At 38.7% G+C, this 102,522-nt stretch overlaps 2 protein-coding genes and 2 long non-coding RNA genes across 5 annotated transcripts; all 4 read left to right on the top strand.

Annotated features, from left to right (window-relative positions):
- Positions 1 to 3,889: 3,889 nt before the first annotated feature.
- On the top strand, positions 3,890 to 4,913 carry LOC124626003 (uncharacterized). The gene is made up of 3 exons (XR_001810219.3): positions 3,890 to 4,050; positions 4,214 to 4,331; positions 4,551 to 4,913. It is a non-coding gene; the product is annotated as an uncharacterized LOC124626003 (long non-coding RNA).
- Positions 4,914 to 11,160: 6,247 nt separating this feature from the next.
- Positions 11,161 to 12,676, top strand: LOC128628629 (uncharacterized). The gene is made up of 3 exons (XR_008393299.1): positions 11,161 to 11,329; positions 11,496 to 11,613; positions 11,849 to 12,676. It is a non-coding gene; the product is annotated as an uncharacterized LOC128628629 (long non-coding RNA).
- A 1,866-nt stretch (positions 12,677 to 14,542) lies between these two features.
- Positions 14,543 to 16,035, top strand: ccl32b.3 (chemokine (C-C motif) ligand 32b, duplicate 3). The gene is made up of 3 exons (XM_017452650.3): positions 14,543 to 14,676; positions 14,843 to 14,960; positions 15,202 to 16,035. The coding sequence occupies exons 1-3, from the start codon at positions 14,619 to 14,621 to the stop codon at positions 15,392 to 15,394; spliced, it is 369 nt and encodes a 122-aa protein (XP_017308139.1). The 5' UTR covers positions 14,543 to 14,618; the 3' UTR covers positions 15,395 to 16,035.
- Positions 16,036 to 43,961: 27,926 nt separating this feature from the next.
- ek1 (eph-like kinase 1) lies at positions 43,962 to 98,775 on the top strand. 2 transcript variants are annotated; one of them, XM_017452696.3, is made up of 15 exons: positions 43,962 to 44,046; positions 45,623 to 46,295; positions 65,570 to 65,725; positions 66,491 to 66,832; positions 69,875 to 69,987; positions 72,494 to 72,656; positions 74,693 to 74,801; positions 83,933 to 84,000; positions 84,485 to 84,610; positions 84,700 to 84,885; positions 88,926 to 88,987; positions 90,096 to 90,305; positions 91,660 to 91,809; positions 92,785 to 92,978; positions 95,917 to 98,775. In XM_017452696.3, exons 1-15 carry the CDS (start codon positions 43,999 to 44,001, stop codon positions 96,035 to 96,037), a joined length of 2,721 nt encoding a protein of 906 aa, XP_017308185.2. In that variant the 5' UTR covers positions 43,962 to 43,998; the 3' UTR covers positions 96,038 to 98,775. The 2 variants fall into 2 exon arrangements, with proteins under 2 accessions (XP_017308185.2, XP_053530941.1); XM_053674966.1 differs by having other exon boundaries at positions 43,986 to 44,046; positions 92,785 to 92,973; positions 95,917 to 95,926.
- The last annotated feature ends 3,747 nt before the right edge of the window (positions 98,776 to 102,522 follow it).

The following is a 102,522-nucleotide window of genomic DNA, read 5'->3' as shown; positions in this document are numbered from 1 at the left end:
ATCAGCCCTCCGGCTTGAGATAGTAGATCCCTGCGGATGGGAATCTCTGAAGGAGTGTCATCTAGCAGGGATATTATCTCTGAGAACCATATTCGAGCTGGCCAATAAGGTGCTACTAGCAGCAGACTTAGACTGTCTTGGCGAACTCTCGCTAGAACTTGTGGGAGCAGAGCGATCAGGGGAAAAGTGTACAGATGTAACCTTGGCCACATGTGCACCATGGCGTCCAGCCCTAATCGTGTGGGAGGAGTGAGGGTGAACCACAGCGGGCAGTTTGTTGTCTCCTTGGAGGCGAACACATCCACTCCTACAAACCGGGGATACTTCAAATTCTCAGAGCACTTAGGCATCGCCGCGTGACACTGATTACTCTCAGAGGTTTCATCCTTGGACGAAACCCCCAACCTCTCCGCCACCACTGAAACCGTCTCCTGTGCAATAGGCCCAATGGTATGACGTTGGCTGCTGCCGCCTTAAGCTCCAATAGTCTCCCATAGAGACTGGAGTGGATGCCAAGATCCAGCTTTATCTTACTCAATGTTTGGCGTCAGCATTTTGAATCTGTATGTCCGAAGAGTACAGTTCAGATGACGCAGATCTAAAATTGGCCGTATACTCCTCTATTTTTTGTGGACCGGGAAATAATGGCTGTAAAAAGTTGTTAATTCTATGCAAGAAGGGCACAATGTGTGCTGCATAAACAGAGAATAAATAAAAGAGATTAATGAAAGTTGCTGTGAACTTTAGTGGAGACAAGGGCATGGCTAAATTAAACAACATGTCAATTTGCACGAGTTCAGTTGTGTACTAAGGTCAGAGGAAGGTGAGCGGAAGGAATTTCTCAATGTTTGGGTGAGAAAATGTGGGTTGCTGTGTGAGTAGTTACTGTATAAAGTGAGTAGGTGGCCAGAGCGGTTATTTTCCATAGTCATATTTGAAAACCACAGCTTAACAGAACAAGGATTGAGTGAGGCAATGGTTTCAGTGGTCAGTCCTCTTTGAAGAACTGCAGTTGCATAGTGCAACATTTGATTGTTTAGGTTTGTAAATTTTTAGCAGCAGCTGATTTCCTGGCACAGACTAAATTCGGAATAAATCTAAATTAGTCTACTGAGCAAAAATACTTTCTCTGGAGCTCCTCCTAAATGGGTATCTTTTTTTTTTTTCTTTGTGGCTGATGATGGCTTTAATGTCCTTGATCTAGTTCAATAATAAGGACTAGCATATGTAATTCAATTAAAATGAACAAAAAGATTCAACAGCAACAGGGAATATTCCCTGAGACAGCATGAGGAAGAACCATTGAGAGGAATCATACTCAACAGGGAACCCATCATCTGTGTCACACTGGATAATACAAATATGAATCAGTACTCTTTCACAACTCTAAGATATAAAGTTACTGAGTATGTTGAAAGGAATTTCACTGTGTACATCAGGGTCTTTAAAAAAAAATATTAGAGTTTTTAGCTCTAATCTATAGAATTCAGTTCAAGTTATCCACTGAAGAATGGAGGAGACTTGGGCATAAACTGTTTCCAATCTTTAGGCTATCCGACTGAAACTATCGACGGTAATCTCACAGCAATCTTCAGGCTATCCATGTGGGACCATTCTAAGCAACAGACCACTCCTTCTATGGAGGGCAGAAGGAGTAATAGCATATATCATATAATTATACCACTTTTATATGGTTAAATATAGAGCTGTGGGCAATATTGTTTTTTAATCCTACTCCACCTGAATCAATTTTCACCCGTTGCTAAATGCATGCAATATTTTCTAATTCACATAATATTTCAAAAATATAAACAGATAAGTAATTTAAACCTCAACCACTCTGGCCATGATAAAGCTATTGCTGAATTAATTAATGGATGAATGCATGACTTTTCATTGACCTTTTTCATATGGACCTGACTGCCCTATAGTCATTAGTAAAAGCTCCCCGCTCCCATAAACTTTCTGTAGGGTCCTGGGGGCTTCCAATACTGTTGCACTCAACATTCTCATTAAGTGTTCCATATTTAATTGTATTTAAGTGTAATGGTTTTAAAATAGCATAACATGATACACAGGATTATTATTTTGCACTTTGTTGCATTGATTTTTTTTCCTTTCTTTCCATTTTCTTCTTTAACAGTGTAGCCTATTGTTGGAACGGTCAATTGGAGTCTGTCTGTGGCTGTTGATTGTTGAAGTGGTATATTCTTTGCTTTTTATCAACATTTGACTGCACTAATAAGACAGCCTAAAAAGCAATGTCTTGAATCATACTTTGGCTTTAACTTTGCCATAGTCGACACAGGACATCACAATGTTTTAGGCTATGACTAGTTGACTACTTTGATTAATTAGTAAAAAAAAATAATAGTCATGCAACCCCTACTACACAAATGTTCCTTAATGAGTTTATATAAAGCCATTCATTGTGTGAATGTCTTCGACAGAGTCATGAGAATTCTTATACCTCACACAGCTGACATTACATATTGATCTACTATTCAGTCACGCTTAGAGTTCCAACACGATAACCACATTAATAGGACTACTAGATAAGGAAGACTGCAAGAATAAGGTAAGCTTAATGCTAATTTGCACTGCCCTGACATTGCTTGGCCTAGCAGGAGTCCGAATCTTCTGTCTGGCAATCCTCTTTGTCATATTTTTACAACACAATGACTCACTTAATTAAACTTGCACTACCATCTGATGTACACAGGTGGCAGGGTGGTGCAGGGGTTAGTGTTGCTATTTCAAAGCTCCAGGGTTCCTGGTTTGATCCTGAGCTTGATTTGAGTTTATTTCCATGCAGCCTTTCACATGTTCTCCCTGTGTCGGCATACTTCCGATTGCTCCTACTTCCTAAAATCAAAGTGAATTGTTTTCAATTGGTTCAATTGGATCTCAACATTATATAGCCACTGTTGGAAAGGGGTCAAATATGCAAAAACAAACAAACAAACAAACAAAAAAACGGGAAAACCAAAGAATGTGCAGGACCTGGAGTCACTTGTTTGTCCTGTTCTTGTTTGTCAGTGTTCTTCAGAAAAATCCTCCAGGTCCAGCACATCAGAAAATTTTCATTGATGACAGTTGTATGATAATTACTTTTTGAACATAAGATTGAATGTGATTGGATCATACAATTGGGTATGTGGCCGCAAACATCCACATACCCAATTATAAAAGAGGCCGCAGACTTATGCAACCAGGTTATTGTGACTTCTTTACTTTTTCGTATTTTTCCACTTAATTTTTATACGTTGTAAGTTCAGATGGTGAAATTACAGGGGATTTTTACATCACAAAACCCTGCGATTTTAACAGGCATGTGTAGACTTTTAAATCTATTATTGAATAGAACTAGAAACAGCACTGAGTTGATAAAGCCTGGATAAGTGTGAGCTTTAAAGACGGATCTGTTCTGAATATACGGGCTAAATTAAATATAATAGTTCTGTAGTAATTCCTGTAGTTTTTCCTCAGATGTACAATTTTCTACATATTAAATTATTCTAGAATGGTTCTGGACCTTTTCAGTAGTCATATTCTACAGGTCTCAGTACAATGTGTATTATGATTGGTCAGTAAATATTTGCCCCCATACTAATAGCTACTGTGATAAATTGTGATGAATTACTATTATGATTAATTACAATAGTTACAATACTATTGTGATTAATTACGGCCCACGTACTAATAGCTACTGTGATTAACTTCAAATATAAATGAAAGATTTATTGTGACACCCAGCAGCGCTGTGTGTGGTGGTTTCCATTAACAGTACATGTTTCAGAGCTACTGTTTCCGTTTCGTTCTCTCTTCTGCTCTTACGCAATACACACATACACGCCCCTGTGCTTTCTCCGACCGAATTGTGGGTTGGGGGCCGAGTGAGGAGGGGGAAATGGAAATGAAAGTGCACTATAAGGTGTGAAATGTGTAGTGTTAACCATAATTTCTCCAGTTAGCACTGCGCGTGTGCAACAATGAACTTTTTCTATGCACTCCTCTTCTGTATGGTGTCCTGCCTCTGTGGAAGTGAAGGTGAGTCAGGACTGCTGTGTGAATCTCACTTGAATAGCCACTCTTTTTATAGCCACTGTGTCATTCGAAGAGTCACACACAAAAGACTGAGTATGAGAGTCATTTAATTTGCTGTAAAAGCTTCTGTTTGTAAAGTAATATTTCAAATGTCTGTTTTCTGTAGCAGCGATCTGGTCCAGATCTTGTTGCTTGAAAAAATATACAGCAAAATATCCACCTGTGAAAAATGTTGTGGATTGTAAAGTCCAGAGTGCAGGGGTTTGCCCCTTTGATGCAATCATGTGAGTATTTAAGCGCATTTAATTAGATTTCCTTTTCACCATTTATCATTTACTCAATTTCCAATTGTAACTGCCTGTACTAGAAACAAACTGTCAGTCAAGAACTTGTCATAAACGAGTTTTATACACAAGGCCTGCACACATGACTGTTTTTTGCTGTATTTAAGGAGTCATACAGATTGGCCATTTGTTTATATTTTTTATTATTTAATTCTTCAGTATCACGACGCGCAGAGGCCGGAAACTCTGTTATGATCCAAAGGAGGAATGGGTTGTTAAAAATGTGATGAACGGAACCAACGCTTGTGATGGGAACATAACAAAGAAGAACTCCAGAAAGGGCAAAAAGGCAGGCAGGGGAAGGAAAAGGGGAAAGAAAGTTTAAACTAGATTATTGTTCAAATATAATTAACTGTAATGCAAAATGTTTTGATGAGTGCTGGCACTCAGTTATTTAAATACATATATTGTACGTAATAGGTTGTTCGGCTTCAAGAAAACCTCACAATAAAAAAAAAAAAAACAAGGAACAAAATTAGTTATAAATATACTTTTTGTATTAGTCTGTAAATCTGTGAAATGTTATGTTTATAAAAAAAATTGTCTATAGTACAAACAGAACGTACTCAGTATGTGCAATATATATGTGTATATATATATGTGTGTGTGTGTGTGTGTGTATATATATATATATATATATATATATATATATATATATATATATATATATATATATATATATATATATATATATATATAAATAATGTAATGATGCCAGTTGAATTTACCCATGTCTAATAAATGCTCTTAGATCCTTAATGAAGGTTGTCTTTTTCCTTGATTAAATACATCTTTATATTGAGCACACGCTGGGCTTGTTCTACGCTGTAGGGGATTTCTACCATTTGTATTATTTACAGTTTGCATTTATCAATTTTTTTTTTTTTTTAGGATTACATTTGAGATATATTAAAATAAATGCATTTGTCTTGATACTTGATACACTCAGCAAGAAAAAAACAAAAACAAAAAACAAACAACAACAAAACATTGGTAACACTTTCTATGAAGCCCATGCTTATAGTGAATTATAACCCCATTTATAAGCAAGTATTACTGTGCTATAAACACATTTATAATGACACAAAGACCTATACGTATATAGGTATATACATTATAATAACAATTATAGCTACATTTATATCATTGTTATCATTACTTATAAGGGATACACTTGCTTTTTCAGTGCCCATGCTCATAATGCATTATGCACCAATTTATAAGTATTAATTAGTCAGTCTTATACATTCATGTATTCATAAAAAGGCGGCCTGCGGTATTATAATGTTGTTATATTATAGTTATAATGACTTATTGGTAATGCAGATTTATTTCTAGGTCCAATAAGTGAATTGTTTAATATTGTTGCTGATAGTCGTGTTGTGCTGCCTTATAAATACTTATTGTGTTATAATACAATTGCTAACCGTTATAAATTCATAATTGATGACGTTAAGTAAAGTGAAAGCATAGGATGCAGTTTCCATAATGCAAATGTTAAGAAGTCATGAAGATGCACTTATTACACAAATAGAACATGTCGACATGGCACAAACCACCAACAAAATACACACACAAAAAAATATATCCAAATAGCACCAATTGGAAAAGCATGAAAGTCATAGCTACAAAGTGTGAAAGTTACTCATTTCATTTAGACTTTACTGAAATCAGCACCGTGGCCCTGTTAGCACTGTCACATGTGTAATATAGGCATGCAGAAGGTGCTGTTTCCACCTCCTATGACGTTGGATTTTAGGAGACAAAAATAACTATTTACAACAAATATGAAAGTGCAAAATGAGTATATGCATAACATGAACTAAAGTGCAAAAAACACGAATAGAAAATTAAGCGTCAGAGTCTAGTGTGCATCATTGAGCTTGGCTGTCCATGACATTATCCCAACTCAGTGAAACAAAGATGGTCCACTATAGTACACAGGAACACATCACAAGACCTGCATTTGTAAATAGTCTTGCTGTACATCTTCGTTTGAAGGCAGTACACAGTGTGTTTTCCCAGCTGAGGCTTATGGCTTCATAACTCCCAAATTCCACAATTCTAGACCTTGTGGCTACCATTCTTTCAACAATGGCCGGGTTCTAGTGAGGCTGGTAGTATACCCTGCATGTCAATAAGAGCTGTGTCCTGATGGGCTTCACATAAAGGAGCCAATCATAGCAAGTGGTGCCTTTTAGCCGGTCATTCTGCTCATCATCTTTGACTTTGCTCTTGTACAGGATCCAGAATATTGCCTCAACTCTGTAGAATGCCAGGACAGAGGTTGGGAATGGAAAATTGTGTAGCGTATTCTCTCTCTACAAATCTCAAACTCTTGATGGCTTTATTAGGCCACAGTAAATGACTCGGCCCGGGAATTTGCATATCTTCATTACTGCCATGCTACATGTTGAAAAATTACTTCTATGCTGCATGTGGAAAAATAGTTTCATTCTATCTGCAAAAAAGAGAAGACATTTCTATCTGCAAAAAAGAGAAGACATTACATTTTAAATAGAAAACAACATAATTTCTGTACTTTTCAAGGACCGAGTCCACTCCATGCTGGAATGCTCCTCGGCTCAATCCACGCTGTCTCGAATCTTATAACAGACCTGCGGTGATAAAATAATTCATTTGTTTATACTGATTGAAAATGTCCAATAAGTTGATTTCGCCAGTGTACTGGTAAATTGTTTATTGATAAATGTTACTACTGAACAATAACGAATTTTAATAAAATAATGAAAAAACATATTAATGCAACAGATCATATTAATGAACTGAAATGAGCTGCTCCTGAGGTCATTGACACCATGGAATGAGTGTGTGGAGAAGCTCTCCGCATTTACTGCTGCAATCTGCAATGCCATCAAAGAGACAATCTCCCAGATAAAAACTGATGGAGAACTTTTGCCATTAGCCAGCACCATCTAAGACACAGAGTGTCAGCCACTTGTTCTTAATGCACTTGTTCATCTCAGGCCTTTCCTGATGTCAGGAATGTTTGTCAATATTTATTTGACTGGACAGTTTGACTTGTTAAAAGCTCTAGCTCCTTAGCCATATGTATGGAAATGTATATTCCAATTTGACATTATACTTCAAAAAGTAATGTTACAATGATTTGATGGTATGCAACATTTAAAAAAAAAAAAAAAAAAAAACCTTTGTAACTGTTTGCATTAATATGATTTCTGTTTTTGTTGTTAAATGAACAGAATTTTTTGTTGTGAGCATGTTTTTCATAGCGTTATTTTTTCAATAGATAGATAGATAGATAGATAATTAAAATGGAAATAAAAAAGTTTTAGAATTTAGAAAATTCTATTACAAATAAAAAGGAAACGTGCAACATCCTGAAGATTCAATATTCAAGATGTTGCACAATTGCACAATTTGTAGGACACTATTTAAATTTAAGCTATGTTAACTCCGTTCACCTTGAATCTCATTCCTTAGATTAAAGCAAATGTTCAGATGACATGCCAGTGGATTTGATCTAATAAGGATCATGTGGAGTCTGCGTCAGCTCGAGTGCACACTATTATTAAAGGAAAAAATTGGACATACCAACTACTAAGAAATTCTGAGATTCGAACCTGCTTAGGGAGTGCAGGTGGAACCTGTCTTATTTAAACCTTTCACATCTAGTGTCTGGTGTTCCCTTTGCTATTGAGATGTGTGGTGTCATCATGCCAAGATGTAAGAGTTCCGTAAGGCCTTCAGAAACAAAGGATGTAGTTGATTATGAGCTTGGCAATGGATTTAAAAAGATCCCCAATTATTTCAAAAGATAATCCACTTTAAGGAAAATAATCTACAACTGGCGCAGACTTCAAACGACTGCCAATTTGGCCAGGACTGGCTATCTCAGCTGAATCAGCACAAGAGCAGACCATCTGATGCAAAACGTCTCCAAGAACCCCAAAATTTCATCACAGGATCTGCTAGTCAGTCTTACAACTGTTGGAGTCAAAATGTATGCAATTAGAGAGTGCACAAATTTGACCTGAATGCGAGGCATTACAGCAAAAAGCCTTTGCAAGATTACAGTAAGTATAGATCACTATCTATGGCGGAGAGAATATCACGTACTTTAGAGAAGTTACGAAGGTGATGGTATTCTGTTTTACAAACAGTGCTAATATGTTTTTTTTTTTTTTTTTTTTTTTTTTTTAAACTGCCATCACAGTCAAACATGATCGCTAAGTTCTTGATGCAATCATTAGCCTTGAGAGACAAGGCTCCGTGCATCATTTCCGATAAGAAGTATCTCTCTTATCTTCATTTAGCTGCAGAAAGTTCTGTGACATTCACAAGTTTATGCTGTCTATGCAATTCACAATGGTGCTAATCAACTTGGGGGCATTGGGTGCAAATGAGAGATATCATCTGTTTCATGTCTGATGGAAGGAGATGTTATATTGATTAACTGTTCCAGGTAATGCATTTGTGTAATGCTCACAAAAAGACTCTTAATTTCCTCTCTATCTTTTTTTAAAAAAAAAAAGAAAATCTCTTTTCTGTTCTGTCCCTTCCTGAGAATTCAGAAAGTGTGTTATGCCTTGCTCCTGTTTCATCACGGGGAGAATGGACACACTTTCTGTGTTAAGTGTCTAGGGCCGGAGCACGCCAGGGCAGCGCTTGAGAGGCCTGACTGTGCACATTGTGAACGCCTTACGATTAGGCAGCGCTGCTTGTGACTCTTGGATTTCAGAGCCTCGTGGATCTGGGCCGGCCGCTGCCAAGGCAGCCAGCTGGCTCAAGTCCTGTGGATCTCGTATGGATCTGAAAGAGCGCCGGAGAAGAGTGCTGCTCTATCTATTGCTCTGTCTTCTGGATCTGGCTCTACACTGGATTTTGGAGCTCGCATCGCAACTCCTCCTTCCGCTATGGAAAAGCCAAGAAAGACCCAAAAACACACACACACACAAATTCCTCTCCGACTCCAAGGAGCCAGAAGGGGGTGCATATAAAGAGCTGCTTGAAGTGAATACTAAGGCTGAATGAGCCTTTTTCTCCCCAGTGAAAGTAAATCCCTCACACTGCAGAAACTCCCGTCTTCCAGAAGCACATCACAAAATATCAGGCTTCTGGGGGAAAATCATGCATAAGCCGTATTTATAACCCAGCGAAGTTGGATTATTCAGCCATCATGGGGAATGAATGGCATGGCTATTTAGCTATGCTGAAGGTTGGTGGCTTGCGAGCTACCTCTCTCCGTAGACGGCAGGTAATTTGGGGGTAATTTGCATCCAAACCATGTAAGGCCACTGTGGCGTTGGCGGGCAAGGCCTATGCAGTAGTGGGTCTTGTTTGTGGGTCACTGCAGACAATGACAGTGTTGCAGGCCTACCAAGCAGACCTGCTGAGTGAACGCGACATACAGCGGTATTCAGCCAGTTCTTCCCCTGTTGTGTCGAGTTCACCGGGTCAGCGCTAGTGCGAGAGGGGCACAGACAGCAAGTACGGCAGCGTACCACCCCCCGCAGACAGCCAGGTGAACCGGGCAGCCACAGCCTGATCAGAGAATGGTCATAAAGGCCAAGCAGACAAAGAAGGAGTGGTCCTAAGGGACCGCGGAGGGACGTATCAGGGGACATGAGGTTGTTAGGGCAGTTTGCCCCCAGTATTACTGTAGGACCTCCCCTACCCAAGACTGTCCCAATTTTTCAGTGTTCTCTGGACAGCGAGCTGTCACAGGGCGACGAAAATCTGATGCTTTCCCTCCAAGAGAATGTGGAAAAGTTTACATCACTAAAAGACCGTCTGACAGCATGGAAACTACTTCCAAATGTGTCTCCATGGGTTCTGTTTACCATAGAAAAGGGTTACCGGGTCCAGTTCAGAGCTCGACCCCCCCCGGTTCATAAATGGATTACAAACACGCTGAATGCGGTGTTAGGTTGTGGAGCAAGCATGATGAAAGTGCTGGGCCCAATGGGATTAACATGGGCTGGCTCCATGATGCCTGGAGGTCAAGGAAGCAGCTGTTTCTGGGGTACCCGCTTTAGTCTGGCCCTCTCAGGTAGGTCTGGGGGAACATGGATGTGATGCACCTCTTAAATCTTGCTTGACATTGAGAGGTGCTTGCTTCAAGTTATTGTTGTTAAAGGTGGTTCTACATGTTACTGAATTATAGGGTGTACTTATTTTTCCCCACCTGATTTCTGAATGTTGGTTTACTTTTTGGGGAAAATGACTACATATTGAAATCTGTTGTTTTTTGTACTTGTTGTCACCTTAGGTTATTTGTTTGTTTATAAAAGCCTGTGAGGACCATGTAATTGTTATTTAGGCCCTGATAAATAAAAATCTAGAATTGAAGGGTGTACTTACTTCCCATGACTGTATACATAGTGTAGTTCATTCTGAGAATGAATTAGGAAATTCAGAAGTAAAACCTTGTTGTTTCTTTGCTTGTTAATTAGGAGTTGTTAAAGAAGGTCTAGTCTGGGTATTAGAATTTATATACTTTATTATAGTCTAGATATAAAATATATACACACCTGCAGGAAACAATACACCCGCATGAACGTTTCTGGAACTTTCCAGCGATCATATTCTACAGTCCACAGAACTGTGGGTGTGATTGGTCAGTAAATATTTCCCCCATTACTAATGGCTATTGTGGTCAATAATGGTAAATGACACCTAAGTCATATTTTCCTTTCAGCTGCATGTAAGAGTGTCACAATGTGTCAGACTTCTTGTGTTGTTACACGACAGTTGTATACACGCCCCTGTGCTTTCTCCGACCAAATTGTGGGTTGGGGGCTGAGAGTGTAGGGGGGAGATGGAAATGAAAGTGAGTTATAAGGTGTGTAATCTTTAGTGTTAGCCAGACCCTCTCCAGTCAGCATTCAACTTCACAATGAACCTGCTCTATCCACTCTTCTTCTGCATGGTGTTCTGCCTCTGTGCCAGAGAAAGTAAGTCAGAACTGTTGTTGTATCTCACTTCATCTCAGCAGATACTATCTTAATATTTTACTGTATGTGAAATATATTAATTCAGAGAACCGCTACACCATTGCTGTTTTGCTATCAGAAAAGATTCCGTTTGTGAAGTAACATTTAAAATATGTGTTTCCTGTAGCAGTGAGTTGGCACAGCTTTTGCTGCTTGAAAAAAACTCAACATAACAGACTGTCTGTGAAAAATGTTGCCGATTGTAAAGTCCAGCATTCAGGACTTTGCCACTTTGATGCAATCATGTGAGTATTCAAATACACTATATGAGAGTTTCTTTACACTATTCATGTACATGTACACACTTTACATTCTTTACGGCCTTTACTGTGAAAAAACTGTCCGTCGGGATTTGATCAATTTTTGATCGTGGGGTTGTATACACCAGGGCTGCACATTTTTCTTAAATTTTGCATGTTAAAGGAATCATTTAAATTGATCATTTGTTTGTGTTTTTCTTGTTGAATTCTTGTGTTACAGTATCAAGACCAATAAAGGCCGGACACTCTGTTATGATCTAAAGGCAGAGTGGGTTATTAAAAATGTTGTGATGAAGGGAAAAGACTCTTGTGAGGTGACCATTCCACAGAACAACCCCTAACCACTCATATGGCTTATACTAATGGTTCTTCAGTTAAGACTACTATAACATTGGACTAAACTTGTAGGTCTGGTTGGCCTAGACTTAGTTCTATAATATAGACTGTTTGTAATCTAGTACAACTTATATCTTTGTGTTATTATGTCTTTTTTTGTGTATACTGTAAATATTATGTAGTCCTCAGAATTTGCAAAGTATGTCATGTACCAATGTCACGTAAACGTACCCATGTCTAATACATGACCTTTAAAAAAATACCACAACATCTGTAATGAAGGTTGTAATATTTTTATGATGAAATACAAATTGTTTTGTTTACATTTAGCAATTTTGTTAGGGACACATAACTAACACTTGAATGTGACTCCATATAGATAGTATATACAGTATATCCATTAATGTAGTACTATCTATAGATTGTAAATGCTATATATGGCTCATTAGTCACAATTTTACTCTGTAATTATTATTTAGAAGTACTGAATTCAATAATAATTTAAATATTTAATATCAGTATGTAGAATCTCAGTTAAGAGACTTGTTACTATTCCAAGACTTAGTTGTTACTTTCTACTTGATATATTGCACACATTGTGTAATCATGATGACTTTTTAACTGTTCTGCACATCATACTTTACATTCTGCTATTTGGGAACAACTGAGTTTATTTTGAGGATTAATAAAATGCATCTTATTATTAAATCTTTTGTGTAAATTAAAAATAATTTAATATTCATTATAATAATGCATTGCCACTCGTTATTCTGCATCCCGCACAGGTGTGTAAACCACTCACCTTCTACGCACCCGCCCCATTAAAAAGCCAGCGCTCGACTACACCCCACGTCGATGTTTTAACTATACTATACTAAAGGTTAGAAAAAGTCCTCCATCCCTTCATGAGCTATGCAAAAGGGATGTAATCAATTACGAATACATTATTTGTATTGAAAATATAATGTGTCCTGATACACTATAAATACAGATATACACTCACTGAGCACTTTATTAGGATTGCTACATTTTCACTGATCAGTCCGGTATAGGTGAAGAGATGAGAAGCGCACTGTGGTGTCTGTTTGCTGTGCTGCTCATAGCCAACAGATGGTATCAGATAAACTCAGAGTACCTGGTTTATTTTGCTCATTGTTTCCTTATACATGTGACTCACACTCTCTCTCTCTCTCTCTCTCTCTCTCTCTCTCTCTCTCTCTCTCTCTCTCTCTCTCTCTCTCTCTCTCTCTCTCTCTCTCTCTCTCTCTCTCTCTCTGTGAGTGTGTGAGACCTATTGCCTTAGTGTGCAGGTTTGAAACTTCATGGTACCATGGCGGAGTTCCCAAGTCTACCCACAATACACTTGTTTTGCTAATCAAATTATGTCTCACCTGATACACATTAATAACAAAACAATCCCTAATCAGATCTGCTTCAAATGAACAAGAGTAGTTTAAAGGTTAAGAACCTTTAGGCTTTCCTTTTGGTATACTTTCCTTATGAATACAATCTTGGACATACTACATCGACCATGTTCGCATTGACATGTGACCTTCAATGTCATCATAAACAAAAAAATCTTAAAGGGATCACCAGATTAAAGCAACCATACTAATGGCAACATGCATATCAGGAAAGTTAACTGAATTAGCAATTTGATGTGGGCAGTGTTAACAGGCTGAGGTAAATTCGTTGCCATTAGCTTGGCCGGCTAAAGCATGATAAAGAACACAAAAATGTTTTAAACGCTGTGACAACTGTTTTCTTGTTAAAACCTTCAAGAAGTAAAAAAAAAGGATTCTGGTATTGTCAAACAAGTCCAGTTTAACCAGGGTTTGATTCTTAAAAAGAGCCGACGCACGGTTTTCCCCAATTCCTCCAAAATCTCGCCGGAAGCAGTACACCATCAGGGAATTTATTGCCTACTCTTTCTCGCCTGCTGACAACTCAGACATACTACCCCTCTGGCATACTGCTTCTCGCCTACTGTATAGTAGGGCAGTACGCGATTTCAGACGCAGCCTTTGACTAAACTACAACCTTCATTTGGTTTCTTTTGAGCCATTCAGAGGTGCATTGGATTGTTAACCCAACTGTACTTGAGCGTCAGATGATGGACTGATGACCAAACATTATTTTCAGGATTTTCTGGTAGAGAGCAGAATTGACAGGCTCTGTCAATTATGGGATTTTGCCATGCACTGAATTAGAAAATTCAGAAGTAAAACCTTGTCATTTCTTTGCTTGTTAATTAGGAGTTGTTAAATATATTGATTTATATATACACACCTGCAGGAGACAATATACCCACAATAACGTTTCCGGAACTTTCCAGCGATCATATTCTACAATCCACAGAACTGTGGGTGTGATTGGTCAGTAAATATTTCCCCCATTACTAATGGCTATTGTGGTCAATAATGGTAAATGACACCTAAGTCATATTTTCCTTTCAGCTGCATGTAAGAGTGTCACAATGTGTCAGATTGCTTGTGTTGTTACACGACAGTTGTATACACGCCCCTGTGCTTTCTCCGACCAAATTGTGGGTTGGGGGCTGAGAGTGTAGGGGGGAGATGGAAATGAAAGTGAGCTATAAGGTGTGTAATCTTTAGTGTTAGCTAGAACCTCTCGAGTCAGCATTCAACTTCACAATGAACCGGCTCTATCCACTCTTCTTCTGCATGGTGTTCTGCCTCTGTGCCAGAGAAAGTAAGTCAGAACTGTTGTTGTATCTCACTTCATCTCAGCAGATACTATCTTAATATTTTACTGTATGTGAAATATATTAATTCAGAGACCCGCTACACCATTGCTGTTTTGCTAACAGAAAAGATTCCGTTTGTGAAGTAACATTTAAAATATGTGTTTCCTGTAGCAGTGAGTTGGCACAGCTTTTGCTGCTTGAAAACAACTCAACATAAAGGACTGTCTGTGAAAAATGTTGCCGATTGTAAAGTCCAGCATACAGGACTTTGCCCCTTTGATGCAATCATGTGAGTATTCAAATACACTATATGAGAGTTTCTTTACACTATTCATGTACATGTACATGTACACACTTTACATTCTTTACGGCCTTTACTGTGAAAAAACTGTCCGTCGGGATTTGATCAATTTTTGATCGTGGGGTTGTATACACCAGGGCTGCACATTTTTCTTAAATTTTGCATGTTAAAGGAATCATTTAAATTGATCATTTGTTTGTGTTTTTCTTGTTGAATTCTTGTGTTACAGTATCAAGACCAATAAAGGCCGGACACTCTGTTATGATCTAAAGGCAGAGTGGGTTATTAAAAATGTTGTGATGAAGGGAAAAGACTCTTGTGAGGTGACCATTCCACAGAACAACCCCTATACCACTCATATGGCTTATACTAATGGTTGTTCAGCTAAAGACTACTATAACATTACTAAACTAAACTTGTAGGTATGGTTGGCCTACACTTAGTTCTATAAAATAGACTGTTTGTAATCTAGTACAACTTATTTCTTTATGTGTTATTATGTCTTTTTTTTGTGTATACTGTAAATAATATGTAGTCCTCAGAATTTGCAAAGTATGTCATGTACCAATGTCACGTAAACGTACCCATGCCTAATACATGACCTTTAAAAAAATACCACAACATCTGTAATGAAGGTTGTAATAATTTTATGATGAAATACAAATTGCTTTGTTTACATTTAGCAATTTTGTTAGGGACACATAACTAACACTTGAATGTGACTCCATATAGATAGTATATACAGTATATCCATTAATGTGGTACTATCTATAGATTGCAAATGCTATATATGGCTCATTAGTCACAATTTTACTCTGTAATTATTATTTAGAAGTACTGAATTCAATAATAATAATTTAAATATTTAATATCAGTATATAGTATCTCAATTAGGAGACTTAGTTGTTACTTTCTACTTGATATATTGCACACACTTTTGATTGTGTAATCTTGATGACTTTTTAACTGTTCTGCACATCATACTTTACATTCTGCTATTTGGGAACAACTGAGTTTAATTTTGAGGATTAATAAAATGCATCTTATTATTAAATCTTTTGTGTATATTAAAAATAATTTAATATTCATTATAATAATGCATTGCCACTCGTTATTCTGCACCCCGCACAGGTGTGTAAACCACTCACCTTCTACACACCCCCCCCCCATTAAAAAGCCAGCGCTCGACTACACCCCACGTCGATGTTTTAACTATACTATACTAAAGGTTAGAAAAAGTCCTCCATCCCTTCATGAGCTATGCAAAAGGGATGTAATCAATCACGAATACATTATTTGTATTGAAAATATAATGTCCTGATACACTATAAATACAGATATACACTCACTGAGCACTTTATTAGGATTACTACATTTTCACTGATCAGTCCGGTATAGGTGAAGAGATGAGAAGCGCACTGTGGTGTCTGTTTGCTGTGCTGCTCATAGCCAACAGATGGTATCAGATAAACTCAGAGTACCTGGTTTATTTTGCTCATTGTTTCCTTATACATGTGACTCACTCTCTCACCCTCCCTCCCTCCCTCTCTCTCTCTCTCTCTGTGTGCTCTGTGTGAGTGTGTGAGACCTATTGCCTTAGTGTGCATAGTGTGCAGGTTTGAAACTTCATGGTACAGTGGCGGAGTTCCCCAGTATGCCCACAATGCAGTTGTTTTGCTAATCAAATTATGTCTCACCTGATACACATTAATAACAAAACAATCCCTAATCAGATCTGCTTCAAATGAACAAGAGTAGTTTAAAGGTTAAGAACCTTTAGGGTTTCCTTAAGGGTCAATTATGACGTGTGGAATATTCCTGTTTTAGTCGCATTATCAACATGCATTACAGACACACCTTAATCACACTATTAACGTCGTGTGGGAGTGTTAATAGTGCGTTTTGCGACTGGACACGATCACACACGGCAGTTCTCAACCGTTTTACAACAAACAAGAGAGTACGGCTGCGTCCCAAACCGCGTACTTACCTGCTATATGGTAGGTTAAATACATGTATCTCAGCTACTATATAGACTGTAAGTAGGCGGTTTTGGATGCAGCCCACGGCTTCAAGCAGTCGTCTATTTGCACGTACAGCACGACAAATAATTAACTGCACTTGAAGCGTTCGTAAAAATTAAAAATAAAAACACCCAAAACTATACACCGTACCATAACGAAGCCGAACTGTACGTCGATACGTGAAATTCTGGAGGGACGTCGGATGGTGTGTCGTGGGGACGTAATGACGTGTGCCGTTAATCGCTCTATGTTCTATAACATGTAAAAAGGGGACATGAAAGGAATATTCTAAAAGCGACTCATGTAAACACCTTAATCACAATATTATCTTATTCAGAATAAGGTCAATAATTAGACCACTGCTGTCCATGTAAACGCAGTCAGTGACTCTTTGTTTTTAACTTGATTTTACCTTGAAAGTCACCCATGCACTGGAAACAGGGACGATTTCTATACCGTGATCAGAAGATGTTTTATTTTCCGTACCCAAATTTAAATAAGCCAAATGCCACTGTGTTAGCCTTTCACAAGACCATGAATCAAGCTGGCAGGCTAATACAGTAAGTATTACTTACTGAATACCACAGCTTGGTTGGCCTGTCTCTTTCTAATGGTAGAATCATGAACGCTGGCTTTTTCTGAGGTGAGCAAAGCCTGCAGTTCCTTAGATGTACATCATGGGCTCTTTTGTGACTTCCTGGATAAACTATCAATGGTAGGCTGGCCAGTTCTGGGAACATTCACCACTGTTCCAATATTTGTCCAATTGGAGATAATGGCTCTCACTGTGGTTCACGGAGAGCTACTGAGCCTTAGAAATACACTATATGGCCAAAAGTATATGGACAATTGATCATCATACCCATATGTAGGTCTTCCCAAAATGCTGTCACAAAGTAGGATGCACATAATTGTCTAGAACGTATGGTCTGGCATTAAAGCACAAGGCGAGGTCCATAAAGACATGGTTTGCAAAGTTTGTGTGGAAGAACTCGATTGGCCTGACCTCAACCCCACTGAAAACCATAGGGATGGACCGTAAAAGACTTAAGTGATAAAATACATTCTCCACATTGTTTTTTTCTGTTTTCACACATGAAAAATCCAATTCCTAAATCCTTCATTCTCTCTAATATTAAGCGTTTATAACCAATGTTCTTAGGCAAACAAGAATTCACATCGTATAGTTCAGTTAGTGTTTTGATTATTAACACAATAAATTGAACATAGAATAAAATATTTATTTCAAAATGAACAAAAACATTCAACCGACGGTGGTGACAAATAACTGACGGAGTTGACAAAGAATCAACTGAGGTTATAACACATTAAATACTAAAAATAATAATAATTTTTTTCAATAACTGATTGACAAGACAACCATTTAAGAGAACTAAGTAATTTCATTATAATTGAGCTCCAGAACCCTTCCCGTGTTTTTCTCTCTGTAGCAGTGCGTCTCATTCTGGGTCTCTGGTGGCTCACTGGACAAACAGAAGAAGCTTGTGTTGGGTTCAGTGTAATAGTAAGCATTACTATGTGACATCTTGTAGTAGCAACGGTATCCTGTTTTTAAACTATATCAATTATTTGGATTTCATTTGTGTATGAACTGCACAACCTAAGCATTGGGCAACAGGTGTCAGACATGTTTACTCTCAAATCAGGGGTTATACTATAGAGCTGCCATGTATGGCGTGATTGGAGTGGAGGTGCCATTGACTGGACAGAACCAGACATCCCTGTCGGACCATGAGGGTGCAGAAACTCCACTTTTACATCTTGGTGCTCACTGTCCACATTGATGACCTTTTCTAGACACCAGTAGTCATCGTATACCATTGCAAGCCAGTCTCCTTCCCAATGCTGTCTAGAGCAGTGTGTGTATTGATGCCTTCAGGACCTTTCAGCAGTGCCTCTGGAAGGGTGTCTACTTGCTGTTGCACTGCCTTGCACTGTCTGGGCCTTCTCTGATATCTCTCTCTGCTCCCTATAGTCCAATGCAACTATTTGTCTCGGTTTTTTGAAAAAACTCCAGCACATTAAAAAGAAAAATGCATCTCAACGCACAAACGTAAACAAACAGTTGAGACAGCTTCCAAGTGTGGCCATTCAGAAGACCCTTTTGTTTCATGAAGCGCTGGTCGAGGACATCCGTAACAAATACAAAATTGCACAGGGGGAGAGGGAAAAGTTCTGAAAAAAGTACAGAATGCAAGGCTTTGCTCTAAATTCATTGGGCTTTTCAATTAAAAGATGTAAAAATGAGAAGAATATGAAGGTTAACTACACCTACCAATGGAAGCAGAACGACAGGGTTGCGGACGGTCTGATAAACAGACTGAGGGCTTTTTCCTCAAGGGATGATATGAGTCGCATCACAACTGGGAATGTATGGAGAATAAGCACATATGGATGAGACTGGTTGGGTGCCAACATACTTTTGGCCATATAGTGTTGCCTTGTAACCCTTTCCAGACTGATATATTTCAATATATATGAGTCACATCACAACTGGGAATGTATGGAGAATGTTCCGTGTGCGAGGACCGCTCTTGCCCAGTCTCTACAGAGTACAATCCAGTGAATAAAGTGTCTTATATCCAGTGGGTAGTTGTGGAGAAGCAGCACAAGGATGACCCCAATGGCAAAACATCTAAAAACACAATCAAAAAAGAGTTCCAGACCACTCAAGAAGAACTGCTGGAACAGCTAAACCTGCTGCTGCACAGGTTTAAGAGACACACTTTTAACATCAACAATCAGCTTACCCACTACAGGACAGTGAGACAAAGCATAAAAGCACATGAATGCTCAATTCATGTTGACTTTTCCGAAAATGACCTCTGCAAGTACTGCACAGAAATACAGGAAGAACACTTCAGAGCATCACGTCAGCAGGAAACACTGCACACGGTTTGTACTTCATGTGCATGCAACCCCTCACCCGATGTCCTTCTGCACAGTCTCACCTTCAAGAAAAAAAGGACCCACCGGCAATCTGGCAGGTCTTGTCACCGGTGCTTGATTATGTGCAGAGTGCACATCCGGAGGTCTCCACTATCCATTTTTACAGCGATGGCCCTTGCACTCAGTACGAACAAGGTAATTTTTTTCTTGTTTTGAACTGCTCAGGTGAGGATTCACTGGGATGTGAAACTTTTTGATTCGAGCCACGGGAAGGGTGCCCAGTATGGTGCGGGAGGGGCCCTGAAGAGGAGGGCCGACAGTCTAGTCAGCCAAAGAAGAGACATTCCTGATGCTGAAGAGTTGTTTGCTGTGTTGCAAGAGACAGGCACAAAAATCAAGTTGTTTTTTTGTCAGCGAGGAAGCAGTTAATAAAGCAGTTTCAGAGGTGCCCAATGATGTGCCACCAGTTCCGTCCATGATGCGGATCCATCGGGGAGTGTCCCTAGCCCATGGAGAACTGATATACAGGGACGTCAGCTGCTTGTGCACAACACAAAATCTGAACTGTGGGTGCAGTTCAAAGCATTTCAAGTTCAGCAATCGACAGACAGATCCCATGGCTCCCACGAGGAGAATAGTTCAGTGGCAAAGTCTTGAAGTTGTTGGAAAATGTTGTGTGCTGAAGTACGATGGTGATCTGTACCCTGGTGTCATCACTGATACAAGTGAAACATGAGGTCCGTTGTATGCAAAAGATTGGGATCAATAGGTTTTTCTGGCCAGCCCACAAAGATATACTTTGGTACTTGTTTGAGGACATTGTGTGCATCATCCCACCCCAAAGGCCAATCACAGGTCGCCACATGGAAATTGAGAGAGAAGTCTAGGCCAAACTGGAGAAGGCTTTTTAGAAAGGGTCAGGCAAGTTTGTTTTCATGTATTGAGTGCAATTCTAGCTAAAACACTGTTGGATGTAGTTTCTGCAACTGAACATTTTTTTGTTTTGTAGATGGAGATGGAGAGAACCCAGGAGCTAGAAGCACCCACCATGACATGCTGACGGGGAAGGAGATACAACCGCCCCACTCTCTATTTCTGTTCTCTCGGTCTTCTCCTTCTTTCTCTATTCATCTTCTTCACTGTGATGAACTACAAGCATACAGCACATTCCTTCAGAAATCTCTCTCTCACACACACAAGCTACGCACACTCACGGACACGCACTCACTGACACACACACTCCGGATACACATTCCCGTTACTCAGTGTTCATTCCTGTTATTAAATTGTTTTTCTCTAAAAAAATAAAGTTAAATCCCTTGCTTTTCTCAATTGTGTTAGGTCCATCATTTATCCAATAGCTTAATTAATTACATGATATAAAAAATGATAAAGTTGAGGTCCTTTAACATGAAAAAAAAAAAAAAAGGCTTTGCATTTAAAAACAGAATAAAAACAGAATATATACTTTTGTGAGAAGAAAACAAATAAATAAATTAGTTGACATTTTATTAGGTCCAGTGTTGAAAAAATATATTAAAAAAAATTAAGTTAAATTTTTAAGAGTTACACCAGGCAAATGTCACCCGTTCGGTGGAATGGCTCTTAAACCAAATGCACACCCATGCGGAAAATATACTGTATGTATAGTCAGATTTTGTGTGTGTGTGTGTGTGTGCGTGTGAGCGCGCGCGCGTGTGTGTGTGTGTGTCACATGGAGAGCTGAATAGTCGACTATCAATACTCCAGTCAGATAATCAGTACTGTACATGCCATAAACCTTTCCTTAAATGTGTCTGCAAAAATGGCCACTAGGAGATGCTAGTTGGCCATAAAAAGCAGCAACCCCCATCCTTCTGTGATACCAGTGTATGTATATTTAGAAATGTGGCAAATTAGTCATGAAGCAATCAATTAAACTACAAATGGTCAAATTGTACAAGTTGAAGAAGGCTAACTTGCCACAGAGTAATCTACAACAGCAACATTAGTACCATAGTACCACCATAAGCAACACCTCCTATTTTATCACTTTGATGGGTAAAAGCACTACAAAATAAAATATAGCTAAATATTTTGCACACACAATATATATCAACTGTTTATAGTTGCATTTAATGCTGCAGAACATCTGTGAGGTTATAATTAATGCGGTGGAACGTCTCTTATAACAGCTAATGTTGTGCCCTCATCAGCCCTTCTTTTATCTCTCTCACGAATTTAAGAAGGCAAAAACCACAATATACCATGTGGTTGAGAAACCAGAAAGCACAAAGTCCTCTGTTATGAAGACTATCCTGTGGTGGAAAACATCTGGGTTATGCGTGTAACCCTGTTCCCTGAGAAGAGAACGAGACGTTGCGTGAGCTTCACGCTGTGGGAAGTGCCCTCGTGTGTGACCAGTATCTGAAGACACTTGTATCCCCCTCACCATAAAAAGCAATGTATTAAGGTAAGGCAACATATTAGAATATGGCCTTATGTCCCACAAGCGATGAAGAGGATAAGTAAGTAACATATTAGAGTAATTACAGCTGGAACCCGACTGACATACATCGTAACTTTTGGATTATCAGCACTGATTGTGTCCTTATATTCTCCATCACTGTCCCCAGTCTCTGTCTTAAGCATTGGTCCAGCTGTGTGTTGGAGATTTGTGCAGAGTTAGCTTAGAGGATTTTAGTGTTTAAAAGTGAAGGGGTTAACTGGGATCACTGAGGCCATGTGTAATAAAAGAGCAGAGGGTCTATCTGTGTGTCTGAGATTAGGCTGCAGTCTATAGGTTTGGGATTTGATTTTTGACACAACTCAATGCTAGCTTTTGGAAACAAGAGGCGTCAATAATGTCTGCTATAGTTAAAGCACTTTCTCTCTTCTCCCATGAGGTGTAGAGAGACTGGAAAGGGTCAGAACAAATCGTGTTAAAGAAAAGTGTTAATCCTCGTGCATGTGGCCAAACAGACACTGGTGAACCCCTGGAGAGACCGGTACAATGTCCACATTATAAACGGCAAGGATGTCAATAAAACAAGCCTCAGTCTTCACTGTGTGTTTTCTTAAATTTATGGTGCCCTAGAGTCCTAGAGTAACACTATCATATTTATAAGGATTCTGCATATTTACTCAGTTAAGTAAATGCTTCACGGGGAATTGCTTTATTGCCAAAACAGTATCCCGCTGTGTTTGTTTGCCAATACCCAGAGCACATGCATGATATCTGATCACTAGATATTGATTCAATTAGTCAGTACAGCTGCTTGATAATGAGTTTTCAAATATTTCGAAAGACTAGGAACAGAAATGCCACAGAGTGATCTGCTTTGTTCCATTTCCACACTTCAGGGCAGAGAAATCAGTGACGTTTTTCTTTTCTATTATTATTCCCGTGGTAGCGCCATAAACATAGACATTGTCCCTGGGATTCTGTGTCCCGATGAACATGTCTGTCTGATTTTTTGAGATATGTATGATGTGGAGAACAGGATTTAAAAAATTGATTTATTTATTTATTTTTACAGTTGTTCATGCATCCTTCATGTTGGATGTGAAGCTAGCTTCACATGTCTGAGCACATAAATGAGAGGAGGTTGGTTTAAAATTTGTAAAATTGTGAAAATAAAAAGGATTATTGTTCGTGTTTGCCCTGTTTCACAGCTTAATATCATACATCAATATCATGTTAATATCATATTTAATATTATTTAATGTTTTTTTTTTTTCTATCCAATGGCTGTTCAGTATTTCAGAAAACTACTGATATGAAATCATTCCACTTCTACTTCTCTGAGGAAGAATCACATATTAAGGGAGAAATGAAATTCAAAAGTGGATCATTATTATTCAGAATAATGGTTTACGTAGCCTATATAAACAATAAGAATACAAATAAATCTCTGTGGAAAATGATTTAAAAAATGATTTTTTTTTCACTAGTTTAACCCCCCCCCCCCATCCCCCCCGCGCCCCATATATGACAAATTCTTATTTTTGCATAGAAATGACCTTGAGGAGAAAATGAGCCCCTTTAATAAATGAGGATGAACTTGGACTGAACTTGGCTAACCTTCTAACCAACCATGTCTAGCACCAAGCGTCTTTGGGCAGATCAGAATGGGGCCATCTGTGTGGGGTTACATGTAGGCTGTGCCATTCTCCAGAGCCATGGTGCTGCAGGACCTCGCTACTGACCCTTGGGATCAGTGAGGAAAAGGAGAGCTTGGCCTATCTGCCACAGAGCTGAGGCCTCAGGCCCCTCCCCTGCACCCCTCCAGGAGCCCGGCATTGTGTGCCAAGCTCTTCCCACACTCCTGTTCACCTCTGGTGGGTAGGGCTTGGGATCCTGTCAATCCAGCAAAAGTGTGGCCTCTGACAGCTTGCGTTCTGCCACAAAGCACTTTGTTGTGGTTTTGTGCTGCTCCTTAAAGGCGTGTAACAGAAAATCTAACAGAAAATAGGAGGGGGGGGGGGGTGTTCTTACATGTCTGCTTACTTTGTGAATCCAAGTCATAAGGACACTGTGAACATGCACTAAGCTTCTGTTCTAGCATGGTTATTAGCATGGACATGGGGTTTGTTGCCATGCCTTTATAAATAAATACACTGAAGTATGTACAATATGTATGCTTGGTAGTGGGTGAACACAGTAACTCGCAAAGACTTTTTAAATGAAAGTTTAATGCAATTTAAATTAAAAGGTTGGAAGGAAGGATATAGGATGTATGTTTGCCTCTTTTCCAAAACAAATGGTACATCTCACTCCCCCAGGTCACGGCACAGTATGAGCAACAATACAGAGCAACAGCATGAAGATTTCACGTGTAGGGCATGTAATTTTTGTATCTTTCAGCTGTGATTTTTCATATAATTAATGCTCCAATTATAATTCTTCACATGTAGAGCTTGTGAATTCATTCGTCACAAGTGCTTTTTTAAAATTTTTATTTACACACATTAATTTGCTTTCTTACATAATTTTTTTTCCACGTGTGAGCCATGTTGTTTCATATTTCAAAATGAAAGAGCATGAGGTTGACTTGTTTAGACCCACACAATTTACAGTGGGGGAAATAAGTGTTGAAATCAATATTTGTTTCAGTAAATATATTTCCTGATATTTGGAGGCTATTCACATAAAATTTTAGCATTGACTCATTAACTTTGGCATTAACTCAAGAAATCCACACATTTAAAGAAAGGCAACATTAAAGTCCATAAATGAAGTTGTGTGTAATAAAGAGGAATGACACGGGAAAAAAGTACTGAACACGCTAACTGAAATTTATTTAATACTTCGTGGAGAAGCCTTTGTTTGTCATGAAAGCTTCAAGACGCTTCCTGTATGAAGAAATTAGACGGTCGCAGTATTCAGGTGTGATTTTGACCCATTCTTCTAAACATATTGGCTTTAAATCTTGTTCAATTAGATTCGAGTCAGGTGATTGACTGGGCCATTCTAACACCTTCATTTTTTTTTCTCTGAAACCAGTTGAGAGTTTCCTTTGCTGTATGCTGTGGATCGTTGTCCTGCTGGAAGCTCCATCCACGTCTCATCTTCATCATCCTGGTGGATGGCAGCAGATTCTTCTCAAGAATCTCCCGGTAAAGGGCTCCATTCATCGTTCCTTCAGTTATATGAAGTCTGCCAGTACCATGTGATGAAAAACAGCCCCACACCATGATGCTTCCACCTCCAAACCTCAATGTTGGTGTAGTGTTTTTAGGGTGATGTGCAGTGACATTTCTTCTCCAAACATGGTGTGTAGTATAACAGAAAAAAGTTAAATTTTTCTCTCGTCTGACCAGACTACACTCTCCCAGTATTTCATAGGCTCGTCCAAATGAGTTGCAGCAAACTTTAAACGAGCTTCGACATGCCTTTTCTTTAGTAATGGAGTCTTGCGGGATGAGCGTGCATAGAGTTCATGGCAGTGGAGTGCATTGCTTATTGTTTTCTCTGTGACGATGGCACCTGCTGCCTCCAAGTGTTTCTGGAGCTCTTTCTAAGTGGTCCTTGGCTCTTGGGGTACTATTATGACTATTCTTCTGACTCCCTGGTCAGAAATCTTGTGAGGAGCTCCTGTGCGTGGCCGGTTGATGACAGAGTGATGTTACTTCCACTTGTGGATAACGGCCCCAGTGGTGCTTACTGAAAGATTCAGAAGTTTTGAAATACGCCTGCATCCGATTCCATCAATATGTTTCGCAACAATAAGGTTGTGAAGGTCTTGGGAGAGCTCTTTGCTTTTACACATCATGAGATGTTTCTTGTGTGACACCTTGGAAATAAAAAGGCCTTTTATAGACCATCAATTTACTAACCCAGCTGATATTAATTTGCACAGGTAGGAGGTGTAATTACTTACAGATTTCAGCTGGTTCCTTGCCTTACCTTGCCTTGGAGAACTGCTTTTTCTTGCGTGTTCTTCCTGTGTCATTCCACTTTATTGCACATAACTTTAATGTTGTGAATTCTTTATATTTGCGGATTTCTTGAGTAAATAATCATGTCTGAAAATTTCATGTGAATAGCCTCATTGGAAATATACTTACTGAAAAAAAATGTTGATGCGTTCAATACTTATTTCCCCAACTGTATTTCAAAAAACACAATGTTGTTGAAAAATCATCGTTCTAAAACAGATGCAGCCAAAGAAACTGAATCAAAATTTCCTATACTTTATCACGAAAACTGGTGTAAAATAATCGCATTATGGGAACCTATTCAGCTGTATTTCATAGATTTCATGGAGGCCTTGGAGAGTGCTTTCTCCCTTCTTTCACCATGGCTACAGATCTGTGATGGGCAGATATGATCATCAGAGCAGGACCTAGCCCTAGGAACTTGTCCACTTGTCTTATTATGCTCAAACAATGAGCACTCAGCAGCGGGGAGGGTTTTGGTCAAAAGTTGCCATGTATTTGTCAGCCTTGTTGAAACTGTCAAAGCCTAGCTGTAGGGGCAATGGAACAACCTGTTTTTTTTTTTGTTTTTTTTTTAATCAGGGCAAAATATAGATGCTTTGTTGTCACAGTGCTAATTAATAAAGTGAGATAATGGCAGCGATAGGTTCCCAAAGAATGTAGTAGACAAGTGATGTGTGTTAAGCATACGGTAATGAGGCTCAGTGGCGCATACATTTGAATATGGGTTAAAGAGGTCATTTAATATGTGGAAGGTGGTTGAGACATGAGGGCAGAAAAAAGAGGAGGACATTGCCTCTAATGTAGATTTAATGAGACCATAACACACACACACACACACACACACACACACACACACACATACACAGAAGAAAGCAATGCCTGTTTCTTTGTTTAAGCCAAGAGCATGCTCCTTACTGTCGTCACACATACACTCTCTCCTTCTGTCCTGTCTGTCATTTAGAGAGAAAGACAGAGATCCTGAGAGAGGGAAATTCACAGAGGAAATAAACAAGGGAAAGGGAGAAAGACTGCATAGTGTGCAGGGTGTCCTGAGCTATCATAAATACAATGCTCGAATACCATATACCCCTGGGCAATGTATTTCATCAGGGCATCATGCAAACAAAATCATATATCTGCTTACAGCCTTTATGAGTAGCTCATTGAGCAGGCAGATTCAGGAAAAGGATCCTCATCTTGTGCCTTTGTATATCTCTTGTCAACTTCTTCTAAAGAACGTTTCTAATTTTGTCGACTTTATTATAGCAGTAAAACAAATATATGAAGCAGTTGCAGTGGGAGCCACTGAATCCTGTTACATATTGCATTATACTGATCAAAATTAAACTTACTTAATCCTCAATTTCATAACTGGATTCATTTGCTATTAATTTTGTGGCATTTACTGAACAATTCGTAGTAGCTACTGAAGACGAAATTCTGAATAATGAGCTGAGACTTTAAGGGGTTAATCCTGTCAAATATATGTATTAATTTAGGTAATATAGCAAAATAACTAATGAGTCAACTAAGCTACACCTTTTACATTACAACGTGATATTCAGATGGAAAACATTTTAATAGTTGATTGCACTTCCCCTCGGGATTTACCATTTCTTACACTCTAAAAAAACAACAACAACAACACTGCATTTGGGCTTCAACTGAGAAACTGCATTACAGAATCCCAAAGTGTGTAATTTTGGAAATGTGACCTCCACTCTCTTAATGAATGAAATGACATTGTAGCCTCACCAGGAAAATCTAGCTAACTTGCGAATATATGCCTTTAGCAGCTCACCACCATTTTTTTTTTTTTTGCACAACCTAATTAAGTCAACTCACATTACAGAGATAGTGGAAAGCACTGCTGTAAGTCCTGTAATATATATATATATATATATATATATATATATATATATATATATATATATATATATATATATAAATAAAATATACATACACAGTACTCTGCAATAGTCTTAGGCAAACTTTATTATAGATTTTTATTTTATGACACCCACAAGGACTGCTCAACTGACTGGTGTTTCGGTAGGAATGGTGAACTGTGGCTCAGTACCTTACTAAGATACTCTTGTTTTTTTCCTTTTAATGTCATCCATCTGTATCTTGCACTGTCACTCCAGGGTTTACTATCGCTCCATTAATCTTTATTAATAAATTATAATGAAAGTGAATTAATAAATTAATAATTAATACATGTTAAGTATGAATTTGACCACAGATCATTTTTTTTTTTTTTTTGTGGAAGTGGAAAGCACAAGCTATAAATGGTCGGCTCCTCTTGGATAGCTTATTCTAATTATATATTGGTGCTTGGTTCAAAATTTAAAATAGACTCTGCATCTGAAATGCCACTCTTCCCTATATTTCCTAAAAATGACAAAAAGTGCATTATGGGTTGTCTTAATCTTTAAATTGTTTGCAGGAGACATTTACTTGATGTGAGCTTATGGTGTCCATGTTTATGCATCATTCCAAGATTAAAGTAAAGTGTAATGCTATTAATCATCTCCATGCCTGTGGGTGACATGATGGCAAAATGGGTTGCCAGATCACAGGTTTCCTCTGGGTTCTCTGGTTTTCTCTGTTTTCACAAAAACACACCGCTAGGTGGATTGGCTATGTTAAATTACCCCTAGGTATGAATGGGTGTGTGAATGATGCCATGTGATGGACTGGAGTCTCATTCAGGGTGTATGCCTGCCTCACACCCAGCGTTTCTGGAATCTACCAAGAACTTGACCAGGAAAATTTTCAATATCCATGTTTAGGTTCCTCTGGAGGCAATGGTCTTCAACTGATTTCTCTGTCATGCATTCCTGTGAGTTAAGTGTTTGGTGGCCATAAAATAGATTTCAAGATGTGAACTTAATATATTAGCTAGTGGCCCTGAGAAGCTTAATGGCTTAAATATATTATCTTGTGGCCTGAATATACAGTCCCCTCCTAAAATATTGGCATGGCAAGACCTGGGTTTCACTTGTGACGACTGCGTTTGTTGTTAAAAAGGATAAACCAACATGAAGACAAGAGAACTGATCATGGGAGAAAAAGGAAGCCATTCTGAAGCTGAGATAAGGGGGAAAATCACAAGCCAATGCACAAGCACTGGGCATAGCCAGTTCAACAATTTGGAAGTTCATGGAATGTCATGAAAAAGAAACGAAACTTTGTGGTACTAACAACCAGACACTGAACAGGTTGGCCATGAAAAACAACAGCAGTTGATGACAGAAACATTGTGAGAGCTGTAAAGAAATCCCCCAAAACAGTCAGCGATATCAACAACCTCTACATGGCAGGGATGAACGTATCACAATCCACAAATGTCCTCATTCAGCAATGAGCCAAAAAAACACTACCGACACAACAAAGGACTTCAACAGGGGAAAAATGTGGTTTTAGACTGGCCAAGTCAATCACCAGACCTTAACCCATTCGAGCATGCATTTCACCTCCTGAACAGAAGACTGAATGGAGAAATCCCCTGAAACAAATAACAGCTGAAAGAATCTGTAGTACAAGCTTGGAAAACCATCCCAAAAGAAGAATGTAACAGTTTGGTGGTCAGTGGTTCACTGGCTTGATGCAGTTATTGCAAACTAGGGATTATGCAACCAAATATTTAATGTAATTTCCTTTGACTATCTGTTTCAATACTTTTGCTCAAATAAGAATTGAGTCGTCTGCCACCAAAGGTGCAATATTTAAGCCATTTAACAAATCTACATGTAAATCTCAGGAAATTAAAGCCGAATGACTTCAGTGTACCCCAAAGACAATATAACTGGGCTTGCCGTCCCAATACTTTTGGAGGGCATTGTATGGGGACTCTCTTATGAGAAGAAACAGTACAGGGATGCAACAAAGAACAACTTTAGGCAGCCAGGTGCGATTTTATACGTTATGTGTGTGTGATGATACAAGTCGATGACGAACGTTTAATAATGAATTCGCCTTTTCAGCGTTTAACACAAGACCCGCCCACTTCGATCTGATTGACAGGGTACGCTCCTGACGGATCCTCCTTCCAGCACGCGCTCTCTCGCTGCTCCATACAGACCAAGTTTGCGCACCGGGATGCGCGAGCAGCCTGAGCATGGCTCTCCACCGGATTTACTCATCTCTTTTTCTTTTTCTTTTTCACACTTTACTAGACTGTCAAGCACTGAGGAACTATCCGGATAATGAAGGCAAGCTTTACAACAGTTCTATTATATTCCCACGTTTTATTTTTATTACGTTTGTGTGCACGCGAGTTTGGTGGCTGATAATGGGTGTTGCAGTTCACTTTGAAAGGCTTTCTACCTTAGAAACCTAGTGAAGGAATAAACCTGTACTAATGCTAGTCATCTCTGCCATAGCGGTTACAGAAGAATGAATAATATTATTTTACTGGTTTAAAGTGACAATTAGATATCCTCTACAGTATTATTAGATTCTGTGGCTGAATACATTCCTTAGACTACTTGTTTCCCAGCTGGGCTTATATCCATATGAACAGACTAATCTATATATAAACAGTCATGGAATAAAAGAATGAGGACCTCGTGAAATTTAGCTTGTGTGTGAGACTTAAATGTATAACTGTAACCTCTACAATTAAGAAACACACTTCTGAGATGTGACTGCTGAAGTGCTCCTTCAGATTATTGAAGTTTCCATTTGGCTTTACATACACACACACACACATTATATATATATATATATATATATATATATATATATATATATATATATATATATATATATATATGCATTTTGCCTGCTTTAACTGATAGATTATGGTTTATAGGTTTATAGATAGTTAAATAGAGATTAAATAGGACTTTGTTTTCCTTTATAACCACAGCGCAGTGAGGCATGGGCAGCCGTCATTATTCCCAATCAGGACAGGACTCTATGGTATGACAACTATAGAGACAACTTAATATCACGGGTTTCGGTACATCACAGTACCTGCCTGCAAAGACAGTATAGAAAAGGTCGATGACATGTAGGCTAATACTACAGTGCAAGTATTATTTGTTTAGGGAAAGTAAGCAAATGTTAGCCTTTAGTTGCTTATCAGTGTATTTATTTATTTTTTTTTATAATAAATTGATTAACATGTAATAGTAGATATTGTTTTCTGTAAGGACAGAAATGATTTATTTAGCAGCTAATGAAGGAATCTTGCAAGTCGGTACTTTGTGTCATTTCAATAAATTTTCCATCAGAGTCTTCAGGACAGAGGATTTTCTGCCTTCGGGTTTCTGTGTGTACTCTGTACGTTGCAAGTTGCATTTATGAACTTCAGAAGAAAGAGAAAAGATGAGATTGGTGAGAGAACGACTGTAAAACACTGTTATAATTTAAGTGATTACAGGACCTAACCTGTCTTGTGGACATTCTGCAACATTTGTAATCTTTGGCAAATTGCTGTAGTACGAGAGGAATAAAACACTTTTAAGGCAAGCTATTAGTGGAAAATAGCCATCTTTGAATTTTTTGTGTCTTTTACATCTGGTATATCTGGTATATTACCACACACTTGTTTGTAAAGTATAATAATAATAATAATAATAATAATAATAATAAATTCCCCAAATAATCAAATAATAAATATCTAAATAGCCCTATATGAACGTTTAAGAATTAAGGATGTGAAGGGAGCTTTAACATGAGATTTCTTTCACTATACTGTAAATGTTTAATAAGCTCTTTAGCTCTGTTTTTCCACTATTTTTATGTCAGTGCATAGTGTTGATTCGGTTGGATTCATTAGAAAATCAGCCTAAGTTGTGCAGCTTGCAGTGCTTGTAATAAACAGCAGGTGGTACCCCGGACGCCTTGTGTTTGTCTTTGTGTGTACATGTGAGCCATACACCTTGGCTTCTGGGGTAGTTTTCTGTGTTAATGTTGTTTTGTCTGATTGATTACTGTTGTAAATTTAGACAGATGTTTCATTTTAGCTTCCTTAAGGTGCAGCATCAAGCGCTGATGAATCTTGAACATGTAAACACTACGGATATAGATAAAGTGAGTATTGGGGCAATGCACCTATGATGCGCTTTATTGTGCCACCACTGAAAGCATATATATATATATATATATATATATATATATATATATATATATATATATATAATTCTGGGTGTTTATGTGCTGTATAATAATGTCAGAACTTTTCACATCCCCTACTGACTAATGGGTGGATTACAAAGTGGTTTGAATGCATTGAACTAGCCCCAGTATAGTATTAATATAGATGTATAGCATTAACCTTTTGAACCAGCCCCAGCATGTTCAATATAGCATCCATATATTAGATTATTAAAAGAAAAGCAAATAATAATCTAATTTATAATCTAAGCTAATTTATATTGCATATTTTAATGTTGGGTCCAAAATCTAACAGTCTTCTGAAATATACATTTTAAAGCGATATATTTGGGCACTGTTTGTTTATAAAATGTTATGTAACATTATAATAAATGCAGTTCAGCACATATATCACAGCAAGCATGGTCAGCAAGCAGTAGCCCAATTTCATCATATACCGGTCAAACATCTACAAAGAAATTTGGTGAAACTGGGCAAGTACAGGCAGTACATGCAGTGGAGGATCTCAAAAACTGTCTGCATCTTAAAGGTCATTTCCTCATGGGACAGAAATAGAGCCAGTCAAGGCTTGCTTAACGTCTGGCAGAGTCATCCAGCACCAAATTCAGTGCTTCAGGAACACGAAGAGGAAATTTGACAAGAAATGAAAATATAGAGCACAATGCAGGTAGGGAACTATTATGTTTGTATGAAGACGGCAAAATATATTGTAAAACACTAAAGACCATACAACAGTGTGCAACAGCCAAAGACTTATGGAAGGATGAGGCCAAATCTGGGCTGGTGAGAATACCATTAGAAAATCAGAGGAAGTTTTTCTATTAATGTTTATTTTTGGCAAATAAACAGTTGCTATAAAGATATATTGCTTTAGCATCATTTCCAAAGCCCAAAATCTTCTTTACAGTACTGTATGTATCTGTATGAGAAGAAGATCTGGACAACAACAAAAGATTTATTTTTAATTGGCTTTTATCTTGGTGGAATGCCAGTGCATCCTTTACCTATGCTACATTATACATTGAAGGGAATCAGATATAGGTAGGCTGTTTAAATGACTCAATTTGTGCATGGAGACATTGCCCCTGCATCTACATGAGGCCTTTAGGTTCCTCATCTTTGGCTGCTCACTCTCATTAGCTCTCTTTTTGTAAGCGTTCCTACTGTGTTTGGAGAGGCCTTCTTCGCTTCATTGTTCTCACTACTTGGCATTGTGGCAGAGAAATTAGCATGAGAAAAAGACTCCTTTTATGCTCTTTTTAGAGACCATGGTGAAGGAAAGCCTTGGTCTCATTCTTTCTCTCTTGCTCTCGCTCTGCTATTATTTTCTGATCTGAGATCTTGAGAAGCGTGAACCAGTTGCTTTTGTTCAATGGTGGTAATGAAGTCACTTAATTGGCTCAATCTGTGGTCTTAGTTCTACCACTTGGTCTTTCATAGACAGTCATCTTCTCAGCTAAGTAGAATGGGAAAATAAGGTTTGGTCATGGACTTACATGTATTGATTTTGATGAAACTTCTTAGGGTGTAACTGTAAACAAAATTAAAATTCAATACGATACTGCTGAATATGAACTTCCTAATCTGTGCTGTGATTTCTTTAGCATGGATTGAATCAACATGGACAGGCTTCTGGAATGTAGTTTGCTATGCATGCGCATGCAATCGTGTGTGTGTGTGTGTCTAGTTTTAGAGATGATGTTGGACATGTTTGCGGTATTCAAGCTAAACACTATACACATATTTGGTTGATACGTCAGGTTGTAATACTTCAGGCCACAACTCATTCCCTGGTGAGCATAGTAACATACCACAGTCCCTCCAGGATTTTGTGATCGTAGAGATGAATGCAATTCATCAAGCAAACTCCACAGTGTTTGGAGGAGCTTGCAATTTTTCAAAATTACCGCAGATATTGGTGAAGACGCATCATGTGACATCACCACAACGCGTTCAGCCAAAGCCCTCTTCGATTCACGTGCATCGCACATGAGTACAGCTAAGAAAGGTCTCATTTACCAACAAACATCACTGTGAAAGACAATTCACTTAGTTTTCTGCAAAACAAAAAACTCCACGGAATCCTGTACGGACTGACACCAGGAAGCCAAAGATTTGGGGAAGTTTTCCAGTTTCAACTTGCAGCTGATTGAAGCCATCATCTCAGGCTAACACGCTAGTATGTTAGCATATTAGCACATGAAAAACAGTCTGACCAGCCTGCTCTTCTCCTTATGACAGCTATTAACTGGGGTGGGTGAAGGCTAAACACATGCTTCCCCCCGAGACATGTAAAGCCAGCCAACTGCACCAAGAGCCTTATGTCGAATGATATGATACACAGTATTGCTACACCGCTAAAATCTCCCCTCCATAAGAAACAGGTGCCTTAAGCAGTTTATACTGTATCTGTCCTCTTGAAACAGGCTCAAGTTTGCTTACGACGCTGGTGTGAGCAGCTGCATTCGCAAGAGAAGATTAATATAATATGTGGAGAGGGCTTGTATTGATTCAGATGCAAGCGCTTCAGCTCTCCAAGCTGATTTTATCAAACGAAACCATCCTCCACAGAAGAATGAGCTCTGATGGCCTCTGCTTCCTCTTACCTCTCTAAAATCCAAACTTTAATCCTTATCTCGGCCAGACCTATCCGAATTATTTAATTAACAAATAAATAACCCTTTTCAGCAAAACAAGTTTACGCGATAGAAAAAACGATAGTTGATTACACCACATTAAAGACACATTCTTCTCCTTCCTTTTCCTAGTGATGGACTGAATATCATTCATTCTTATGGATAGTCAAACGTTAAACATATGAACGGAATCAGAGCTTTCTCTCTGGTTCACTCTGGTTGATCAGTGTTTCTGTGATATTGATTTGGATTTGGTTATGGCAAATCATAAAACTTCCCTTCGGTGAAGCCTTTGGCTGACTGGCTAAACACGTTGAACTTTTGCCACATTGCAACCATCATACACTGTATGAGTTTGACCAAGCATTCCAGTGAAATTAAAATAATGCAGAGCACCGAAGTGGACACGTACCATAAAGAATTGGATTAGCTGGAACAAACTGAATTGAAGGTATTCAGTTATGAGTGAGCTTTTATCTACTCAGGGTTGGGGAACCTGGGTAGGCTTTAGTCACAGGGTTCAGATCTCTTGGAGGATTCATGTTTGGTTTGTTGATTTTTCACTGGAACAGGGAAGGAAATGGAATTCCTGTGTCTGTTAGTTTACACAATAATCCTAACGCTCTGAAAACTGTAAAGCACACTCCAGTAATCAATAATGTGTCTCCACCCTGCCATGTCCTTCACCCATTACGATATATTTGAACTCTTCTGATATACACTTAGTTGTCAGTTGTTTAGCTACACTCATTTTATCAGTCCCATCAATGATTCAAGTAGTGCTTAGCAATTTTCATAATTAATTCAGTTCATTTGAATAAATGTTTTAACGTGATTTTCAAACCATTCTAATCAAGATTGCACATTTACATGAATTTTTTACATTTACAGACTAAAAAAAAAAGAGGGAAAAACACCACAGTCTTCATAACTTGATAAACACATCCTGTAGCGTGTGATCCTCCCAAATACGCTGTGCATGTAGACAAAAATAAACAGGCAGTATTAGAGTATTAGAGTAGATATAGGATAGTTAGATACGTTGTTAGTGTTATGTTCCCTTAAATAAATACGTCTTTACCTGCTTCCGTACTCTACTCCCTTACGTCTCGCGACGTGACAGAATACTCCGGAACAGAAACAAAACAACCGCACGTGTCCACAGTAAACAATGTCACGGTTGCCAACATCCGAAGAGCGTGCGCCCGTTGTGCACGTAGCTCGTACACGCGCGCGCCCCGTCATCTCTCCGAGCGCGCTGCCGGAAGTGGAGGTCGTGAAATTCGCTCGTCTCACTCTGGTTGCTAGGCTATTTGGTCGCGTCATCAAACACGTCATTGTTCGGTCGAATTTATTCGGCCTTTTCACTAATTATAATTGTTATACTAATAATTTCGGCTGCCTAACATTCGGTGCATCCCTAGTTTGTAGTAAAGAAATAAAGGTGGAATTATCACTACGAAGATACGAACAACTATAATGCTGCATTCAAGTTATTACATAAAGGGAATTCAGTGGTTAGAATGATGTCATTTGCAACCTCGGTATGTCTGACAGATGAAGTGAGAAAGAAAAAAAAAATGGACGTCTCCATGTTCGTCTTCAATTCACAAGAAATTAGCCAGCTAACTGTGATAAGTGATGAATATTTTCCTCCTTAAACAGCAATCTGTATAGTCAATGTTTTAGATTTAACAAGTGAATACATGTGTATGGTGATTGATCTAAAGCTAATACCTTTATATCCAGTATAACTGAAAGTGCTACTTTGTTTGCTTCTGGTGCTGTGAGCAGCCGTGTTGATTTGACGCCACTCTGTATCTGTAAACGAGGAGCTCGGAGTTGAGAAGACTACCCCAAATTGACGAGTAGGAATTTCAAGTTGTGGTGGTGTGTTTTTTTTTTTTTTTTTTTTTTTTTTTTTTTGTCTTTTACTGGTTGGAGTTTGGTAATTACAAGTTGCAACCCTGAGCCAAACTCAGCGTTACCTGAAACAATTTCTAGTGCTGTTCCTTTAACAAGAAGAGGGAAATTGTTGATGCGGTGCCATTTCATATCACAAAGACATGGTGCCCATCTATCGCAAATGCTGCAAACAATTTAAAACTATTTACTTAATTATCTTTTATTTAAAATAACAGTTGTTTGCACTTGTTGCTATAGATGGTGCTGTTACTGTTTTTGCACATCTACATTTTCCAAAGTCCAAAAAGTGTATTCATATATTTAAAAAAACAAACAAAAACAAGCATGCAATTTTGTTTTATTCTTTTCTTTTCTTTTCTTTTTTCTTTTTGCAATATAGCCCAGTGCTAGATACAGGTGCACTTTTTGTACAGGTGCACTTTTTAAGTATACAATTACTGAATGTCTTTGTAGTGGGACGTTACAGGCTGTTGCCCCAGTATGTATTTATCCACAGTGTCTTTGGGGTTTTAAGCACTGTGTAATCTGGACACTCAAAGAACCTTGTTAGTCCACCTAATTAGACGTGATTAAAATGGATCAAGGGGTACGAGACCTTTCGGTTTCTAGTAGGTTTATCCACTTCATCCACTCCAATCTTCTAGCTTTATTAGAACGTGCATTGTCTGGTTACTGGCTGCCTTGCTAATGCTAATAAGGACAGCAGAGCTGACTGTAGAATGTTTATGAACTGAAGTACGTTTGCTGTTGTCTGTACTCGTGATCTTTTGAACTTTTTTGTTCTGTGAAATTTATTGAAGCAGTTGAATTTTAAAGATGTCGACATGTAAATGATCCTGTCAAGCTTTGAAAACTGTTGGTTTCCTATCTTGCATCACCCCAAGAAATAACGTTCTTAGTTTGGTTTACTGTGTGCAAGATTATGATGTTGTCTGCACTTCCCTAATATCTTTTGCGTAGCCGCAAAGTGTAGAATGAAGCCGGAAGACGATGATGTCACTCTCCCGGCGTGTGGCCTCATTTTCGGTTGTGTGACTGTGCATTGTGCTGCTTTGCAACATTTACTTGTCTGAGATTTCTCCTGGGACTCTAGATCTATTCAGCTTTCTAGGGCAGGAATAAACCTTAGTGAGTCACACACATACAGGGGCAGGTGTGGGGCAAGATGTGTGTTCTTCTAATGAGACATCCCAAGAGTGTGCTCTCTCCTCCTGTGTGCGACTACAGGTCACCATTACACGGTACATCTAACAGGCTTATTTGTACCAGTGATCATTACAAGCTGCTTTCTGGAGTCTGTCAGTGTTCTGTGACACACATTATACACGCTATTAATTTGGGAAGCGATCCTCTACTCACTCGATTAAGTGCTTCCTGTTTAACGGTATTTTGGGCATTGAAGGAGTAACAGATAACTTGTTCTTCCTATGGCCCTGAGTTTACATTATGTTAAATTGGTTCTTGTTTGTAGTAGGCATGTTCCTTCTATCTAATTTTAGTATTTCAATACCCATAAGCATTATTAAGTGAATGTTTGTTTAATCACTAGTAGTGGGAAAAAACAGCTTCATCGAAGTGTTATTAAGTTGTATATTTTCAAGGCAATTAGACTTCTGTTGGTGTCAGTGCATTTGTTTGTGTCACAGACATATGGAAAAATACTAATTCCATCTCAAGTGGGCCAGTACAGGTTGCTCAACCATTTTTAATTTTCATTTTTTTTTTAGTCATTACCTCTGTGTACTAGCATTGCAAAACCATCAGTTTTATTTGTATTTAAAAAAAAAATAAATTTTTTTTATTAATTTTACTTAGATTAACTACGACGTCCATATTTGTGTCAATGCACACAACACATTTTGGTTTTCCAGCATCCAAACTTACCTGACTGTAATTTTCTAGTAGTTTTGAATACCACGGTTAGCTTGTTCAGGTGTATTTGATCAGGGTTTGAGCTAAACTCTTCGGGACAGTGGACCTCAAGGGCCAAGTTTGAAGAACCCTGATCGGTCATCTTGGTACAGGTGTACAGCTGGTATGTGTGAATAGATTTTATCCAAATATGGAATTACAGTGTTCGATTAGGTGTTTTACAAATGTCATAAACAAAGCTGTGGCGTTGTTTCTCCTGTGATAAAAGTAGTGAGTGACTTCTGAGCTGTAGTCATTGTATTGTAGTCACACTGCTTGTATCACAGGAGAAACAACACCATAGCTCTGTTCATTTGTAAAACATCCAACTGAACACTGGGAATGTATTGTCGGTAACACTTTACATTAATGTGTCCTAAACTGATGTTTGTTTAATTGAGGTCTGTTTAATAGTTAACTAGATATAACTGCATTGGCTAATGTTTTTTCAGTTCATGAAAAAAAAAATAAATCCATACAAATTAGCGCAAATTAATGTACATAATGTTTTTTGAACTTGGAACTTGCTATTCAGCCTCAGTTCTGAATTTTGCCAATCAACAATCGTCAAAATGCCAATTAAGGTATTGGTTCATGTTGGTCATTGTGGGCTTAATTTTACTCACTGATTTCACACAGTTACCCAGTGTGAACATTAGTTTATTTGGGTATCGATTGTCCCAATGCACACTTCTAATCTACTTTCATATTTTCTTGTGAACTTCATGTGGACGTAGGGCGTAACGAATGCCCGGATTTCGATTATTATTATTTGAATGCTGTTGCCTCAAATGGTTAACCGAGTATTTGCATGGCCCTAGTTTGTAGGACTTGCACATTTTAAATGAACCTTGTCATCCGTCACGTTATGTAGGATAATAAGTACTTCCTGTGTTTGGAGCATTCATTTCGCACTATGTTGGATCTGAAAAGTACATGATCTGAGTGAACATCTGCTTACTGTTTATCTCCTACCATGGGGGCCTTGCTGGGCTTTCTTAAAGATAAAGTACTGGTGACTACCATATCAGCATATGTCCACACGTCCATATCTTCGGAGCAGGAGCTCTCAGCATCTACAGCTTAACTCTGTAATCTCTATTGTGATAGACCACTGCAGGTAATGACTTCCAGTCAGCAAACAATGTGGCTTATTAGTTCTCAGCCTTCTGCACCTTTCCAGAAGATGAACAAAACCACAAAATGCTGCAGTACTCACATTTAAATATGACAGTGTGAGTGACCTGCATTTGCCAAAGCTAAAATAAGCATAATTTAAGAATGGTAACTTTTTATTTTTAGATCAAACGTTTTTTTTTTTTTTTAATCTTTCCTTTCTACACTGAAACATGGAACGTTTAATTTCTCGTCTGAGTCTGTTTTCTCTTCTTTTACTTCATGCTAGGCCTATTTTAAAAGACTACAAGCTCAGTTGACAGGTTCCTGTTGGAGGCTTTCTTTAGTCCCACAGTGAGCTATCATCTCCCTGTGGACTGCACCATTCACACCTGACAGCTCACATCCTCTTACTCCAGTTTATATCAGGTTTCTGCCTGGGCACATCCCGTTGTCATATACACGTACATATACACATGTGTAATGAGTCAGACTCAAAATTTGACTATTCCTTAGACTTAAAATACGAATATATGTATATATAGTATATATACTGTGCCCTCCACTAATATTAGCACCCTTGGTTAATTTGAGCAAAAAAACAAGCAATTTTTTGTGAAAAAATGTCTTTATTGTTTAACCTTTTGATATTTTGTTAAAAGAATTGACAAAAATGATCTGTTCTCATGGATATCAAACAATTGCAAACACAACACAGGTTTATAAAAAAAAAACAACTTTTTATTATTGGCAGCACTATGAATTCATATGAGGAAAAAATATAGTTTAAGTACATTCCCTTTGAAATTTAATTTTTTTAGTCGACCTGGGTATCTAGGAACAGGAAAATTGTTCAACCATGACTTCCTGTTTCACAGGGGTATAAATATGAGGCAAGACATAGGGCAAATTTCCTTAGTCATTCATAACGATGGGTAAGAGCGAGGAATATAGCTGTGAGGTGCAGCAGAAGGTTTTTGAGCTTCACAAAATGGGGCGTGTCTATAAGAAAATAGCTCAAGCATTGAAAATGCCCATTTCACCATCAGGGCAATAATTAAGAAGTTCCAATCAATCGGAAATGTTATGAATCGACCTGGAATCGGACGCGTGTCTGTATCGTCTCAACGCACTGTGAAGAGGACGGTTCGATTAGCCAAAAAATCTCCAAGGATCACAGCTGGAGAATTGAAGAAAGTCTCCAAAACTACAATTCAAAGTCACCTACATCACCACTAGTTGTTTGGAATGGTTTCAAGAAAAAGCCTCTACTCTCATTTAAAACAAACTTAAGTGCCCGCCCTGAGTTGCCATCAGGAGAATCGTGGGAATTCCCGGTGGGCTGCTCTGCCTGCTCATGAATTGGGCTGGCAGACTCGCCTGCTTTCTCTTCGTTTTTTATTTATTTCTTACTGCAATACTTCATTTTTGTTTGAATGCAAACCATATATATATATATATATATATACACACTTTTTTTTTTTTGTAATATAACAGTTTGTAGCAGAAACCTTAGTGAGCTATGTGATGTTATTCATATTTATGGCCATATTTATATTATTCATATTTCTTGTTGAAACATGTCAGAAATAAATATAACAAGATTGTACGAACAGATCTATAACTTCATTTTTCCAGGTTTGGCAGGGCGTAGGGGGGACTGGGGGATGTGCTGGTCTTGGGCATTAGACCCCCGGGCTGAAAATGGGTCCCACTCCGGCCCTGCTCGAGCGTCTTCAGTTTGCCAGACACTACTGTAACTTCAAATTGGCTCGGGTTCTATGATCAGTTCTATGGTTGGTAATAAACACCACAGGTGGTTTTGGAGCACACAGAGAGGTAGCCGTATGGAAAAGTACCTCATGCCCACGGTTAAATATGCTGGAGGACCTGGACATTTTGTTAGGATACATGGCATCATGGACAATGATCCAAAATATACATCAAAATCAACACAACGGTTTACTGACCACAAAATCAAGGTCCTGCCATAGCCATCCCAGTCCAAAATGTTCACTTTGATATCAGATAGGCCTACACATTATACACATTCACTTGGGAAGTGGTCCTGCTCCTTTCTCGTGCTTCCTGTTTAAAGGTAGTCTGGGCATTGAAGGAGACAAGTAGCAGGTAACTTGTTCCTCCTATGGCCCTGTGTTTACATTATGATATATACATAATGTTAAATTTGTTCTGGTTTGTACTAGTGATGTGCCCGCTGCCTAATTTTAGTATTTCAATATCCATAAGCATTATTAAACATATCTGTTTAACTAGTAGTAGAGGGGAAAACAGCTTCAGTGAAGCGTTAAGTTGTATTTTCCCACTGCAATGAAACTTCTGTTTGTGTCAGTGTCAGTGCATTTCTTTATGTTACAGGCATATGGAAATATAATAATCAGAAACAGGCTATAGGCACAGTGAAAAGCTTTACTGAATGCCAGTTCAATATTTCATCACTAGCAACCAACGACTCAGGTGTTGGTTAAAATTTAAATACACTGGAGCAATGAATTAAAGACAGAAATAAATGCTCCATGTAAAAGCAGTGCTCAGTGTGAAATGTCCAGTATCACACAGCAGCTGCACATGCAGCATCAGATTCGGTGTGTAATATTGCCATTCTTAATACCTAAACGACACTGGTGAAATAATATCAAATTAGCATGCACAGTTTAAGCGGAAACGTGATGTCAGATTAGTGTTGGGACGGAATCAAACCTTTTTTCATTCTGTAGTATTTAAAAAGTTGAGAACTTTTAATACCTTGTGTAACTCTATCCTATAGCTGTAAAAACAATTCTTGGAGAGCTTGGAGATCCACTCCCACTCCTTTCTCTCTGCCTCTGTTTGTCTGTCTCTCTTTCTGTCTGTCTGCCTGTCTCTCTCTTTCTCGCCCCCTCTTGTATGTGTGTCCCTCCCAGTTTTCATCTCTGTGCTGTTTTGCAGCAATCAGAGAATTTGCTTTCAGTATAGTTTCAAGCATTCTTCTCTTGACCCATGTACAGCTCCTTATTATTTGTGAGCATTATATTTCAGATCTCTGGAGAAAGTATTCTTTTGCTTTTATGAGACTATAATTGTATTATATTGCAGGCAGAGTAATGGCACATCACCACAAGTTAAACATCCCGCCACTATATTATTTATTTATTTATTTTTTAAAAAATGTTTTATTACAATAAAGATACCTTGAAGTGAAATTGCTTATACTTTTAATAAGCTCTATTAGCCTGTCTGATAATACTGTGTGTTTAATCGTGTCCTCTCAGTACTACACTGGTAGCCCCTGCATGCTTTTTTTCTTCTCGCTGAATCTGCCTCTTTACTCAGCATGAAACCCCATAATTATACATAACCTGATATAAATGCGTAAAGCGTTGTATAAATAATTTTTATTGTGTGTCGTCCAAGCTTACGCACACACTTTTAATTTTAAGCTAAAATTAAAATTAAGCTCACTTTTTTTTCAATTTAACACCGTAAGGTATGCAACAGGAGAACGAGAAGCTGAAGCTAACACACGGCATGAAAGAGGAGGAACATTTGACGTTTGAATGTGATTCAAAATGAATCGATCTGCAGGCCCGGCTGTAATTGGTTTGGAATATAACTCAAAATGGGAAGTTCAGGGCTTAGGCTACAGAGGTCTTTTTTACTTGAGGTCTTTTTTTCACCTACTTAATTAAACATTAAGGTCTCATATATATATATATATATATATATATATATATATATATATATATATATATATATATATATATATATATATATATATATATATATATATATATATACACACACACACACACACACATCAAATCTGAAGTATTGAAAAAAAGCTATATTACTCTCTCTCACTCTCTCTCTCTCTCTCTCTCTCTCTCTCTCTCTCTCTCTCTCTCTCTCTCTCTCTCTCTCTCTCCCAATATAGTTACCCTTCTGGACTCCATGTCAGCTCCAGGAGATCTGGGCTGGGAGGCCTACCCATCAGAAGGGGTAAGTAAATTTCAAGGTTTCCATACTTATGTGGCTTACTCAAAAGGTTTATGCTTTGTATATGTGTAGTTTGGTATATAATGAATTGAAGTTTGAAGTACACTGTCTGGAAGCCATACTTTATTTGCTTTTGGTTTACTGATCCTCTGCCAGAGAAAGGCAATGTGGAACATTCACAGGGAGTCTCCTTCATCTCAAAATCATTCATTTTTGCACAAACATTATTATTTATTTATTTTTTTCCCCAGAAGAATCACTTACCCCAGACAAAAGCTTAGTTGTCAGTTCAGTTTGTGTTCTTTAGTAACCCTTTGACCTCACAACCAGGTGGCTCTGCTATTATTCTGCTGGGTTTGAGGACAGAATTTCACTCATCTGTGACCCTGGCCTCTTGGGCAGATAGTTTTAGTTATTACAGAAATGAAATTTCTCACAGAGCTCCTTAATAAATAAAGGTAATCCTTCCCTGACTCACATCCGTCACTGTTCTAAATCAATAAGAAGAAGTCAAGTTGCAAATGTTGAGTGAGTGGTGGCTCCCTCTTGATGAGAAGAGAAAAAGCTTCCTACTGTTCATGCACGTCGTTCTTGCTGATTACTGACTTTTAATATGGAACGCAGTAGCATTTAATGAAGTCTCTCGTTTAATGCACTCATCATTCATCCGTCAAAAGTCTCTTCACTCGGCACAAAACTCAAACTGGCAAAAAATCTCTGAGGGCACTAGAAGTACACCCAACTAAAGACAAGCTTTTATTAAAAACCCCTCAGCAGAGGTACAGAATTTCACTTGGTATGAAAGATGTTTCCTCCAGCATTAGCAGAACAAGGACACACATCTCATTGAGGTGAAACACGACATACGCCCTAACCAAATGGTGCACATTTCACTTAGCCGTCTTTGTTTGTGCGAGATCCGCGATAATCACTGAACTGCCTCTATTTAGTTTCCCGATTATGAATTTCCTGGTTGCACAGTTACACTTTTTGACCATGTAGTACACAGTTGTAGAAGTAAATTATTTAGAATTGCACTATATCTGGTGTTACCCAGACGAGGATAGGTTCCCTTTTGAGTCTGGTTTCTTTCTATTCCCAGCAGTTTGCAGTACAATTCTCAACCCCACGTTAAGATTTTATTCCATTATAATATTTCCACAGTTGCACCAGCGTAGATTATGACATACTGTATATTTTAACAACTGCCATATATTTATTATGAACACACTACATCATAGAACCATTTAGAGATTTGGATTGAGATGGCGATCCTGCAAGGCTGAACAAAACATTTGGGTTTTACTTTCATGTTGGTATGAGTGGGGGTCTGATACGAAGCTCGCGGGACATAGCTTCCCATTGGAAATGGTAAATTGGTCACGTGAATGTTTACCATGTTCGGCCGCAGCCTTTTGGTCTTGTAGTTAAGATGAGAGTGAAAGCTACAGCTTGTGGACTTTTTAGGCTACTAATTGTAAGTGAGTGAGTGAGTTACAAGTTAGGTCTATGTATTGCTTTGAGATTTAAAAAAAAAAATTCTCTATTTCTCATGATGTCCGTGTATTTCCATACGCAGTGGGAGGAGATCAGCGTGATGGATGAGCGTAACATCCCCATGCGCACGTACCAGGTGTGCAACGTGATGGAGGCCAACCAGAACAACTGGCTGCGCACAGCACTGATCCCACGTGCTGGTGCCCGCCGTGTTTATGTTGAACTCAAATTCACACTGCGTGACTGCAACAGCCTTCCTGGTGTGCCCGGAACCTGCAAGGAGACATTCAATGTCTACTACCATGAATCGGATGGTGCTGTACCACCCCCACCACTACGGCACGCTCGTGAGAGCCAGTATGTCAAGATTGATACGATCGCAGCAGATGAGAGCTTCACCCAGAGCGATGTTGGGGAGCGTGTCATGAAGCTCAACACAGAGGTGCGCCACATCGGCGGACTCAGCAAGCGAGGCCTCTACTTAGCATTCCAGGACCTGGGCGCCTGTATCGCCCTCGTGTCGGTTCGTGTGTTCTATAAGCGATGCCCGCTGGCCGTGACGAACTTGGCACTTTTCTCCGACACGGTGACGGGTGGAGACCAGGCACTGGTGGAGGTGCGAGGGTCCTGCGTGAAGGACGCTGAGGAGCTGGAGGCACCACGCATGTTCTGCAGCGCAGACGGAGGCTGGCTTGTGCCTATCGGACGCTGTGTGTGCCGGCCTGGGCTTGAGGAGACCGATGGGCAATGTCAACGTGAGTGTTAAAAGAGTGATTATAATGGGAGCTCAGTCATACTATGTGTTATAGGATTGAGAGCTTTGAGAAGGCAGTGAGTGTGATGTGAAGCGAGTTATATTTTGTGGTTTACCGTGTGTTGAAGTAAACACAATCAAGAACCCTTCTGTATGTAAGGGAGCTAGCCAGCTGAATACATGGAGCTAATAGGTGCGGGTCATGCTCCATGCATTTCTAGCATGTTTTGAAATAAACACACTCTAGAATGCATTCTTTCCGTCTTATTATAGAGCAAATGCTGCTGAGAAAGTTAATTAAGTTTTGGATTCTCTCGTTTGGGTCTTACAGAAGAAATGAGTGGTTGATTTTAGGGGTGTAGAAATAAATAAGCATGTTTTTCTAGGTTTCTCATTTCTAATGCAGACTGTCCAACCGCACTGAGAAACAGGTTTTGTATTTGCTCACCGGGATTTGTCAGTGGAAATGAAGTCTATTCATATCTAAACATTGCATGTGCGTGTATGCGCTAGGAAAACTGGCCAGGCTTTGTATTTATTTCACTGATCATATTGTTTCAGTACATAAAGAATACAGGCCTGCAACAACAGCTGTCAACATCTGATTACATTCGCCTCTGTGTCTCAGGGCACGAGGGCGCTTCCGTAGCGTTACGCTAAACGCAACATCTCGTTCCCTTCTCATAAATAAATTCAAAATTCAGATTTTGAAAGTGCTTTATCATTCAGTATAAAGGTTTCTCCAGGTTTCCTTTATCATCACTCTTCTCTTGCCCAGTGGCCCATAGTCATGTTCTACCTCTCCCAGCTAATCTCCTTCCCCAGTCCTACAACCCCGATTCCAAAAAAAGTTGGGACGCTGTGTAAAATGTAAATAAAAACAGAACGCAATGATTTGGAAATCTCATAAACCCGTACGTTATTAACGACCGAACATAGAAAACATATCAAATGGTTTAAAGCGAGGAAATGGACCATTTTAATGAAAAAATAAGGTCATTTTGAATTTGATGGCCGCAAAAAAAGTTGGGACGGGGGCGACAAAAGGCTGGAAAAGTAAGCGTTACTAACAAGAAACGGCTGGAGGTTAATCCCGTGATTTGTAGCTTGTGAATTGAGCTTTAGTGAGGTTCTTTATATGTAAATTTGAAAACTCAGGAGCAGCTACTAGGATAAAACATTTGTAACAGAATTTTCATAAATACAACAAATCAGGATTTTCATGGATATCACATTTTCTGTGCAAATGCTCATGAGAACAACATGGAGATGAGTGTGTTTATATTCAGATGGATAGTTGAGGCCCACTGTGTGTGGTGGGATGGAATGATGATGTACGTGAATGACGTGTTGCTGAACTTGAGATAGAGATGCGTTAGGGTATGACAAACTCGCTCACCTTTTATCTGTATAATTCTACTTCTTGCGGAACTCCTGCTGAGTTGTCGTAGTAGAAGAGAGGGGGAGTTTTTCTTGCGAAGCTATCTTGTTAAACACTATGAATTAATAATTAGATATTTCTGGCTGTTGGGTGCTTTGTTTAATTTGTCTGATGAATAGTTTTGGGTGGAAAAAGCAACGTTTATACACAGTGACTAATGAGATGTATATCACTGGCATTACTGTGTAACTGTTCCTGTTGGTGAGTACTATATTACATTTTAGTGTTTATCATCCAAAGAACTAGAATCTCACCTGATTCTGCTGGGGTGAAGAACCACAACAATCTTCAATTAATAGTTCTAAAAGATAAATTATTATCGTTCAGCTCCGTTATCCTCTGAATGCATATGCGCATGCACTCCGGCTCCCTTTAATCAAAAATCAGCTACCTAATAACTTCATCTCGGCAGAGAGTAACGTGTAATCTTTGTTTGACGTCGCAGTTCCCATCATGAAAGACAAAGATGAGCTTTCAGACAAAAAAAAAAGTCTGAAGAAATACGACACACATGGCTGCGCACGGGTGGTAGCCTTTAGGGAAAGGTAGACAGCTCATGCAGCATCTTCTGCCTTGTCATGTGTATGGTAATGGATTTAAGCACAGCTCTTTGTGCTCCTCTGTCTCTTTCATCCAGTGAGGCACTAATGGATTCATTAAAGGGAAATGCTTGCCTGACACCAAAGCTGTTCTGTAATTACACTCTTATTGTTGCATTTCCTGCCCATGCCTGTCTGATTTTTCACCTCATGTTTGCCGCTTGGTGTCCCCATGTGAGATAGAATGTGCTGTGTGCCTGTCACTTTCAGACCTCTGTTCTGAGAAGCCTGGCACTTTTTAAATATTCATAGCCCTTTCTTGGACTGCTGAATCAAGGGCGGATGTATAGGTGGGTGGAAGGAAAATAGAGAAGGATGATGGAGATTTTAGCAACAAAGAGAGTGTTAGAAATGGATCCTGAACGTATATATATATATATATATAAACCTGAGAGAAAGAGAGAAGGTCTTGTAATTCATTATCACCTAATTTGTTAGCATGTCAAAGGTCTTTGTTTCATTTATGTGAGAGCTCCGGCTGGATTTGTTACTGGCTGTTAAAGATAACAACAGGACAGGTCTGATAAGACTAATTAAAGAGCTGCCTGTCTTTGTATAAAACGCTTTACCATCTGTCTCCCAGCGCAAGTAATGTAAAAACGGAGACAGGCCCAGGGGGAACCAGCCCAAAAAGAAGCCGACAGAACTTGTGGGTCTAGTCTAGTTTTTCCAACAAATCGAGAGATAGTTGGAACTGTCACAGCGATAACAGTTGCATTTCTGCATCATTGTTATCGCACACAAGAGCACTGTTGTTAAAGCCCCGCATGGAGGAAGTGCTCGGATTAAATGCTCCTTTGTCTGATCGACCATTTGAAAAAAGCTTACGTTGTCTGTTATGAAACGTACTGCTGAAAGAGCTAAAAAGGATTTTAATATTTTATCATTTTAAAGGTTTATACTTTTAAAATAAAAAAAAATATATATATATATAGATATATAATTTCAACTGGTTGTAGATGGAAATATGAGAAAATGAAGATAGACAGTAAAAACCTCATGATTAGAAAATGAATGCATGCCTTTTGTTGTGGTGTATTTTTGTTACGAATGCTTCCCTTTTACTGGTACAGTGTTGGAGAAAGTATACATCGGTGTGTGATGAGAGATGAAACAGCACAAGCAGATTTTGATGGAACAAGCATAACACCATCGATCAAGAATGGTAGATCTGTTGTTTTTACTTGTTTTGTTTTTTTACTGCATGCTTTTATTAGGAATTTGTCTGTGTGTATAATGGAAGTAACTGAACATAAATACATGAAATGATTTCAATATAATATACATTTAATGACTTCTACACAGATAAAAAAAAATACAGATTAGAATATGAGGTGCACTATTATTATTTATTTATTTATTTATTTATTTATTTATTTTTAAAAGAAAGCTTACCAGAAAGGATCACAGTCTAATCTTCACTAGGATCTCAGGGGACGCAACAAATAAGTCAGATGAGCAGGATTTTTATTATTTATTTATTTATTTATTTATTTATTTATTTTTAATGCAGGCATGAGTAAGTGGTCAGAACAAACAGAGACCACAGTTGTTAACATGCATTTACATTTATCCTTTGTTTCTATTTTGGGGGGAAAAAGGACCAACATTTCGATCCATTATGTGTATTTATTATTATTTGTGTTATTATTAGTGTTTTGCATATGAGTAGCATAAAGTCACCAAAAAAAGAAAGGTAAATTATTCATTGCGATTATGTGCATGGCGATGAATTAGCATAAACACTTTGTTCAGAGTAAAAAGGTTGTGAAAAGGTTGCATCTGTTGATCCTAATGGAGAAAAAGGCACCGTTAAAGCCACACATCCATGCATCTAAACAATGAGGTTTACACCACAAGCTCTCACACAGCCTCACACTGGAAGAGTTACTCATTCTGTAAGAGATACTAATCCACAAGAGTGTGTTTGGCCTGACCAGCTGAAGAAACAATTGCTTGTGCCACCATCAGTGCAGGAAGGGGAGTGTTGCTATGACAAACGAGACCGAAATACATGATGCCATGGCTCTTGTGCTGATTTTCCCCCTGTGCTTTCACTGTGGGTTGTGGAAATTTTAGGTACTGCTGGTTTTCGCCTTCGTTGTACTCGGAACTCCTGTGTAGTCACCCAAGAATAACATTCTTAGGAGCATCAGTGGAATTATGTAAGCAGTTGAATTCAGGCCACGGTAGCCCCGATGTTCCTGCTGTAAGTTTTACAGTAATGTACTGACAATGGCACAGAGTAAGTGTACTGGGTTATGTTTTATTTTATACTGTGAAAACATATTACAGTTCTTCACTGTAAATCTGACATATTTAACATTTTCATATTTAACAGTAACACTTCTGAAGTCTAAAGAAAAATTGACATAACACTCTGTTTAAGATACGATTTTCCATTTGAGAAATCATTTGAGAAACCACGGAGCCGTGGTCATGTTGTAAAATATACAGAACCAAAAATATGTAAGGGTTAAATACCCATCTGTCTCCTGTATCTTGTCCTTCTATTTGCCAGCCTGTTTCATACACCTGACTGTTTGGTGTTACATTGCTCAGGTAGAACAGTAAAATAAAACCATACTTTTACCTCATACCATTCTCTCTCTCTCTCTCTCTCTCTCTCGCTCCAAAAAAGCCCATATAATGCAAAACATGGGTTCTTAAAGTCCCAATGAAATGGCTTGAGAGTCGTGATTTGACTCCATATGTTGATGTAGGAAATCAGAGAGTCAGACTGCTGACTCGTTGAAGAGCTCGGCAGATTTACACAACAGCAAATAATCTTCGAGATCACCTAGGCTGACACTAAACAGACTTCGCAGAAGCTTTGCAAGCTATCTGTGAGCTAGGTATGTAAAATTTTTGACCACCGCCTTCACTAACACCTACTGATAGGGTGATATCTCAGATGATGAGAAGTGTGTTTTCGGAGTTATGCCACACACACACACATGTAGAGCAGAGATGCCTTCAAAATAATGAAATTAAAATGTTTCTGGCCTTGGAGAACTGCTTTTTCTTAGCGTGTGAAATACTTTTTTTTCCCCCAGTGTCCTTCCTCTTTATTACATAACTTAATTTATGGACTTTAATGTTGTGAATCCTTTACATTTGCGGATTTCTTGACTTAATACTGATGTCTGGTGAAAATTTCATGTGAATAACCTCACTGGAAAGATATTTACTGAAAAAAATGTTGACACGTTCAATACGTACCCCCCCCCCCCCCCCCCCCCAGTAATTTAATTAAAAAAAACAGACCTTTTGTATATTCTATATTCGTTACACATAAAGTGAAATATTTCAAGCCTTTTTTTTTATTTTAATCTCGATGATTACGCCTTACAGCTCATGGTGATCAAAAATCCTGTATCTTAAAATATTAGCATAAAGAATTTACAATACAGGAATGTCGACCTGAGAACCGCTCTAATCAGCTAATTAACTCAAAACACCTGCCGAGGTTTCCTGAGCCTATAATCTCTCAGTCTGGTTCAGTACACACAACCACAATCACGGGGACGATGAAAGTAAATTTTGCATTTCATTTGGAAATCAAGGTCCCAGAGTCTGCAGGGGGCACTTGACTGACGATACAGAGAAAATGTGAATAAAATGGTAATGCAAATGGATTTGTCCTATAATTGTGGGAGTTTGAATTTCTCCATTGCTGGTGCTCTTGTTGAAATGTGCTTAAAATTTGTGAAACGCTTGGATGGAAACATCCTCATAACAGCTCACTCACACAACTTACTCAGCTGAAGCTTAACGCAGAGCTGCAGCAGCTGAACTGAGCTCTAAAGTGACTAATTCTCTCAGTGAGGAGGTCCCGGATGGGTTTCTTTCACTGAAAATGGGTCATGCTATTGTCAACACTGCAGCACTGGACTAAACTCTTTCACACACTTTTGCACCGTGAACTCTAAACAAAATGCTAGGCTTGGGGTTGCACTCTTTAGGGTACAGCAAGATATTAGACTTGTTAGCAACATGGGCATTAAGAAAGCTAGAAAGAAAAAGGTTTATTTATGGGAGTGTGTAACGCTTGTTTCTCTCCTAGTTTGTTTTTTTTTACTTTCAAAAATTGTGTGACAGTGTATGACATAATGGAAAAGAGAGAGAGAGCGAATGAGAGGAAGAGGTGTTTGTGTGCCGGTATGTGTGGTCAGTGTGCGTTTGCTCATATGTCTCCACTCTTATACGATCGGATGTATGGGTCACTGGGGGTTAACCCATCTGGTATGCATCAGCGTTGCACACACTAGTGCTGTTGTATTGGGTAGTGGGGCTTCAGTAATCACCTTTAGACCAATCGAATTTTGGTTGCACGTGTGCACTCTTCAGCATGCAGTGGTACCGTGCCGGGCCCAGCATGACTGCACAGAGGCTGCTGAGAAAAACACCACAGGCTCGAAACTACTAGTTGATCTTATTTATATACAACCCCGATTCCAAAAAGAGTCTGCCTCTCTAAGACACTCTTTTTATACCAATCATGTTACTAATTAGGTTGCCAGTTAAACTAATTAGTTGCAAAATGTTCCTCCAGCTGTTTCTTTTTAGTAACACTTACTTTTCCATCCTTTTGTTGCCCCTGTCCCAACTTTTTCGAGATGTGTTGCGACCATCAAATTCAAAATGACCTTTTTTTTTTTTTCTTAAAATGGTACATTTACTCAGTCTAAACATTTGGTATGTTTTCCGTGTCCTATTGTAAATAACATATGGGTTTATGAGATTTGCAAATCATTGCATTCTGCTTTTTTTTTTTTTTTTATGGTTTTTTTTCTCTTTCCACATTTTGCTCAGCATCCCAAACTTTTTGGAATTGGGTTTGTATGTGGTCATTAGGATTGTGTCTTTCTTTTTGGAATTTAATATTAAATTAAAACATATTTTTGAAGTTGTGAAAGTAGCTGCTCAGAATACTTTTCACTGATCAGTTAATTTATTCTAATTTTAACATAAAACAAACAAACCAAAAAAACCAAAACAACAACAACTATAGAACATAGGACACATTGGAAGTAAGGAATAAAATATGATGGATTGTGCTATTATAAGAAAATAATCGGTGTGTTATTTGATGTGATGCAGCCCAACTTGTGTTTTAGTGGTTTATTCCTCTCTCACCACAGCAATTTGTCACCGATTACAAATTTTAATTAATGGTTATAGTTGCATTTACTGCTTCAATCATGAGACAAGTCAATCAAAGTTCATTTCTATCATCACTTACATTATAGCAGCAATAATTTCATTCGATCATTTTATATAGCATTATAACAGTTGTGACAATGTTATAAAGGTTGACAAGGTCACAAAGCAGCTTTACCAAGCCAGAAGTAACAGCAAGGAAAATCTCCCTGATATGACATGAGAAAGAAACCTTGAGAGGAACCAGACTCAAAAGAAAATCCATGCTGTTCTGGGCGAAACCGGACAGTCTGATTATAAGTCATTACTCCTCCACAGCTGTACACTACAAACTTGAACAGTACTGTGTTGAAAGGATCCTCAGTATGAGCTTCAGGGTCGTTTATCATTACAGAAGTTTTTCCTTTCAAAGCTTCAGTACCCTATTAAAGTTATTCACCGAAGAATGTTCCCGCACCAGTCTTTCTTTTCTCTCTGTCTCTCTCTCTTGAAGTTAATAAGGAAGGAAAATATGGAAAAATACCGCTTATCCTTCAAGGTCATGGAGAACTTGGAGCCTATCCCAGGAGGCATGGGGCACCAGGTGGGGTGCACCCTGGACAGACACACCCATTCATACACTACAGACATGCCTAGCATGCATGTCTTTAGACTGACTGGGGGAGGAAACCGGAGTACTCAGAGGAAATCCCTGCAGCACAGGGAGAACATGCAAACTCCACACACACAGGGCAGCAGCGGGAATCTAACCCCCCGACCCTGGAGGTGTGAGGTGAACGCGCTAACCGCTAAGCCACTCTCTACTGGAGAAAGCTTACTGACCATTACAAAGTTACACATTTAACACCTTTTAAAGTAACACATTTTAAAATCTGTAATTATTAGCCTTAGATACATATTCTGAATTAGCTGTTAACTGTCAAAATGCATCGTATTAGAGAAAGAACATGAATATAAAACTATGACTTTGAATTACAGCTAACACTAATATAGTGCTGTAGTTTAAACTTAAGTGATGAAGCCTTCATTTGAATGCTCTTACACTAAGCTCACAACCCAGTGCATGATGTTGATCTGACAGATGCATTATGCGTGTGTGAATGTGCATCCTCAGCAACATCACACCACTTTCTAAAAACTGCCCGCACGCTGCCAGTCTAATGCCTAAATTCATCCTCTGATATCCAGTGCACCGAGAACTAAGCTTTTGAAATGTCATATATACGAAGAGAATAATATCATCCACATCGATTTTCCAGTGAATATGAGTGATTCCTTGCTGATACCGGTTGAAAATTTTCATAGTCTTCAAAGTGTTTGTTGAGCTCTCGGTAAACGGCTCGAGGTTTTATTGTAATGTGTTATGGATCTCCTCAGTCTTTTAACAGTGAGCTGCTCTCCCTGCCAATTTGTACGCTGCTGTGAAGACTGTGAAGACTGCTTTCAGTTACGCAGCTTTTTATTGGTTACAGCAAGGGATTCAAAAGCCTAAGACATCTGCAACGTGCATTTATGTCTCAGTGTTTCATTTACCCTTGACAGTTGTCATTTTCGGAATGGGTTTTACAGATGGAAATAAATAAATAAATAAATAAATAAATAAATGTACGTGCTGTTTCTATCATGCTAGAGTAAGAGGCAGATGGAAGCTATTAAAACGTATGCCCTGTTCATGCATTTTTTTTTTGCGTGTATTTTTGGCAGCTTGTTTTGGTTTGTTTAATGCAATCATGAAGTTAATTCTCAGGCTAACCATTTACCACATGTTGTCAGTCCATTGGTGGGGGGTTGATTGCTGTTGGGATCAATAACAATTCAGTTTTCCACACTATTAATAAGCAGCATGTAATTACATGCCAGCAGATGGCAAAAGGCCAGTTTACACTTTAAACATATTGTTCATTTAAGAGACTATTCATGTTTTTAGTTTTCACATTTGATTTTCTCTTTTGCGCTGAACGGGATTAAACAGTAATGAATACTGAAGAGAACGGAGCAAATGTTTGGAACCTCCGTTGTTTTGGACACCTCTTAATTTGTGTATAAAGTAGACATTTCATTGAATACAAATATATTATTTGGAATGAAGAGATTGTTTTCTAAACAAATACAAATGCACTCGACGGGAGAATTCATTACTCTTACTTAATTTAATTGAAGAAAGATTTTACGCACAATTTAATTTAGGTCATTCAAAATGAATCAGTTTAGTTGGGTTAGGTCAAATTAATTTACTCTAGTCTGTTTAACTTTATTACATTTGTCAAACTAAATTTTCTTATGTTGGTCAAACTCATTTAAAAAAAAAAATTAATTTACTAAGGTAACATAATTAGGTGCAATATTTTTGATGTTAGGAGCCATAATATAGTTTAGCAGAATGCTCAAACTCTGTGCTACAGCTGTCTGTCCTAGTAAACTATAAAACAGAAACATTTTTAATTCTGCACTCTGTTTGGCTTATTGTGCAGCCCATCTGTGATAAAAAACAACAACAACAACAACAGCAACAACAAAACAGATATTTTTCTTAGCTCTTAATACGTATTTGCTCAAGGGAGTATGCATATGTCTGTGAAAAAGATGACACGTGCTGCCTTTGCCACGTGAGCAATCATGCTGTCCTTTTTGCTTTTTTATTTTCAGGTCTCACTCAATAATTTATTCTCTGGGCTTCTTGATGAGCACAAGCCTTGGGGCTGCTCACTTAAAGGAACGAATATTAGCTCAGTTCAGAGAGCAACATAGTAAAGCCAGATTTCTTAACAAATTTCTTCTGTGAGATTTTCGTAATCTATTTGAATTTCATACAAAGAAATTACCAAAAAAAAAAAAAGACCACCAATCTCACCAGATTCTCTAGCATTAATCATGACTTTTCGAATAAGCTGGTTTGTGTGGGGGGCTCACACCGCCAGGGTTGGGGGTTCGATTCCCGCGGTTATGTGTGTGCGGTGTTTGCATGTTCTCAGACGTGCTGTGGAGGTTTCCTCCCCAGAGACATGCATGGTAGGTTGATTGGCATGTCCAAAGTGTCCGTAGTGTATGAATGGGTGTGTGAGTGTGTGTGTGATTTTGCCCTGCAATGGACTGGCACCCTGTCCAGGGTGTACCCCGCCTTGTGCCCGATGCTCCCTGGGATAGGCTCCAGATTCCCCATGACCCTGAAAAGGAGTAAGCGGTAGAAGATGGATGGATGGATGGTTTGTGTGGATTTGTGGGAATTTGTATTTGTGAGACGATGTTGGAATGAGTTTATGAATGTGTGTGTATGTGTATGGTGCTCGCAATGGACATCCCATGTAGGGTGTATTGATGCCTCTCATCCAGCCTCCACCATGACCCTGACCAGGATAAAGTGCTTAGTGTAGATGAATGAATGAGACCATGTTGAAGCAGTAGACAGTGGGTGGGTAGGGTGACGGCATGAGCTCTGTAGGCTTTTTGTACACTGGCCTTTCGAAAGACCATACCTGGAAATTTTATTTAAATGGATAAGGAGATTTTCAGAATGAGAGCTGGGTTCCTACTGTAAGTGATGCAACAGAAAAGCATTTATCCCATTATCTGGAGCTCATGAGTTCGAAACCTGACAATGCCTCAGCTGTCTGCGGCCTGATGCCAAGGGAACAAAATCATTGTGTTCTGTCAGTGTGAGGGATCTTTCTTTCTTTCTCTCTCTCTCTCTCTCTCTCTCTCTCTCTCTCTCTCTCTCTCTCTCTCTCTCCTTGCCAATAACAATGACACTAGCCAAGCATGGCTGTGATAGTTATATAGATAGTATAGATAGTTATTTCCTCTCAATGTTGTATGCTGCCTCGTGATGCAGCAGTTCAAAAAGATGTGTTTGGCTGGCTTCACATGTCTCGGAGGAAGCATGTGTTAGCCTTCACCTTCCCTGGTTGGTAGCTGTTTTATGATAGGGAAGAGCTGACTGCTGGGTGGGAACTGGCAGGTGAAGAAAAACAAAAGGAAAAAAAAAAGATTCACATATACGTCTGTAGAATTATAAAGTATAAACGTATGTATATTTCTCACTGTCAAAAAAGTCGCATAACGGCTCAGACAGAGTTGTATGAGTAGAGTTCCAGCTTTTGCTACTTTTCATATACACTGAGAAAATCTACTCGATAAACCCTTGCATGTGCCACCACTGCAGATCTGAGACCAGTGACTCCAACACATCTCTCAGTCAGTAGCAATAACATTTCAAGTCTCGATTATAGACCCTATTTGAAGGAACCAAATAACCAAAACGGGCTGCCGGTTAGGCTTGTATAATATTGATTTTTCCCTGCTAGTGATTTGCCATTAACAAAAATCAAATTGAACAATTTAACCATCTAGAACTGACAGCACAAATAGACAGTGTTTCCACCATTTCAGGTTTAAAGAGAGTACAAGAGGGTGTAATAATATTATCAGCAGTGTAAGTCAGGAACGGTTTGCTGGAAGAGCAATTGCTAAAACTCAGTTCTCAGATTCTGCAGTAATACACAGTCGTCTAAGGTCCACAAGGCCAACATTTTCTCAGTTGACCTACTGCTGAATGTGTTTGGACATGTTTGAGTGCTGACCAGCCACAGGAGGAAAAAAACAAACAAGCAAAAAACGTATTTAAGCACTTTCTAGTTATCATCATCAACATTATTTGTAAAGTGTTTGATGTTGTAAGCCTGTTTAATCATTTTAGGTTAAAAAAAAAAGTATGTATTGTCCTTTTTGTGAGAATGGGCAGGGCTTCCAGGGGTTGTCGGTTAATGTGGGAGAATTTAAAATCACCTACGAGGCTGAAAGTCATTCCAGATTAATTTGCCAGTTGTCTTATCTCCCATTTTATTGGGTAGAAAAAGCACTTTGGGCATATTTGGGAGGTAGCATTTACAGTCAGGTAATATAATATAATCAGAGTAAACGTCATTGGACATCATGGCAGTGTAAGATAGTGTTCAGGTGATTAAATGGTTATAGTGTAGAAGCCTACTCCCTGTACCCCATCATCCAGACATTAGTCTTCAATGGTTTGAATGTTACACATTAAAGTATGGTATTTAGATGCTATTATTATAACGTATTGCAATTGGTTAGACGTGCAGTCCTAAGATGAGTGCTTATTCGTTTTATTCCCGAGTTTAACTTATTATTTACTTGTTTTTTTTTCAGGAGCCTTAGCGTAGTTAAAGCTATTAAAAGAGCAGAAGTGACCTCCATGTACAGTATGACAAAGCAGCCATATGCCATTGTTAATTTTATGTGGACAGGAGACTTTGCAGTTGACCTTTATCAATGCAGCCTTTTGTGTGAGAGTCTGTGTATGTATGTGGGGAGGAACTCAAGTGTTTTGTGCATGTTCTGTGATCGTGAGATGCTGTTGTTGACCTTTGGCGAATTGGTATACGTTGTATTGATGCTACTTCATACTCCAGGCATATTATGGCTAAGGTCAAAGTACACGACTGTAACAGCAATGGAATATTGCATCACATGAAGCCGTTCCTAAATTGTGAAAGGTTGGATGAAGTGTCAGAAAAAAAACCCCCCAGAAGATTAGAAATAGATGATTCACTCCAGAAGTGACAGAGGTGTCTAGGGTGTCTCGTTCAGCATGTGGTGGTGGTTTAGGTGGACATCTTGTCACAAGAAGCAAAGCTGGGGAGATTGGCGCTGTCAGTGAAGGTATGATGGATGGTGAGAGGGAAATGGACTTTGGAAGGAAAGATCACTCTAGGGAGCCATGGAGCAGATTGAGGCTCAGCAGAGAAATCCCACCAAGAGTAGAGGTTTAAACTCTCCAGCTCTGTAGTTGTCTTTCTGTGGCCTCTGTGTGTGTGTGTTTGTGTGTTTATGTGTAGATCCACAGTGGGAGAGAATTAGGTTTCAAAATCCATGGGGTATAGGGTGGATTTGACCAAGAGTTTATCAAAATTTGGGGTTCCTACAAACTGGTTTGTAGTTAACAGGTAGGATAGTGACCTTGGTACGAGTGGGATTAGAGGAGGTAGTGGGTATGTTTCATTGGTAAAAGAAAAAAAAAAAACCCTAATCTGTCAGTAGACAGAAGTAATTGTATCCTTGAGCAGAAATCTCCTCAGAGGTTTGTATATTCATGTGTGTTTAGGTTTGTGTGTATTGTGAATGACCTTCTAGCATTGCTCACTATGGGCTTTCTGGGGAAAAGAAAAAAAAAACCTGGCCCTGTTGCCTCGCAGCCAGGTCCCTCCATGTACACTGTTTATTTTTATTCTAAAAATTGAATACCTGGTTGCTTAATGGTGAGAGAAAAAACGACTACAAAAATGTAATCCCTCCTCTGTTTGAACTGTTATGAGGCTGGTGCTGTTTTACTAGGAATTCCCTAAAGAGTGTGTCACTATCTTTGCGTTTCATGTGATGTCACACTGTATGATTATGTTATTGTGTCTGTGATCCATTGAGAATGTTTATTTTCTTTTACTGTACTGATACACGACACAAAATACAATACATCTTTGGCAAGCAGCAGTGCAGTGGATTCTCCTTTCCATGCTGTCATGTTTACATTTATCTAAAAACAAAAAAAAACAAAACAAAAAAAGCCTTACAATTGTGACAGGATACAGCTAAGCAGTTTAGAGTTAAGGACCTTCATCAGGCACCCAACAATGGCAGCTTAGTGCTGCTGGGACCTTATGACCTTCTGAGCCCTTAACCACTGAGGTACCACTGTTAGCTCAGTAGATGCATTATGGGTACTACTGGGATGTTAATCTTATCAGCAAATATTACGAACATTGGAAATATTGGTATACCCTACCTCTGATGACAAAGTTTTTTTTCTCCTCCTTATAAATCTCTCTGGGATCCTTTACCCACCCGAATGTGATGAGCTGGCTTCTGTGCCCTTAAATGCTTTTCAGTACTCTCCAGATTAGGGAGAGGGCTTATGTGTGAGAAATATATAGCAGAAAAATACAATTTTGGTAAGTTTAACTCTGTCAGTTTAATTGGAATCAGCAGTTCAGGGAAAATCACAGTTTATTCGATCAGCTTAGCTGAAATACCATTTATTATCTGAACGCAAATCATTCTAGTAACATTTGCATTGTGCAGTGAAGTCAAAAATGTGGTCCCAGATATGGCGACTGCAAGAGAAAGACCCTAGGATTTATATCAGGAAGAGGGTGCATTTCGGAATCACGTTGTCATGGTGACACGTTCATTCGGGAATAAGAGAAGAGCCTCTGTCCCATAAACACATCCCTTTCCACCTTGACCCTTCTCTCCATTTTGAATTAGCCTGTGATGTAAAAATTCAAGCATGTGAATGACTAAAAGCATCACTGCCAATCACACCCTGTCACATCTCCAAAGTTTAGAGGAAAAAAAATATATAATTCTCACCTAAGAAGAATGCTGCTTTTTCATCAGTGCAATAAAAGAGCACAATAGAACAACAGAACATTATATCAAAGATCTAGAGACCCTCTTAATCCTCTCAAATTCTACGGAAGTAGTTTTTTCCCCCCATTGTAACAAACAATGTCTACAAGCAGATGTGCTATGAAAGCTTAGATTGTTTCCTAGTGTGCGTGTTTCTCTGCCTATGACGGAAGGATCCTCTGCTGGCTAGCTGTCAAGATGGCAGGTTGTTGTCTACTGAACAGCTTCATTTATTATGGACGAGAGGCTGAAGATTGAATGACAATTAAAGTAGCCTTTCACACCAGCCTTTCAGTCTTGCCAATGGAACACGCGTTACCCACCCCCGCCCCTCCGCTGTCTATCTTCGTTCCCCACAGTCATAAACTGTCTCTTAGTCTTTCCATCCCCAAGTCAATCTTGCACTTTCCCTTGGCCCTAGAATTTATAGTCAGAATATATTGATTACCTTGTCTGAAGACACAGAATTCACATGCATCTAAATATTTAATAAGTAGTTCAGCTCGAGCCAGCTGAAATTGGTTACTTTAATTGGTCTCATCGATTTGATAGAAGCTCTTGGAGGATATGATTGGTATCTTTGTGTTGACTAAAGCTACACACTGCGAGCCCATACTTTAAGTGAGGAGAGGACAGGAATTTAAAGAGGACTGCAGTTGGCAAGGCAGGTGCCCATCGTTGATTGTGTCAGGGTTGCACAAGTAGTCATATTTGAACTTATTTGTATTTTAGATTGAGATGGCATCTCTGTATTGATTGAGGTTCGAGGTCAGTATATTTTAGTAGAGATAATACAGTGCCCTCCGCTGTATTAGCACCCTTGGTAAATATGGAAATACAAAAATACTCATGGTTATCAAACAATTGCAAACACACCACAGGTTTATATCTTTAAAAATATATCTTTGTTAAATGTAGGTGTGCAACAATTGTTGGCACACCTATGAATTCATATGAGAAAAAAAATATATTTGAAGTATATTCCCATTGAAATTTTTATTTTTTTTAGTACACGTGTGGCTAGAAACAGGAAATTGTTCAACCATGACTCCCTGTTTCACAGGGGTATAAAGATGAGGTAACACAGGCCAAATTCTCTTAGTCATTTGGAATTTGAGGATGGTTCAAGTGGACAAAAAAATCTCCAAGGATCACAGCTATAAGAAGTTCTAGTCGACTATATATTTTATGACTCACCCTGGAATTTGAGGATGGTTCAAGTGGACAAAAAATCTCCAAGGATCACAGCTGGTATAATATGAGGAATAACCGTGTGTGTGTGTGTGTGTGTGTGTTGAATGGGGGAAGAAGTGAGTAGCACCAGCTTTTAAAATAAAATGAAAAGATTTAGTAGGTGACTCAGTAGTTGGTGATGTACATTACTTTGAATGGTGGAAAAACTCAGTCGGTGAGTACTGGCTTGGAGAATTATGAGCTGTGGAATTTCACACACCAAGTTGTGGTGGTGTGTTGACATTATAAAAGCACAGTGTAGCAGGAGCAACAAGATTTCCAGACCCTGTGATGATTTTTATGCCAAATTAGCTCAGTTTTGGATGGCTGTAGGTGGAAAAAGCAAGTCCATAGGTGACGTATTTTGGGCTAGTTTAGAAATGGCCAGCAGATGCCAAGACGTCGCTTTAAAACAAATAGTCGGAATGAAATGTACACAAACATAGCGTATGGCCAACAAAGGGAAAGTGCAGAGAATGTATCTATGCCGTCACATTCTGTTGTGGTGAGAACTATACAGATATTACAGTGATGCAGGTCAGAATGCTGTTTGTGTCGATAGGTTAGCTAATTCGTCACACAAAAAATATATATGCACCGTTAAAATGAAAAAGTATTGTAGCACTTTCATTCAATCGTTTCGGTCACCATAACAAAATTAAAATCATTGCAACATTTAATATTTTCGTCATTAGAGTTATTTTATCATGTATAATTTTCACGGCTAAAAACAGGGGGGTTAGCTGGACTGTTAATCATCCGGGGCTGAGCCCGGATTCTTCTCCATGCATTTTTTCCAGCTCTGCTAGTAGTCTAAGTTTTGTTTTATGGATGCTGAGGTAACTTGGCTGCCAATGTATGACATGATAAGAAAAAATTGGATTTATCTAAAACTTGCCTCGGGTCTTGTCACTGTTCGTAGGACTACCAGACTGATAAAATATAAAGCATTTCTAACTAGGCTAGTTTGGTGTCACTAGCCGTGGCGAGGCACAAATAAGCTATGGATTTAGCTGCTACAGTGCCATGCAAAGTACATTATCTTCCCTTTTCCTCTGCTCATGTCATGTTTACGTAAACTAGAACTCATGAACATTTACACACATTGTTTTCCTGCTCGGCAGAAGAGGATGTTACTGTTTCAGTATTTACCTGTAAACCCTGTCTGATTGGTCCCGCCTCCGATCACTGAAGATATAAATTTACAACGCCGCTGTCTTCTTTTACTGACGTTCAGATGCATAGTGACAAACCGGTCCAAGTGGAGAATTATTCTGATCTAAAGAAAAAAATCTTCAGGGCTGCCACCCCTAATGCCCAGGCAAGGTTACGCCCCTGCCTAAAAATAATATTATCAAGTAATATTATGATAGGCAAATACGTCTGGTAAATTCAGCATATTCAGGACGGCTCACGGCTCATATTCAGGATCCGGACCAATCGATACGTTACTCTCAATAGGCTACTATCATGTTCACGATAATCAAAATCAATATTTTGTTTGCTGACAGCTTCATCATCGGATCCACCGTCAAACAGCACTAAATATTTTATTCGAAACTCGTTCTGCATTAAAAACACTGAGCCATGTCACGTTCTGTAATGTTCCTTTTATGTCTGGGGTATTTATGATTGACACATTACGTCATCATCGTTCACCAAACATTCCCACCTTGAAGAATAAAAGTGAATTGCAATTATTAAGCCATGAGCGATTCGATATCGTTACGCAGGAAAACGTACACTATTATATACCTCGGGTCCGTAGTGACCCTATAACCTTTCTACAATAAATTAATAACAGAACAGATATTATTCAACAGTTTTATATTTTAATCTAGTTATACTATTGATAATAAATAGATCGAGGAACGCTAAGAAGATGGAGGACTGATGTGAGAAAATAAACCAGGGGGAGGTACTGGATGACGTCCAGGGTCGATTTTTCCTTTAAGCAGAGGATAAGGTGATGAATTGGCAGGCTGCATCTATACATGAATTGTTTGCGTATCTTTCAACTTGACCGATCCCTGATAACGCCCCAACTACCTGACCCGACGATACAATTATTTCATGAAAGTAACTGCCCTAAATAATTACAGTTTATTATCTTTCTCTTCTTTTTTTTTTTTGTAAGAGTGTAAACAACTTATCGTACTCGTTAATTTCAGCCGTTATTTATGCAGGTATAAGAAAAATGAGAATAAAGAGAGATTGGGGATTTTTTTATAACCTCAAATAATGCATGTGCTCTTATCAGAGCTCTAGCAGCCCCCTTTCCATTTCCCAGCTCATGCAGGATGTGTAGTGGCCTTCACTACAACTGTCTTATCCCCTGAGAGTCATCTCTTTTCACACAAGAAGATTTATAGGCAATCATTTCAAACACACAGGAAGATGTCAGGACATCTGCATAAATTCGGATGCTCACAGTTCCCACACATGCACGTGGAGTGATAAGTTGCTGATGTCGCGTGGGGGGTTGTGATACACATGCACATGCAGTGATAAGTTGCTGATCTGTTGTTGGGGTATTGTGGTAGTTACAATGTTGGGGTGTTGGTTGGTAGAATATTGAAAATGCACTCGAGTGAGTAGTGCACACTTGGCATAACATATTTCAGTCTTTTTACATGGTACTGATTTTTAGCAATGCCAGTAATATGTAGTGTAATAACCAATGTGTAGGAACAAATGAACCTAAAAATAACACTTTTGCGTTTGTTTAATAAGCTTTGCCAGTGAGGATGAGAATCTCTGAGTTGAATCAGCAATATCATTACAACTAATTGGCATGTCATTATACCGAATTTGGTGCTGATGCTATTATTGCTAGCGCAGATGTGAGGACTGATGTGCATTTCAAGAAGTTAATCAAGTCCTGTTGATTTGAGAATTCACGTGAGAAGTGGCGTCCTGTGGAGACATGACCCGAGTGAGCTCGGCTGTACGAGTATGCCTCTCCTTCACTGTCCGGAGAATCTGTCAGAGGCATTGCGCTGTGTCTGATGAGGTGTGACATGTTTGCAAAAATAAAGAGTTTGCTTTTAGTGCTCTGGCAATGTGGGAGTCTGGTATACTGTCCCTGAGGGGCACTCTAATGTGCACACACACACACACACACACACACACACACTCTGAAACACATAAGGGCTGACCGGTGAGGACACACTTAACCCAAGAAGCTTTTACATAAACACGGGTGCTCAGTTGGTACAAGGTGAATGTTGGCTGTGCCTCGCTGCAAAAGGAGAGGTACCGTTTCTGTACTGATATGCGATTTAAGATTGGATAGCTTTTTGTTCTGTCCACTGGACGCAGATCTGTTTGCAACACTGTGTTATGAATTGTGCTTTGGATTGTGTACGCACCAGACATTTCTCCTGCATTACCCCTTCTGCTCTTCCTTCTGACTCGCAGCCTGTAGGCCTGGCTTTTACAAAGCCTCAGCCCTGGACGCCTACTGCATGAAGTGTCCACCACATAGCTACTCTCATCAGGACAAGGCTTCAGAGTGTGTTTGTGAAAGGGGCTACTATAGAGCCGAAACTGACCCTCGCTCCATGGCCTGCACAAGTAAGCTCATTAAATACATATTATTCTAGGCGCCATGAATTTCCTAAAAGAGCCCTTTAAATGTCAAAGATCAATAATGTGTCGTCGTTATCTTATTTATTAACATATTGTTGAATATTTATGCAAATTGACACAAAATCTCCACGGTAACGTAATGGTCCAGTCATTTTAAGGTACTTTTATTTTACATATGAAGACCAAAATGACAGCGCTGTGTTTGTAATACGGAAATGATGTCTAAAAATATTTTTTAATTCATTGTATCAGTGTTTATCAACTTTTAGCAGGCAGGAATTGTTTCAGAACAAAGCATACTGTGTTAAAATCTAGAGTATATTTTGACAGAACTTTTGTTACATTTTATTAAATGGTGAATAATATGTGATGTAGTATAATAAATAATAATAATAATAATAATAATAATAATAATAATAATAATAATAATAATAATAATAAATAATAATAATAATAATAATAAATAATAATAATAGTAGTAGCAATAATAATAATAATAAGAGGAAGAAGAAGAAGAAGAAATAATAATAATAATAATAATAGTAGTAGTAACAATGATAATAATAATAATAATAATAATAATAATAATAACAACAACAACAACAACAACATGTCAAACTCATTGGGGTTAGAAACATTTAAATAAGGTTTTGAAGAAATATATTATTTAGCATTGTTATCATTTTTAGCATTGTTATAGTGTATATGTGTGTGTGTGTGTGTGTGTGTGTGTGTGTGTGTGTTTTACAGGGCCCCCGTCAGCACCAGGCAATCCCATCTCCACTGTGAACGAGACAGCAGTGACTTTGGAGTGGAGCCCGCCACGGGACACTGGAGGCAGAGGGGATATAACCTACAGTGTCCATTGCAGGAAGTGCTCAGGCTCTGTGGGGGAGATGGTTGAGAAGTGCATGCCCTGCAGTGCTCACTTCAGCCCACGCCAGTTTGGCTTGGCTCACCCCAGAGTTCAGGTCAGCGAGCTCCAGCCTCGAACCAACTACACGTTTAGCATCGAGGCAGTGAATGGAGTCTCAGATCTCAGCCCAAGCCCTCGACACCTAGTGAATGTCAACATCACCACCAGCCAGACAGGTCAGCCACACACACACACACACACACACACACACACACACACACACACACTGTATGTGTGTATATACATTTTGCTGGCATGGTTTGGGCTTGTTCTCTTAGAGAGAAGCGACACAGCAAATCAATGCAAATATATTCTGATTGCTCACTTTGATCATATGATGAAACATCTCTATATTGATGGGAGTGGTCTCTTTCACCATGACTCCACCCCATAGCCTTTGCAGTCAGCAGAACTCACCCTGAAAATCTAGGAAAGATTTTAGACCAGTGTGTTAGACAGTGCTGTCCACCACCATCACCATCAAGATCAGAAGGTTTTTGTGTTATTATTTTAGACACATTATATTTGTCAATGCCCTTGACTTAGATGAAGATCAGATCACATTTTATGAAGAAAATTTATGAAGAAAACCATGAAATTCCAAAAGGTTCACATACTTTTTCTTGCCACTGTATTGATGGAAAATTTTTTTGAAAAATCGTGTTTGTAACCTCCAGTAAAGTCCAAGGAAAAGTGCATTATGCTAAAAAAATAAATAAATAAATAAATAAATAAATAAATAAAATTTTTTTAAAAAGGCGCATTAATGGTATTCTGGTAGCATTTTACACTGACCTTAGACACTGTATATTGAGTTTTCCTTTAATTTTATACACACACACACATATATATATATATATATATATATATATATATTATACAACATGCAGGTCTTACACACATTTCAAATAGTTTTATATACATAGTTACATTGTAGCGATTTCATTCAGGTTTAGTGGTAAGTACAATTGCCTCACAATTCCAGGGTTCGATTCCCACCGGTGCCCTACGTGTCGGAGTTTGCATGTTCTCCCCGTGCTTCAGAGATTTCCTCCGAGTACTCTGGTTTTCTCCACCAGTCTATGACATGTGTTGTAGGCTAATTGGCATCTCTAAATTGTCTGTGATGTGTGATTGTGCCCTGCGATGGGTTGGCACCCTACTACTACTTAGTCGTTGTTTTTTTTTTACTAAGTGTTACTAAGTAGTGAACAGAACATGAGGATTAATGGAAGAAATATTTCTCTGCTGTCTCATGGAGATGCGTAAAAAAAGTGTGTGTGTGTGTGTGTTTTAGTGTGGGAGAGTAAGTATATTGCAGTTATTTCTAGTGATGTGAGACAGGCTTTTTCACACCCTGTGGATGAACATAAAAAGTTCATCCAGCCTGTGGATTAGCTAGTTCATGGCTAATCCTCCTATTCTGCCCTCTCTTCAGAGCTCATTGCTGCTCTGTTTGAAAGGGCCAGTTTACTGTGTATAGCTCTCACATGACCTTACACATCATGCCCACAGGCATGTTGGGATGTGTTATTTGGCCCCCTTGGCCTCATAGAAAAACACACAGAGTGAAAGATTGAGGGTGAGTGGGAGAGAAAGAAAATGTCAAATATAGAGTGAGATCAAGAGGGGGAAATTAAGAGAGAGATATGAAGGGATGGATGCAATAAGAGCGACCATGAGGGAGGGTGAAAAAAAAAAAGAGGGTAAAATGGAAAGTCAAAGAGAGAGAACAGAGAATGAGCCGTGATGAGGGCTCTGAGAGCACACCCAACCTGGACACTCAAATCAAGCATCTCACGCTAATAAGAGCCGACAATGGTGTTACCATAGCAATGAGGCGGGGATGCAGGGAGGAATAAGTGATGGCAGGCAGCATGGCCACTATGTACTGTTAAAATATTTACATGACAGCTCCAAGAGAAGAGTGTGTATGTGCTGAGCAGTGAACTGTATTTGTTTTCAGTATGTCTCATTTTACAGTAATCAAAATAAGTGGGAAATGAAAATACCTGAAAAAGGCACCAAAAAGTTCAAGGGAATATGGGTATACATGGGGATATTAAAGAGATTCTGCAAAAGCGTAAGGTCTAATAAGCCACTGAGATTTAGAAAGTTAGCACATTATCTCCTAAATTGATTCAGCATGTACTGTATGTGGTATTCTCACACAGTCTACTGTAAATGTGAACTCTGGTCGTATTATTGGAACCGTTATTTTCGGTTGAGAAATTGTTTATCTGGTATTGATGGTATTAATGTCAGTAATGTATTCATTCTGAAATGGACCTTTTGTGTGTGACAGTGTGTGTAAATTCATGTCTTGTGTCAGTGTACATGTCAGTGTGATGTACAGACTGAAATAGATCACATGCGTTATGAAGAAAGTAGGGAGGAATACGTGTGAAATCTCAGACCTCCTGAGGGGGTTTAAGGATTTACAATCAGATATAATCCTGATATGAAATGACGTGTGAAAATGGGCTCCAAGTCCTGAAATAGTCATGGGACATGATGTCCTGCAGCGATTGGACATTATGATTTTGAAGAGGTTCATCTGGTCATCTCCATTAAGAGGGCATTGTCCATTCTCCATTAAAGCATTGTCAAGGTCTATTCTTTCTTCCTTCCCCCTTCCTGTTACTTCCTCTCTCTGTTTCTTCTGTTGACTCTGTTCTTCACTCGTCGTCTTGGTCCAAAACAGACAGTCTTTGTTTGTTCCAGTCCTCACATTCTGACACTTTCATTAGCGCTTCCCCCTTGTCTTGCGGTCTGTCTTGCGGTCTGTCTTTCCTCCTCACTTCCTGGCTCTCTCTTTCTCTTACTTATTCTTTTCTCTCATTCTGCCTTCTCCCACTTTTTCTTTAAACTCTCACTGTCTCTCTCACGGTTCTTGCGTTCTGCTTCTTTCGTCCTCTCTTTCTGCTCGTCTCCGTGGGCACATAGATTGTTACGATATCCTGAGGGCTGTCGACATGCCCTGGTGTTGTACATTCTGTTTGGAGCATGAATGTTCTCGCAACATTACTTACTACACACACTGCATAATTTATTACCTTTCAAACCTCGCTCTATCCTGCCCTCTCTCCCTCCCACAGCCCTTCATATTCTTAAATTAGAAGCACATTTAATCCTCTTCCTTTATGATGTAGATCAATCTGAATCTATCTTACTTTGCCTTCCTCTCAGTGTTATGTTCCCCTCTGTCTCTCTGTCAGTGAGTGTGATTGTTAAGGAGAGGAGGAGCCGGGACAGCATCACCCTGGCCTGGCAGGGTCCAGAAAATTCCGATGGTGCCATAGTGGAGTACGAAGTCACCTATTATGAGAAGGTTAGTCACTACTCTAAACTCGGCTAACTGTCCAAATGTTCACACTTACCTTTCTGGCTGTGTCTAAATCAGCTCTGATTGGACATATGGTAACTGTTGAGCCATTGCATTTTATCAAACCCTGGGGAGCCACTGGGATGTCAGCACTCGTAGAGTCACTGTCTCTAATTAACATTCCTGAACGCTGAATGCATGGTGTGTGACCCTGAACACTTATTGTCACATATTTGGCGACACTGTTGCATTCGGTGATTTGCAATTGTGGAAATGAAGGATGTTAATGATTCTGGTTGGATGGAAGCCGGTACTTAAATTAGTTTGGTTTATTATATGACAATATTGCATTTAAAATACTGCATGTTTGCCTCATATCTGTTGAGTGGTATTTGAATCAAAACTGAACAGGTAACTCTAGGCAATGTCTTAATATGAGGATAACTATTAAAAAAACAGTTTTACAAACAGGCTTTCTGATTGGAAAGAACATGAGCTAAGAGACTGTGATATAACATAATATAATATTTATAAAATAATTATAATATAATATAATACAGTATGTGCTTATCGCTGTTAAATGTGGGATCTGAAAGATCGGTCGTTCTTAATGTTCCCCAGTTGCTGTTAGTGGCAGTATTTTTGATAAGGTGCATGCTGAATACTGCTGTGGATCATAAAACCTGCCACCACATGTGCTTCGTTCTTCCTGGAATTCTGCACAAGTGGCTGAAGACAAGAAGGTATCCCGTCACTCTAAGTAGGTGCTAGGGAGATGTACGCTGATTATTACGATTTATGCAGATGAACATGGGCTATATGGCTTTGAGAAAAAGATCACAGACGAGCAGGTTTGGCAGCTGTGTGTGCCAACTTTGTTTGATGTTGGGCACATGGTCCACCTGGCTTGAGCCAAGGCTTATGAAACTCACCCATTTATCACTGTTTTGGCTTGATAGCCTCAGAGAGGTACCGCAGAGAGTCTTGTGTCTGAAAAAGATGCCACATGCCTCTGGTCAGAGCTCATGAAAGAAGATGAATGAATGTCAGTCCATAAAATATTAATGCAGACATGGGCTGTAGTTAAACCTCAGGCAAAGAAAGCAGGGCAATTAAACAGCTGTCCAGATGCCGTTCATGATATCAATTGTGTCTAATTATTTGTTTCAATGAGTGCTAGCTGTGGCAAACATAAAAAGTTCATTGCTTTGTGTGTTTTTTTTTTCTTGCATCAATTCAATTCAATTTTGTTTGTATTAACACTTTTAACAATGGAAATTGTCACAAAGTAGTTTTAAAGAATTGTAAATTCTGGATGTTTTATATATATATATATAAATATATAAATTTATCCCTAATGAGCAAGCCAGAGGTGACCGTGGCAAGGAAAAAACTCCCTGAGATTTCTAGTGCAGAGAAAAGCACTATTAACATCCTTCAGTGTGCTTGATAGAATAGATAGAATAGATCTGTACTTTATCCAATGGATGTATGGTAACCTGGGGAAAACCCTTTAAAATATCACAGTAATGCTTGAACATGTAAAGGATCCGTAAATTCCCATTAAAAATGGGAAGCGAGTTATAACTTTGATTATCGGCATCTTCTACGTCAATCTCTGTCTCATCAGCCGAGACACGAACCTCATTTTTGTGATATACACTATATGGCCGAATGTATGTGGACACCTGACCGTAATACCCATATGAGAGTCTTTCCCAGACTGTTGCCACAAAGTTGTAAACTATTATCTAGAATGTCTTTGTATGCTTTAACGTTTCGTTTTATTGGAACTAAGATGCCTTTTCCAAACCTGTTTCAGCATGAGAATTCCCCTGTGAACAAAGAGACTTCCATAAAGATATGGTTGACCGAGGTGTGTGTGGAAGACCTCGAGTGGCCTGCACAGAACTGTGTATTGAGTTCCCCTATGAGAAAACATTATTTAGTGGTACTTTGACAAAACGTTGGTATGAGAACTTGATGGGTTGAAAATGAACGTGGTCTGATTTCAGTTCAAAGCACAACTCAAGTCATGAAGCGTGGGCAGTATACAATGTTTGGATTGTATTTGAGATGTATATTAATTGATCTTGTGTGTCAAGTCATTATGTCACCATCCTGCTTTTGGGTCACATCTAAGCTGTCCCAAAAAAAAGAATCAATTCACTGATTCCACACAGTGAAAATTAAGAGTCCGCCTCAAAGCTTTGTAGTTGATAATACGGTTCGCTTTAATATGATTTTACCTTTATTTTGAAATTGTCTGTGGAACCAGTAAAAAAATGTACCGAATACCATCACCGTATTTTAGTGTAGGTGTCTCATTTGGTTGATTATGTGTACTTACGTACACTTACTGCATGTATAATGTTCTTATGTTGCGACAGATTATCTGATAAATGTCAGTAATGGATAGGCCTTCAGATTTTGTGATTGAATGTTTTAAATGAAGAAAAAACTATTGAATGTATAATGAATGACTGGTTATCTTTCTGTTTGACCCATTAAGAATCAGCGAGACCAGAACTACACAGTGCTAAAGACCAAATCCAACATAATGACAGTGGAGGGCCTGAAGCTAGGTACGACTTACGTGTTTAGGGTCCGTGCTCACACTGACAGAGGCTACGGCAACTATGGAGGAGAGATTGAGCTGGAGACAAGGCATGAAGGTGAGTGTCAGCCTTAAAATCTACACAATGTTTTATTTATTTATTCCTTTTTAATTTGGTATGTTACGATTTCATATTGTCTCTCATTTCAGGAGATGTTAAGAAATTCAATGTCTTCCTTGTTGTCTGTGTTTTCTCTCCATCTTCTCAGTCTGGTACTTCTGTTTTTTTGAAGTTCTTGTGCTGTGTTATGTCTCACAGCATGCAGAGCTGGGGCAAAGACACCATTAAAAACCACTGAGAGAGCTAACAATGATTGATAGACCACAGCATTTCGCATCATTTCTCAAAAGATTTCCAGTCACCCCAGCTCCTTGTGGAACAAGGCATAGTTCACTCTTGACCTGTTTTTCTTTTTCTTTTTTTTTCCTTCAGTAAAAATGACACAATGCTTGACACAGTTAATCTCAGACAATTGTAAAATATTTATGAACTGATGATATCTTGTCACCAAACTCTCTAGAGGAACACGCATGCTGCAGTTGTTTTTTTTTCTTTCATTTTTCTGAAGTGTTTGAAGTTTTCTTGTGTATTTTTTTTTTTTCATCCACCTTGACATGCGTGATAAAGGTTCTGGGTAGGCAGGTCCCGTGCTGTAACTGAACACTAGCAACGGTAGCTGCTTTTTAACCCACATACACCATATGTTGTTTTCTGTCATACCCATTATACCCATTATGGGAAGACAATTACATGTTAAGACAAGTAGTCATAATCTTGTTACACCGTGTTTGAAAGAGGTTTACTTTCATAAATGCTAACTACATTATTTACTTTGTCACTGGCTGACATGTATTTATTTATTTTATTTTTTTATCCAAGGCAATATATAGTTCAGACCAGATACAATCTAAGCACAGAGCTGAAGAGTTGATGATTAAGGCTTTATGTAAGTGGTTTTCTGTAAAATCTGTAGCTCATAACCTTAACCACATACCACTACTTTATACAAATATGGAGTAATCCAGTAGATTACATTCTAAAACCATGCTCAATGAGTTGCACTTCGGCAGATATGAGACGCTGAATAGGTAACGCAAATTTGTGTAATGAAAATTGGTTAGGACAGAATTTTGTGCTCATTCTATTACTTAAAAATAAATAAATAAATAAATAAATACATAAATAAATAAAACTTTTAATTTAGCATGCCCCGCCACACGTTCTTTCTCCCAAGATCAAGCTAATTGTGTTAGACCTCCATAATTCCTGAAGGATTTCCTTTTCCTTCTCTGTCAACCTGTTTTGGAGGACGTGTTATGCCTTGTGAAGTGCACCGAGCTATTTCCCGTGTTCCCTCATGGAGCACGTCATGCTGATTGAACTGGAGAACTCTTTTTACATTTAATATATGCATATGTAATCTGAGGATCACAGCTGAGGCACAGTTGAAGTACTGAAGGGTGATTATGCTGTAGAACCATCCCTGCAGACAATCAAAACCTCTTACATGGATGTCTCAAAGCCTAATAAAAAGTATAGTGTATAACTATGAGTCATTAATTTAAAAAAAACAGGTTTATGCGTTGGGTGATGACGGTCACTGAGAGCACTACATTAGGGCCTTGTATCTTTTAAGTTGTTTATGATTTCAAAACCATTCCTATGCAAACTGACTGACAGACCATAGTAAGTATAGTAACCGTTTTAGTGTACCAAAGTGCTTGTGTTTAAAGCTGGTGGTCTAGGTGTTATTAAAAAAACAACAACAACAACAACAACACAACTGACGCATCTATCTAAGTAGGTAATTTCCACAATCTTAATTAAAGAGCCTGAAAAATTGACTTAATCAGCTGCCCGGCCGAACTCTGAATATGAATAACTTTCCCAGCGTGAACGTTTAGGATTTAAGTCACCAATATATGGCCCATAAAGTGTTAAAGGGTTCAGTGTTATATATTCGATATCATATTATAAAAGTCACAGAATGAAAATCAGCCCTGAAACGTAAGCATGGGTGTAACGTGATGGTATGATCGCCACTATTCAACATATTGGGTGTGTTTTTAACTGGCGGTTATTTTTTCTGACAGACATGTTGGCAGTGGGAGATCCAAACCAGAAGACTATCTTGGCTGTGTCCATTGCTGCTGGTGTAGTACTCCTCGTCCTTCTTGTGGCCTGCTTTGTGGTCAGTGGCAGGTAAGAGACTCTGGACTTTCAGTTGTGTTTGTGTGAAGATTCTTGTTATATTAAGTGAGATAGGTCTGGTCTTTCAATTTGGAGTTACGTATATGTAGATTCAAAAATTCCACAATGGGAAGAAGAAAAAAAACAGCTTTTCTCGCAGAGTTCACAAAAGAGACGAAAGCCTTTTTGTTTAGTTTGTTTAGTGCCTACTGTCTTAGAAAAATATATTTTAATGCTACCAAAATGAGTAGACTGCAGAAATACCAAGTGTGGAGAAGTTACAGCAAGCAATTATTTTACAGAATATAACAACAGGTCTGAGAGAAAAAGAAAGTGCTCTACTCAAAATTGGAAAGGTCCATGATTGCAGATAGCAACCCATGGGTAGGAAAGCAAGCACTTGAGAAGCCAAATGAACGAACAAGAGAGTGTTTCTACATAGCGGTGGTCATTAAATGAAAATAAATGTAAATAATCAAAAGAGAGGAAACAAGGGGAAGCAGACAGAGGGAAAGAAATGGACACGGAGAAGCGAAACACACAGGAAGATACGCTTTCGATATATCTTCAACTGATCAAAGAGCAGGACCTCATACCTTTATTCTTTCCCTATCAAAGGATGTCTTACCAGATTCAGATCTGTGAGTTTCTGTTTTGATTTCATGATCTGGCTTTCTAACATGCTCTTGAAGTACAGTCGCCATCTTTATCTCACCACGTGTACGCAAAAAAGGGCCCTATAGGATCACTTAATACTATGTGTCGTAATTGAGAAACTGTGTGTACGTGTGCGCAGATGTTTGTGGAAAGGCCCTTATGGAAGCGATAAACAAAGGGTTTGATTTCTGTTCTCTTGGAGCAGAAAGTTGCACTTTTGAATGGTGATATTAATGCTGCGTGACAGGCTTTAGAGTAAAGCACAGGCCACTGTATTGGAATTGAAGGCAAAGCCAAACACTTTAACTGCGTTCGTTGCTTTGGCACCGAATTATACGGTAGGGTCTGGATTTAGCTGGATACTTGATATAGGTCGTTTAGCTTTTTTCCAAATTCTTGCGGAGAGGCGAGCAGCCATCATTTACAGAGATTCAGCACTGTCACTTTCAGCTCATCCTTTCCAAAATTATTGATGATTACAGGGAAGGCTTTGATTTTGGAGAGCATTTTGTAAACAGTACATCAGGTTTCAGAATAATTCATTCCACACACCCCTCTATATGCTTTCCTTGCATACATTTTTACAGGGTGGATTTACAAGTAGTAGTTAGTCACCCATCTGTTGTAGATCAAGGTTTAATGACTTGTGAAATTCACATAACGCATATACACCCATGAAATCGTATTAAATTATAACTTAAATAAATAATTTCAGCACAGACTTTCATGATCCGTTTCCGTTATGTAAGGAATGAAACGCAACGGGCCATTCTGTTGTAGGAAAATAATCAGTGACGTGGTGAGGAAAAGTGGAATTACGTGCAACGCGTCTCATTCTGTTGACAATTTCTGACTTATTAATGAACAACCTCATACTTATAACTATTTATAATCACGTTTAATGTTTTAGAATGTCCACGAGAAACAGTATTTTCTGTTTTGCCTTATTATATCCATTAATAAAATACAGCGTGTCATGTTACCAAGGAAGAAGAAAAATCTTTTGTGGTGGAAAACATACCGATTGTTACGTACTGTAACGCTGACAATGGAGACTCCTTCCATAAAAGTTAAATAAACACACGCTTAGAGTGAACTTCACCATATCAACAATTATATGCCCTTCGTTGTTAAATAACATCTTGCTTACATTTGTTTTTGAGACTTAAATAATACGGATGATTGTCCACCATACAAATCCCTGTGAACGAGCTATTACTGTAGAAATTATAGCATATCATAATGAGCACATATACACTACCGGTCAAAAGTTTGAACACACTAGAGTAAAATATATATTTTTCACAGAATTAAAGAGTTTTTGATAAAGCCTGGTTGAAATTGTTATGTAAATAGTGAAGCTAACGCCCCCCCCATAATCCCCTCCCCCCAAAAAAAATTTAAAAAATAAGTGTACTTCATTTCGAATAGCCAACAAGATTGAGAACTTATTCTAAAATAGCAGAAAATAATTTTTTAAAAAAAATAAAAACAACCCTTATTTGATCAAGTATGTCCAAACTGACTGGTGGTGTAGTGTGGGACAGAAACTCATGCCTTTTTGAGGCTTTTTACACTCGACAGTTGTCTACAATAATGCACTAGTGTGAGACAAGTGATGTTCTGGCATGACTAGAACCGAGTGGAATCGAACGAGGTGTTGCTCGTTCGATTCCACTCGTCATTTCACGATTTCCCGTAGATCAGTCCATGCCCCCACACACCTCGGCGCCCACATTTCTTAAGTAGTCTACTTATTTTAATTTCCACAGCCTGAAAATTCACTGTAGTGTTTTTATACACATCCTTGCTGGATTCACGATTTGTGTGTAAAGGTTGAACCAAAGACAACTTTCATTCCGAGCAAAAAGCTGACAGAAATCAATTCCCTGTTGCTCAGACGTGATAAAATACTTAAAACACAGTTTCTCCCAGCTGTCTGCATGGATATTGCTTTTGAAATGTTTTATTTAATATTTAGACCACAGTGTCGTTGAATTCTCAAGTCTGATTGGTTATTGTATAATAACTCACACAGGCTGCAAGGCAAATGACTGGTTTATGTTATTATGCTTGTTCAGTGTTATTGTCGCAGTGTTAGTGTCTTACACCGTGACTTGTATGGCAGATGCTAAACTAAGTCTAATAAATGAGTTTTATAAATTTGTTTAACAAAGAAAAAAAAAATCAGTCTTTGATAGGGTGAAGTTTTCTTTTCTCTAACGTTTATGGAGGAAGTCTCCGTTTTCAGTGCTTCATAACAGTCTGTAAGTTTTCTGCCACTGGAGAATGTTCAGTGTTCTTTCTGTTTTCTTGATACGATGACAAGGTACGTTTATTATGGCCCCTGATTTTTGTGTTTTTAAGCGATTGAATGAATTAGGTGATTACAGACACTAACTCACATTTCATAGCATTAAATATAATGATAGACGGTTAGAAGTATGACATGTCATTTAATAATAAAATAAATATTGTAGTTGTTGGCAAACTGCTGTGGTGTAAAATGATTTTTCTTTTTTTTCACACAAGCACCAAGTCAAAGGCAGTGAGGGTGTGTTTTGTGCGTTTTTATAGTGGCGTGCCGCTTGTGTTATAAATGGCGAGAAGCGTGAACCCGTGCTTATTGCACTGGTAACTGGTTTTAAAATTGAAAAGTATGTTACCGTGTTTATGATTCTGCGACGAAAGAAAACAATAAAGAGCAACACATCTTCAATCTCAGCCTCCATGTCTGCGGTGTTGCTATAACCATGGTCACAGTTCTTGCAATGCATTTAATAGGAAGTTATTCGACCATGCTGTCAGTTTTATTACAGTGTCAGTCTTGATGATAATTCCATAACTCTTTTAATCCAGTGCTGTGAGAAAAGTATTTGCTTTCTTCTGTGTTTGTGTATAGCTCGTACTAAACTGTTTCAGAAATTAAAGCAAAATCTAAAATAAAACAAAGGCAACCTGAGTAAACACAAAATACAGTTTTTAAATGATAATGTTATTTATTGAAGCAAAAAAAAAGAGTGATCCAGTGACTGGGCCTGTGTGAAAATGTATTTGCCCCCATAGTTAATAATTTTCCAAATCTGTGAAACTACGTTCATATCGGGGTTCAGCTGGACTAGACGCAACCTGGCCTGATTACTGCAAACCCTGTTCAATCCCATCAACACTTAAATAGAACTTTTTCAACAGCACGACGTTGGTTAAAAGATCTTACGGAGTAACACAATATGATAAAATGGAAAGAAATTCCAGAAATGACGAGGAAGAAGGTTATTGAAATATATCAGTCTGGGAAGGGTTACAAAGCTTTTTCAAAGGCTCTGGGACTCCAAAGGACCACAGCGAGAGCCGTGATCTCCAAATGGAAAAACAGCACAGTAGTGAACCTTCCCAGAAGTGGTCAACCTTCCAAGATTCCTCAAAGAGCACAGCGACGACTCATCCAGCATCAAAGGATCTACAGGCCTCTTGTGCGTCAATAAAAGTCACTGTTCATGACTCCACTATCAGAAAGACACTGGGCAAAAATGGCATCCATGGAAGAGTGGCGAGGTGAAGACCACTGCTAACCCAGAAGAACATTAAGGCTCATCTGAATTTTGACAAAACACACCCTGATGATCCTCAGACTTTTGGGAGAATGTTCTGTGAATTGATGAGTCGAAAGTCAAACTGTTTGAAGATAGCAGTCCCGTTACATCTGGCATTAACCAAACAAAGAATTCTACAAAAAGAACATCAGAACTACGTTCAAGCATGGTGGTGGAGGTGTGATGGTGTGGGGATGCTTTGCTGCTTTAGGGCCTGGGTAACTTGAAATAATTGAGGGAAACATCAGGTCTGCTCTCTACCAGAAAATCCTAAAGGAGAATGGTCCGGCCTTCGGTCCGTAAATTGAAACTGAAGCGCAACTGGATTATGCAGCAAGACAATGATCCAAAGCACAGGAGTAAGTTTTAGTCCTAGAAATAAGTGAAAGACTGATCTCCAGTTATCAGAAGAATTTGTTTGCCGTTATTGCTACTAAAGTTGGCACAAACAGATTTTTAAGTTTAAGGTAGCAATTATATTTTCACAATCGGTGATAGGTGTTTTTTTATTTTTTATTTTTTTATTTAAATAAATAAAAACTGTATTGTGTGTTTACCCAGGTTGCCTTTGTCTTATGTTGATCTAAAACTATTCAGTCATTTAGAAATCAGGATGGGGAAAATACTTTGTCCACAGCACTTTGTAACTCATTTCAGCTATAATTGATGTATAATCGGCTTGTGACTTTCAATAACCCGTGTCACTGATCAGAAAACAAAACGGTTTAGATAAAACCTGTATGACCTATACAATAATCATTGTTATTATAAATTTGCCATTTTATGCAGCTAAATTTGTTGTTGACGATGATGCATATTCTGTATTTTAACACTGTCCTTCATAAATATCAGGAAAAGTCCACAGGCAAGAATGGCTGGATTTAGACATGCAGAGAGAACTGGGTTTATGCTGGACACAGAGAAAGCTAGATTTGTGCTGGACACATGCCTAGGGATCAGCATGGGTTTGTGTCCTAAACCCACAGTCCTTTCTGCCTCATTAGCTCTGTGAAATACATCCCACACACAGTGTTCTTCACCTCTGAATTCCCTCTGCTTAATTCTCATTCTCGGAGTCTGCTGGTGATTGTCTACCACAGTCCAAACTGTGCCATTAATCTGCTAAAGCAATTTTTATCCGACACGAATGAACATCAGCTCGTACATTTCAGAAATCAGTTCGATTTCTGTTCATTGTCTTTGTTGATACTTCTTGCTGTTGATTCACTGTGTTTTAATTCAACCCTCCTGGTGATATTTTGGGAATTGTATTAGGTCTTCTCATAGTCTGTTCCTGCACCATTTAGACTCTGTTATTTAGACTCTGGCTTTTGTTCACGCTCAAGCCCTTCCCAATCAAGTCAAAAAGTATAGGCTTGAATTCCTGCTCCCCCCTTTCCGAGTACGTTTCTCGCTCTCCCATTCTTTGTTAGTACTACGCTCACTCATGACACACAGGAAGAATAACTTTGTCAGCACATCCACACCTCTGCATCTGCGCCAACTGTCACCTGCAGATAAAGGCATTCATGCAGACAGAGACACACACAGGCAGAGACAAAACAAATTCGAACAAGAGAAAGAAACTGGGTCAAAAACCATTGAGCAGACCTTTCTGGTGTGATGTCTTTAGAGAAAAGGGGACGTGTTAATTGCACTCAGACATCCATTGTCTATTTTTTCCTCGAAAATATGTCATAAATGGATGGCTGTTATTCAAATTACCACCTTCCTCCCCCATTAGTGTGATCTGTGAGAAGACGCCATGCATATTTACAACTCTGAGCAGAACCTTCCACAGTGATGGGGGAAGTGTTTAATCAGTGTGCGAGATTGGGGTATAGCAGCTGCAGGGGAGGTTTTCCTGTGGCACCTCAGGGGTGTGAAGGGAAGATGGAAGTGCTTTGGGTTGGTAGGAGGGTCGATTTATGCTCCCTGATTACCACATGCTTCAATCAAACACTACCCCCAACCCCCTCCTTGCACTTATATCCACACATACCACTGACCGTACCCTCACAGCCAAAAGCCATGTAAAAGCATGTTCATCCATTAGCTGTGTACATGACGTGTGTGTGTGTGTGTGTGTGTGTGTGTTTGTGTGTGTGATGAGCACAGATGCACGGTAGGACACAGCCACGGATGGTTCGGGTTGCTTGCCGGACAGGTGGGGTCTCTCTGGGGACCCCCTCCCTTCATTAAAAGCGATGAAGGGGAACCTAAACATACATGTATCCCTAAACCCCCATTTGTGCTGAAACAGGCCCCAAAGCCCCAGCTGTGCAGCAAGATCCAACAGGGCAGATTAGAGGGAGTGATGGATGGAAGATCTTTCCATCCCAGCAGTCTCTTATTATGTAATTGACCCCAGAGCTCTACCGCCCTGCCTGGGGCTCTTATGTGAAACTTGGACTGTTGCACAGATGCTTACTGATCAGCTGTCATCAATGGGTTTGTTGTTTTTTTTTACTGCTTAGCAGTGGATGTGGTACAGAATCAATCATTTTTTGTCGTAGAGGAGTGAAAGATATTATAAAATGTCAAATATACTTTCCAATATGGCCAGCAATATAAATTTAGTTCAGTTTGATTCAGTTGTATTTGTGTCGCAATTTCAACAGCAGACATGGTCAAAGCAGCTTTACATCTTTAGATTTAGATCACTAATGTGCAAGCCAGAAGAGACATCTCCAAGCAGCAGTGCTGCATTTAAAAAGTGAGTTAAATATTTTTTTTTTTTATCCAACATTTACAAATATGTCATTTGTAACAGAAGAAGTAAATAATCACTTGGTAAAAATAAGCAGATCATGGCATTATTTGAGCTCACACATAGTTTATTAACAATTGGCCTCACTGATCTTTAGTAAAGTTGTGTGGAAATATTTGCATAAGAGTTTCTTTGTATTCATGCGTGTATGGTGATCACCCATAAAGTGAGGTGACAAGAAAATCTCCGACATGAAAACAGAGGAGAAAAAAAAAACGATCTACACGGTACCCAGGTGATCATGGACACCAAGCATGTTACACATGGAAACTGCTACATTAAAATGATTTTTGGTGTTCCGGCCAAAGTGTTGGAAGTGTTGCACTGCGTTAAAAGAAGAAATATAAAAGTGTAATAATCCATGACAATTATATGATTTGACGTCAGTCAAGTCGAGGTTTATATTGACTAGTCTTTTTTCCATCAGTCTTAGTGAACAATAAAGTTAAACACTAAGCACGCATAACCTATATTATTATAGGTTGTAGGTTAATTATTCACACTAACGTTTTTTTTTTCTTTACTAATTTACCCATTATACTAATTTTATAACCTCACAAACATACAAAGTTGCTGCCCTCGGATTATTAAAAGCACATTACCGCATAATAAACGAACATCCTGTCTGCTACATGTTATTATACAGTTTTAACTAGACGTTCCGACATCAGTAACGTCACTGGCTGTTTAAACAGTTGGTCAATGCTGTGCATATGAGTCAAAATTTTGAGGGAAAAAAAAAAGATAACGAAATGTAATTTGTAGCAACAAGACGTTTAGTGTGATAGATTTAAGATATGTTCCTTTATTATCACGTTTAACAAAATAGGCAATCGGTGTATGGTAAGAAAAAAAGGACCACCACCACCACCCCCCCACACACACACTCTCTCAAGCAATGCACATCCCTTTCTGAATGTGATAACTGTTCTCTAATATTTTGCCCGTTCTTTACTTAACTAGAAATACTGATCATTTTGGTGCCATTGTGACAAAGGTTAGCATGGTAACTATATCAGCTCATTACCTTAAGCCAGATTTTAACTTAAACTAACCTATAAGCGATTATTATCTATTACTACAAATAGCATATCATATTCACGACGCATATTTTATTCATTAACTACTGTGAATCAGTCAGTAACTACAGTGAAACCAATGAGAATAATTTGATGGGATCCTGGTGGTTTGAGGAGTTAAAACTGGCCATAAAATATTTCTTCCGTTGTCTTTTCACAGTCTTACCCGATGTTACAGATCATAATTGAAGTGTAAGCCCGGGGGCAAGATCTTTAACTGCAGTGTGTAAAGAAAACACAAAATTTGTATCTATTCAAAACAACTTCTCTGCGTCCTGTGAAAGAAAACTGAAAACCAGCAGCCACAATCTGCTCCGCTAAAGTCTTCTCATTTTGCGATCAGCTGCGTGCGGTTCGGCGGTGCGCCCTCTCAATGCATAAATATTTAGCAGTAAATTTCCAGACTACGTTATGCTAGTATTGAGCTGCGCTCCTGTGGGAGTAGCTTTAGAGCGCTTCCTTTCTCCAGCTGGTTCCTAACAGAAGGCCGAAGCTCAGTGCTGAAGTTCATCTGCTGTTGCCCAGATGGGCCTCCTTTCCTCAAGATGACCAGTCACTGACCGTCTCCATTTTACTATGTAATTATTATGCTCTGTCAGGCTCTATAATCCAGCTTCAGGGCTGAGCTCTATTAAATATATGCCATGAAAAGAAAGAAAGCAAGCGAGAGTCCTGAAAAGGATTAAAGGAATAATTAACAAGTTATCAGTTTTAAGCCCTACACGCTTCAGCCTCTGTGATTTTCACATATTCATCAAGGAGGGTATTATTTAATTCATGACCTTTTGTTCGCCTCTGATGAATGATAATGTCTGGCATGTCCAGCTTTCAGTGTATTTTTAGTTGTAATAAGAATTAGGATCAGACATCTATTAAGTTGCCAGACTCTTTAAACAGCAGATCTGTGGCTGACTGATCCTTATTGAAGCTCACATCATTTTATAACATTGCATTATGTATACCTCTCTACTGTCTAATAGGTAGTCCTAGGCATGGAAATATTTTATTGTTGTTTTTATGGATGAGTGTAATATGTTTTGCTAGGCACTGTGGCTACATCAAAGCGAAGCAAGACCCCGAGGAAGAGAAAATGCAGTTCCAGCACAGCCGCGGTGAGAAACAGTTTGATCCCGGTAATACAGGATCCAAAACAATGTCTCTGCTGTAGGCAAGAAGCTAAAATGCTTTTAATCAGCAGTGATTACGATTATATCTTTTAACTTTTTACAGTTCCTTACAGCATAAAATTCAAAATCCCAGAGAACACTTATCTGAGTTGCCTGTTGCTAGTTAAAACAGACACTCTTTGGCTCGGCTGTTTAGCAAGTCATGCATTTGTCAGTAAGTGAAGGCTCTGTGTACTGAGGCTCCCTCTGTTGTGTCTGCTGATAAATTATTCCACTGATCACTCCAGTCGCCTAATGTGTGTTTTCCCTAATGACACTTTTCCTGCCTGCCAAAGACAATGCTTAATGAGGTTGCAAATGTGGCATGTCGTCCTTTTAGAGAAATGGATGGTTTACTAATGAATGAAGTAAAATGACTACAAAAACATGCTCATTAGCCTGACGTTGTGCCTTTCCTCATGATTTTCAGTCCCACTACCCGGAAGCAGAACGTACATTCATCCTCACACGTATGAGGACCCGAATCAGGCAATACGGGATTTTGCCAAGGAAATTGACGTCTCCAACATTCGCATAGAACGAGTGATCGGAGCTGGTAAAGTTAAGCCATTGAACGTACACAGCTACAAAGGCTTAGAAGAAAGTATGCAAAATCAAGCCATATGCCCATGTGTTCTAATCCAGGTGAGTTTGGAGAGGTGTGCAGTGGACGTTTGCGTCTGCCCAGTAAAAGGGAGATCCATGTGGCCATCAAGAGTCTGAAAGCAGGCTACACGGAGCAACAGAGGCGGGATTTCCTCAGTGAGGCAAGCATCATGGGCCAGTTTGACCACCCCAACATCATCAGACTGGAAGGGGTTGTTACCCGATGTGAGTTGCAGTCCCACGTTCCACATAAACATATACACATACACAGTAGGGATGTAAATGTATCTGAATATGAATACAATATTTGAAATGAGAACAGTACTGGTGATCCAATCAGTGTTTTCCCTCTCTCTAACAAAAATGCCAAGGGATGCCACGCTTTCCTCCTCTATTATGCAGTGCTATATTTACTCCTCCCACAAATATGTGGATTGTGGGTTAGAAAGAAGAAGTAGAATGGGGGTGGGGGGGGGGGGGAGTGTTTCTGATTCATATACTATAAATATTTCATTGGGCAAGGACACAATATGTACAGGGAATTTGATCCTGCTCCATGTGTGTGTTGATTGGGTGAGATAGGATAGATAGGATCATGTGCTGAGTGTCACAGTAATTTCACAGGTCTGATGGTGCCTAGCAGAGGCAGATGACAGAACAAGACCCAAGTACACTGTGTTGCAGAGCCAGCTGCCAATCTAGCGCCTCTCCTTGCTAGAAGAGCGTAATCACTTGTATGACAGAGATAATTTGGGATGCATTAAAGTAGAAAGAGAAGTTGGAAAGAAGACAACTTGAGTTTGTTCATACTTGCTGACAGAAGGAGAAAGCACAAGCATAATTATGTTGGAATATGAAATGTGGCTGTCACATTACACAGAGCTTAAAGAGCTGGTGTATCATTATCGCATGCGACAGAAAAATAGACCATGATTGAGCTCATTGTAATGCAAATAGAGCAGCCGTTAAAGAATGGGACTAGACTACACCGCCGTCCTCCAGCCTGTCTTAACAAAACCACTGAGCAGTCATGGTCTCCATGATAAACCCATTGTGCACTGCAAGATTAGTAGGTTATTTTCAATCTGATAACGTACATAGGCTGTCTACTTCTGCTGAGTTTGGAGCTAAAAAAAATTTCTTGTTGGTTTCTGGGTTAGTGATTGGTCAGTGGAAAAGGGAAAGAGAGAGGAGCATCATAATGGGATTATTTTTGACCTGGAGCTTTACTTTTGACTGTTTTTATATTCCAATAAGAGGGTAGGGATTCCCTTTCGAAAATCCATTGTAGTCTGTCATAAGGGCTAGTCTGTGCCCAGAAAAGTGGCCCAAATGCATGTTTCGTTGAAAAACTATATAACATAATACTATAATAATAAAAATATATAATGCTATGTAAACTTTGTGACAAGAATTATGATGGAAACACTGATTTAATTTTGTTTTAACTGAATGATTTCGAGTTCCATCTCTCTCTGATAATGTGGTTTTGGGGTGAAAATCTCAATGCACATCATGACTGAATCTGATTTTGATTCAGTGTGTCAAGGTGTGATTATAAAATGATTTTATGCGTCCTAGTCCATCTTAACATTTTAATTCTTCAACATTGATTATGTTTTTCATTCGCAGTATGACCAATTTCTGTTTTTCAGCAAGCTAAACGGATTATTTTTAAATTAAGACAGTGGCAATGTGCCATCTGCCAACTACCAGATTACAATGTCGTCGTCATCACTACAAATAATACCATATAATAAACTATATACATATAATAAAGGTCCCCCTTGAGCTGCCAGAACAGCTCTGACCCATCAAGGCCTAGACTTCAGAAGATCTGAAGTCCTGTAAATTGCGAGGTGGGGCCTCCATGGATTGCACTTGTTTATCCAGCACATCCTACAGATTCTTAATGAGATTAAGATCTGGGAATTTGTAGGCCAAGTTGAACTCTTTTGTCATGTTCCTGATGGCCTCTTCCAGCTGGATAACGCGCACTGCCACATTGCAAAAATTACCATTAGGGAATACCATTCCCGTGAAAGGGTGTACTTGGTCTGCAACAATGTTTAGGTAGGTGGTACGTGTCAAAATAACATCCACATGAATGCCAGGACCCAAGTTTTCCGAGGAGAACATTGTCCAGAGCATCACACCGCCACTGTCGGATTGCTTTTTTTTAATACGAGCACTATTGTTGTGATTTGGCAGAAAGCAGGGGTACCACATCAGTGGCTATATGAATTAAAGGCAAGCAGCAGGTAATGATACCTACGGCTATCACCGGTCGCAGCACGCTTAAACAGCTACATTTAAACAGCGACTGTGGTGGTGTCTAGAGGCAAAATTCCGAAAATTGTGTCGCCGTCCAAATACTTATGGACCTGACTGTACATACATGCATACATACAAACTTATCTTTTGTTTATTATAAGAACTATGATGTTCATGCTGACATTTCTAAGTATAATATCTGTAATATGACACCATTTATCTAGACTTTCTAGAACTATTAAAATCCAGGCACATGCACTGTCCACTTCACTTCTTTTCTTAATGCTCTGACTGAAAATAATAGTCTGTTTCAGGTTCTGTGTATTTAGACAGATCTACGATGATGCGTAGTCACCAGTTATTGCACTGTTTTAATCACACTCCTTTTAGCATTGGGCGAGACAGTATAATTATATATCATGGCTAAGAGCACGGAGTGCTTCATTGTCCAATATCAATATACACCGTTACCCACGGCCATGGATGAGTAGCTCATAACTAATTGCCATGATGAACTGATCATAGGGCCTCCCGCCACTTCTTAAGAAACTGTAAAATAGAAAAATGCTATTAGCTTCTTCTAAACATGTGTTAGTGTGGATGCTGCGATGGTTGTCATTCCCAGGCAAGGTTGTGACCAGTGCTATGTAAGTACTGTATGTAGATGATGTGGGCTTATGAATATTGGCCTTGCTTACTGTTGAGCGATTTGTTAGGCCCAATTTGTTTTGAGGACTCCTTGACTCTGCCATGTTTGTCACGTAATTTACTTTTTGATAAGTGTGACAATCCCAGCTGTGCTTTACTAACAGTAACAGCTTGGAGATGCAAGCCAAACCCATTCGGATGATAGCCACACACACACACACACACACACACACACACAAAAGCAACAGGACTGGAGAATGCAATTGAATAGATAGATAGAATGGAGTTGTGTCATCTTACAGTAAAGGGGGACAGTAAGCAATTCAGTTAAGGCTGCTTCACCTTTAACCTCAGCATTCAGCCTATAGAACTCTGTTTCATTTTCACAATAATTGCTATTTGAGTCACCTTTGAGGACGACTTTGCAATTTTCTTTCAACCTTCTCAGAGTTGGAATTTCTCAGATCTGTGAATGAGGTGAGTCAGAATGCAATAATGGGTACCATCAGGATGTGTTCTGATGGCAAGGAGGCGTGTCTGAGGGTGTGGAGGGCACGTGCAGGGAGAGTTTTCCCCTCATTCTCATCAGCCCTTGTTGATAATCAGGGCAGATTTGCCCTTTGGTCGGTCCTGTTCGAGCCCTACAGAACAGGTGGGGGCTCGGGCTGGAGCTGTTTTGATTTGCACTGTTATTGCACTGGAATCAAGGGAGAATTTTTAATCATTTTGTGACACACAGGTGTGAACGTCTCTTTCCCTCCCGGCCTCATTTAGCCCCATATGCGGTGCTGGCAACTGCCTGTGCAGAGCGAAGTGCAGACTTTCCCATTAGCAAATTTTTGCACCCCTTCCCACCTCCCTTGGCCAATTCATCACCACATCCCCCAAAGAGCCTCCCTCCTTCTCTCCCTCCACTCCCCCACTACCCCATCTTGCGTCCCTCCATAGGAACTCATTACCATTCATGGTATTTCTGGACAAAAATATTCTCAGAGGACGGCTCACTCTAATTATCTGCCTGACTGTTATTGAGAGCTTTGATTAGGGGCTGTCACTATGAGTAACAGGCAGCAGGTAGAAGGGAGAAGAAGAGAGGCTGTACTCCATGGGGGTGTGCTACCAGAATTCATTCGTTTCTGTCAGTAATTAATTCAATATGGAACAAAAAACCCTTTTGGCCACTTAGCAATGTCTTTTTGAGTCTGAGTCTTTTTTCTGTGTAGAAATAAATATAAAATACTCTCTCTCTTTCTCACACACACACACACACACACACACACACACACACACACACAAACACACTCTCTCATCACTGCCTGCCTCTTCTTCTTCCAAATCTACAGGTAAACCTGTGATGATAATAACGGAGTACATGGAAAATGGATCATTGGACTCATTTCTGAAGGTGAGTATTTCTTGTTCACGTTTGCAATGGAAACAGCCGATAAGGAAATTCAGCTAATAAGGTAATAACACAAAAACAGCTCATCATCCACAGACGATTGTGCTTAGTGACTAATCTTGTGTATTCTGTATAGCCCCCAGTCTCTCTGCTTGTGACAGTTTACAATTCAGTCGTGATGTGAGTAATGTGAAACGCTGAGGGAAATTTAGTCATCACAATTTCTTTTAAATCTCAGAAGCATTTCTGAGTAAAAGCTATACTCGGAACATATTAAATATTTCTCATTCATTTCATAATACATAGAATTGGTCAGTTACAGTGCCCTCCACTAATATTGGCACCCTTGGTAAATATGAGCAAAGAAGGCTGTGAAAAACTGTCTTTATTGTTTAACCTTTTGATCTTTTGTTAAAAAAATTCACACAAACACTCTGCTCTCGTGGATATCAAACGATTGCAAACACAACACAGGTTTATCAAAAAAATAAAAATCTTTGTTAAATAAAGGTGTGCAACAATTATTGGCACCGCTATGAATTCATATTTACCAAGGGTGCCGATATTAGTGGAGGGCACTGTACAGTAACTAATACAGTAAATATGGTGCAATATTCAGAAAACACACATAAGGGTCATGTGGGATCCCCGTTCCAATTCATTTTGATAATTACAGTTTAACAGTCCGACTGTTAGCTGTAGGAATACCGATAATGAGAGGTTTGATGTGAGGCAAAAATGGGTTTGGTGCACGGCGACATTTTAGAATAATTACAACAGGTTTTGAGAAGCGGAAATCTGTATGGTATCCAGATGTTTACTGCATCCGCATGGTGATTCATAAGTATAAATATCTCCAATGAGAGTATACGATAGGCGATGAGAGTATACGATACGTAAAAGGGTGTATCTCTGGGTTATACTCATGTTTACAGGAAGTGTATTCCATATAACCGAGTCATATGTAGACATTTATACCACTTATGAAGACGTATAAACATTTGTAATTATCTATAAAGGATTTATATGGTTTATAATGTGTTGTAAAGTTCGTACATGAGCCATACATAAGCTATTGCTATGCTTTTTTTCTGTATTGTGGTGTGTATAGAAACATGATGGCCAGTTTGCAGTGATTCAGCTTTTGGGCATGATGCGTGGCATTGCTGCGGGGATGCAGTATCTCTCTGAAATGAACTATGTGCACCGAGACCTTGCAGCAAGAAACATTTTGGTAAATAGAAATCTGGTGTGTAAAGTGTCAGACTTTGGACTGTCCCGCGTGCTGGAGGACGACCCAGATGCAGTGTATACTACCAGGGTGAGGAACAAGTTGAATTACAATTCTGCCATCTCTTTATCTAATATAGTTTTTTTTTTCTGTCTTTCACCTGTCCTTGTCATAATCATGATCCAGGAACCTCACAGCAACGGGCTTATTTTAGAATTCTAATTATCCTTTAATGCTGCTCTCCCCTCCCCAGCATAAATGAAATGAAACAAAGATGAAACAAAATTGAAAGGCGTACTTGATCTAGTTGTATAATGAAAAGTAGGTCAGTAGTGTGTGTTTGATGAAAAACCTTAGGCAGCGGAGGTGGTGGATAGCTAAGCATTCACTCAGAAGGACAGAAGAACACGGTATACTCTATAGATTCACTACAGTCTCACACACACACACACACAGAGAGAGAGCGAGAGAGAGAGCGAGAGAGAATAGTCTTTTTGACTTGACATTTTATTAAGTTGCATCACTGATCTGTCCATCAAATCAACATTCATCCTTAAAGGCTTTTGGCAACAGCCACTACTGACCTATTTCTCCTCCACAACTGCATCTAGTTAGCTTTTCACAGCTGTTTTATATCGGTTTATTTTCCCCCCCAAGATATTATTTTGGTGCAGGGCGAAATAATAATTAATAATTATAATTCAGAAATACTGCATATATATTTTTGGTAGTAATGTAACTGTGTATAATTTTCCCAATGTGCACATCCAGAGTAATCACCGTACTAACCAAAGTGCACGTGACAGTTTGCCACGGGAAAACGCATTCAGATGTTCATTAGTAGTATGACCAGTCATAGAATATATTTTTACCCATGCCTCATGAGGAGCGATAGATTTGTGCTCTCTTAGACTCCCATCATCAATCAGCCTGGTTGGATCAACAAACTAAGCCTGAGTGAGAACGAAAGGGGGTGAAAGAATTCTCAAGAATTGAGAAAGTGATGAAAGAGACTACAGTTGCACCTCCAAAAATTTGAATATTGTGGAAAAGTTGTTTTTTTTTCTGTAATTTAATTAAAAAATATATAAAAAAAACTGGAACTTTCATATATTCTAGATTCATTGCACATAAAGTGAAATATTTCGAGCCGTTTTGTTTGTTTGTTTGTTTTAATCTTGATGATTATGGCTCACAGCTCATGGAAATCAAAAGTCCAGTATCTCAAAATATTTGAATAAAGAATTTATCATTAGAGAATTGCATGAATGAGCAGGTGTCCAGGTGTTCATGATAAAGTTGTAGGTGAATATATTGTTTAAGTTGACTATTGAGACACACCATGAGTTAGTATATATTCTAAGGAAACCTTAGTTTCTGATATCTCTTTAAACTTTTTATGGTTTTGGTTGGCTTATTGTTGATTTTTTTTTTTGTGTCACAGGGGGGAAAGATTCCTATCCGGTGGACTGCTCCAGAGGCCATAGCCTACAGGAAGTTCACTTCAGCTAGTGATGTGTGGAGTTACGGTATCACCATGTGGGAAGTCATATCCTATGGGGAGCGGCCATACTGGGAGATGTCTAATCAGGATGTGAGTATAATCAGAATACACATACATACAGTGCAGTTCAAGTGACATGTAGAATAGAAACAATGAGGTCTGTAGCAGAACATTCTAAGAGATCCTAAACCCTGTCAGACGTTATGAGCTGCCACCCCCACCTTTTCTCTGCCTCTTTCTCAAGGTTTATTACTCTCACTTACAGTAACATACTGTATACACTCAGTCTAGTTACTGCATAGCCAGCTCTCTCCCAGTGATCTTTCTGTGTCCTGTCATATAAACATCAAGAGGTTCTGCCGTCAGCCTGCAGAATTTCTCTGCCGAAGCACTTTAATTCCCCTGACAACAGTTCTTCTAAAGACTAAGAACTGAGTCTTGCAAACTAAACCAATTAAATGCATCTGGTCTAAGAACATTTCCAGGTTTCTGTTTATAGGCTGCTTTGTAGCAGAAATGAAATCCATCGTGCCTAACTCATGGCAGAGTTTTTACATAATAAACCTTTTTATTTCCTTATTTCCTCCTTGAAAAGCTCTAACAAGAAGCTGGGACCGACCAAGATTAGGAAATTATACAGCACAACTAACTTGCAACTTTATAGTCAGGACTCGAGACTGCCTCCACGCCTGTTAAAAGCGACACTTTCAGAAGAATTTTGGAAATCTTGTTCACAGCATGATATGAAACCCATCTGTTCCTTTCCTTTCCCATGGAAACGGTATCCATGCTGTATATCTGTGTATCTGATTCACTGTGATCTGTATGCAGTGTTGAGCTAATTGCTAGCTTTGCACATAACTGGTTTATTTTTTGTCTAATTGTTGTGACATTATACACAAAAGTTAAATGTCAGCATATTTTTTTTTTGTAATAATGCTCAAACCAGTCAGAGACAAAATTCCAGAAAAGGAAAAAAAAAAAAATACATACGATATTTATTTACAGTAGTTCATATGTTTAAAGACATTTCTTTAAACAGATGTTTCTGTTGCTCCTCTTCAGGTGATAAAGGCCATAGATGAGGGCTACAGGCTGCCAGCACCGATGGACTGCCCTGTGGTGTTGCACCAGCTCATGCTTGGCTGCTGGGAGAAGAACCGCAGCGATAGGCCTAAGTTTGGACAGATTGTCGTCAATCTGGACCAGTTGATCCACAACCCCAGCAGCCTGAAACAGCTGGCCAACAGCACGGTCTGGTGAGAAAATGCTGATAAGCATAATTCCAGATCAAGTTTTGTGCAGAGTAATATTTTGAAACCCTTATATTTAGTAGTGAATTCCCCAATGACCCAGACCTTCTCATTAAATTGTATCATTTAATTGTGCGTTAAAACGTTTAAACTTTTGAAAATGTGGGATGTTTGAATGTTTGCTCAAATTTGTGTATATTTACATACAGTGATGACCATGGGCTTGCAAAGAACCCAGATCTAAAATAAAGACTCAAGTAAAATGTGTTGGTTTAAACGGTTGGTTCAAACTGTAGTCATGGATCTGGACGGCTAATAATCATAATTATCTATTAAATTGACCTGTAAAGGTTATGTAGATAAGAAGCCAGTTTAACAAACATGGCTGTAAAAGTAGTATGCCTAAACATGGTTAATCTGACTTAAAATAACTATTTAAGTGTGCTTTCCTTATGTAGTGGATGTTATGCTTTCATGAGTTGGGTTTGTTGGCGCCAACGAATGTGCATTACAGTGCATTTGAGACATCTGAAACAATTTAGGACTTTTATGATGCAAAGTTGATAAATGAGGGTCCAGTTTCCTTTTCCCTTCCATCCATCAATCTTATGTGTAAAGTATATAGACAATGGATGTTAGCATAGAACAGCATTTTTTTTTTTTCTGTTAAAAACATTGCAGATATGATGTTATGCTTGTGTAGATAGGAACCAGGTGGATGACCGATCAAAATTTTCTTAGAGACTCGAGACTGGAATCAGATGAAGGCCGGGTTTGTTTAGTTGGGCACTAACCAGCATCAAAGTGAAACATGACTGCTTTTTCTCACACAGGCACAAGGCACAGGCCACTCTTCATATTTGGACAGAGCAGAGTCTGAAATCCTCTTGATGTGATTGTGTGCATGTGTGTGGGTGTGTGTTATAGGGATTACATCGTAATCATGCATCCTAGCAGATCTGGAAAGGCACATGTTAACTGTCCAAGTTCTGGCTACTGATTAGCGCTGACAAGGCCCTTCCAAGGCTTCTGTGAGAGCTACCTATGACACATACACACAGAGACACACACACACACACTCTCTCTGCAGGGAGCTTTCTCCAGACACCCTTTTTTCTCCAGTTCACGTCTTTGTTGCTTTCTGCTTTGAAACTAGACACGTGACTACATCACTTGCATAGGCTCACTGGTCCAATGCTGGAAGCAGCATCTCAATAATAATTGAATATGGAAAAGTAAATTAATCCTTTTTTTATTTAACCCAATAAAAATGTGACACTAATTCAACACTAAGTTTAATTATTGTACTTGTTTCAGATTAATTAACTTTATTGACTCTTTTACATGCACTGTTGCAAAAGCAATTAATAAGTCATTTCAACTTAAGCAACTTAGGCAACTATAAAAACAAAAAAACATGGATTTCCAAGATTAAAAAAAAAAAAAAAACTTTTTGCATTTCTATTTAGACAAAGAATTAATGCTATACATCAATAGAATAGGCTCCCGCAAAGTTTATTTGCATTTTAGTTATATTTCAGTTTAAAGCAGCCAATCAAATTCATTGATGTAGAAAACTATAAAAGAATTTGCTGAATTATGCTGATTCGTCATCTGATGTGACCTACTTTTTGGAGTGATGCATCTTCAGATGCTTACTAGGGCAAATGATCAGTGACGCATTATCTGTACTACACTTACATATAATTTAAAGTATATATATATATATATATATATATATATATATATATATATATATATATATATATATATATATATATATATATATATATAATCGGTATCAGCCGATAAAGGCCATTTTTCCCACTATAGGCTGTCGGCCAATAGTTTAAAAACATCCGCTGATCAGGGCCGATTATATCCTGCCAATCAAAAGAGGGCAGGAAAACACATCAATTTCGTGCTGTTTGTAAAGATGTCTCTTGTGTGGAATGATAACAAAACTGCCGTTTGTAAGCTCTGTACCCCTAAAATTTTACACCGTTAGTAAATTTTACGACGCAGATGTTTCAGCGTCGAGTCGATCCCCGCACCCCCCCACTCTCACACCCTTGCGCTGGATTAAAGCGCCAGTACACCATTGAAAAGATTTAAATGAAGATGGTTTGTCAAAAAAGTATATATATATATATATATATATATATATATATATATATATATAGCGCAGAAAAATATATTTGTAGAGTAGTGTGTTTCATATCCAGTTAATGTTAATATATTAAGAAAAGTTGATATTATATATGTCCAGTTTGATGTTCAATGATGAAGTAGAAATGCTTTTGTTTGTGGTGAGTGAATGTGAGACTAACAGGAGTTTTGTTTTGTTTTTTTTAGAATTCAGTCAATGTTAATATGAATTAATAACATTCAATAAGTGAATAATCTTACTTTACTCTTCAGAATTGAGTTCGTGTGTTGATGTTAATTAGAGTGAAGTGTTTTCTGCTGATGAGACCAGTTACTCTCAAACAACTTGCTGAAATGGCGAGAATAACGCTTTTATTTGCATTTCTTTCAGACTTCTTTTAAATGAATCATTATTAATTTATAATAAGGCGTAGAATGCAGAACCATCGGTACTGGTTATCGGTATCGGCCGATATCACTTTGGATGCACATTCACTGTTGCTGACACTGTAGAGATGTAAGACAAAATTTATGTTTGACAAAGTTGATGCTGAATAAAAAAAAAATTTTGCCAACACAACAAAACTCACGGAACTAATCAGTGATTATTTCAGCACTGACTAAGAATAAATAGTGATCAGCTGTGTCAAGAGAATCGGTTACTCGAATGCCTTTATTGACATTGATGTCAGGTGATAAGACAGGAGAGACAGATGCGAATGATGCTTACGATCGAATTGATTACCTGTTTTCAAACTGCTTTCTTTGTAATTTCACTCTTCCTGTGCATTATTAGTGAACTTGGGAAGATTGGAGTTGTGTTGGCTGGCCATCAGAAGAAAATCCTCTCAAGCATTCAGTGCCTGCATGTACAACAGCATCAACATCAGCAGCAGGGAACCCACGTGCAGGTATAAAATCTAGACTCCGGTTAAGCCGAACCTCCTCACTCCTAGCTCCATCCTCAGACCGGTGTGTCTTCCTGTCCATCATTCCAGCCAGCCACTCCCCGATCAGCACTGAGATCAACAACGCACATCTGCCTGCCTTTTCTGATTTGTGGCTAGGGTCAGGGGCACACATCCAGGCATCTGGGCAGTGTTAAAGACAGAGCCTCATCACAGTCTGGAAGTGAGAAAATTGCTCTGTGATGTAAAGGAAGCACTGGGGAGCCTCATTTTATACCTTTACTCTGAACAAGAGCTTCAGTATGAGGAAGAGAGGACCACATGTTGTAAAAAAACAACAACAACAACAACAACAACAACAACAACTTGTTTTGTAATAATATGGAGGTCTGTTGACTTGATGCTTTTAGTGTTGATGTAGGTGGTGTATGTATACAACAGGTGGATGGATTTCTGCTATATGACCACAGGTGAACTTATGGTAGGGTAATAGTATTTTCCAGCAGGTGACAGATACCTCACCACACACATACAGACTGGGAATGGATGCATTGTCACACCATATGCCATCCAGACTGTCGTCATGAGAGTGGAGTGCAGAGTGCTCATATTCAATTAGCCTGTCAGAGGCAAAGGACAATGGAGAGATAAGAACCAACTGGATACTTCAAAACCATAAGGATTTGACCAGGAAATGTGTCACCTGTCTTCAATTATTTTCTTTTTTTTTTTTCTTGATGAACTGATATTAAGAGTCATTTCTTTCACTGACACTGAGTTGGATGTGTCTTGCTGTTTCATGTGATATGAACATCATAGTGCTGTATGTTCCCCTACTCACTCTTAGGAGTATCATCATGCAGTACCTTCGCCGCTGAAGCACAGAAATATTTGTTGAAAAAAAAAAAAATTCAGTCCCTGTGTCATGTTTCTCATGTACATAATACCTTATACTTATTAATGATAGACTTCAGAATAGACCTGTTCCAAAAAGGGGTCTGGTATCACACTTAAATTACAGTTCTGTTAAGGTGAAAGAATGGGAAAAGGTTACAGTGTACAGTTGTTTGATGTGTGTTTGTACAGCCATGATGTTGCGCCTCAAGGATTTTGTCGGTTGTACACTCAGACGAGGAGATGCCTCGTTTCAGCGATGGACAGAACAGGATTGTACAGTGAATGTAATGGATGTGTTAGCTTTATTGCAGGTCTGAAAAGCTAAACAGTTTCTCAGGATTTTTTTTTATTTTGTATTTTTTCTCATGTACATGTTTTCAAGAAGATAGTGGAGCTGAATAACTGGAAGAGAACCTGAAACATCATCTTCACACCCTCCAGAATTATTGCCATTCTTCAAAATGATTGGAACCCATCAAAAAAATGATTATATAAACATTACACACATTCATTCAAATTTTCCATCACCATGGGGGGGAGAAAAAAAAAACAAAGAACCTTTCAGCACAAAATAGACAGCATTGTTTACCTATACAAATGAGGTTTTTAAAAAAAAAATAAAAAAAAATACATAAGCAATTAAATATGATTAAGCATAATTAGGTCCATAACAAAAAGATTCACATGTGTAAAACAGTTGAAAAATTGCCACGAACTCTACCCATGAGCGCAAGGTACCCCCCCCCCACACACACACACACACACACTGTGATCACAGTCTTTAGAATAAGACAATTTACTTCATTCTTGTGTTTGTACATTTTAAACTGTTAAAACTGGTAAATGCCAGTTTCATAGCAACAAACGGTGTGGAAACATTGCGAGAAGCCTTTCCTGAGAGCGTCTCACAAAAAGAAGCACAAAGCATCATTAAACCACAACTGACATCATATATTGTGATTTGATGAGACCACGATCAAGCTGTTGGTCATACACCACCAGAATTTTTGGCGACATATGAAAAGCACCTGATACCCATTGGGTTATTGATGCTGTTTGTGACTGGTGGTACAGCGGGTCATGAAGATCAACGTCATTTGGATTCTGTTAAACGCCAGAATATTTTAGAACAAAACATGTTTGCCTCTGCCGGGATGTTCAGACTTCGCTATAGATAGAGTTTACACCAAGATGATCAAATCAAAAGAGAAATGATTCAAGAGACATGAAATCAGTGTTTATCAACAACCGTCTCAGTTTCTGAATTTGTCCCCTACAAATAATCTGCAGCCTGAATCAAAGAAGGACGTCCACACACACGAAGTTTAGAATCTAAAGGAGCTTGAAAAGTTCATGTAGGAGTCTCCAGCCTTGTTAGACTACTGGAAGAGACTTGTTGTTATTCTCCCCTGATCAGGCATCATAAGGTATTACTTGTAAGGATTTTTTTTTTTTTTAAACTTATTTTCATGAAGGGTACCAATAGTTCTGGAAGGCACTGTACATTTGAATTTTTCTTTTTGTATTCCTTCTTAATGGTCCTTTTACATTATCATAAATGAATCTATGGTTCATTTTTGCTTTGAGTAATATGAAGAATAAAACTGTATTGTAACCGCAGTTACATGTACCACAAAGATTTGGCAGTACATTAAAACATTTGTTTGAGAAGAACTGGCTGCAAATTAAAGTCCTGGTTACGTGGTTCCTCTATGATACTTTGGAAAAGTATTTGTTTAGTGCAATGGTAACTAAAAGGCAGAAATTTCTGTTAATTTATTTATTTCCTTAAGGAAGGCCAACAGAATTCCTGTTTGTTTATTGTGTTTGCATATACGGAATAAAGAGTTTCCATCCAAGTACCTGGCACGTCTGTGCCATCACATATTAATATAATGTGAGCTTTCTTTAATTGCCAAATTACTGGCGCTTATACCACAGAGCTGTTGAGCTGTTCTTGATTCTGATTGGCTGGCAGACGTGTGAAATTATTTTTCAGTAAATGCACAACTAAAGTAGTTCCAGTGCGGTCTCGACCACGTTACAGTCCCATATCCCTTTGCCGAGTTAACTGAAATAATGGGAAAGATAGCCTACTGTCTACTACAGCACACACATTAAACAACAGACAAAATGACAGGAAATTCAGATTTTTCAGAAATAAGTAATGAGTAATTGGCGACGGGTCATTTCATTATTCTAATAACAGTGCGCACCTGAGGTGGTAATGTGGACACAAGGCAAGGCAGAGTCCTGAGCCATTGATACGCAGTTATTGGAGAGAGAGAGAGAGAGAGAGAGAGAGAGAGAGAGAGAGAGAGAGCACGTGTGACTGCAATAATGAGACAGAAAAGCCGGCGAACAAGTATCAATATTTGTTTATTTATTTGTTGTATTTTCTGCAGTAATAAAAAAAAAGAAAAACCCTGTAAACAAGCAGGCATGTCAATATTTATTTATTTGTTTGTTTTATTTTTATATTATCAGCATGAAACAAAAATCTCTCTCTCTCTCTCTGTCAATGGCTCAATGGCTATCAATGGTTCAAGCCTCCGTTACTAGCTCTAAAATTACTTTTTGGAATTCGCAACAGAGGATTGAGATGGAATGCATAATAAATTAGTTTTAAGGACAAAAACCTGACAAACGTCTTGAAATAAAACATCTGAACAATGTCTTGAGGTGTGGTAACTGTGGTATAAGCAGAATAATTGACTCCGGTACATTGAATTATTAGAAAGTAACGCACAGCCGAGGTATAACGGTATTACCACCTTTAGGGTGTGCATTATTTTCTAATAATTCAATGGCTCATCAGCAATTATTCCTTACATAAGTGCCTATTCAGATTTTTTTTTTTTTTTAAAAAGAAGAAAAAAAAAGAATAATTCAATAGGGAGCTGCAAAAAAGTATTTCAGATCAATAATCCTGTCTTTGCAAAACACTGCAGGTTAAATTGTGCAGACTGCTGCACATCCCAATGATCGAAACAGCTCCTTCAGTAATATCATTTGAGAGCAGGGAGCTATTGCCAAAATGCAAGCACACACACCTGACATGAAATTCCAACAGTGAATAAAATTAAATCATAATGTTACTCTTTTAATATTTTTTTTTGTTTTCCTAACACATAATTAGCTGCTCTTTTATTCATTTTCAGTTCTAAGTTGGAAATTTTGTGCACAGTACAGTATTCTCACAGCTAATTACTGGCTTCTCCCTATTGTGCCTGTGTATTTCTCTAATTTAGTACATTTGTTTGTAGAAGTCTGATGAGAGAAAATTGTTTACCTACAAAAAGAGCAAACATCCTTTTCTGAACTGCCACATTTTGCTGTCAACTGCCAATTCCCCCACAGATCATTTATTCATTTTTACTCAGTCCACGTAATTGCACTGTACATTTAGCTGTTATAGTCGTCTTGTTGAATGTTGTTCAACACATCACCAGTTCAGTCTTCTATGTTTTCAGCATTGTAAAATGGATTTTTGTGTTTATTTCTCACACTCTATCACTGATCGTTGAATTAATAGTTTATACCAGCTTGGAATATTTTATTTCTGGGTTCCATTTCATTGATTTTTGTACACTGAGTTGTACACTACCAGTGCAAATCGGGTTTACTGTCAAAATGTACAGACTTTCAGCTGTTTGCAGTGAACAAATCAAACAAAAGCAATCGAAGTAGTTTAACACAAAGAATGTGTCAAGTGGTTTCCCCAAATTCAACTGAAAATGCAACTTGACTTCTCCAGTTTCAAAATTATTCAAACCCTTCATGGCAAGCATCTTTAGTTCTAAGTAGAGCAACCCTTTTTCTGATATGACCTGCTGCAGACGGGATGCGTAGCCAGACACCAGCTTCCTGAGGAAGCTTTTATTGCATCTGTATGTTTATTTTGTTGCTTAACACAATTTCTTAAAAGTATGGGTGTAACCACGCATTCTTTGGGGGGCTTGGGGTCCCCCAATGTTGAGGAAATACCAATCTTTCCACCCCAATATACAGTACAAAATATTTTCTATATGTCCCCCTTTAATGAACCCTGCCAACGGATCTGTCTTCCATCCATCCATCTTCAACCGCTTACTCCTTCTTCTTTGTCTTTAGATTTAAGAAAAGAAAACTCCAGGACCCTTTACATAGCTAATGTTTCAGGTTACCGCTATATACTGTTGTACACTTTGTACACTTATTACATAGCAAGCAAAACAGCATGATGACATTAACATAATAAATGACACCAGTTAAACAGAATATTCAGTTTATCAAATTAAAATGATCATCTAAGTCAGTCATTGGTCTTCTGGGAAAATAACGGCACCTGGTCACGATGCAGGCAGGACAGCACTGCTTGGAAGCCTCTGTGGGGAAACTGTATTCACAACATATATAGTGTTGAATTTAGTTTCATAGGCAGCCGTCCTTTCTGAGTTTGTTTAAAAGTCGTGATTGCGTGTTTAAATGTTAGCGTGTGTGGTTTGCCTGCACACATCTTAGCTCGCCTCTACTTGGTGTAGTAGGTTTCATGGTGTGTTACGGAGCAGAGAATACATCTGCCCACAGGATGTCCACGGCACCCTACAATTTCCCCATGCCGTGGGAGCTTCTATCACTCAGAAATGACATGAATTCAAACGGTAACTGTAATCCTAAAACTATGTTCTAAGGGGTGGCACCCCCCCCCCACCATGTCCATACCATGGTTACGCCCTTGCTTAAAAGGAACAGTTCCATTAATGTTGCTAACAGTGGATTATGTTAATATTATGCAAATGATATGCTGATTCATGCTTAATAGCTTTTCTTCCTTGATGTTAGCATGTTTGGTTGAGCTGTTTCTTTATTCTCCTGTTGAACTGTTGAACATCATGTCCAATTAATATGTTGATAGTTTAATTTGGCATTCATGTTTAAGAGTCAGCCATTTTATTGAAGTTCTGTTAATAAACAGATAGCAGTGCACATTTGAAGACATTTCACATTTTTAAGTTGGAAAAAAAAAAAAGATTGCTTGATAGAATTGAGACTTTGGTGGTGACACATGTGCACCTACTTATATAGAGACACACATCCAAACAGACAGTGCTATTCCCTCCATTCTCTTGTTCCTCTTCCAGGAGTTGCTTGTGAGACCCATATGAAATGTCATGCAAACACTGCCAAGGTCTTTACTATTCTTATCATGCTCTGGTGAGATGAAGGGCCACCATCTGGAGTTGGAGCAAAAAGGCCCAGAGTAAAGCTCCAAGCAGCTGCTCATCAGTCAGCATTAAAGTAGACCTCCATCACCATTAGCCATTTTAACCACAGAGATGGGCATTTCTGTTAATTAAACCGTGACTGTTTTTGTGAGTTGTGCATTTTCAGGCATTTATTTCAGTGGTCCAGGTTACAGGTCTGTGTAGGACTGTTTTTAGAATCCCACTCTTGCACACTTCTGCCCTCCTGCTATCTTTCCATCCAGAACCTGTGCAACAAAGATCTGATCAGGTCTGTCTGCATGTTCATCAAAAAAAAGAAAAAAAAGAGAGAAGCCTACAATGGGTATTACCCCATTGCAAATCAGGGTGTCAGCTCTTTTAAGTTTGGGT

This window comes from Ictalurus punctatus, chromosome 23 (assembly GCF_001660625.3).
Source record: "Ictalurus punctatus breed USDA103 chromosome 23, Coco_2.0, whole genome shotgun sequence".
NCBI lineage: Eukaryota > Metazoa > Chordata > Actinopteri > Siluriformes > Ictaluridae > Ictalurus > Ictalurus punctatus.
The sequence above is the reverse complement of the archived record's forward strand: the minus strand, read 5'-3'. Positions and strand labels throughout refer to the sequence as shown.

Bases quoted from the DNA above. Each gene is read 5' to 3' on its own strand.
- ccl32b.3 (XM_017452650.3), top strand. From the start codon at position 14,619: ATGAACCGGCTCTATCCACTCTTCTTCTGCATGGTGTTCTGCCTCTGT. The intron at 14,677-14,842 runs GTAAGTCAGAAC...TGTTTCCTGTAG, and splicing joins CTGCCTCTGTGCCAGAGAAA to CAGTGAGTTGGCACAGCTTT. The intron at 14,961-15,201 runs GTGAGTATTCAA...CTTGTGTTACAG, and splicing joins TGCCCCTTTGATGCAATCAT to TATCAAGACCAATAAAGGCC.
- ek1 (XM_017452696.3), top strand. From the start codon at position 43,999: ATGTCAGCTCCAGGAGATCTGGGCTGGGAGGCCTACCCATCAGAAGGG. The intron at 74,802-83,932 runs GTAAGAGACTCT...ATGTTTTGCTAG, and splicing joins TGCTTTGTGGTCAGTGGCAG to GCACTGTGGCTACATCAAAG. The intron at 88,988-90,095 runs GTGAGTATTTCT...TGGTGTGTATAG, and splicing joins CATTGGACTCATTTCTGAAG to AAACATGATGGCCAGTTTGC.